Source organism: Astatotilapia calliptera, chromosome 15 (genome assembly GCF_964374335.1).
Source record: "Astatotilapia calliptera chromosome 15, fAstCal68.1, whole genome shotgun sequence".
Classification (NCBI taxonomy): domain Eukaryota; kingdom Metazoa; phylum Chordata; class Actinopteri; order Cichliformes; family Cichlidae; genus Astatotilapia; species Astatotilapia calliptera.
The window spans coordinates 17,987,867-18,129,994 of NC_137436.1; the positions used below are offsets into that span (position 1 = coordinate 17,987,867).

A 142,128-nucleotide genomic window follows, 5' to 3' on the forward strand; every position below is an offset into this window, starting at 1 on the left:
GTTTGCTAGCAGCGTTGCTGTCTCTTTCTGTTGAAGCCTTATTGTTGCTTTCTTTGTTGAAGTGGTCATTACCACTTTGGGTTGACCTCCCTGATTTCTCGTTAAAGCAGCGGTGCTGTCTCCTTTTGTTGTTGCCATTTATATGATTATTGAGGTGTTTGCCTACAATAAAGATCTATTTTATATTAAATACCTCTGCCTGGCGTTCTTTTCATTCCACCTGGATCTAACTGTTACTGTCCCCCACCCTCATCGCCTAGCTTTTAAGTGGGGACGTAACAGATGGATACAAGAGGAAAACCACAATAACAAGACTGGTCCGGCCAGGTTGAGTCAAAAGATGATTTTAATGATGACACGCGTGGGAGATGGACACCGTACGCAGACAGCATCAGATCTCAAAATGGTGGAGCATTGATCAAACTCTTATAGCCTCTAGTGGCCCCCACCTTATCATAAAAGCCTAAACATTCACATGCTTTCTCTCACACAGCGCCTAAGCTACGACCTTGGCTCCCTGTTTATCTGCTCCTGCTGAGATGGGGCAGAAAACTCCAGTATGTTCTGTTCTCTTCTAATCAGACAAATAAGGCGATGACTTTCTGCGAACAGTATTTCTTATAACTCAGCAGTATAATGCATCATAAAACAATATCATTCATTCACAATAAATCAGCAGTCTAATGTAATGCAAATCAGTTTAACAAATGCAATAGTTATCACCTTCTTCTAATCCAGGAGAATAATGCAAACTAAAACTACATAATTCACAATCTTTAATTAGGGGTATAACATGGCATAAAATATTATAATCCAACAATATTGTGTTGAACTTGAGCTTAGATAAAATAGTGCATGTTTTTAAAGACTGTTTATCAAAACTGCTCTTCCTGTCAATATATTCTCATCTCATCAGAATTGTGTGCCTATTTGCGTAATAACCAGCTCTGGCTTGTAACTTCACAGATTAAATAGCTTAAATATAAGACTATTTAACATGTTTATATTTAATATAAACAGGTTAAAAAGAAATAAATGCCAAATGTGTGTTGTCATCTGAATTTTTCTATTATTTCAAGGTCAAGATGTAAAATATTTTAAGTTGGAAATGTAACCACGAGTGTGCTAATGATGTTTGGAAAGCATTAAACAATCCAGTCAAGTACCTTCACTGTAAGTCTTCAAACTTTAAGTCCTGGGAGGAGGAGACCTTATAAGAATGGAGTTTGTGCCACCTAGTGTAGCAACTTTACTTTTACACTTTGTCACAAAAAAGCATGGGAATTTAGTATACTGTGTGTTTATTGCTGTTTCTAATCTATGAATTTTAGTTACATACAGTTGTATTTTTCCAACTACAACTCCTGCCTGACCAAAGAGCTTTACACCAGTTTGATCAAACCACTCAACTGCTGTGACTCTAAGAGGACACGGATGCCTCTATGAACAACTTTACTAAGGAGTGTCGAACAGGTTAGTCTGTACTTGCGTTACACTGATCTAAACCACACAATTTAAGCTGCAGAGCTGTTTAAAGACTAACATCTAACTAACACTGCCGATCACAGCTCTGCAGAGACATGACTGCAGCTGACGCACAACAAAAGAATTTGTGTTTTACCCGCTGTGTTTGTGTGTCTTTGTGCGTGTCCATGAGATTTACTGGAACATCCGTGCCCTGAGATGACACAAGCCCTTGTAAGTTGTTTGTTAGGAGGATTAATTGTGTTTAAAGACACTAGGACTGTAACTACATTTGTATTTGACGTGCATTCATGAGCAGATTCTTCTGTTTTAACTTTCCTACATTCCTGGGTCATATGTTTCAAATTTCCATAATCTCACACTTCTCACACTCTCACACTTATGGAAAGCAGGTGCAGAATGACTAGTGTCAAAACAATCTCGGTGACCTCTGAGTTTTTTAACTAGAGTTTGTATTACATTGCTCTCCTGGGACAAACATGCAAGTGCAAAACATCAGCTGTAGATCAGCAAATACATGCAGCTCTGTTTTTCAGTTTTGGGAGCTTTTGTTTTTTAGAATTATCTATTTTTAAGATAACACTTAGTCCTTGAATTTATCTGAAAACTCACTGTCATCAGCAAAACAGGAGCCTACTCCAGCCTTGTTGGGTCTTTGTGTTAAGTGAAGCTTTAAAAAATAGAACGATAACCCCCGGTAACATTCTTACATTACACTAGTATTTTCTGTCTTATAGAAATAAACAAAGCTTTTCAAGTCTTTTCAACTCAGCCCAAATTCATTTAGCAAAATCAACCACATTATATATTTACAGAAGATCAGCACAAACGTCATTTTTTTCTGAATTCATTCATTCCTCATTCATTCTTATTAGTAACATCAGGAATCCTGTTTCTTTAAACAGTGTAAATCCTTTTGAACTGCATCTGTTGCAGAGAAAGTACTGCAGAAGAATCGTGTGATTATGACTAAACACAAACACTGTATATACAATGATACAGCAAACTAATTTAACCCAAATATTACATTGTGTACTTTTATATTTATACTTATATAATAGTATATCCATTAGGAAGCTTACATCCTCAGTAGTTTATTACAGGCAGTTATTGTTGGTTGTTATGAAACAGTGTTTTTCCAGTGTGGTTTGGTAAAATGCCAATAAAGAAACGTTTTAAATACTGAGTCACTGTCAGGATGAGTCAAATGTTTCTGTGTCTGCTCACCACCTCTGAGAGGTGCCAATAAATGACAAAAAACTTCTGGAAAAGTCTTCTCACTGATGTCAAGCCAGAAGCAATTGAACGCAACCATGACAGGAAACATTTTTTTATGTCAAAATAAAAGTCTGCTTTCCGTAATTTGTGGAAGAAGCATGTGGGGGGAAAAGTACATCAAATTTATGAATGAATCTGAATTTAATTTAAATAGCGCGTTAGTGAACACAATAACATATAATCAGTTATAAAATATTAATTGAAGACTATCTTGAGCATGTGTGTTACATCTTACAAAAAAGGTATTCTACACAAAAAAAACTCAACATAATTAATTGGCCTGATTTTTATTTTATTTTAGGGCCCTCGTTCATTCTGGGATGTACCACGTTAAAGGTGTAGGAGTCTCATATTGTTATTACTGTTGTATTAGTTTTAATACAAATACATATTATATGAAGGTCTATATATATGTGTGTGTGAAAAGTTTTTGTTATTAATTTTATGTTACAGCCCAAAAATATTATCTTCTTACTAAATGCGTCATTTTAAAAATATCAGTTTGTTTTAATTGTTCTTTTTTGTTATTGTTGCTGTTCAATAATTTATTAATTATTTTGTTCTTTTTTGCCTTTTTTTCTAATCAGCAGAGCAGATGTCAGTGCCAGCTATTGAAATGTTGTGCTTTTATATTTTGTAGTGTTGTTACATGATCTTAATCTTCTAGTTTTGGAGGTTTCTAACAGGCACTGTTCAGACTTATTCAGATGATTCAGTTTTTAAAAGAAGGAAACACGTTTGGCAAGTCTATCCATATTTGTTGTTAAAGGTTTACAAGAGGTAAGTAGAATTACTGAACTGCAATTCCTAAACTGGAACTGAGCAATTTGCATGAAAATATTTTCGTTTTGTTTTCTAAAGGTTTATTTTGAAGCGTATTACAGGAAGTTGGTGTTCACATTGCGGTACTTTTGAGAGCTGGATGCGGCGGCAGCAGCATGCTCGGTCAGTGAATCACATGTCTGCACCGTCCCCGTTATCCGCTGGTATAAATAAGAGCAGCAGCGAGCCTGGGGCAGCTTCGGACGAGCTGGAGTCTCAGGAAACAAACAGAGGTGAGTCAGAGGAGCTTTGCTTTTTGCAGGTCGGTGTTTTTGTGTGCAGACTGTGGTGGTTACATTTTTATATAAGCTATAACATATTTAAACAAAACAGAACAGACCTCGTTTGCATTTTTGCAGGTTTTGCAGATAAAACGTCAGACTGTAAAAATCACTTCTAACTTATTAATTAAAACCATGTCGTGTTATACCCTTTCATGCGGTCGTGCTGACTGAAGGTGATTGCTGTTTAAATTGCTTACTCGTGGGTGTGACCTCCATCTCTGGATCAAAACAACTGGATTAGGGGGTATGACGTCCCGCTGTGGTTTACTTCAATAACACGCTTCAGCATTTTACGCAGTGCTTGGTGCGTAAATAATAATAAAAACGTGAAACTAAATTATAAATCTGTAATCACATGCATGTTTGCAGGTTTTAAAATGTTAAACTATTAAAGCATTGCTGGATCTTTATCATTATTGTTACATTTTCTGGTTTATAAATAGAAATAGCCCTGACTCCTGCATGCCTATAGGACAGTTAAGTCCTATGGGTGAAGAAGTCCCCAAACACTTTAAATAATGAGGCCAGTGTCCCATTTTTGACAGATTAGTCCATTTTTTTCTTCTTATTTAAGCACCGGGAAAGTCATTAATGGGGGGACAGAAGCAAAAGGAGCAAATCCATCAGGCAAGATATTTTAGAAATACCTGGGTAATTTCACTGTCACTGTAACACTAGTTTAATAAAGAAATAGTAGAATAAAATGAAAGAAATTTAATTAAATCATTGCACAATATTAAACATTATAAGTGAAATGTGCGAATAGTTGTGCAGCAGTATACTGTAGGGCAACAACGTCATAAATACAAAGGTATGGTAGTGTAAGCTATTTTAGAGTATAAAGTGTAATTTGTATGAGATAAATGTTACAATAACAAAATGCAAAAAACAAAATTAGCAAGACATTTTGTATTTTTCTGATTTTATAAACATAAACTACAACATCAGACAAACACATTTGTTGTGTTCCCGATGCTTAAAGTGGCCGAGGTTTGCTTTAAAAATGAACAAAATTACTCTTCAGCAGCCAAGATTTCATTTCTCAGTACTAAATGTCTTTTAATAGTAATCTAAGTGTCAAATAAAATATTTACAATGGTAAATAAATACTTCCACAAAATAAAGGTGACATGTGGGAGACTGAGCAGATGTTGATGTCATACTGGTAATGCTGAACTTTCTAGAGGAACATCTGGAGAGGAGGAGTGTTGGTATTTCAGTTGTGTAACCAGGATACTTGCAGCTGTTGTTCAGCAAATAACACAACTGGGCCCGTGCATTGTTAATACTTTTCATTTGCCTAACTTTCTCTCCATCTCTCTCTCACACTGTTTTTTCTGTGCTTTTCATGTCAGCATTGCTCATTCTTTCCCCTCACTGAATGTCTGGCCTTACTCATTAGTTTTTTCTCTCATTACAAAAGGCTGGATTGGAAATAGTGTTTACAAACCTTCTAATTCCGGGCATGCTCTAATTAAGCAAGACGTTTAGTATTATGTGGATGATGACCTCACTGTGTTTGCTGTATGTTTAAAAACGCAGAAAGTTCATATAAGCAGCAGAAAGTGGGACATTTTATCTGCTCCCAGGTGGACGTCCAGTCCAGCCCTGCTGGATTTAGAACATCTGATGACATTTTGCAGTTTTTGAAGGACTGAAAAAAATATCCAGGAAGGTTACATCAGCGCTGATTTAAGACTATACTGTGTACTGTAACAAGAACACAGACAATGGACACAAAAAATCTAAATTGAAACTCTTTTAAGATGGCATAAACCTTTTCTGATTAGTAATTATTAATTCGCTGTGGGCATTTAATCATATAGTGCAAGCAGACCCAAAAAGTTTCCAAAGATAGAGAGCTTTCATACTGATTCTGGGGAAGAGTGTGTAAGCTGATCTGCAGGTCATCTTAAATATTCTTATTTGACTGAACCCATGCAGAGTCAGGGGTATGAATGGCCCTCTTTCAGTGGGATGATTGAATACATTCAGTAGGAGAGGGTTGAATAAATAAAGGGAACAGGAAATATAAACATCAACTACCAAACAATGAAAAAGTTCTTGACGGTTTTTGGGATGTTGCAGCAGATTTGTATGCATACTGTACTCTGCTTGTTTCCATAGAAACAGGAGGAGATTGTGGGCGAGCGACTGCAAACAAAAACACACTGTAGAAGATGAGCAAGACACTCCTAAGACCTGTGCTTTTATACTGGGTGTGCAAACGCTTTGCTTCACCTGAAGTACCTGGTGCTTGCAGTGTGTCTGCATGAAGACACACTCATTAAGAACAGAACTAGAGGGGTAAATGCGTCGTTGGCTGAATCTTAATTCCAGCAGTTTAGAAGAAAGAAAAAGATGTTCATCTTGTCTCAACATGACAGATTTGCCCATTCACAAATCTTGTGGAAGACATTGGCAATCCTCTACATCAGTGATTTTCTTGATTTTTGGAAACCAACGAATCCCTCTTTAAATGTTTTCACTATACTTTCCTATTAAACAATGTCTGCTTTTTATGTGATCAGTTAGCTCTTTAAGCCTGAAAGCATCTGTGTAGCTACCCTTTTGCTCAATCAAAACTCTAAATCAGGGTGAAGAGCTTCATAAGAGTCTTGAAAAATTCTTAGTCGTAATTCTGCCAAATCTGATCCACAGCAAAAGCTACGTCCGGTTTAATCACCATAGAAATGGGCAGCCTTTCCACTGTGTGCGCCAAGTTCTGCAAACAAAACAAAAATAGCCTTTAAAAAAAAGTCTTCTAAGTAGATTTTTTCCTTTCTGTTATGTTTTGTGTCAAGTAAGCATGCGCATTATCTAATGGTGTGTAATTGTGTAAGTGTGTAATTTTGGCTATTATGGATGGTTAAACACTGAGCTAATCCTGATAAAGACTAATCTCCAGAAGGCTCCAGAAAAACAGCAAAATGAATCAGCAAAGTTCAGCTAGACTGCTGCATGTGGCCATGTGTTTTTAGAGAAAATAAGGATTATTGCTGACTGCAGAAATAATCAGCAGAGATTAGACTCCCACATGGGAGAGATTATTTATGCTGCTTGGGGAAGAGCTGCACAGAGAGGAGAGAAGCCTGGTCCAACTGACTGGTGAACTTCTCTGTCTTTGTCTGTCTCATGTCAGCGTGAGTGGGGGGTCATACACCACAGACATCCTCTGCTGAATATGTCATTGTTGGGTGAACGGGCAGCTGACCAAGCACACGTCAGAGAAGAAATGGGTAAATAGAGAAAGAGCCTGCTGTTCTATTATATAATGCCTCTGAAAGGCACTTTGGTCATTGCCGCAGGAGAACGCTGATCTGAACTCAAAACATCCTTTAATGATTGAAACTGGGGACGAATAAGATGTTCATCAGTTTGAATTATTTAGTGTTATTGATTGGTTATTTTTAGCTGTTGCCATGTAAGGGCACAAAACCGCTGAGCAAACGTGATGATTTTTTACTGCGTAGCTCCCCACCTGCTTTTTCTCCAGCTTCCATCGCCCTCTGGTGGAGATAAGGAGTCTGTGCAATGACATTTTTCACAGTCCAGAGTCAGTTTGGACTGAAAGTGTGTTTGATTTACATTCCAGGTCTTTGGCATCATATTCACATCATTACCTGCTGGCCCTGCAAGAGTCAGAGAGGATGCTAATGATGATGATGATGATGATGAAGAGGAAAGGCTCGAAAGAGTCTTTGACCTTGGTGGCTCTTCTGGTGGCCTCAGCCAGCTGTATCCTTCCTCCGACAAAAGAAGATCTTAACCGTAAGTTTGCAGGGTGTGGAAAAAAGGGTTTAAAGGGCCAGTTCACACAAAAGGATTGATCTGATGACGTTAACAACTTGGTAGTTACGGAAGTAATGTTAGGGTTATCTAGATAAATAGCTTTTAATAGGGCAACAGATTTCTTTTCATGGTATTCCACTAATAGGAATCTTCCATTAGTGCTATAAAACTAAAGGTATTGAAGATGATGTCATTTTTTTCAAGCATATTTGTTAAAGTTGAGTCAAAGAGCAGCATAAAAGATTAAAAAAATAGTTAAAGGAAATATATAAACAAAAAAGGTGTTAACAATAACCAATAAAAGGCCCCTCAATTAGGCCTGGATATTTAGTATTCATGCAGATCTCCTTGTCTGTCAAATTTCTGTGATTTGTGCAATGCCAAGAGCTTGTAATATGCATGCATTACTGTTATGGAGGTCCGTGTTGTGTCTAGACACAGGGTAGTTGATATTCTATCTGCATGAGCACATTTGTGGTCTGTTAGTCTGCCCTTCAAATGTCTTTTGGTTCCTCCAGGGTGATAAAATACTCTGCAGCTGGGACTCTACAGACTCTGGAGTCTGTGGATGACAGACAGGGTGCTGAGGTTAATTTAATGACTAAATTCTAAATTCATTATTAAAAGATAATGCATAAATGTCCAGGTCTGTGTTACATTTGTGCTGTGATTCTACATACCGGACCGCTTAGGATATGTAGAATAAAATAATCGCCTGAGCAGAAGTTGACAGTGAGCAGAACAAACAGAACAGACGTCATGTAATATCAGTAACATTCAAGGCCATTTTATGGAAGTTAACATTTTCTGCGTGTTGTTTGTGGTTTACAGAGATTTCCATTCAGGGAGAAAAGTATCTGGACAGACAAATTGAAAATGCCATCAATGGAGTGAAGGAAATGAAGAGTGTGATGCAGAAATCTTCAGAGGAGCACAAGAGGTTTTTGGATGATCTGGAGAAAACCGAGCAGAAGAAAGAGGTAGCACTAATATTAAGCACTATATGTTTTAACAGTATCTTTGTTGGCGATGCTCTAGGGGAATAAGTGAAGTAAAGATGTCTAGTGATTTGGGTTTTTTGGGCCACAACACACAGAAAAGTAATTTTTTAATGTTCCAGAGGTTTAGACTTTGTTTTTAAATGTTTAACAGCGAGAAAGTGTTCTCTTTTTTTCACTTAAATCTGTCCGTGCTGCAGATAAGAACATATTTCCTGAGAGAATTTACTCTAAACTGACGATTCTCACATTTAACACAAAAGGACGAGATAATTATTACCAAAGATGGGGCCAGAATAAAGTTGGATGTTTTAATGTATAGGAAGCGATGCGTACAGCTCAGGAGATGGAGGCCAAGCTGGAGAAGGAGGAGGAGGTTTGTAACGAGACCATGAAGGCTCTGTGGGAGGAGTGCAAGCCTTGTCTGAAGAACACCTGTGTGAAATACTACTCCCGAACCTGCAGCAGCGGATCTGGACTGGTGGGACGTCAGGTCAGACACTAAAGGAGATACAACACTATGCATATTTCATCCTTTCGCCTTCATCATTCTTCTTCTCTCCCCTGAAATATTAAGCCATGAAAGACATTTTAAGTTTGATTCAAAATGATACCTGCTCCTTCGGTCTGCAGCTGGAGGAGGTTCTGAATAGAACATCTCCTTTCTCCATCTGGATCAATGGAGAGAAGATCGACATCCTGGAGCAAGAAGGACAACGGCAGAACAGAGAGTTCAAGAACCTGGAGGAAAAATACACAGAGATGGCCGACGGCGTGGACAACATATTCACAGATAGCATGAAGGTACAGTTTACCTTTGCTTGTTTATGTGCAGAATAAATCTTTAAGCACCACTTCCTCTTTGAACAAGTATACAGCAAACACACTCACTCACTACATCAGTACCAGCATCAGCTCGGTCTCTGTATTTGTTGTTTTCAGGTGGCCGATTATGTGCACTACAGCCCTCCTGTGATCTATTTGCCTAACTTCCTGTCGCCGTACGCTCGCCGCGGCAGAAGCATCCGCTCTCTGTTCCACGATCCTTTCCACGGCTTCCAGAACTTGTTCTCCCCTATGATGGGAATGAGCCGGAACTTCTTCAGTTCCATGGGCTCCATGATGGACATGGACAGTGACACTGTTCCCAATGAGGGTCGGTTTTTCTGTCAGGTTCAATGTTTTTATTCAGAAACTATCTAGAGAGCTATCGGCTGCAGAATCACACATGCTGTAAACTCAAAAACCCCTCGTTTTAATGAAAGTAATGTGTGCTGAGAGCTTTTAAGTCTAACTACAGACTGTCTATAAAATGTGGACGTCGCTTGTGGACCCTTAAGTTGCATTCTTTGTAATGACCAGCAGGGGGGGTTCAACTCATCTGGTTGCAAAAGGTAGTCAGGGTATATAGAAGCCTTTAGTGACTATATATCCACCATTTACTTGATCTTTGATCTCAGTGAACAGGTTCGTGATCAGACTATAGTCTCAAGTAATAGCTTGAGACCATAAACATAAAATTGTATTAATGACATTAGAGTACCGTTTGGTCTGTGATTTTAGCATGTTGTTAGGCGTTTTTTGTCAAAATGATGATATAATTGAAAATGCATAATTAAGGTTTTGTGGCTATAACTTAGATGTAATATATACCTGTGCAGCTGTAAACGGCATTGCTGCATTGGCTGGTAAATAACTTACTAGGTAATAATTGGTTTAGCTTAAATAAAAAGCAAATCTCCTCTGGTTTCTGTGGAGTCACATGACCAATAGTGACGTTCAGACAAGAAAAATTTAATTCGTGTGCAGAGGCACATCACTGTTGGGTTTTATTTTCACATGAAACGTTCATAACGCGCGTTTGTGTCATTCACACAGATGGTAACGTAAATGAGGACGTGATCATCACCAAACCTTACGGTAACGGCAGGATGACCTGCAGAGAGATCCGTCGCAACTCAGCCGGCTGCTTCAAGTTCCGCGACGAGTGTCAGAAGTGCAAAGAAATCCAGCACATTGGTAAGATGGTGTCTCGTTCATTGACTAAAACCTTTTATTCCCCCTGTTAACATGGATACAGGAGTAAAAATAGTTAAGATGGAGCATATGGGAAATATTACCAAAATAAATTAAAACATCATCCTTCATTATTTAAAAAAAAAATTATATAAGAAGCCATTTAACAGCTATGAGGGCCTCTTCAAACTGCCTTTCATCCAAATTCGACTGGCAGGAAGCCAGGCTCTGAGACCTGAATAATGATCCAGGGATGTCTTGATTAGAGCAGCACAATTAATATTTATAGAGAGTGTAATTTAATCATGTGATCTCTTCCTTTGTGTCGATGATGCTATTGTTACTCTTCCATTAAACAGCAGGACAGAACTGGGCTCTGACACAAAAGCATCTATTTATAGACTCTTGGAAAATACAAAGAGCTTTGTTTTGTTTTTGCGCTCAGAGGGATCCATCAGCTAGTTGATTTGAACTAGCTATAAATTATAGTTTCAATTTTAAACAATGAAAAGCAGCTGGAACTCTTTGTTTCCCTGTTTTTCATTTTTAAATCAGTGGCATAATATCAAGGCTCTATGTACGGTTGTCCTAACTAAAATACTCCGGTCTGGACAGAAGTAACGGTCTGCAGTGTCTCTTATTCTTGTAATTCAGGTGTTTTTCAGTCCCATTGCTACATTGTATAAAGTAAAACAGTTAGTCATGCAGTCTGTGAATGAACGGCTCATTCTAAAGACCTCATTCAATGGAGTGTGGTGCTATTATTGGATGCCACTACTGCAACAAATCAGTTCGGGAAATGACTTTGCATTATTACCACCTACAGTTGATCATGGGAAATCTGGGGGGAAAGTGGAAGAGTTTAGGAACCAAAGCAACTCAGCCACAAAGTTATAGAACAGGGTCGCTAATTGCTGAGGCAAATAAGGCAGAGCTCCAATCCTCCTCTGGCATCAATATCAGCATATAAACTGTGCACCCGGAGCTTCGTAGCATGAATTTCCATGACCAAGCAGCTCCTTTAGGTGTTTGTCTATGTGGCGTATCTGAGATTGAGACCAACAAAACTTGAATGTACAGATGTAGGATCGCAGAGGATGAATAACCGTGACCTGTTAAGGAGTTTTACCACAACCAGCAGGTTGAACTTTTTGCCTTATGTTGAAATATGGTAGTAACTGTTGCAAAAGTGAGGGTAAGAAACGTCATGTAGCTCAATTGTTTGGACAAAATTAGCTACATGTATTTCAAACATTTAAAAGAATAAAGAATATATGGGCATTCAGCAAAAAAAATAAAATAAAAAAAAATCCGATGCATTATTGTCTGAATATAAGTAACTCAAATTTATGCTCAAAAAGAAGCAGGAAGACATAAACTACCCCTCTTTCCTGTCTAATAAATGATAGCAATATTCATCCAACTTACCAGTGACCTACCACTGGCCCATATGCACATGCAAGTGCATTCATACCTACACATTATGTGCAGTCTTGCATATATATAATAGTCACAGCTGCTAAATATCAGCGGGTCTGCTTGCCTATAGCATAACTGCAGACTATTCTGAAATTGAAACATGTATGTGTGACAACGCTTTGGAGTTAATGCCTTAGAGATGACTCACTCCCCATCTTGTGTGTAGTACTTGTGAGGATAAGTTTGCCTTTCTTCCTCAATTACAGCAAGCACAGAGTAGTATTTTATTTCATTGTTTACTTTACTTTTAAAGGACTTTTTGGAAAGTAGTAGGTAGAAACAGATGTGCCAAACTAGGAGACCGCATTGGTGGTTGAATTTAAAAAAAAAAAAAAAGAGGGGGTGGGGTCAGCATTTATCTAATTAATTTAAGCCTGATGTAGCAGTTAAGTGATTTTCCAACTTTACTCAAGCTCCACGATGATGTTTTTCCCTCACAGACTGCTCTGGGAAGAAACCTCTGGAGGGCCCCCTGAAGGAGGAGCTGGAGGAGGCTCTGGCCTTGGCCGAGCGTTTCACCCAGCAGTACAACTCCCTCCTGAAGAGGTTCGAAGAGCAGATGCTCAACACCTCCTCCATCTTGGATTTGTTCAACAGTCAGTTTGGCTGGGTGTCTTCTCTCGCGAACAACACCAGCGACGGCATCTTCAGTGTTCAGGCGGTAAGCACTGTTGCTTCATTTGACCTTAATTTAAAATATGCAATATTATGGTTGTAATTTGTTATCTAGATATAGTTATGCTTTTCAACACTTCTATTTTTATCACCTGAAAAACTTGTGTTGGGTGTCTAAGTACCGGTATCTGCCCACAGCTATTACAAGACAAAGAAAAACACCAAATCCTGCAAAATTATCCAACTTCTGAAAGATCCAGAAACGATTTTTCTCTTTATAATCAGTCATTTTAATCATTTGTTTCAGCTGCAACTTACAGAAACCCCCTGAAAAGCTAAAACCCCCACCTCCTTATGCTACAGGTGATGTGCAAGGACTCCGAGAAGAAGGTTGATGGGGAGGAGGAGCCTGGAGAAACCAAAGTGAGCGTGAAGCTCTTCGACTCACCATCCATGAACTTCACCGTGCCGAGCGAAATCCCCTGGAACGACCCCAAGTTCTCTGAGGTGGTAGCTCAGGAAGCTCTGGATCGCTACAAGGAAACCAGTGTGTGAGTGTCAGAGAGGACTGCAGCAATTAAATCATCAATTAAAGGATTATTTAAAAATGTTAGGAAGAGGACTAGGATTCAAAAAGATTGATTTTATTCATTTCCTTTTTCCTAACCCAGCACTGCTACTTTGACTTGTTGTGACATTGATTTAATGCCCTCCGTGACAGTTAACAGCCTGTGGATAACAGTTCACAGATCAGTGATAGATTCTGATCTCCATCTCTGTTGTTTCTTCTTCCACAGTGTCGTCAAATAAGCTGGATTTACTCCTGAACCTGCATCGTCTTCTGACCACAGAATGTTCTGGATTCATCATCAAAACACACCTGAAACCCTGACGCTAACCCAATGTTCCTCTTCAAGTCCTGCCTTTGCAAACGACACAGTTTAACCTCAGAGGTTTATATTGTTACATTAGTCCTGCTGTAAGAGAAGATATTTAGTAGATAACAGCTCCGCTCATGTGTATAGTACTTCCAACAAACGCACTTGTATTACAGGCAACATGGGGGGGGGGGCACTAGGCGACGTTTTTTTGTGCAGTTTTATTTTTGTGGAATTTGAAATGTATTCTTTTTGCATTCAGCCGCAGTCACACGTGATTAAAAAGATGGTACAATCTTTAATGGAAAAACAAAGTTTTGAATGGTTGCAAAGATTTGAAGAAAACTGGAGCACTGAAGTAACTTTAATGGCTTGATCATTACTTTTGCAGAGCTCAGATACTTCCTGTATAGAGTTGATGAAAGCGATTTATTGGCTTTAATTAAAATCGTCGACCAAAGCTGGGAAGTTCAGGATTGCTTTGAGCCGCTCAGTAAAACAACCTAGAAATGAAGCAATATGTAGAAACTGAATAAAACCTGCTCTAACCTATTCCACTTCCCTGTCTACTCTTATTCTGAGTTTGTGTTTTACTTATAAGAAATTGATCAACGGCTCCGGTGGACAGACTACAACAAACTACCTCACAGGTCAAAGTTGAACTAAACCAGATAATTAACAAAAAGTCTGCTTTTATATTTTTTGGAGTAACTGGGGTGGCGTAATGCTTCAGTGCTTAGCATTGTGTTCCTGTGGATGTAAGAGTGTGAATGGTTTCTGCGATAGGTTTGGTGTACCCCTCCTCTCCCTCTGTGACAGCTGGGATGGGCTGCACTCTCCATAACCCTGTTAGATAATCATCCATCTTACAGTCTTGCTGTGATCATACTTTATCGTCGGAAGTTTAAAACAAGTGACGCTGACCAAAATCAAAATTTCTTGTTAGGCAAATATATAAAAACGGCTACACTATGGAACCCATTTTCTTCCCAACACCATTAAACCATGGGGTGATAAATTTCAAGTAAATTAGCGTCTTACTCCACATAGACATGATTTCGTCACATACTCTCGACAGAATTGTCAGATGTACATCCCTGCTGGCTAACTGGGGAAGTCTACCAGCATGGTCATAAAGAGTTTGAGATGACTTGTTTGGTGACTGGGTGCATTTTCTTTTAACCATTTCCAGATAAATTAGTGAGTAAAGAGAGCAGTTTTTAAAATATTGTGCCGTTTTTTTATTTTTGTGTAAAAATCACACAGCTGCTAGTTGAATCTGCAGAGATACAGTACATCCATGCAGTTAAACATCTAGGGTTCCCACAGCCAAGAGAGAAGGAATTAAATAGAATATTCTTTCGCTGTTAGTCAGCAATTAATGCAAATTTACATATGAGTCCAAAAGTGTGTATCATATACAATATACAACACAGATCTGGGAGCGAATAGCATTCAAAATCCCATCAAAGACTTCATTACCGACTGATTGTTTCTGCCTGCCTGTATTGCCTTTTGGGTTAAAGGATGATGAGGGAGCTGTTGTGCTAGCAAAAATAAAATCAATCCCACTTGAAGGTGTCTAACAGGGTTTTAAATGGTACTAGTTCCAGGTCTGGAAACAACATGCGCACGCACGCACGCACGCACGCACGCGCACACACACACACACACACACACACACACCAATTACATCATCGTCCTCAATAGCAGAAAAAAAAAAAAGAAGGCGAGCCTTGATAAAACAAGGAAGAGAGGTCAGTCAGCCGCTGTGGAAACCTGAACGCCGTCGGGGGAAGTAAGGCTTTAGAAGAAGACTGATGCTTCACCAAAAAAAAAAAACCAAACAACAACACAAGGATAAATCATTAATAAAAGAAAAATTCACTGACCAAAAACGGGGCATTTTATGACACTGGCACAAAAAAAAAACAAAAAAACCAAAACAAAAACATGAGAAATAAAACAAGTGGTTCATCATTTTTTTCATCTTAAAGCATCTTTTTAAATACACGTGAAAGACAACATGCAGATTAAAAGTAAGCAAAGAGAGACAACAAATAAAAGAAATTGTGAGGGAACAAGAGGGGGGGGGAAGGTGGGGATTCAGTTCAAAGTGCAGTTGGGACATTCAGGTCTCCCACTCTGTTGACTGGTCTCCTGTTAAGCTTCATCTACACCCACAGATTTCAGGTGAAACTGCCCTGATACAACACTGATCTGGAGTTTACTTCCCTCTGGAGACAGGAGCCCGGGGAAGTTGACTGCTCATCAGTACCACCCCAAAAAAACACAACAAAAAGGCAAAAATACATCACAAACATACAGTAGATGAGGTTCTGGAAGAGCTACGATACAAAAACCAGAGTATACTGTTCACATGGTTGCTACTATCATCGGACAAACACTTAGGTATAGTTGGTCTGTGAGGATGTATCGCCCATTCTTGCATAGTGCTGACTGCCCGATTGGAAAACAGCTGTTTTGTTGTTGTTTTCTCTCTCTCTTTTTTTTTTTAAATCATCAAAAATCACTACCTGCTGCATCAGTTTGGATCTGTGCACATGTTTGCTGAAGAGAAATCACAGGCAAACTTCTCCCCAATCAGCAACAAATGTATTCTTCATAAACGCCGCTTCCTGCAATCAAACAGCTGGAATATCTTCAAACCCTTCATATGAACGTCTGTTCTTGACTCATAAAGGTGAAGTTAAAGTTTGGGAGAGAAAAAAAAAAAGAAAAAAAAAAAGGAAACAAAACCCACAGCGTTAGAAAGAAAGCTGAAATGTCAAGCCAGAGCTAGGTTTGAAAGTAAATGAAGAAAACTTCAGGGAAAGAAAAGGTGGTGCATTTTTCTTCAAACACAGCCCGAGCGGAAGTGAAAGAGAAGAGTGAAAGTTCAGTCATTTGGCATAAAGTGAAACCCTTCAGTCACCACGATCCCAAAAAACAAAACACTGTAACACATAGAAAACAAAAAAAAACAAAAAACAGAAGACATGGCACTTTCACTCACTGCATCATGCCATCAACCACGCAAATGTTTACATGTAGACTTGAAGGGGGCGGTAAGAGAGGAAGGGTGGACTGAGTTCATGTCACAGGATGCGTCACCAAAAAAAAAAAAAAAAAAAAAAAAAAAAAAAAAAAGCCTTCACCGTGTTGGTTTAGTCATTAAGCCCCACACAAACACACAAAAGGTCCTGTCTGGAGATAGCCCAGTATGTTTCACAAATAGAGAGGCGACTACACCAAACTCCATTTAGAAAAAGACAAATTTATCCTTACTTGCTTATTGACCGATGTACCGACGGATGATTTGTGCTGTAGACTTCCTTCGGTCTTCATGTGTCCCATTGCAAGCCCATAAAATCTGTGTTCTTTGGATTATTTCACAATAATGGACAGCCATGGGTGCCACGTGTTCAGCAGAACAGACCATTCATGAGGATTCAAAAACAAGAAATGCCTTCAGAGCACTACAGTAGTAGCACGGATCAAAAAGTGAAAAGAGGAAAAATGTAACCTTTTTTTATAAACCAGAAACTTCTAAGTTTTAGCATATAATGCTCACTTAAAGCACAATTTGCCCGTCTTTACTCTTCCATGTCAATTTCAGTGTAATAAACAAGACCCAACCTGTCGAGTTTGTGACATCAGACGATATTAGAAGGTCTAAAATCTTTATAGGTCGTCTCAGTTCACTTACACAAAAGACGAAAAGAAAACTGTTTCGCCCCCTTTTTAAATTTTCTGCAGGAGTTTGGTGCAGCCGAGTCAAGCATACTGGTGCCAGCCACCAGGAACACAAATGCACAAACAGTCACACAAACATGACAAATACACTCCGCGTTTCTCCTTCAGTCATTCAGAGAGTGATTTAATCAAGACACCAGCAGTTTTATCCTCAGAGCGAACTTGGAGCTGGAGCGCTCTGCCTCTCAGTTTGCCGTCATCCTCCTCACCTTCGCCTCTCTTTAGCAAAAAGTGAAAAGTGCCAGTTTCTAAGATCCCCTCCCACTGGTAAGACTGTGCCCTCAGGTCTGTCCGGTTTACGATTGAGCAGTGTGTGATTGAGCGTGACAGTTTTTAACGGAATGCCCTGAGGCAGGTTGAAGCCTCCGGGAAAAGCCGAGATTGATGGAAGGAAAAGGAGAGGAGGAAGGGAGGAGTCACAACGAGGGCCACAGCCTTGATTCAGATGAACTACAGTAGAGTTGCTCTCCATATGTAGGTTAAAGATGGGAAAAGGGTCTGAGCTGCTCCAGCTGGACTTCTAGAGATATCCTTTCTTCAAGCAGATCCTGGGAAAAGAAAACAGGTGTGAGCAAAGCGGGAGTTAAAAGGAGAACAAAGTCTGTTTGCTAAAACTAGAAAACACTACTAATGTCTTCCATACCTTCAGCTGCTGCTGGAGCTCACTGTTAAGTCGTGCCAAAACAGTGTTTGTCTCCTTGTTCCTTCTGATTGAAGCCTGAATCGCCTTTTTATCCTTTCCAACTGACCTGCAAACAGAGAAATATGCTTTTTCTAAAGTGCTGATAAACACAACGCCCTGTAAAGTGTCCCCAACCAAAGCAAGTTTCTCCACCTGGGAATGGAAGGCTGAGTGGCCAGGACGGCGGCTATGACGTTAGATTTCTGTGGACCGTGCTGCTCGTCCTCCGGCCTCAGCTCGTCTTCAGACTTCAACCTTCGACGTACAGGTTTGGGGGGAGGAGCCAGGGGGCCGGAGGAGCCTTTGGCTCCCTGACGGGACAACAAAGAGTTTACCTCACTTTCACACAGTCTAATAAACAAGTGTGCCTATGAATTTCAGATTGCCTCTTGATGTTCCACACAAACACAAAAAGTTTAAAAACCACTGGTCTTATTGAGTTTAAAGTTCAAAGACGTACAGAGTTGACTGTAGCTGAGGGTCTCTCATCAGCTTGGCCGTCACTCTTAACTGTTCTCAAGGGGCCGGCCCCCTCCGAAGGCTTGTCCCCCTGCGGACATAAACAAACAATGCATGTGAAAGTGAAAGTGTTTACTCAAATGTAACACAACAGCCACAGTTAAGAAATTAAAAGATGCAGATTGCAGATGGTTTGCAACAATAATATTTCATAAGAAGTCTAATATTTAATACTAGAAGACAAAAAAAACAAAAACAAAACAAAAAAACGGTAACATGGATGAAATCTGTCAATCAATGTGTGGGTTTAGAACATTATATAACAAAGGGAAGGAAAACTAAAATAAACAACCAATTGGGGATTTGGGGAAAGAGCAAAAGAAATACATTCAAAAATCAAAAGAATCAATACATTAACATCAACATATTATACACAAAGCCAGACTATAAATGCTATCTCTGAGAAGAACTGATGTTGTCTAGAGGAGCATCATTCTATTTCCAAACCCTGACCCTCCAGGATCGACCTACCTGTCCTGGCTCGATGTGTTTGTCCACCTCTGGTAGGCTTGAGGGCTGCTCAGAGGCTGCAAAGGCCTGAAACTGGCTGAAATCTGCAAAGTTGGGCTGCTGGGGAATCTGCTGTGGGGATGTGGTGGTGAGCACCGCCGCGCCTCCTGGTATACTCTCCGCCTCTACGCGATGCCCGGTGAGTGGTACTGATGTCTGGGGAGGGATGAAAGGGTGTCGTGACAGCTTTCGTAGTATCAAAATCACAAATAATGCCAATGACACATAAAATACTTTTCTTACTTGTGTGGGAAGCGGTCGTGGAGGCACAGCAGGAGGGTAAGCTATCGTAGAGGGTTGGGGTTGTCCTGTGGCAGACGTGGCAGCAAAGGTGCGATTCATGTCCAGAGATGAGGAGCGAGAGTGGGAGGGGTGGGGACGGGGTGGAGGGGGAGGCGGGGCTACCACCTTCAAAGCCTCTGGGGACGTACCCGACTGAGACCTGAGCACATTAATGTTTAAAGATTTACACACAGGATACAGTGCTTTATTTACAACACGATTCATCACAGTTCAGGTCTGGAGTTGATCATTGAACAGAGCTGCAACATGACCAACTGAGTAACAATGTGAGGAAGTAGAAAAACCCAAAAGCATCACTTTCAGTAATTGTCAGAAAGGACAGACAGAAAATGAACGAACCTCTGCCTTGTGATTGGCTCCTGGTCTGAGGTGAAAGAGTCTGAACTGCTGTAACCATCACCTTCATGAAAAGAAAAGAAAAAAACCCCACAAGCATACAAATCATGAGAAAATTAACAAAATGGTAGTTTTTTGTTTGTTTGTTTTTTAATTCTTCCACAAAAAATTGGAATCTTAGTCTGGACTATCAGCAGCTGAACTGAGGTTATGAAGGCACCACCAAGGAAAGACAAATGTGAAATGGTACTAAGATAGTGCCTTTCTACCAAATTTAAGTATTTTCTATTGTATTCACCCAGTTACATGCCAATGGATGCATTTGGGGCAACTTGGGGTTCAGTACTTTGACATGTGGTATGGAGGAGCAGGGATTGGTAGACAACTGTCTCTACCACCTGAGCCACAGACACCTTCCAACATATAAGGGAAAAATACTTCCATTTTTATTTATTTATTTATTTTTAGTCTTGATTTTTGTATGTTACTTTAAAGTATCAAGGGTTTTCTTTTGTCATTAAATCGACTGCTTGCCAGATTTCTATCTGTAATTTTGTTCTTAATGATGTAACCTATGGCTGGGCCATATCATACCGTTCACGGTAATACCAGTATAATGTTGGGCAACGATAAGAAAATGAAATATCGCGATAGAATATGGGTAAAACGCGCATGCGCAGTGCCTTTGTTTTCATACACACATGGCGTAAAAAGCATGGCGACGGCGGAGAATGAGAAGGGCGAAAGTGGATCATTGAATGAAACGGATGAACCAGAATTGGTTTGAAAAAATGCTGCAACTTCAGTGGTGTGGAACTGTTTTAGCTTTCGTCCGTCAGATACACAACAAAGCACTATTTCTGGTAGAGCATGCTAGCGGGCCGTCGTTATTACCGTGTTTTTTGGAAAATACGGCACACTTAAAATCAATCATTTGATTTTTCTGAAAATCGACAGTGCCCCTTATAATCCTGTGTGCCTTATGTATGAATTCTGGTTGTGTTTACTGACCTCGAAACGATTTTATGTCGTACACGGCGCTCAGCAATCTGTCAAATGTTTCAGCACGACTTTGCTAAGCTACAAACCCGCACCGATTGATGGATTGTTGAAGCATTACGACTATCGTAGGCAGGAGGCTCGCGTATTGTGTGTGTATAACCTCTTTTTAAGTTTTGTGGATATTATACATGGTTATGCTGAGGATATGTCGGCCAGTTTCCACTGGAAATGCCTTTTGGTTAAACTGTCAGCAAGGAATTTGCATTTGCACTGTTAAAGTTTTCTATAACTTTAATCCACATAAAAACAGCTGCTTGTTTAAGTGAAAATACATTGCTGGGTTTTTTTGCACTAATAAAGTTGTGGAGTTGTAAAGTATTTTGTCTAGTGTCAATTATATCGTCATCGCAAATTTTCAAATGTATATCGTGATAAATATTTTTGATCATATCGCCCTGCTCTAGTCTGTCCTTAAAATAGAAAGTGGATTAAAATGGCTAAACAAATAAATAACTGCATCATGTGTCGGATGATGTTTTCGGAACACCGTAGTAAAGCTCCCTGCCATAGCAGCTCATCTTTTACTCACCTACAGTGTTGGCAGCTACAAACTTCATGGAGGCGGGTAATTTGGCTTCTTCAGACAGTTCTGGAGGTTTAGCCAGCAGAGGACTGGTAGGATGATTGTGGTCTAAATATTGGAGGAAGGGGGAGATCACAAACAGGGGAAAGTGTTGAAGCAAATGCAGTCAATCAACAGGGAAAATTAAATGTTAGCAATCGGCTGTTAGTTTGGACAAAACGTGCTCAGTTGCAGAAAAACAAAAACATGTATATGAGTAATAAAAGCTCCTGTGAGGCGCTCTTTGAATCATTTCAAATGGTGACCTTTTGGAATTTTATTACTTTCCCAATAGTGCGCACTCTGCAAAGCACAAAGTAAGCTGACTGTATTAGCACAGCTGGATGTTTTCCCACCTGTTACAATATGTTTTTTCTTCAGTATATAAAGAACATACTAGCATGCTTTCTAATGCAATTAGGTCATAATTCTGTTTCAGTCATATTAAAGTTCCTTCACGTTGCTGCCCACAAAAACAGATTTAGAGGTCTGCCTGTTGCTGCACATGTGCAGCAATATCATTATTATTTATTCAACTGTAAGTCAGGATTTGGACAGTCAGTTTAAGGTCAGAGAGTTTCTCACCACTGCCAGTCCTCTTCAGCTCCATCTCCTGCATGTGAATCTTACTGGGCGTCATCCGGATGGGAACTGGGTGAACGATGGCCGTGTCCTGTGGAAAAGAGACACAGAGAGGGTCAAACCGACAGGAAGAAGATAGGTAATTTTTTTTTTTTTTTTTTTTTTTTGCTGCTGGTCCTGTGAGGAGGAAGGGTCAACATGAAAACCTGTGTGGCACTCTTTTAGCTGACATGCTCACTGAGCATCTCATCAAACATGTTTAAATGAGAAGATGTGAAAGACCTGGAAACATATTTTCTAAATAAGCTTTTAAAAAAATAAATAAAAATAAAAGACGTGCCCATACAATTATTACCCCCCCCCCCATCCTAACGACAACTAAAAACAAACAAAAGACTGTTATTGTTTCAAAAATTATTTTCCGCTCCGAGTGTGTTCTTCACAGTTGGACAGCAAAGATCCTATGCACCCATTAAGATTTGGTGCATGGATGGCAGCAGAGAATTTAGCCACAAAAAACAAATTAAAAAAAGAATTTGTGGAGCTGTTTGGGCCTGCTGTCGGTGCAGGATTTTTCCACAGCAGAGAGAGATTTGGGGCTTTTTTTACTCCTACATCAGTGGGGTTACATTTACTTAAATTCTAAATTATTCAAATGGCTAAAAATAACTGTATTAGCCTTACATTCATACACAAACTGACTGCAGAAAATTCAACGGTCAATTAAGACTAACATGGAAAACTTTGATAAATCTAATTTTTGGGAGATTTATAGGTTAAGCTTGATAAGTGTTTTGTTTTTGTTTTTAATCTTGAGTTTCAGCTCAGAATGGGAGTACATAAAAGCAGTCTAAAAACAGATGCACACTCCTGCAATATAAAACCGTATTTGAAGTCAGAGCTATTTTTGGGACAATTATTTGTTTACGGTTTAAAAATTAAAAATACATAAACGTGAAGAACTTTGACTGTTCAAAAGTAAATGCACAACAGAATTGTGCACAACCTTTAGTTCTTAATCATGTGAGGAAAAATGCATCTCTTACAATCTTAAAATGTGATTGGTGGATGTGACTCTAAAGAAAAAAAAAAAAAAAAAAAGGTGATGTCCAATAGAAACTGAGCAAGCCAAATCACAACACACACTTCTATTGCTGATGCACTTAATTGCACTTTGAAAGAACATCATGCAGGCAGTGAGACAGAGAGGACCTGAGAGAGATAGAGAGAAAAAGGAGAGATCTGGAGAGGGTTAATGTCTGTCCATTAATGGTGAAACCATGCATGCTAAGTGATTGACTTACAGGGTCAGCTGGTGCAATGTTAGAGTCAAATTGGGTCAGAGTTTGTGAGCTGGAGGAGCGCTCGCTAAACGTCTCCCACTGCTGCAGGAGACAGACAGACAGTGAGAAAAAACATGTCAGTCAGTCAGCCAGTGCAGTGACATCACACATTTACATCATCAGTCTCAGCCTCTGCCGTGATGCCACACCGACGCGGCATCATCAGCAGGCGTGGAAACAAAACGGACATTGCCGACTTTCATACACAGTCTCAAGAAGTGAGAGAGGAGGTGCTGAATTATCAGAAAATATGTTTGATGATGAATAGGATGACGTGGCACTCGAATTATAATGGATGGATAAAGAGAGAGCAACCTCACTTAATTAACCCTGAGCAATTAAGATGAATCAAACGCAAACGGAGCAAAAGCAAACAGCCTCGAGTTTAGAGGATGTGTAAAAACGACAAATATAGTCATGTGGTGCGTGCACGTTGGAACCTCGTTGCTCTGGTTCATCTCTGGCCAGGCTTGATTGAGCGAAGGCATAGAGGGAGACTTGTTGGGGGTCACCTCTACTGGTGACGCAGAGTATCCAACATCAGCAGTCTGCTCTGGGACTTCTGGAAAAAAAAAAAATAGACACGAGTTAAATACACATAAATAAACTAAAAAAATCCACACAACATTACTTTTGGTTGGGATTCTTCAAAAAGATGAACTTCAGAGAAGAGCTTGAGATAAAACATTTTTTTCATGCAGTCAAAATGCCAACTACATTTAACCATCAATGGCAAAAATCGTGAAACTTCAAAGTGCAATCGTTTCTGCTTCTGAGTATTGCATAAGCACATAAGAAAGACTATTTCTCTGCTGTTTTCCTGATATGTAAAAAACAAGGTCAACACTGAATTATAACACTTGATAAACATGTTTGTTATGGCTATCAGCAACTGAGTCAATGTCAAGTTAAAAGAGGGCAGGAGAACACAAAACTGTGTCCTGAAAAGTGCAGCTCAGCCCAAAAATCAGTTAACTACTTCCAACATGCGGGTTTTGCACAATAGCGCTGTTACCCTAGGTCTAATGAGGTGTGAGATAAGAAAATGAATAAAGGGTGCAGCAGAGAGAGGAAGAGAGAGGCAAGCCTGAGCACCTGCTGAGTCATCGAGGTCAATCAGCTTTGGCATCAGGCTTTCAGGAAGCTTCTCGGGGAGGTCGTAGCCATTCTTCCTGGCCACAACTAAGTGAAAGGCAGCGCAGAATTCATCCAGGGTCAGCGCTCCATCTTTATCAAAGTCTGACAGCTCCCTTTAAACACACATTAGACAGTAAGAATATCATATCATATACGGCATTACAGCAGACATTGAATCTGATCCGACTTGCCCATTTACATGCCGCGTTTGCTGCTTAGAGCTAGTGATACTAGTCATTATGAATCCTGTCAAAACAAGTTGTGTCAACTGACACTGCACGCTTCTTTGGAAATAATCCCATAAACAGGAACTGACAACTTGTTTTTGATGAGCTCGATTAGCCACAAACGTCTTACTCATCAGCAAAATAAAGCCAGGTTGGTTTGGAGTTAACAAAGAACTGGTGAAACACATTTTCTTTGCACCAACTACATATGGTCAAACCTTTTGTCTTTGTTGATGTTTGGCATTTTTTTTTAGTAAAAATTAGTCTTGAAGTTTAACAGTTAACCATATCCAGGTTGCACATGCTGTCCGATCAGTGATGATACATTCTGATAAAGAGCAAAGAAAAGCTTCTTGGTGTTTTTAGGATTAACTGCCACACACTGCACTTGTCTAAAAAGTAAATAAAGCTTTTACTACAGCTTCCTATTAAGTTTTATAAATATGAAATTAGGGATCTTTCAATAGAACAAAGGAGCACTGGTGCAAAGATCAATGCCCATCCTGCTCTAACCTACAGCATATCCGCATGTCAAACTGTTAAATGTGGCCATCAACTCCATTCAGGTGATGAACGCGTGTTTATGGTGCCCTTAATTTCCCTTAGATACACAAACACACACAGAGGCCATAAATAGCAGAAGAGCAGTGACTCACCAAATATGTGACAATTCTAAAATCGGTAGCTTTGATTTAGTGAAGAACTCTTTTGCTGCTGAACCTGAAACACGCAGAAACCACAGTTTATTAATAACCCATGTTTTATCCTGATAGCACGTGTGTGTGTATTTTTGTTCCTACCAGGTATGAAGCCAGTGAGGTCAGGCTGAATTGTTTTAAACTGGTTAATGTAATACTGCCTCTGCTCGTCTGTGATCTTCCACGGATCATCGTACGTGCTGGACTGTCGCTGGATCTCATTGGTCGTTGCAGCTGAGGCTACTGTTCGTATTGTTGTGCTTTCCTACGAGAACCCATTTACAGAAACATTTAAGAAAGACGAGCATAATTAAGTATTAAGAATAACACTTTAACCTATGCAAATCCAGCTTCTTCACTGTTAGTATGTACAGTGCGTGTCTCCCTGGCCCCCTACTCATACATACAAACTTGGCACTACAAGAAATCAAACCTTTAAAGAATAATATTCAAAACTGAAACAAAACAATGGTTACAGAACTTTCAGCCTAAAGTAGAACTGACTTTTTGCTTGTTAGCTCAGAACGACAAGAAGAAACTAAAAGAGGGCATGATGTGTACCTATAATTAGACAGTGGGTACAGAGGCCTTTGCCTGAGAAATGTCACAGAAGCTGCTCATGTTTCAGTCAAGCAGCAGCGTTTGCAGATAAAGTACTGATACAAGATGCTGGCTGACATTCAAGGCCCGATTGTGGTTACTGTGATATCTCGTGCTTTATGTTTGCAGTTTCTGATGGCAGACATTTGCATCACATTTTCCAGCTAAAATACTCTGTGTGGTCATCTTGTAACTTGCTGATCTATTAATGCTCTATTGAACTGTATCACCTTCTCTAGGTCTGTATTGTGAGGGTGTACATGTGTCCTTTAATTTATAGCCTCACTTTGCTGTCTTCTCGTCCCATCTCTGCATAGTGATTGGCTAATGGTGGTAAAGATAGAATAGATCCAAAATATTTCTGAGCATTTCAGTGTTTTTATATTGGCAATGATTGACCTTAATTTTATCTCAGCTCACTTAGTAAGTGCAAAATGTCAAAAACTCCAAAAGTGGTGATTGTTGTTACTAACTGTGGGCTACACACTACCAAATACACACACAACACAAGAGTGTTGAGTAGTTATGTTTTTAGGGGTTGTTTTTTTTACCCAAATCAAATGTTTGTTTGTTTGTTTTTTATATATATGGCCACGATTCACCTTATAGCTGTTTGGTTTAGTTCAAGGATTTCACTGGTGAAAATGAAAAAACTCATTTCCGTAATCAGAGCCCTTATTTAAAATAGTGGGTGTTCACTGTATTGTGAAAAAGAAGATTTTCACAGGACTATATGCTGTTTTGTGAAATCTGAACAAACGGCAAGACTTCTGGAACAATGACAGATAAAGCTCAGCCTAAACTTGGTCACGCAACAGGACAATGATCCCAAGCAGAGCAGCAAATCTACATTAGAATGGCTGAAAAAGAGAAGAATCATGGCGATGCACTGGCCCAGGCAAAGTCGAAATCTCAACCTGACTGAAATGTTGTGGCGGGGCCTTAGGAGAACCGCCCATAAATGAACTTCAAACTGAAGCAATATTAACAACATTGGGCCAAGTTTCAGCCACAATGATGTGAGAGATTGACAAAAATCATACGGCAACCCATTACTTCACATTATTGCTGCTGAAGTACTGAATCAGTGTAGTGTATCCAACATCCAACTAGCGCCTTGTAATTTAAGATGGAACGCTGATGTGCATCTTTCTAGCTTGCTTGTATAATGAAGCCTGTTGCAATAGGAAGCGAGTCGAACCAACAGCGCTGTACCTGGACTGATGATGGATGCATTGCTGGAAGCGTGCTGGAAGGCGGTGTGTCCGCTGTAAAACTGACCCAACTCTCCTGACCTGGAAGAGGTGGTGAGTGGGACGGCCACATGCCATCGCCAGCCACTGGACCTGAAAGGAGAAGGACAGGAAAGTATGTTTTTGCAAGTAATGTTAATTAAGAAGTTTTGTTTTCATACCATTCTTTGTAATATCTCAACTACTTTTTATGCTGGAAAAAAACAAAAAAAAAGCAGGCACAATTACTTTGGTCCCCTAATGACAAACTGCAGCAAGTGTCTGTGTCAGCAAATATCATTAACAGCATGTAGGCGCTGCAAACAACAGGAAGTGGTACAAACGACAATTTATCACTGGAGTAAAAGCTAAAAGCAACTTTTACCACACTGTCACTTCTGTTTGCCCTTAGAGATGTTATTGTTATCATCTGCTGCTCGTGAGTGCTTGCAAGTGAAACCCCTGTCACATGCATTACCTTTTTTTTCTTTATTGAGGGCAAAAAAGAAAGAAAAAAAGCCATTTTAACTCAAATTGTTGCCACTTTTCTTTCTCTTTGTCCTTATTTTCATTATCAACAAATTTGCTCATCATCATCTTAAATAATTATTTAGTCTATAAAACATCTGAAAAGATTTGAACATTTTCCAAGATGAGTCCAGAAGCCCCACGTGCCTGGCATTCAGACCTTCTGTTTACGATGGGCACCCAATCAGAAGATGGGTCAAGGGATGATTTGCATCCGTATAAATAATAAGGATTGCTTTGAACTGTGAATGGAAATAAATGCAAATGCAAAGCTACTCAAGCAGAGTCTAAGATTAGAAATATGTTGTTGGAAATAGGCAGAATAGTTCTCCTTTTGAGAAACTATCATTAAGAAGTGGGTCACCTGTTTGTGGTTCTCTGAACTGCGTCCACACGGCTCCAGTTGCTGCCACCACAGGTTGTCGCTCTGCGTTTCCTCCACTGTGTTGCCGCTTGTGCTTCCTCCAGGAATGAGGTGAGGTTGGGGGAGACTGGTGAGGGGAGACTACTGGGGACGTTGGTTCAGGCTGGTGACATATTAAAAAAAAGAAAAAAAAAACAAACCGATGAAATAAACAAGCAGTTAAAAAGACATTTAGTACACATATAAGGAATCAGCAAACTTTAATAAGCATGATTTGAAGGTGGTAGTATTACTGCTTTAAAACAGTTCAGTGTTTTGGGCGTTAACCTTTAGATCACATCTAATACACAACAAGACGTCAATCTTCAACACGCCACATCCAAACCAAGACCAATAACTGCTACATCAATCAGTTCTTATCTGCATCATCACAGATAAGGGATGCTGAAGGAACTAGTGAATGATTATGCAGCACATACAAGTTAAAACTTGCGAAAGAAATCTAAATAACTGACACACGTGTCAACACACTTAAGTCCGCAGCAGAAAACTTCAGAAAGGAATGTATTCAAACATCAAAGTCCTTCCAGAGGCAAGTCTTCCCACTCTGGACACTTATTTGCAGTTACTTTGAAGCAACATTGACTTTAATTTCAATGAGTCATGGACACATAAAAGCGACAAAGAAATTCACCACTCGAATCTGGTAAAGATCACTTAAAAATTTCATGACTTTTCCCCCAAATGGAGGCTTTGAAAAGAATTTATCATTTCCACCACCACTTTGTTGCTCTGCTATAGATTTCAATTCAAGATGCTTTGAGTGTCCCTTTTAATGTCTCTGTCAAGTATACACAGGAAAAACACAGGAAACACAGCAGCTTATCTCCAAGTAACCACTGGGTTCAGTTGTTCAAAGAAATATTAAGTTTGTATACAATCGTCCCTGCAACATCGATTCTTGCATTTGCTACTACCAACCTGTGATTCTATAGTAGTTGCCAGGGGCTGAATGACCTCGTGGACAGGAAGTGAAGTGGATGAGGGATGTCCTTTCTTGTTCTGGTGACCCCTGCCAGGTGGCCTGGGTATTACTGCAGTACCGGGGGCAGGGTACAATCCCTGACTGTCGGGATCTTGGTACAGTGCAGCATGTCTCGCTTCTGCCTCATTCTTCCCCACCACAAACCTTGGCAACGGTAGATCCTTGACTGTCAAGACACAAATTAAATTCAGTTTCAATATTTGTTCAGCAGCAGCTGAAAACTTCAGTGCACTAGAGTCCAGAAGTTGCTTCTGGCTTTCGAGAGAGAAAAACCGACTACTGACTCCGTAGATTTCCCAGAATCCTTGTGCCTGCTGCAATCAGCTGACGTTTATAGGGTTTGGAAAGAGAGTAACTGCTGTAAAATGGGAACAACAGTATACCTTTCAGAAAGAGCCGTTTCCTCAAATAGAAAATGAAACACACTGCCACACCGAGTGTATGTTTGCTGTCTCTTAACTCTTAATGCTGAGGACTTAAAACAAAGATCTGTGATAAACAAACACAGGAATACAGTCCGTGCCAGCATGCCTGCTCTAAGACTGAAAATTTCTACCACACTGTAGCTTGCCCATTTTTGTTTTTCTTTTTTTCCCCCTTGGGGAATGTATTTTTTTCTGTTTGCTCTATCTTACAATGCTAAAGACACCTTTGAAAAAATCCTGGATCCAGACCAAATCAAACGTTAATCCCTTCTATGTTGGGTCAACCTCTGCTAAAAAACTAATGCAAATCTGTCTCAGGCAAACCAATCCAATCTCAAGGAGGTAAAGACGAGCGAGGCAGGACTTTCTAAACTCCACAGTTATTTAAAAAAAAAAAAAAACTGATTCAAAAATTCAACGTGTGCCACAAAACTATGGTTGAATGAAGAGGGGTTTGTAGTTTTTAGGCAGCCTCATTGGCAGATACTGAACTGATACTGGTACTAATATTGTTAACCCTAACCCTTTCTACTGGTGTTTATGGCTTTCTCAGAGAGTGGGTAAGCAAACAGACCCAAGACCAAGACACCCAAATAAGCTAATCCTGTTGTATATGACCCCACTATGGTTTCAGTGACTCAGCAACAAATTGATTAGCTAGTGGGAAGAAAGTGATCTGGATTTTTTTTGCCATACATTTTTTTCTTCCTCCACCAAAAGTACAAGTCGTTTGCTGCTTCAAGCATTGTGAATATGAGAATCTACTTTTAAGAAAAATAATCAGTTTTAACAAAAGGTTGAAATTTCCTTTAAACCTACTAACAATATCCTCTTATATCTCTAAGTTAAGTCTGGTTAAAAGAATTGTTTCACCACAGGATTATTATGTGCAGCGCTCTGTCTTTTAGTAAGCACACAGAAACCAAACCACCGCCTTTGCTTCTGAACGCCTGTATTATTACCCCAAAAGCCTCCGCTCCAGAAATAACTTTCTATTTAATATTTTGGAACAACTGTGGTGACTTCAAGCTTTCTGAAAGCACTGAGTAAACTAAACATTTTTTCCAAATCCTGTAATTAACTGTCTACTTCTGAGAAAGCACCAACTTTACAAAGAGAGAGTTGAGGGCGAGGTTTACCGAGCTCAAACATCCCTAAATCTTTTGTTAGAAGGAAGTGACTTGTTTGCTTCCTCATATTGTTGTCAAATTATGAAATCGATTTTGCAATATATTCAGGCCAAACTGATCATGTTGCATAGAGGATGAGTGTGACATCGTGCGCCGCGTTTTTCCTTATCTTTTTCCTCGAGAGAACTCAACAGGGACAAATAGAAAAGCGCAATTTTGCAGTCAAACCCACCACGGCTTCATTGTTTACTTAAGATAAATAGGGAAGTCATCGAAACAGCTCATACTATTACAATCATCTGGTGACACAAATAAATGGCCAATACTATTCCAATCAGCAATGTGATGCCATCTGCCCCATCAACTAATCAAGATGAGCCATTTTTCCATTTAAAATGTTCTCTTTTTACAGCTTACTTTTAATGTACCAGTGTTTATTTTCCCAGTTTTAGAAACACAGGGTTATGAGACACCCTATGTATCAAACATCCAGCGTATGAAATAGATTCTCCAAAAGCTAAAAAGTTCCTTTTGGATTCTTCTGGATCAGACAGCAATTGTTTGTTTTCTTTACATAAATACATTCTCTAATTTGATCCATTTTCATTTAATTTCAGAGGGAGGCAGTCGTAATAGTGAAGACGCAAGGAGCAAAGGCAGTCACAGAGTGAATGAGTTTAAATGCCTGGGTTCAAACCTCTAAAGCGACAGACAGCGCACAAGAGAGGTGAAGAACAGAGTGCAGTCAGGGCAGAGCGGGTAGAGACGAGTGTCAGAGGCGATTTGTGACAGAAGGATAGGCCCAAGAGTTAAACTGGAAAGTTTACAGGATGGTAGTGAGACCGGTTATGACGGAGATGAAGGTGGCAGACTTTTTTCCTCATGAGTGACAGGATTAGAAATGAGTACATCAGAGGGACGGCTCAGGTTGAGCAGTCTGGACAAAGTTAGAGCGGTAAGGCTGAGATGGTTTGGACATGTGCAGAGTAGGGATAGTGGATACAGCCAACAAAGGATGTTAACTATGGAGCTGCTAAGCAAGAGGAAAAGACAAAGAGGAGTTTTTTCATGGACGTAGTGAAAGAGGACATGCAGAATTTTGGTGTGACAAAAAAGGACATTAGGAATAGGGTGGGAGCCCTGCAGGGATCAGGCATAAGAAGAAGAATCTGATTTGTGTCTATGAATGTAAAGAGTCCTTCCAAAAGCTCTATTAACCATATCTGGATCTATCCCAAAAGTTACTCGCTTATACAATGGCCCAAGACTCAAATGTGGTAAAAAAAAAAAAAAAAAAAAAAAGTATTAAATAATCCTGCTAACATACAAAGAAACAGCTTTAAAAAAAACATGAGAACATGCTTGTATGAAAATCTTAAAATACACTGCACCACATGCATGCAGTTCTGAGATAAATACCTTTTTCTTATCAAAAAAACCTTTAAGACTCTAATTGACAAATGATAGCTCTGCCATTAAATGTAATTGATTGGTGATGAAGAGAACAGCTGTCTGAAATTCATGAAACTCATTTCTAACCTGAAACATTTTAACTAGCCTGAGAACAACAGTATATCTCTATATAACCAAAGTCTAAAAGTACTTCAGAGAGGACCTAGACCACAATTGTGTAATGGTATTGTTTAGAAATCAATGCACAACAATGACAATGACTCACTTCGATTTATGGACTCACCCGAGTTGAGGCTCTCCACCCTCAGAGGCAGCCCTGACTGGGCGATGGCGATGAGCTTCAGAGCGATGTAGAACTGGCTCCGACCGAAGTGACCCAGCCGAGTGGCTCCACATAGCTCTGTGATCTAAACCCACGCACACAAGGACAAGGGAGAACAGTTAACAACATTGTATTCATCTGAAAGAGCAGCTTTTTCCTCTAAGCAAACATAGCATCCAAGTAATAAAAAGGAGAATAAACAACAGCTATCGTTTAGTGTCTGTTTAAATTATCCGATGAACTGTTCCCTTAAGAATGGTCTCATCTGCCATGTTCACAAGCAGATGTCCAGTGTGTTCTATGCGTAAAAAGTCTGGTTATCATGTTTTGTAGTCCTTTACAAAACAATGAAACGGCCTTCTACACACAAAAGATAAAGTGGTTAAAAGAAACAACTGAAACCTCAGGATTAGTACTACTGGTAAGATTTTATAACATGAGGATAACTGTTTAAGAGGGTGCCCTTAAGTGCTGCGAGTCACTCAAAAAAAAAAAAAACTGCCACAGCTGACCAGCGATCCTTTTCTTGCTGATGAGGGACTTTATCCAAGTATGACTGGATACAAAGCAGCAGTGACTTTTCTCAGCCTGTTACAACATGACACTGTAGCAGTATGTGTCTCACGGGCCAACACAGAGCTCAGTGTAGATTCTGGAAGTGGTAGGATTACAACGCTCCTTAATTCTCCCACCACACAGTCCCCCCCCCCCTCTTGACCTTGAAAAGGATGCTGACTCACAAACTGCAAATATTGGCCATGCTGAGAGATCTGGAGTCACAAGAATGGGCTGCTGCAGTTTAACTGGCTACTCATGACTCACAGTTGTCAGAGCAGGGACACTCTGCAATCTGACCAAGAAGGCAATCCGTATTTGAGGGTTAATAAACAAAGTCTCCACTTCTGTGGATCACAGGCGTGCAGGCACAGGCATTTCCACCATGTTAGCCAGTAATGAACAAAAAAGGCAGATGTTGATGGAGGGAGAAGACAGGAAAGAGTGGGCAGCAAGAGCAATGAGAAGTATTTAGTGCGTTAGATACACAGTTCAACACATACCCACAGAAAGGTAACTGAAGAGGGCATGCCAGCTTTTATTGCATGTATAATATGTCAGTTAGAGAAAAAAAAACTCAATAAAGAAATAAATTGTGTGAGTTGTCTACCTACTCTGTTTAGCTAAGGCTAACATTAGCCAGAAGAAGGTGTGTCTCTCTTGCTGCGCAGCTCTGCTAAGCACCCGGGCTAAATAACCACAACGACACTGGCTGACAGGACAGCTCCAACAGTCAGCCTGCCAGCCAAGTTTACCAAAAATCCCCCAATGGCCCTTCGTTTCACGCACACCTTCACAGTCTGAATGATAACACGGTTACGCTAGCTTACCTGCAGGACAACTTCGCTGGGTAGCTGGGCCGCCCGGAAAAGGTCAAGAACTCTCCCGTTGGAAGCCACTTTTTTAGTGTTGTCCGTGTCACAGTAAACGAACAAATCCGAGTAATATTTCTGCTCGACATCACTCAGCGTTAGACTTTCCATCGTAGTACCAAATGAGCCTGAAAAGAACACAAGTTGGCTGTTGATTAGCCCTTAGCCAATGGCTGGGGCAGGATCCAAAAAATGGGCGAGACTTCAGGATCCCAACTTAGCTAAGCCGAGCTAACGTTGAGGTTAGCTGTTGTAATGATGTTCCCAACGCGCCTTATCCCAATCTCTGTAAACGTCCCTAATACTGTGTACCAAGCAGGAGCCGATCCCAACTCGAATATTCAAATAAAGGTTGCTTTCACACAGTTAATAACTTGTTGGGCCAGCCAAGCCAAGTAGCCAACAGCTGGCTAGTAGTGCAGCGGGCTAACAGCTACCTTGAATCAAAGTCAGTGGCACTAACGTTAGGCTAACTAGCAAAGTGCGTCTACCTCCCCGACCCGGACATCTACCGCCGTGATCTCACGTTACAGCACTTCTTCTCGCTGTAATCCGTTACAGGAGGGTGTTTCTGCCCTTCACTAGAAACACATTCCTCTGCGGGGCCGTCAGAAGTAAAGTTTCAGGGTCTCTTGGTTCCTTCCTCCAGTGATCATAGCCGCCATTCCTGCCACCAGTGTCAAGTCACGCGGAGTTAAGAGGAGACTTCCGGTCCGAGTCTTCAGATTAAAGAAAAACATAGCGTTCACTCAGAAGCATCTAGTTTTATAGATTGTATACATGTATTATTTTTTATGTTATTTTTTATAAAATATCATTTTGTGCTGGAAGAGTAAACTACATATAACTATACACTTGACAACTTTTGTATTCACTTCGCCTGCAGTTCAACTATTTTAATATTTTCATAGTGATTTAAGTTAAATTATTGTTTTGCCATTAAAGTACCAACATTTTTAGGCCTTTGAAAGAATATAAGAACTGTATTTTGATTTTACAATTTTCACTGTAATTGAACTTTTTTGAAGTCCCCTTTTATTTTCTATTTCTTTATAAACCTGTTACAACCAGTTGATGAGAAAAGGTATTTGCCTCCTTCCTTGTCACACTTAACTTAAATGTTTCACATCAACACACACATTTTGTTAGACAAATATAACAGGAGTAAATATACACTGCAAACTGTAAGTGATGGAATTCTGCTCTTTACCAAAAAATCCTGAAGGAGATTGTCCAACCATCAGTTTGTTCAGTTCTTGCGTTATGCAGCAGGATAATGATCCAAAACAATTGAGCAAGTCTGCTTCTGAATGGATTAAAAAAAATGAGGGTTTTGGTGTGCCCTACTCAAAGCCCAGACTTAAACTTGAGATTGGGATTCTTTGGCATGACCTTAAAAAGGCCATTAATCCTCAAAAACCCTTCAGTGTGGCTGAATTATAACACAAGCACAAAACAGTTGATCAAAATTCCTCCACAGAGGCGTGAAAGCCTCATTGCCAGTTATGACGAACTTTGGATTGCAGTTCTTGCTGCCAAGGGTGGCACAACCAGTTATTAAGTTAAGGGGCAATTACTTTTTGAATGGAAAAAAAATGAAATATTTATGTTAAAACTGCATTTTATTTTTACTCAGGTTATCTTTGTGCGACATTAACAATAGTTTATTAATCTGAAACATGTAAGTGTAACAATTGCAAAAAACTTGAAGATATTTGACCCTAGGTATTTAGAATCAGATAACAAATGTAAAAATATTTATGATTAAAACAAAACATGCAATTTTGTGCAGTTATTTTTGTTTAGGATAAAACCACAAATGGATGACAGAAGTTGTGGCATATTTCTGTGTAAATCTGTGCTCCACATTAAGCCCGAGGCCTCATGTTTGTGGCATCTTTGTATTTATAAAGGAAAACGCCCAATTTAACTTTTACAATCGGTAACAATTAAATTGAGCAGTCTTTCCCTAAGTCTTATCATGTGGGAGCCTTTTAAAGAAAGATAAGAAAAAAATCTGATGTAATGACATCTGTTCAGATTTTCCATTAAATGTTTCAATTTAACTAGTGAATCATAAATGAGATAATTAATTGTCAAGTTCTGTCACTGGTGTCAAACACTCAAAGCATTTTCTAAAAATGGAATAGAAGTTTTCTTTTATAGCGAAGTCACACTCTATACACTTCCGGTCTCAGTTCAGGTTTCTCATGAGATAGCTTGACACTTCGCGACGTCCGAGTTAGCGCGAGCTTGCTTGGGCTCGGGGACCCGGATGAGTAATTTCCAAAATAAAAGCTGCACTCATATCATGGTTTATAATTGATAGAGACGCGACTTGATACTGCAGTGGCTATACAGATGTACATGTCCCCCCCCCCCCCCCCCCCCCCCCCCGCAAATAAGTCGCCCATTGTTGTTGTTTTTTTGTGTCTGATATTCTGACATTTAACTCCAATGATTAGTTGTGTGGCCATTTGAAATGTTTTCACACATAAAGTCGTTTCTTGGAACTATGTAACAAAACAATAAATTGTTTTCTATTTATTTCACTCTCGTTCTTGTTGGAACCGTCTTGACGTCTTGGTGACACATTTGCAACAGTCAGCTACTTGGGGGAAAAAAACCCTTTTTAAGATCTGCTTCTCACTAGTTCTGTATAGTGCTCTTTAAACATAAAATAAAATAAAGAACATGTTAATTAAACTGCATTTTGATACATATTTTTAATAAACTTGTTGAATAACTGCAACTTTTTGGGGCCCTCTGAGTTTTTATGCCTTTGCTCGGTTAGTAATCCTTCACATATGTAATATTTTCCATTGTTCTAAACACTATGACGATGGAGTCACTGCTTTGTTATTTGCAGTGCATGCATAAGAGGTATAGGGATGGGGTGGAGAAGAATAGAGTTCAATGTGCAGAACAAAAAGTAACAGCATTTGGAGTCAGCACACTATTCTAACAAGCTCTTTCTGTGTTGCAATGGGACTTGTGTTCGCTGAGCACCTGTGTGTTTCTTGGAGACGCAAGAAATAGTTTGGAGAGGCCGAAACGTAGGACAACACGCGGTCTCCTGCCTCTTCAATACCTTATATGGGCCACAGCCCATCAAACTATCGGCAGCGTGTCACGATGAAGTCAGATGAGCGCTCGTGTTGCCTTCATATGTTGTAGGGAATTTGTCACATCTACTCAAATTAAGCCAGTAAATGAAAACAGTTGCACATTTTCACAGCATTCCACTACGAGTAGGTAATTATTAGTTAATCGCGGAAATGTCTGAAATTTGTGGCTTGTTGGACAAGAGCTTCTGTACTTCTGATTTATGGGGGGAACATTATACACATTGTAAACTGCAGTTTGTGGGGAATAGCATACATTTCGTGACTTTACAGCATACAAGGAGTGTCCTCAAGGGAACTAGCTTTTGAACTAGAGTTAATAATTACCTCATTTAGAATATAAACCATTACTGGATTTGTTTACGACCTAAGTACTAGTGTTGGCTCCCAAAACAAAATATTGGTTGGGCTCTATTGTGAAGGGATTTTTGTTGTTGTTGTTGTCTTGTGTTTTGTTGTAGAATACTTTGATCCTAAGGTAAAGACATCTCAGGACATCGGGTACAGATCTTTAAATTGCTCCCACAGGTCAATTACAGCTGTGTGTACTTAAAAAAACAGGCTTAAAACAGGTGTGACAACTTCTATCTTATGTGTTTGTAAAGTTTTTGTTCTGTTATTTTTATTGCCTGGAGACATTGTAGAGCTTCACACATGTGCTATATAAATAAACACTAACACTGCATTATCTTTACATGCATATTCTTACTAAGATAACTTAGTGATCTCATGCTTCTGTTTAATATTCTTATTTTTTGAATATTAAACACATTCACTCCGTTCGTTTTACACCACTTTGTTGTTCCATTTCTAAAGGGTGGAGTTCTCCGAGCGCACTCTGAACGCAGCATCATTTTCCACCGGTGCCGATTCATCAGAAAGTCGTCCCTCACCTCATTACAAGCAAAAACAAGCCCAAGTAATCAGGTAAAATTCATATCCTTGTGTCGGTGTTATATTCGCTTGTGTTACATCGGTTTCCATCATTTATTCCAACCGTTCATCGGTCTGAATAACTCCTCGCTCCCCTCTCAGCGGAGGATTTGTCGGATGTTAGAAGCTAATCATACCGGCGAGCTCACATCTGCCACTCAGAGGAGTCTTTTCTTTTGCACCTGAAGTCGCGTAAAACATCGCCGAGCTGCTAATATTATTCAGCACTTGAGAATGTCTGCACATCTCTGAAATAAATCAACTGCAAGAAGTATTTATTAGCAGGTTTGGCTAGCCGTGAACGCTAATCCCTTACTTCCGCATTGATGAGTCCGCCCTGCTCGTGTTGGAGCTTGTTGCATTGCTGCAGTCAGTCCTCCTTTTATATGTTGTACTCATACCGAGTGCCTTTATATGTGTCTGATATATATATAATTAAATTGCATTTATTTATGGGTTTACTGGACTTTGAGTTTGTTTTCTTTTAATGAAAGTCCCCCAGCTCCCAAAACACCCTTCAAAAAAGGAACAAAATTGAAAAAACGCCTTTCTGATAATCCCAATTTCATGATTAGAATAAATGTTAAGACTTTTGTCTAAAATGTAAAAAAAAAAGAAAGGAAAATTTGGCGCATATTTATTGACGAAATACAGCTCTTTAACTTTAATTACTGCACTTGCTGTTAAATCTAGCCTTGTTTTTCCAAAGTCAGAAAATTCCTCTACTGGTGGATGATCACTCAATAAATCAGTCAGATTTTGTTCAGATGACACCAGGTATGTCTGTTTACAGTGCTACACGGATGTTTATTAGACAAAAAGTAAGTACCGGTAATGTGTAATGGTAAGACTTTCAACGTGTAAAAAGAAAAAAAAACAGATCTAAAATTACATAAAAAATGGCCTGTAAGTACAATAGAAGACATTAGACAAAATAAAATGCATCACAGTGCATAGACTTCATTGTGCTTTAATGCACAATAATCTATAAGCTCTACTCATTGATTTAAAAATGTAAGGTAGATCAAATGTAACAAATCTACAGATTAGATCAAATGAGGAAAGTGTAAATAGAAATAAATTGTCTGTTTACCATATTCAATCAAAAGCTGGGCTGAAGATGTTTAAAGATTTCAACACTTCAGCTGCTCTCTTTCTCTACAACAGACTGCTTCGTGACTCAGAGTGTAAAAGTTAAAAAATCTGCCTCCTCAGCTGTGTTGTCGTGCACTTTGGAACTACTCACAGGATGTAGCATCCATACTGCACCCTACGCACTGAGGATGTGAGACATGAATACTGGAGCAAGAAGACCATCAGGGGCTTTTAAAAACAAGTAAATAGATTTTAAAATCGATGTAGGAGCTGACAGGCAGCCAAGTTTTATGTAGTCTGGCCAAACGCCCTGGCAGCAGAGTTATAAATCAACCATAATAATCTAAAGCACTGCAGTAGTAAATAGACAAGTTGGGTCAGAATTGTGCAATACAGGTTTAATTGTTTAGTTTCATGTCTAGTGCACTCAAAACCGTGATGTCAGATTTAAAGCTAATGCAACTATTTGCATTTTGTTTCGCCTGCAGCAACAATGAACGTCTCCCATGAAATTGATTTGCTGGTTCAAGAGATCCAGCGACTCGGCAGTAAAAGTAAGTCAAAACTGTCATTGTATATTGCTGAATGACATGGTTTGCCTTGAAGTACTTTGATATATTATCCCATGAGCTTTAATAAACAACAATCATGCAGTCATCCAGTGTTGATTTGTGGTTCTGACCACTTCTAAAGCAGGAAACAAATAAACTCAGAGTTATGCCATTTGCAGCAGGGGTGTGTCAAGGTTTTTTGGAAACAGGGTGGCACTGCCACGTTTGTGGAGGGTGGCCTCTATAAACACGGCAGTGGATCAAACCACTCTGAGTTAATGCAGGTGTGTCCATTAGTTATTTTACAAATACACATAATAGGCATGAATGTCTGTAATTGTGGGGATCAATTGAAATGATTTGGTACTTTAATTGGAGTAAAAAATTAGGTTGTTTCATTTTATTTTGAAATTGAATTGAGATTGAAATCGCTACAGTCATTTTAATTGACTGCCCGAAGCTGTAACGATCATTTAAATCTCTTATTTCAGACGCTGACGGTAAATGTAGCGTAAAGTTCGGGGTCTTGTTTAATGACGACCGTTGTGCCAACATCTTCGAAGCGCTGGTGGGCACCCTGAAGGCCGCCAAGAAGAAGAAGGTGATCGATTTCCAGGGGGAGCTGCTTCTGCAGGGCGTCCACGACAACGTTGACGTCATCCTGCTCCAAGAATGAGAAGCCGGTGTTGGGATAGGACAGCCTTCTAGCAGCTGCGGATCTTTCCTTCACAAGGCTCAGTATTTGAACTGAACTGCAATAACCAATCGGATTTGACCTAACAGTACACCGGCAGACTCAGCTGGCATGTCTGCATAGGATTGTTTTGTTTTTTTTGCTTTCTATGTGACAAATTAAGTAGTGATTTTGACCACAGATCAGGAATATAATACTTTGTGCTAATGCATTCACTTGCCTCTCTACAGTTTATTATCATAACCTGAGATGACCCACAGGACAGCATGCTCACTAGATTTAGCTGCTTTAGCAAACTACTGTACACTTTTCATTTGCTCTCTCTAATTGTTTGTGACTGATACCAAGCTGCACTAGGCTAATCCTCCCTTTGGTAGTGGGAGTTACGACCTCATTACTTGGTGCGTGTAACTGCTTTAAAATCTTGTCCAGCTCTGAGACAAAGGGTAGTGTGTGCTCTCCAACTGTGCCACCAAACGGCCATTCCAGTAATTGTTTACACAAGACATGTCTACTACCTCTTATTTGCCCAGGGCTTTTGGAAATTCAAGAACATCTCCGTGATAGAAACTAACTAAATGACAGCTCAAGTGCATTAAAAAAAAACAACAAAAAAACCCACTTTTTTTTTTGTACTGCGATGTGCTAAAGTCGTTTTTATTCCATCTTTTTATACGTAGTCATTAGTGAAATTTCTCTGCTAAACAAACTCCAAAAAATTGCCTTTTCATAGAAATAGCTGATGAGCAATGGCGAATGTATTTTTTGTGCAGTTTTTATTAATGTATAATTACAGGGTGATTGGTGCCAAATGCTAAAGGTGACTCAGGACCAAAACAAAGCAACCAAAATCTGTTTAACTATCGTGCTGCGGCTTAAATTAGAGATACAAAAGGTGCATTTGCAGTTTTGTTAGTTTCTTTAATTTTAGCACTGTTTTGTACTGTAGGTCAAACAAAACTTAGCAGACCAGGCATGACCACTCTTATATCAAAATTCAGCAGTTATAGGTGATTTATTCTGTTTTAGCCATTTTTGTTATCAGTTTTTCTGAAATATCATCAACAGCCATTCCTGGCCCACTATGGAGGCCCAAAGCAGTTCAAATTAATAGAAAAAGAAAATTGTGAGTTAAGTAATTTCCTGAATAACTATTGATATGGTTGATTTAAAACAAAAAACAGATGTTTGAAATCAGCATGGAGTATTAATCAAATGGTAATTCCTATTCATTTTGATTTGGAGCAAAGGCAAGACACATCCGGTTGTAAGCTAGCCCGCTTCTTTCTACTAATAAGAGAGTTTATTCTGACTGAAAATTTGGGAAAATATTATTCACAATGTTCTTGTTTTACAACTGCATCACTCTTTCCTGGTGGTGTCGATGGACAGACAAGACACAGCCATGAAAAATTACATTTGCAAATCTTTACAGATAAATTCCTTTGTAAACTAAAATTTAGTTTACAAAGTTTAAACACAATTTATCTTAGTTAAGTCATTTAATGTAAATTAATATCGTTTTGAGCACTTTGGACCTCCATACATTTGGAAAATCTTGAAGCTGTTTGAATGTGTAACATCTTGTAGCTGACACCTCTTTAATAAAGTCATATCCTTTTTTTTCTGTTTTAAAATTAGGCCTCCATCATGTTATCAGTCACATTTTTCTGCTTCTCGTGATGCGAAGCTGGTTATCAGCCTTGTGAAACGACACCTGGTCTGCTAGTTTTTTTGACCCATGTCACGTTCACTGCTGTTGTGTCAGACTTGCTAAATATTTTACATTCAGGTGTATTTGTTTAAGCTTGACTTGAAATGTGTATTTCTCTCTTTCTCAGTATCAATGGCACAAATGGATCCAGCTCGATTATGAATGAAACTAAACTGTAACCTGATCACAGAAACGTGCTGCTTGCCATCCTGCTGATGCTCAGGCGTGACTTTCGGGTGACTTTCGAAGCACAAATGCAAATTACAAGCGAACGTTTGGCAGGAGGGAGAACGTAATGATCACTGCCGAGCCAATACCTCGAGCCATTTCTGTGAACAAGTGGGACGCCTGTGTGATGTGTTCAAGTGTGTCATTACTGTGTTTTCTATTGGCAATAACACATTCCTACAAGAGGTTTGTGTTACTGTGGAATACATTCCAAGGAATAAAATCTTTACATGCGAAGCCTTGAAACTTCTTTGTTGTTTGTTTCCTTGTGTGTTTTATGACTCTAGATGTTAAACTGAGGAAGATACTCATCTAAGCACTGTAATAAAAGATTGTGTAATGGTTTATGGGCCACTATGGTGTGGTGTGAGAATACTGTGGTAATGGCAAACTTATTAGCATCATTATGAAAACATTTGTTGCTTGGGGTGTTGACTGTAAGCTGAATTATAGCATGATGGCTGCTGTTTCATAAATCATCTTTAGTCAGGTTTTACCAGCTTTGAGCAGTACCCTACAAGCAAGGTCTGTAAATTGTCTGATTTATGAATGGAGTCTGGTTCCTGCTGATAACATATTCTCACTTCATTTCAATCAATCTTTTCATTCATCCCTGTTGTAAATTATCTGATTTAATTACTTATATTGGCATACAGATTCAGCGAGTTACACATTTACTGCACCCTTGAATACTGTTTTGCTGTGAAGCTGCACATTCAGGTATCCTGAATGAGGCAGTGATACTTCCCCACATGTATGTGGTGCTGATTACTTCCCATCCTCTTCTATCGTTCACTTTAGTGCCAACTGAGGCTGCCGCTTCATGTAAATAGTTAACCAGAGGCTGTGTAACGTGTGTGTGTTTTAATGATCACCATTTATGCTTATCTATGGAGATAAGTATACATTTACAATGCTATTGATAGCACTGATAGTTACTATTGTTGTGAACACTTCAATAGCAACTTGGAGAATGAACTTTCCCATAACTGTAATCTCGAATTGGCATAATTATTTTTTTTAAATGAAGCATTAAGTGGGGAAATTTTGAGGATGGGTGATGACGCTGGAACACTGTCATAACAGCACTGTAGACAAATAAAAGTACTTTTATAATGAGGTATAACAAAGGTACTGACAAGTAACAAATTACCGTATTCTCCTAGCTTAGAAATAACATAATTAATTTACTAATGCTATCACAGTCAGTCAAGAATCTGATTAATTTTTAAACTACTCGGCCACATGTGTCAAACTAAAGCATAGTTCTTTGCAAATGTAAATCTGGCCCACCAATTCATTCAAATTCTGAGAAACAGCAGCTAATTTGTAGTTTTTAGGGTTATTTTCTGTGCATGTGGCTTCACACTGGAAAGGTGGGCTGTATGGTACATTTAAACTATTTATTTATTTTACTTATTTTGGTGAAATTCACCATAACCATGAAATGGTCAGATTCAGGCTTTTGCCTTTAAGAAAGATATGAAAAAAAGATTCTTTATTTAGTTTTTAAAAATAAATAATGGCTAAGTAAGCTATGATAGGACAATTAGGGAAAAAATTAAATTAACAATAACAAGTATATAACAAATGGCTTGAGAAAGTGGTAGAGTACATAAGGCAATAGTATATAATGTGACATAAAACTATAGCTTAATGAAATTAAATTTTTTTTTAATTAAAAATAAATACAGTACAGTAAAATAAGTATAGAGAAAGATATTATATAATAATATCATATGGTGTGAAGTTGAAGTAACTTTTAAGGCTTTGTTTTGCTAAGACCTTTCTGTGAACTTTCTATGTATGGGGAATAAATCTGATACCTGACTAAAAACCGAAACATGCCTTTAGAGGCAGCAAATTCCGAGCTTTCCCACGGGACGCAAACGCAGCCTAAATCGCTGACGGTCAACACTAGGGGGCGGGGTCCCGTGACGTCAGGGGGTGGAAGAGAACAGCAGAGCAGGAATCAAAACAAGAGACGGACACGCCTTCGCTCCTAAAGGTTATACCAGCTTATTTCTTAGACCTGCTGCACTAAATTCAACCCGCCGTGCAAGAAGAGGCCCAAAAGCATCACCACAAAGAGAAAAGCCCGCATTAAAAACAAAGCACTGCAAGGGTCCACTGCTGAAATGGAGTCCACAGAAATGTCAGACAGCGCTGACAGGAGCCGTTGATAGAGGTCGAAAATAACACTTGACACTCGAATCCTGTAAAATGCCCAACCAGAAGAGCAGCAAGGGAAAGAAAAGCAAACGCACGAACAGTAGCGGAGATGAGCAGGAAAATGGAGCCTGTGCGGCCGTAACAGGAGGCGCGGCCGCGGCGGCTGCACCCAGGAGCGAGCGCTCAAGTGGTAAGAGAGGAAACGGACGCAGATGTAGTGAAGTTTGGTGATGCTGCCTTCCTGCCAGGGGGGAAGCCCTGTCTGTCTGTCTGCACGACTGTGACATACGTTCACTGCAACGGTGCAAATGTCTCGATCCCCCCCCATCCACTTGTTCCTTGCAGCTCAAGCCCAAACTTCGTTTAAAATGTGCGGCATTACGGTTCCGTGAATAGTGGCAAACATGGGCCACATTTGTCGAGCACGATTTCAGGCCTTGCATAATTGTAGCTGTTGGAGTAGCTATTGCTCAACTGCGCTTAAATCGTGGTTGGGAAACTGATTTTCTATTATTTTTTAAAGGTCATTCGGGGTTTGTGTGGGCACAGGACGAATGCCGAGCAGGCGGCAAAGCAGTTGAAATATTGCTGAAGTAGTAGGTGTTACTTAATGTGTCGGATTTAAGGCGAACTTGACAGCGGCTGTTGGTGTTTCTTAAGTCGATTGTGGTCGCAGTTTGTTATTGGCTTCAGAGGTGGATGATGGGAGAGATACGAAATCGTGAAATTTATGAATGGAGTTCGGCTCCTCGGAACTCCTCTAGGAATATAAGGGATTATCGCCCGTGAATGTGACGCGCAGCGCCGTCAAAAGTGGCCATAAGAGGTGTTAACGACACAGCGCGACCCTTCTTTTATTTCTTTGTCTGCACGTGCACGTCAGTGATCGCGGGCTCTCTCGCAGGCCTCAGCTGTCTTTTCCTGACGGGCACCTTGTCCACAACAGTTTTTCGGTTGTGGCCTTCCTCCTCCAGGGTAATACTGACAGCTCACCGCTTGTGTGCGCACTCAAGTTCAAATGCAGTCCACACGGACGTGGAGCTGCTGGAGGTGCGTGCATTCATACAAACTGTACAGATTAAACAAAGCTTGAGACTGGAAACCACTTCACAGCAAACCTCATCTTAACTGTCAGGTATTGCTAGTGCAGCATTACACATCCAGTGACAACAGATTGTTCTTATGGTGTTATAAGACTAAGTAAAGCCCTGCTTTAATTTTTTTAAAAGGGAAAGCAAAGCACAAATCGGGATTTTTACCGTGTAACTCATCAGAGAAACTTAACGTATATACTGTACAGGTAGTTAGTAATTACACTTATTTATTTTTTTTAGTTCAGAGTGTAAAGTGCATGTTTGCAAAACCAGAAGGTAGGCGGTTCCAAGAGGGGGTTTGGGCCTTTTAACAAAAAATTACCTTTTTGCTGTCATCTATCTTTTGCAGCAGGTTTCCCCAGATGTGGATTAAGCCTGTTCCTGCACTAAAAAAGAAAATTCATTGAAGACCTTCACTGAAATAAGTTTATAGTCTAGGACTAGGTTTATGGTATGAAAGATGCCTTTAACTGGAAGTTACAAAATCTCTGCAAAGCTCTTGTTCTGCGGATGCTGAAGCCTGAACACACTTGTAGACACCAGAGTGATACACGGTGCTAAAAGTGGATTGTTTTCTGCTGTGTGGTGAGTTAGAAAGTGAAGAAGAAGAAGAAGAAGAAAGCCCTGCAATTGTACCGGAAAAGGAAGGAGGAAACTACCCCCCCACACACACACACACGCACACACACACACAGTGTATTATCATGAGCTACTCCTCTCATAGAGACCGTGTGGCCACATTTTGTTTGATTCACATCCAGATTTGAGAATTGGCATCCTGTGAATAGAGCTGCTCACAGGATGGCCTACTTGAATTTCATAAATAGATGCAGAAGAGGCAGCAAGGACACCGAAAGCACCCGTTTAACATTTTCACCCCATGTTGTGTCTGTTTGCGATGAAGCTTAGGATGGAGAATCGGAGGGAAAATGTCACCCAAAATGCATTTGTGCTGAAGACATGAATAAATTGTTGCCTTTAGTATTTCAGCTGCACATAATGGTTGATTAAAATAAAATAAAAAAAAATAATAAAAATCCCAAAGTGGTGTATTCAGTTTGTGCGAAAGAAAACCCCACAACTCTCTTCAGTTTCTAAAAATTCGAGACACCGAAAAAGCTTTTAAGAAGCTGAAAGCGTCATAAGTGCAGTTTATGAAAGTAAAATTAGCTTCTAGGGTTTGCTGTTGTTTTGTTTACTTAATTTGAAGACTTCTTCTTAGGCTCTTGTGCAGTAAATGAATAGTAAAAGTTACCACTGGATTAAACAATGCTGTAGTTTAATGGTTAACTTGTAATTAGAATTTTCTCTGGAGGACAAAAGGTGCCAAACTAAAACAATTGAATTATTTGAAAAATTAAATGGAAAACCGAATAAGCTGGAGAGTCAAAGTGAAGGTAAATAAGGAGGAAATTAAAAGAGCAAAAATACTATGTCACATTCTATAATATAAATAATGCCTACACATATATTAATTCAGTAAATAGCAAATCAGAATGTTTATTAATACTTTTATTCATTTATCTTTAACTTTAGCTATTTCCAATCTTCATATTTTAGTTTTATTTTATGTATTTTACATTAACAGATTTATTGTTTGCAGTACTTGAGGTTTATTAGAAGAGTTAAAGAAATAAAATAGGCTGTAGACTGAAAAGAGCAAAGTCACCCTAATTTTGATTGGCTAGGTTACATTTGTTGTCAAATATCTGATAGGCGTAGATCAATGTCGTCATATATCAATCTTCAAAATAACATTTGAAGATTGGCTTGAGAGGCGAGCCTGAGATGGTTTGCAGAAGAGGGATAGTGAGCATACTGGACAAAGGATGTTGAATGTGGAGCTGCCAGGTAGGAGAAAAATAGGAGGATTAATTGATGTAGCGAAGGAGGACATGCAGAAGGTTGGTGTGATAGAAGAAGATGCTTGAGAAAAGGGGAGCTGGAGGAAGATGATCCGGTGCGGTGACCCTCAAAATGAGCAAAAAAAGATGTTCACATTTGGCTTCTTTCTTTGCAAAATAGAGGTTAAACCTGCATTTGTGGATGGCATGATGAACTGTATCCCTGAATAATGATTTCTGGGGTAGTTCCTGAGCCAATGCAGAAACATGGTTGTTTTTAGCAAAGATTACGGTCATCAAATATTGATTTTCAGCCTCGTCTCTTCCACACACAGATTTCTACAAATTCTCTGTATCTTTTGAAAATACTCAGTACTGTACATTATGAGATGTTCACACTTGTCACAGTTTTATGTTGAGGAACATTCTGAAATTGTTCCAGACACAGTAGACACACTTATTTGCAGAGTGGTGAACATCTGTCCATCTTTTACTTCTGAGAAACTCTCAAAGATGCTCTTTTTATACCCAGTCTTGTTACTGTCCTGTTGTGTTCCTCCAGGGGTTTCTCTTTGGTACTTTCCCCACCTTTTGTTGTCTCAATTTAAACCTTCAATATGTTTTGTATGCTTTGTTGTGAATAAGATATGGGTTTATGAGATTTACAAATCATTGCGGTCTGGTTTCATCTACATTGTACACAGCTTTTAAACTTTTTATGAATTTGAGTTATAAATAAATTCTTTTCCCTCCTCTCTTCTCTCTGTTCATTCAGAGGCCCAGTGTGCAACCCCTCTCGGCTGCAGCCTGAGCCGTGCCATTGATCTGGAGAAGGACGACTGCCAGAGGGTTGTTTGCAACAGCGAGCTCTGCCCTTATGGCAACTGGATGCATCTACAGTGTTTCTACGAGTGGGAGAGCTCCATCCTTGTCCAGTTCAACTGCATCGGCCGTGCGCGGTCCTGGAATGAGAAGCAATGCCGACAAAACATGTGGACCAAGAAAGGCTACGACCTAGCCTTCAGGTTCTGCTCCTGCCGCTGTGGCCAGGGTCACCTGAAGAAGGACACCGACTGGTACCAGGTGAAACGCATGCAGGATGAGCGTAAGAAGAAATCGTCGGAAAGGAGCTCAGGCAGGACTGGAGCCAGCGGAGGGGCTTCAGGGTCCGGGGATGGGTTTTTTGAAGAGCCCAAGAAAAGCAAACCACTTGGAGGGGCTGTAGGAGGAGCCAAACTAGCTAATAGGGCCTCTAGTCAGGAGATGCCTCGTAGACAATCAGTTGATCGACAGAACTCCACAGAGAGAGGTGGAGCAGCAGGAGGAGGGGGATATGCAATAGGAGGGCCTTTACCTTTTGGGCCTCCTCAGAAATCTCCATGTGACTCCCCGGGACAGTCTCCTCCTACTGGCTTCACCTTCTCCCCCACTGCTGCTCTCGGATCGGGAGGTGGGGGAACAGGTATGCGGGGTTCCCGTCAGCTGGGAGAGTTCTTCAAATCAGCCGTCCACATGGACGCACAGAGGAAACACCTGTTGGTTGGGGGATCTCTCGGTCGGAGCGGAGGCTGCTCCCTGGGAGCCTCTGGCGGTGCAGCTGGTGCTCCTCACTTAGATGCAGGGTCTGTCCTGCCGCTACAGCTATCCTTTACCCTCCCGCTTCATCACCGGCTCACCTCTGGCAGTGTGGGTGATGGTAGCCACCCTCACCCGGTGCAGTTCCTGAGGAGGCTGGACCTCTCGGAACTCCTCACCCACATCCCGCGCCACAAGCTCAACACCTACCACGTCCGCATGGAAGATGATGCCCAGGCAGGCCAGGGAGAGGAGCTGCGCAGGTAGGGCTTTTGGGAAATAATATAACAAATCTATTTCTTGCAACATTTCTTGAACACTAAACTTGCGACACAGTGAACACATGGTGAAAGTGATCAATCTGAAATGTTTATTTTGCATGCAAATCTTGAAACTTTAAACATATTTTTTAATCAAAATGCTAAATAAAACTCAGAACTTTTAAACCTACCAGATGTGCCCATGCAATGCACGTGATTCACTGTCAGACAGGCCAGGTCCTATATTCATGTGCTTAGTACAGGTAAAGAACGAGCAGGCTGCACACAGAGCAGGTCGTCACATTCACAGCTGCTTGTGGCACATGTGGTTTTAATATATTGTAACTGCAGCATTTTGCAGTTATAACATCATATAACCACACAGCGGTTAAAGTTGCAATATAATTACAGCATTTGCACAGCACTCATTCATGTATACATTTACATGCAGTACTGTGCAAAAGTCTTAAACCACCTCTTATCCTTAGATAAGACCTAATCTTTTTCAGAGAAAGGCTTTTGTTTGTTTGTTCATTAAGCTTAATACTGAACTATGACTTGTTCAAATTTAAAATAGGCATCTAGCCCAGTGACCCAGTTGTGTCTACACACAATAGACGATTTAAGAAACACAAAATTTTTAAATTATATCTTTGTTACTAGCAGACTGTCACAAAAATGCATGATTTGTTCCAATTTATTTATTTGAATCTATAAAAAAATTCTAAGATAGCGCAGCTTGATAGGCATAAAGTATTACTTTTGTACAACAAACAGCTATTAGCTGAAAACCTGGCATATCACAGCATGGTGTGAAGTGTGTGCCTAAAAATATTGAGGAAAATGGACAAGATGAGGTCAAAAAAAGAAGTGACAGGCCTAAAAACGTGGATATCTGAAATGATCTCAAAGGAATGGTGGCTGTCAAGAAGCCATTCTTAGGGAAGGAAAACACAGAGAAGGCTGAGGTACTTCACAAGAGTGATGAATACAAATTTGAATTTGTATGCACTGAAGATGTCAGGACGAAGGTGAAACACTGTGTCTACAGCCATCTGGAAAAACCAAGTGGTGGTGAGGATCTTGTTAAAAGCGATGGAAATATAAATGCTGAATAGTTGTATCAGATTTTGATCTACCATCTGGATCCATCATCCTGAAAGTGTCTGATTGGCGACAGCTTGATAGAATTGTACAAACTGTTGAAATACATATTTATGTTTGCACATCTTTCACTAAATCACTGTGTGTATTTCCAATCTTCCTAACAAAATATAAAGAAACGAGCGGTGGCCAGAGACTTTTGCACAGTTCATCGTTCATATTCAGAAAAAAAAGCTTCTTAAAATGGATCTATGATATGGTTTTCTTTCCTCATACATGCTTCCTCTATTATAATTCTGTACCTCCTGTAAACAGAGTGGCTTATCACTGTTTTTAGCAGAATTTTGACTGCATGCACTGATTAAAACAAAGAAATGATTGTTGATTTAGGTCACGAGATGCAGTGCCACAATCATTTCTGCTGATATCCTACATAGAAGAACTGCCTGAACTTTCAGTGCAAGTGATTTGATGATGGTTCTTCTTACTGTGTCGCCACCCTGTAGGTTCATCCTGTCAGCTCTCAGTGCGAGCCAGAGAAACGTGGTCAACTGTGCACTGTGCCACCGGGCGCTGCCTGTATTTGAGCAGTTTCCTTTGGTGGATGGGACGCTGTTCCTCAGCCCTTCACGCCATGATGAGATTGAGTACGATGTGCCGTGCCACCTTCAAGGTCAGACATGGTTTTAACTGCATGGAATGAGGCCTGTGCTTAATTTGTGGAGGTAAATATTCATGCATGTAAGAGTCTGAGATGTATTATTTGAGTTTTCTGAAATTTCGCTCAGCATTGAGCGGTCTGATTTTGAACAGCAATCTGTCAGAACTTCTGCTTTTTCAGTGGTCGTCACAGTTGCTAACCATCAATTAATCAAGTGTATTTACAATGCCTGGCTAGAAGATAGACAGAAGATTAAAATAGCGGAAGTAGAGGACCTCGCAAGATTTGTTTCATCAGCTTATTTTGCCTTTAATGTATAGCGCCAGGAGAGTTGAGAAAGGGGGGAATGACATCAGATTTGGTGAGGATATACAGCCTGTGTATTGTACATGGGGCAGGGAGAATAGGGAAAAATGTATAACAGAGGCTTCTAACCTCACCCATTTTCTATCAGATTTTTATTTAGTGGTGCAAATTGAATGAAACCTTTAAGTTTACACAGACCTTATTGTGATTAAGCTTCTGACTTGGGCAGTCAAACTCAAAAGTGAGCAAACAAATGTAATAAAGTCGTAATACATCACGCAATCAGACTATTTAGAGTAAAAAAAGATATTTAAACCTTTAAAGGAAATGAAACTGATCTGTGAATCATCTTGTTGTGTACTACGTTTTCAAACTCATGAGAATAAGTTCTTCATTTGTTTTTGTGTATTTGCATGTTTTCCTAATTGGCAGCGCACTGAGAGCTCAGGGTCACCGCCTTGTTAAGACTACCGCAGAGTACGACAACAGGACTGCCGCTAATCATGAAAAATGTATATTCTCAGTGGTTATAAATAAATTATTAGTGCATCATGATGCTCAATTATACATTCCTGCTCCTTTAAAGTGTTTTCAAACTGTGTTTTCCTTATATAAAGAGAAATTGATCCATCAGTAAGCCCAATATTCACTGTGTGAATACACATGAAAGGTTTTCTGCTGGCTTCTGCACAGTCCTACATGAATGTAAATCAGCGTGAAGCTTCTTTGATGTGCTGGCCTCCAAGCTTTGATATGTATGTCCTTGATATGCATCAGTATGAAAGGCTTATTTATTCCATTTTTGCTGCTTTTTGTCAGGCAGAATTTAAATGTTGGTGAAGGAGTAGCTTAATTTCTGTCCAACAGATGTGAAAAAAAAAAGAGTTCAGTTAAATTATACAAGCCATGATACTTTTCTATATTTGAGCTAAAACAGAAGAAGTAAGTAAGAACCCCCCAGAAAACATAATCATAACTCAGGCTTGAACTGTGTGGCAAAAACATGAAGAAGAAGCACTCAGAGAGTTCAAGCCTCCACTAAGACAGCTCACTCTCTGGGCTGTATTTACCTTTAAGGGAATAGTGCAGTAAAAATGACATAAGGGCAGAGTGACAGGTGTTTACTTTGAGTACGCAAACATTATGTAGGAGTAGGTAATGGATATTGATTTGTAAATGTTAAGCGAATAACTTGAGCTCAATATATAATATTATATTTCTACATTATGTTTCTAACTTACTGACTTTAAGATGCAACAATTTTTGGGGTCATTTTAAGAGGAAGGAAGATGTCAAACATAAAAGTCAGGTCAGAGGTCAAATGTGACATGACATTTGGATGAAAACTATAATGTGATATTTAAAATCTATGCCAGTATGATTTTCTAAATGTTTGCCATTACAAGTATAGTCTTGTATAGATACAAGACATTTTATGAAGTCCAAAATAACACAATAATTAGAATCCCCATATATCATCCCCTACAGTATATGCCTTTATATCGTCAGTACAAACAATAAAAGTAAAAAATTGTTTTAAATAGCTTTGTGCAGCATTATTATTCCTTTGGCCTTCAGAACAATCCACTGACCTTGAAGAAGAGGTCAGAGGTCAAATGTAACATTATATTAGAACTCTTTTTATGGTACTTTTTTATATGTTGACAATACACTTCTGATTTTTTGACAAATTTTCACCAATAAATCATTAAGTTAACCCTGAAGACCTCAGTGGATGGAAGTAAAATTTGAATGTATTGTTAACATGACCCCACTCTACACCAGTCCAAAGGTTTTTTTTTTTAATTAATTGAAAACTTTTTGAGCTATCATCATATCACAAATGCTGCAAAAAACAAAAAAGCCTCCTTGGCGGCGATAATAAAATGACTCTGTATAATGCAGTGGAGTGGAAAAACACCAGAGCAAGAAAAAGAATAATATTCATGAAGCAACGTAAAGGTCTGTATATACTGCAGGGATGTGACAGTGGACTTTTGAGGAGGCTTATTGTTTTATTTTATTTTTTTATGTATGATTAATTATTCCTTTTGGTTCTTTCAACAGGCCGGCTGATGCACCTCTACGCCATCTGTGTGGACTGTCTAGAGGGCGTCCACAAGATTGTCTGCATCAAGTGCAAGTCACGCTGGGATGGGAGCTGGCACCAGCTGGGCACCATGTATACCTACGACATACTGGCTGCTTCACCGTGTTGCCAGGTAGAAACACTGAGGGGCATAGAAGAGCATGCTACTGAAATAAATAGAAAAGAAGAAGAAGAGTAATATGACAGACAAAAGCGATAAGAGCAAAAACCAAAGACCTTCCCCGTATTAGTAATTTCTGACAACAAATAGGTACAGTGACATGATGCTTTATCTCTGCTGGGTGTGTAAGCAGGTGTTTGCTAAAGTTATCAATTTATGAGGTGATAGCAATTCAGTGTTGTGTTTACAGCTTTCTCCTCTGCCACTTTGAGCCAAAAAGTTAATTAAAAAAGCTCTAAACCAAATCTAGAGATTAAACAGCTGCAGCTCCTACAAAGCTGTGACCATGTTACTTGCAGATGCCAACATTTGCTCATGGACACCAAAATAACTGTTAGCACCGATCTGACAAAAGTTAAATGATTCAATACCAATTTAAAAAGTCAGACAACGTATAACTCATTTTCTGAACTACTGACTCCACGTTGTTAATATAAAGTTTTGTTTGTCTGACTTGAAATTGGATTATTAAATCTTCCTTTCTGGGGTTAAATAATCTCAATAGAAGCTCCGCTTACCTGCTTTTTAGTGGAAATGGATTGTTTTTGGCTTTGCAAATTCAAATTTTATTGAACATACCTCCCAATGATAACCATGTTTTTGCAGAAATAAAACAAACCTTAAAAAACACTGTTCTAAACTATTATGCACAATAGAGTTTCAAAAAATTTTATTGGTTGTAAAGAACTGAAAATGGTCATTTGTTGAATTTGCAGTATTAGGAGGTCACATTTACTAAAAACCAAAAGCTATTTCTATCAAAAACAAAAGTCCTTTTTTGATATAACCTTCACAAGTCCTGCATCCATTGAACTTGTGAGTTTTTGGAGAGTTCCTGCTTGAATTTCTTTGCAAGATGTCAGAATAGCCTCCCACAGCTGCTGTTTTGATGTGAACTACCTCCCACCCTCATAGATCTTTTGCTTGAGGATGGTCCAGAGGTTCTCAATAGGGTTGAGGTCAGGGGAGGATGGGGGCCACAGCATGAATTTCTCTCCTTTTATGCCCAGAGCAGCCAGTGCCACAGAGGTATTCGTTGCAGGATGAGATGGTGCATTGTCATGCATGAAGATAGGAAGAAACTCTACATACCAGTATTTTGCAGAGGTCATTTTCACACCTTTGGGCATCCTAAAGGGGGCTACCAGCTCTCTCCCCATGATTCCTAACCTTAACCCAGGGTTGCACGACATCCATTAGTTTGGAAGACTGTTTGAAAATGAATCTTGATGTATTTCTGCTTGTGGGAGATGGCATTTTAACAGCTGCTCTCTTAATCTGATGAATTTCTCTGGCAGAAACCTTCCTCATTAACCCGTCTGTGCTGTGAATCAGCCACAAAGTTTTTCACAGTACAATAATCGCTTAAGTTTTTGTGTCGTATTGAATGTATTCATACCTTGTCCAAGGCATTCTACTATTTGACACTTTTCTGCAGCAGAGAAATCCTTTTTTCCCATGTTGCATGGAACCTGTGGTATGCTTAATAATTTGGAACATCTTTTTTAGCTAGTTTTCCTTTAATTGAGCTTGCCTGGCAACCTAATTATGAAAGCTGTCTGAGATTCATATCAGTGATCCAAAGAGCCCTGAGACACAATACCATCCACAAGTTTAACTGAAAACGACAAACTGGATGTTTGCATAATTTGGAATATGGCATATAATATTTTTATTGCATTACCTGCATCTACAAAGTATCTACCAAATAGCAAAAAAACCACAGCATTTGTTTGCTAATTGTAGCGCTTAATTTGTTACTTAATTTGTTACCAATTCATAGCAACAGCTATCCCAAGGCTCTAGAAATGTTAAGGCAATTTTAAACCCCAAAAGTTGGACGATCTCCTACAACCAAGAACTTGGCAACATAGGAAACGAAAAACTCCCTTTTTAACAGAAAGAACCCTGCCGCAGAACCAAGATCAGGGAGCTACAGCCATCCGCTGCAAACTATTGGAGCATGAGGCGAAATAAAAAGGTGAAAAACAGGAGCGTAGAGAGACCGTGAATGACAAAATACAAAACACAAACTACAGGAGAGAGTAGACTGACGTTAATGTCATGAAATAGTGGCATGTAAACACATGGGGAAGAGAAATGCCCATTGCATCATGGAAAGTCCCCTAGCAGCCGGTTTGAGCCTGTCCTAACTATAAGCTTTATCAAAAAGGTGTTTGTCTCCTGAATCCACTGGAAGCTGGTTCCATGGAAGAAGAGCCTAATAGCTAGATAACCTACGCTAGTCTAAAAATAGTGATTGTATTATAGTAGTAAAAGTGCATCCAGTCTGTTATCTAGTTTCACCGTCACTTTTTGCATCTAAAGACCCATTTAAAGCTGCTTGGACCCTTGAATTAACATGATTTTGTCACACTTAGATCCCAGGGAGTCACGAGTGAACCTCCATGCTGATATCTTGCCTCTTTCCAGCCTCTTGTTTGCTGACCTGTGTCCTGTATGTCCTCAGGCCCGTCTCAACTGTAAGCACTGCGGGAAACCGGTGGTGGACGTTCGAGTCGGGATGCAGTATTTCTCCGAGTACAGCAACGTCCAGCAGTGCCCCCACTGCGGCAACCTGGACTATCACTTTGTTAAACCTTTCTCCTCCTACAAAGTTCTTGAGGCTTATTGACAAATGTTGCTCTTGCATGCTAGTTGAGCTGCTTTTTGTTTGTTTGTTTTTTTCTAACACAATCTAGGAAAGATTTTATTTTTTGGGGCCTTAAGGAGGCTTTTAAGTTCTCTCTTTTGATTTCACGATTTCAGTTTTTTTTTAATGTATAGGAAATGTATGATTCTAGTTAGAGAAAAGTTCCATGGCAGTATCTCTGCGGTTAGAGATAAGTGTTGATGAAAGTGTTGCACTGACATTTCAGTCAAGCAAACACATTTATCCGTGACGAGTGAATGTATCTGTATGCCAAATTTACTTTTATTTTTTACCAAAAACAATCTTGAATAAAGCTGAGAGAGATAGACACTGGTGCTGGTTTGGTGTGCTCCTCTTTGTTAAAGCAGCTTTTGATAAGAATATGTTCTATCTTGATTAAAAACGTCATAAATAAAATGTACACCTTTTACTCTATGACAGATTCATCAGTTTATAAGTCTGGTATTACCATGTAGTATGTTCCTATCTGAGCTGTGAACATCTTAGAAAACTTGTACACTACATCCTGAGAGACCAACCTGATGTACACTGTGTCAACGATTTCCACATATTTTTTTCTCCCTTTTAAAAGGATTATGTTCTTCATGACTTTACTGAAGACTTGTAGGGTGTCTGACAGGGAGCAGCCATGATGGAGGTCTTTGTTTTATATATATATATCTATATATATATATATATATATATATATATATATGTGTGTGTATATGTGTATGTATATACATATATATATATATATATATATATATATGTATATATATATATATAAAATCCCATTTTTTAACACTATTCTCGTCTGACAACAAACACTGTCTGCACGCTGCCATCTCTCAAACATAAAATAACCATTTCTTGGTTAAACAAAAGCAACGTTGACTTACTGCACTACCGTGTGGTAGAAACAGGTACAACTGGACCTCAGTTTGATTTCAGCTGATCTCACTTCAATATAGATTTTGGACATGAAGTCATTTCTTCACGTCGTGTTGATGGTTTTAGTGAGTTTTTGCGAATTTAAAATGACTTTTAAACTCAGACATTTACAAAAAGTAATTTCAAGTTCCCGTCATAGCTTCACAATAAGAAAACATTGAAGACATGTTGATTTGCTCAAGAAGATCTTATAAATGAATCCAGATGCAGATTCATCCCGTATCTGGAACGCTGCAGTGTACACATAACTTTAAGTCAAAACCTGCACGTTTCAGCCTCTCAAAAATGCCCTTAATCCATTTATTCATAATTAGAAAACAACAGCCTTCCCCCTCACATGGAGGCCAACAAATAAGATGTATAATTGTTTTTTACTGTTGCATTTCTGCATTTCTCACTGCTTTTATCTGTCTATGTTTGTTTCGCCCTCTGTTCATATTGCTTAATCTTGCTTTTATTGCAAGTGTTTCTTGCTGTATTAGGTCTTTCATTTTTATTGTTTAATTCATACACATTTTCTCCTATTTTAAGTCTTGTGTTTACCTTGTTGTTACCTTGTGTTTAAAGCTATGTTTTATCTGTTTTGAATCGTTTTGTGTCTCTTTTTGATGTCTTTTTTGTCACTTTTGTGTTTATTTTACATGTGCTTCTAGTCATTTTGCCTTTTGGTGGCTGCCTACATGAAATATTTTGTGTATGTCTACATTTTGTGCGTTTGTATCTCATTATGTTTCACTGTTATTTTGTTGTTTGCAGTTTTCTGTACAGTCATTTTGTGGCTCTGTTAAGCAATTTTGCGTTTGTGTTCTACTTGGCCAAAGGTTACATGACAGCCTGGTCTTGTATCCCGTGGGACCTCCATGCCCTGGGTTATAAACTTTTAAACTACAAAGTCTGATTGACGAAACAAGTTGTGGCACTAGGCACAGACTCCAACTTGCTTTTGTGAAAAAGTTTTATTTCTGTCACATCAGTGCTGTGTGGACCCTTGTGTTGTGTCCGTGCTGCCAACAGGAGACGTTTCACTCTGAGCGGCCTCTGAAGTGGAGTTGGCAGGCTGTGCTTCTGCAGCCTTGTTCTTTCCTTTTTGTGACAGTTCCTTTGCTGAAGGCGGTCGGAGGATGCACACGGCTGCTTGGCCATCACGTATCACTTTTGGCCTTGAGACAAATCCCACCATTACTTCCATTTGTTCCACGATTTGCTCCAGAGTGGCATCCTGTGGAAAGAAAACACAAAGATGTTTCTGCATAAAAAGCTTTTAAGGAAGAAAAAAAAAAACCTAAATGTGAAAGTAATTTTTACTGAAATATGAGCAATACTGAGTTTTTACTGAGGATTTTACTTACTCATATTTTACTTTAATTTTTTTTGCTATAAACAGCCCTAAATTGCTGTGCAAAGTTTTGTTTAAGTAATTAAGCAAGACCTACATCTAAATATTTCTGAACCAATAACAGGGATTTAAAATAAAATACATTAGCTTATTGCTAAATAAGCTCCTTACTGTATTTGAAACGACACAGGGGACTTCTCTGAGAAGCCAGAAATTAATCAAGCAAAACAATTAATCTCTAAAACTAATTTTTTTGTTCATCAATACAATTGAATAATTGTAATTTGGCATCTTAATCAAAATAATAGCGTGCTTTGCCCATTTCTCTGCTTTTTTGTGAAATAATGAATTTGAAAATTGACATAGTGGTGGATTAACCACTGCAACCATATATGTATATACATTTGTTATGTTATATTAGTCACAACTCAGACCCTTACTGAATAAAAGAATAATCAAGGAATTCGCTCAGGTTTATAGGCGTTCTTCCTCACCAGGTTAACTGCAGATTCACGACGCACTGCCCGCAGAGTGATCTTCACATGGTGTTTCTTTTCCAGCCAGCTCTCCACCTGCTTCAGCTTTGTGGTGAGGTCATGAGACGCTATGCCACCTGAAAAGCTGAGCTCCTTCACCTGCACAGGAACTGGAGCAAAAAAACAACTATTTTTGGACTTACAGCTGCTTGTCAACCTGTCACCCCAAAAGTGCTTTTCTAAAGTCTATGACAATTTCAAGCAAAGAGCATGACTTTGGTGTAATGTAACTCTTTGTTTCTTGAACCGTCCTTAAACTGACCTAGGTAATGCCTCTTTTCTCATTTCTCAGTTTGTACATCCCCAGTTCCTTTCCTCACATCCTCTCCTGGAGCCTTATTTCCCCAGCGAGGACAAAGAAGGAATGCAAGTAGAGAGAACTGGCTGTGTGCCATGCCTCGTTAATATGTTCAAGGTGAAAACACTTCTGCAAAGGATACACCTGAGCATCCTCAATTATAGCTCCTCTGCCTTACCTCCCCTGTCCTCTGTCCTTCATATACATTTTAGGAACTGAGATATCCTTCAACATAATGTCTGGGTTGAAGGCAGTAGGATAGAGAGGAATGAGAAAAGCATCTGGTAACCATCTACCTGCTTTCGCTTTCTTCTTCTCCCGCATTTTTAGTTGCTCCTCGTGGATCTGTTTGCCGCTCATCAACTGGTAGACTGGTGGGTCTTTGTGCTCACTGAGTAGCACTAACTTGAGACCCTCCTCATCCATCATTCTGATGACATCTGCACGGTGCATGACGCCCAGGTTCTCACCAGCTGCACTTATCACCTGTATCTGACGCTCAGGGATCTTACGGCCGATGCTGCTGATCGAGGCATTTGCTCGGGGATCTTGCTTTTTCTTCTTTGGCGTGGCTGGAGTTTGTTCTGTATTGTGTACTTCAGTGGAGAAAGCAGACTGTCTCCAAGAGGCAGCGATGATATTACATCTTTTGCTGCATATTGTAAATCTTAAGGCTGGTGGCGTATACAAGGGACTCCCACCACACACCGTTCTCACTGCATGGCTTAGCACCCATCTTACACAGCCTGCAGACATATCCTAAACCTTAAGAAAAAAATGATGAGATTATTCGACAGTGCATTCACAATTTAAGAACTAATATCACAAAGCTCAACATCAAACACAATTTAAACATCAATAATTGTCTTTCAAGCGAAAAAAACAGTTTAATTATCCAGTTTTCATAATCGAGCCAGCCTCCATTCGAAAATAGTCGAATTTAATTTTCTTTGCTTGTTTTACTTTTACTTGTTACTGAACAAACCACACAAGTTACGAGTAAAAACACTTTCGGGGTCCCATCTGTCATTCGGGACACATCAGCTTTGTTTCATCGCTTGACTTTGGGCATTTTACACTGGGACAATGGATAGTCTGGCAAACTGGAATGCGATGGTAGCTAGAAAACCTTGATTATTTGCGAAGTATATAAGAGTGAATGTCTTTTAATGAGTGTGAAATTAGCACATAAGTGTCTGGTGTGTTACAGTTCACAGAGAAAAGGAATGCACTTCGGGTTGGATGTCATTAAGTGTCCTAGACAGAGCAGTTTGTCTGTGGAGCCAGCGGGTTACAAACATCAATGCATGCATTAATTAGAGAAGCGCAAGAATCCAGACAGAAACTAAACCTCCCCGTTTTATCTCCTGCAGTGCGTTTTTGCTACTCACTCGTGTCAGTGCCATTTATTATTGCTCTCCGCATCAGGGTGACTACTGTAACTCCTTCCGCCATGCACTTCTTCGTTTACTTTGTTTCAAATAACCCCTATACTGCCCTCATGAGGAAAACCTAGGACACTACACTCAAATCCTTGCTAACACCGATGTTTCTATTTCTTTTGTTTTTGTAATGTCTAATAGCTTTGCTTATGTTGGTAAATGCACTGTAGTGAACTGGATTTATGAGGCTGTTGCACCTTCTCCCTTTTTGACAGATTACAGGGGGAAAAGTCACAACATTAACAACAGTTTAAATTCCTACAATCACCTTTTGGCAAATACTTTTTTGGCAGCTGATCATTTTCCATGCTGTGACTCTCCCGTTCCACTGCATCCTAAAGGTGCTCTATTGGAATGAAATCTGGTGGTTATGGAGGCCATCTGAGTACAGTGAACCCTCAGTCATGTTCAAGAAACCATTGTGAGAATACTGAAACCTTGCAATATGCTGGATGCAGTCATTAGAAGATGGTTACAGTGTGGTCACAAAGAGACGGACATGGTTAGCAACAATACCCAAGGTCGGCTGTGGTGTTTAAAGAATGCTTGATTGGTACTAAGGGCCCTTTAGTGTGCCAAGAAAATGTTCCCCACACACTACACGACCGGCTGCTGTAGCCTGTCTGTTTTTGGTGTGATGTGTTGTATGTTCAAAGATGCTCTTCTGCTGCAACCAGTGGTTAATTCAGTTACTGCTGCCTTCCTATCAAATCAAAGTGATTTTTATTTTCTTCTGCAAATCAGTAAATCTAAATATAGTTTTAATTGTATATGAGAAAATATTTTTGTGACGTTATGTGCTAAGTTGAAGGCATTGTATACGTTTTTGTTGTTCAAATTTAGATTATGAGGAAATGATTAAGACGTAAATCTAAGAGGGTAGGGCTAAATAAGTATATACTTCTGCCTACAACTTTTCAACTACAACTGCATGGAATTATATTATGAAATGTTGGTGAACGTATATGTTTGAAATAAAAATGAACTGAACTGAGCTCTGTTAGAAATCCTAGCAGATCAACAGTTTCTGGAATAATCTGACCAGCCTGTCTGGGACCAACAGCCATGCCATGTTTGAAGTCACTTAAATCACCTTTGTTTCCCAATCTGATGCTCAGTTCGATTCAGTGTTAGACTTTCTGCCACCATCTACTAGAGGCTGACTAAAGTGTGCAACCAGTCTAAGGAGTGTGATTATAGTTTTTGTGAATTTATATGTGACTTGGCAGTAACAGATGTATGCCTGTGTGATGCACTCATGCAGTCTATGGATGCAGTTTGCTAATAAAGCTTGCCAGTTTTAGAACTCAAACATGGACCACATTAAAAAAAAATTGCCCTTGCTTTCAGGTAAAATCAATCCAAATTTACTTAAAACTGCTTTTTAAAAAAAAAAATTGCCAACAGGGGACGAGTCCTGTGGTTATAAAAGACTAAAGAGAAAATGGCCTTTGGCTCATTTGCTTTGTGATAAGAGTAAACACCTTTGCTGATAAGCTTATAGGCTCAAATACTAGTGTCAAGTTTTACTGATTAAAACATGGTATTCATTTTATTATTGGTCCTCATTATTGATAGAGAGGCGGTTACAAATACAAATTTTTATTTGTCACTTACACAGTACAACATATAGCGAAATGCTTCTGTCCTGAACTGCAGGCAGGCTGCGCCTCTCCAGGGCTGGTTTTTAGCATGGTGGGAATTGAACAGGCGTGTATCTTACCACTACACTGTCCAGCTGCTATAAAGTAAGTGGTTCCACTGGGGGTTGAACCCAGGACCTTCTGCGTGTAAAGCAGACATGATAACCGCTACACTATGGAACCAGAAGAATACATCTTCCCTTCGTCGCTCATCCGCATTCTACTGTGCATGCATGGAATAATATGTCTTTTATTTAGTGTAATAACATTTTCATATCTGTCCATGTGAGTGTTTGCAAGAGTCTTCTAGCTTATATTTGCTCTTTTCAGTCATTTTGATGTTTATCTATTAATGCAAGAAAAAGCGTTGCTTTGTAGCTGCTGATAAACGCTCCTCTGTGTGTGGCATAGAGGGGGATTTGGCTAAACATTGACTACATGTGTGCTGTTTTGTGCTGGACAGGAAGTGTTCGGTGTGCTTCCAAGAGCTTATGTGCTCAACAGGTACATACTTTGCCTGTTATTTGTTTATGTGTCACTGTTGGTATACGAAGAGTTGCGTGCCACACTATTTCTTGACTGGAAAAAGTCACTCCGTGGACTGTTAATACCAGGTTACACTAACCTGACTGGAGACAGTGCACAGATAATGTGAGGTTTTCATCATCCAGACTAATACTGAGACCCTGAGGCTTTTAGTGAGCGTGGGAACTGAAACATAAACTCATAAATCTAAAAGTTAACATGTTTATTTCAGACAGCACAGGCAACTGGTAAGCAAAGAAAATGCAAACTAATTCCAGCTCAACCACTCCACTTAACCACAACAGCATGCAAATATTGTTACCAAGAAAAAACAAAATACAAAATGTAAATGGTTTTGTGTATATAAGATAGTACTATAAATACATCAGCAGCAAGAGCTTATCAGCAAGCAGCCCCTATGGGCCCCTTTTTTTAGAAGAAAGCAGAAATGGAAATAACTGGCATGCATGTGGGAATTGCCAGACAGTCAAATTCCCAGTCACACTGACTACAATAACAGCAGTAACTTCAAATGTTGAGAAAGAGAGTTTCAAAATTAAATTCAATGGAATACCTTCAGGTTATTTGTGCAAATATGAAATGTCTGCCTTTTTTGGAAAGCCAACAAAATTCCAACAATGTTTTTCCAAGAAATTCTTTCATTCTCAGGATGCTTTAAATACTGTTTGGCAGATGTGTGCCTTACAAGAGTCATCTTCTAACTTCTAAGGCTGTATAACATGAGTGTTGGGCTCTTAGTCACATCACTGAGGGTCGTTATTGCTCCATCCACTGCCGGTTCAGATAGAGGGGGAGGAGGTGGAGGTGGTCAACAAGTACAAGTACCTCAGGCTGTGGGTGGACAATGAACTGGACTGGTCATGCAACACAGAGCACCTGTATAAAAAAGCCCAAAGCCGACTGTACTTCCTCAGGAGGCTGAGGTCTTTTAACATCTGCAGGAAGCTCCTGAGGATGTTTTACCAGTCAGTGGTTGCTGGAGTACTTTTCTATGCTGTGGTGTGCTGGGGGAGCAGCACAGCAAAGAAGGACTCATCCAGGCTGGAGAAACTGATCAGGAAGGCTAACTCTGTGGTCGGCATGAAGCTGGACACTCTGGTGACAGTGGCAGAGAAAAGGACACTAAAAAAGCTGCTGGACATTATGAACAATGCTGGGCATCCTCTGTACACGGCCATTAACAACCAGAAGAGTCTGTTCAGTGACAGGTTGCTTCTCCCCAAGACAAGAACTAACAGACTTAAAAACTCCTTTGTCCCACACGCCATCAAACTGTTTAACTCCTCTCTGGAGGGGAGAGGGAGGGGAGACAGGAGGACAAAGGAGGGGGGAACAACTAAGCTGTAGTGCCTCTTCACTTCACTGTACAATACCTTTTGTGCAATACTTTTTGTTAATAGTCAATGGTGCAATAGACCTCAATACTTGAAATGTGCAATTCACTTGTATTTTTATTTTTATTCCTATTTATTCTATTTATCCCCTTCATATATTTTATTTATATATGTCTCTGTATTTATATATATATATGTGTGTGTGTGTGTATATATACAGTATATATAATATTCTGTAACTCTGTAACTTTTGTTGGTGCTGTGCTTTTGGAAACCGAATTTCCGAGAGGAACCCACCCGAGGGATTAATAAAGTATCTTATCTTATCTTATCTTATCTTATCTTATCTTATCTTATCTTATCTTATCTTATTAACAGCACAGATTTCTTCTATCTTCCACTGATGCTGTTGAAGTGGTTTTCTACCCTCCCCCGATCTATACCTCCATCACAGTTTCATCATGGAAGTCTACAGAGTGAAATCTTATATACACTGTGACTTTATAACTGATGGGTAGTTGATTAATGATGTCACATTAGGAAGCTGTTACATTTCAAGACAAGTTGCAGCCAACCCCAATTTGAGGTGCCACAGCAAACGATCTCCACACTTTGTTAAAGAATATAGTTGATCTTCTGATTTTTAAATGGCACGGCCAATAAAATGCTACAAATCTGAGCACATTTTCCCTTGGTCATTATGAGATAGCCGTCACAATTCATCCAGCTGTTTCTGTCAGTAGTCACATCATCATCATTATGCCCGTACCGTAACATTACGGCAAAATTTATATGCACCACAAATGAAGATGATGCAATACATACATACATGTATACATATACAGGTGCAGTATATTTTGGATCATGGACTATTACTTTCCTGCTGTATACTTTTCTTATCATCCTAGGGCGAGTTAATCTTCGTTTTCTTTTCAAAACTAGACAGATGCTTTCTAATCAGTGATTTGTACCTCACTGTAAAATCACAGTATGTACATTCATGAAGGTGTCTGCAGATTATAGTTAGCTATAGATTATAGATTATAGTTTATAGATTATAGATTATAGTTTATCGTCATAGTTAGAGTAATTATAATCCTGAAATTTTGACTTTCTCTCTGATAGGTTTGTTGTGGTTTTTCAGCCTAATGATGGTCTTTAAAAAAAAAGTTTAATAGTTAAAAATTAGCTCCAGATATTTTAACTGCTTCATTTGTAATGAAATGACAAGGAAACTGAGCTCGCGTGGCCATAAAACCACTTATTACTTTTGAGCCGCACTGAAAATAAGAGGAAATATATAAAAATGGCTGTAATTCATTAACAGTTAATGAAATACTTTTGTCAGACCTTTATAATTACGGGCAAAAATCAGGGCTTTGATCACATCCTAAATGTTCTCTGTGGTGGTGTCCAGAGGCCAAATATTTAGCCCAAAGAATTTGGACTACATATTGCAATATTCATATAGTTGTGTCAATAAATGTGGTTTACTGAGCAAAACAGGTCAAATCTTTCATTTTCCACCCACTGTGATACTGATTTTAATGTCACACCTTTGAAAACGTGGGAAGTTGTTTGTGACGCAGACTTGTTTCCAAAAATATAGATTGACACTGAAACTGATAACCTCCACTTTGTTGTTAAAGGCCATAGTCGGGTCTTTACTCCGAGTTTTAATTTAGCTCATTGTAGTTTTTTGTGAATAACATTATTTATGTTTCCATTAAACTTGGCAACACAGATAGCATCTGAGCTGTTAAATAATATGAACATATTTCATCTGCTTGAAATGATGAGAAATGATCACTTATGAGAGTTTTAGGAAACAAATCCTCCTGAAAGGTTACGCTTTTAACACGTCTTCAATGGAAAAATGATGCTGTATGCACAACATGATAACAGCCAGTGTGCAGCTCACAAAATTAGACCTGGATCCTCATCCAAGCACATCACAGTTCCTATGCCTGCTTTGCATAGCACACTCAAGTCTGATGACATATTCAGAAACTGAATTTGCAAGACAAAATTTGTGCAGTGGGTATCTACCCAAAGTTTGACAACAAGTGCACATTGCCAGAGGTTCAGTTCCTCTCCAGGTGCTCTGCTGACTAATGATTTGACTTCAGCCAGAGAAAGGTAAAAAATGAAATGCTTGGGGCATCTTTGGCTGAAAGTTCCTTTTTAAAAATGGCTTTTGAACAATACTTGGTATATGTTAACTGCAGGACTGAATGAGTCACACATCCTGACTCACATCACATCCCATCCAAACATGACTCGGCTCAGTTGGACTGCTTTGGTTTTGTTAATGAGCATTTTGCAGGGTCCAGGTGAGTACATGAATTCTGCTGAATCTTTACAGGACATTTGTTATCTTAGCTAAACGTTCAGCAAGTGCTAGTGTATCACAATTCATTTTTCTTTAAATGAATTATACTTTTGAAACAAGATGACCAAAAATTTTGAATATCACAAGTTCAACTATGGTAGCTATAATGTCAGTGTTAACTAAATCGATAAAAATATTTGTCAATTTTTATTTCAGGGTCATCCAATTCTGGACATGACTGTTCAAGAAATGGAAATTCCAATAAAAATAATTTCATGGATATCAGAAACTGTTTCAAGCAGAAAAAAAGTTCTGTTGTTGTCGATAGTTTCTATGGCAATATCAATGGAACAAACTACTGGGGACAGAGTAAGTCAAATACACGTTTCAGTTACAACTGCTTCTCATTTTTCACAAGTTGCGATGAAATGAGATTCTCTGTTTTTGCAATCACCGTCCAACAAAGAGGAAGTTAAACAAAAGCCAAAGATTTGACCTGTTGAAATTAATTGGACTGGGATTGAGATTTCTGGGAACTTTGATTGGAAATGCAACATATAACGAACATTTCGGTTTGACATTTTAATATGAGACCTGGTTCGACAAGACTTTATGGAGATTAATTCATTTAAAGGAGCCTTTTGATGTGTTATAATCAGGTAACTTGAACAGGTTACTTAAGCATGTTGGGACAAACTCCAAGTTTAGATAAACATGAAGTGCAACACATTTACATGGATGTTTTGTCCTGTGTGAGATGCCTCATCCCTGTAAATGCACTTTATTTAGACCTTGTTAAAATGTCAATCCAATAAAATTCTGAAAATGTTTTTTTTTCTAGATATTGATTTATAGTTGTTAAGGCATGTAAAAGATTTAAATGTATTAAAAACACACACTGTTCTTTGCCTTTACAGCAAAAGTGAATTGCATAGTATTTGTAGAGACAAACGGAACTGAATTGGGTGAGTCCAGCTTAGTTTCATATTGTTTTAGTTGCCAATATTTGACTTTCTAATCAGCATTTTAGCAAATAAAAATGTATCTGTATGTTGTTTTTTAATACCAGAAAATTATACCAGAAAAATTCAGGACACTTGGCCAAAAATTAAAAACAATAGCAACATTTTGAAACTTCACATTTCAAAATGGCATATAGATCAACGTGTGCATATGTACGTTCTGTATGGGACATTCTGCAACGACACACAATTGAACTTTCCAGGTAAAACAACTCTTCAGTATTTTATATTTTTGAACTTCTTGTTTTTTCAGCATTGTTAGCAAATTAAAATAAAAAAGATTAAAAAATGATAAAATATGATAAATGATAAAATAAAAAAATATCTAATTAACCAAACATTTTTGTCATCCAGATCAAGGTGAAAACTGTAGCTTCAATACCACAGACACAGGTAAATTCATATCAATGAAAAGATAAAATGCAGAGCTAATAGGAAACATTTAAAAGTTGAAACCTTGAAAATAAGGATTAGAATGCAATGTTAATTTTTTTTCTCCTGCCTTTCTTTCTCTGATTGTGGTGGTAAAATCTGACAAAATAATGCTGAAGAGTTATGTCACATCAGATGTATCAATACAGACACGGTGTGTAAAAACTCTGCCTATGGTAAAGAAGAATGCAGTACCATGGGTAAGTTTAGATAAGTGCAGGCAAGTATCACACTTTCATAATAGTCATTTTTCCTGATGAGTGCACAATGAATCGGACAAATCTTGCCTAACAGAGTCTTTGCATTATGCCATAATTTGATTAAATAAAATTCATATAAGTAAAATGCTGAGAGTAAAATAACACCTTTCTTTATATTTTGTTAAATGTTGAGTTCTTAAGTTTAAACCTAAATTCTCCACCTTCCAGCTCCAAATCTCCAGAATGAATACATAATCGACATAAACTCAACAACCACCAACTGTATAAACTGTAACAATCCAGTGAAAAAGCCTGAGGAGAAAAAAGTACTTAATACAACACTTTCTGAAAAAGGAGGAGAAATTATTCCTGCAAATGCCGCGTAAGACACACTCACTTACCAAATGATATACTGCATGTATTCGTCATTTATTTTCTATTGAGTTATTTAAGAAGATCTATATCTAGAAGATCTAAATCTGAGTTTTCCACTCGGTTTTTCTCATTTTCCACTCACTGTCTAGTTTTGCTTTCACTTGCTACTTAGATTTAGGCACTACTACCTACTGGGCTCAGGATCAGTAAACCTTACTATTGAACTGAAGAGTTGAAAGTGATCTCCATATCTCACTAATACAATTAAACTGTGCGTCACACATTGCTGCCAAAAAACAACTTACGTGTAAGACATTCTAGCAGCTTTGAAAAACTCCTACATTATTTTCCCCAGAAGGAAAATGCTGAAAAGTTTAATTTGGTTTTTGACATTTAACCCCCCCCCCCCCCCCCCCACACTGTAAAACATGTTTTTTTAAAAACTGATTTTACGTACAGCATCTTACATTTATAGTATAATATAGAAATGTTCTCACATTTGTCTGCAGTAAACTAATGAATGACATGAGCAACTTGGCCGCCAACATAAATGGATCTTCAGCTGAAATATCTGTAGGAGAAGGAGTCAAAGGAGTTTTGGTGAAAGAAACACATAAAGACGAAGTAGAAGAAGTATTATTTGCTTATCAGTCTCCAAATGACAGCATAAATGTAGGTGGAATTAAATTTATTTTGACTTTTACACGTTCTATTGTTCTGTCCTAGCATTTCCTCCACTAAAATCCCAGCAGTAGCGGGTTCCCAAAATGTCATTGCTTCGATTTAAGATTTACCTAGAAATCATGACACCTACAAACTGGAAGGGGCCTTTGTCCATAATTGCATGTACAGTGGGGCAAAAAAGTATTTAGTCAGCCACCCATTGTGCAAGTTCCCCCACCTAAAATGATGACAGAGGTCAGTAATTTGCACCAGAGGTACACTTCAACTGTGAGAGACAGAATGTGAAAAAAAAATCCATGAATTCACATGGTAGGATTTGTAAAGAATTTATTCGTAAATCAGGGTGGAAAATAAGTATTTGGTCACCTCAAACAAGGAAAATCTCTGGCTCTCACAGACCTGTAACGTCTTCTGTAAGACGCTTTTCTGTCCCCCACTCGTTACCTGTATGAATGGCACCTGTTTGAACTCATCATCTGTATAAAAGACACCTGTCCACAGCCTCAAACAGTCAGACTCCAAACTCCGCCATGGCCAAGACCAAAGAGCTTTCGAAGGACACCAGGAAAAGTATTGTAGACCTGCACCAGACTGGGAAGAGTGAATCTACAATAGGCAAGCAGCTTGGTGTGAAAAAAATCAACTGTGGGAGCAATCATCAGAAAATGGAAGACATACAAGACCACTGATAATCTCCCTCGATCTGGGGCTCCACGCAAGATCTCATCCCGTGGGGTCAAAATGATCATGAGAACGGTGAGCAAAGATCCCAGAACCACACGGGGGGACCTGGTGAATGACCTGCAGAGAGCTGGGACCAAAGTAACAAAGGTCACCATCAATAACACACTACAACGGCAGGGAATCAAATCCCGCAGTGCCAGATGTGTTCCGCTGCTGAAGCCAGTGCATGTCCAGGCCCGTCTGAAGTTTGCCAGAGAGCACATGGATGATACAGCAGAGGATTGGGAGAATGTCATGTGGTCAGATGAAACCAAAGTAGAACTTTTTGGTATAAACTCAACTCGTCGTGTTTGGAGGAAGAAGAATACTGAGTTGCATCCCAAGAACACCATACCTACTGTGAAGCATGGGGGTGGAAACATCATGCTATGGGGCTGTTTTTCTGCCAAGGGGACAGGACGACTGATCCGTGTTAAGGACAGAATGAATGGGGCCATGTATCGTGAGATTTTGAGCCAAAACCTCCTTCCATCAGTGAGAACTTTGAAGATGAAACGAGGCTGGGTCTTCCAACATGACAATGATCCAAAACACACCGCCCGGGCAACAAAGGAGTGGCTCCGTAAGAAGCATTTGAAAGTCCTGGAGTGGCCTAGCCAGTCTCCAGACCTCAACCCCATAGAAAATCTGTGGCGGGAGTTGAAAGTCTGTGTTGCTCGGCGACAGCCCCAAAACATCACTGCTCTCGAGAAGATCTGCATGGAGGAATGGGCCAAAATACCAGCTACTGTGTGTGCAAACCTGGTAAAGACCTATAGTAAACGTTTGACCTCTGTTATTGCCAACAAAGGTTATGTTACAAAGTATTGAGTTGTATTTTTGTTATTGACCAAATACTTATTTTCCACCCTGATTTACGAATAAATTCTTTACAAATCCTACCATGTGGATTCATGGATTTTTTTTTTTCACATTCTGTCTCTCACAGTTGAAGTGTACCTCTGGTGCAAATTACTGACCTCTGTCATCATTTTAGGTGGGGGAACTTGCACAATCGGTGGCTGACTAAATACTTTTTTGCCCCACTGTAATCCTACGACTTCCTTTTTATTATAGATTTTTTTGTGCAATTGAAACAGTTACAGCAACTAAAAACAACAGTTAAGATTATTATGTAGTTATTATAGTATGTTCAAGTTACCGCTTACTTGGGCATCACATTGCAGATTTTTGTGGTATTTTGAGTAAGATCCAGGTAAATATGCACTGAGCCTGACTCTTTCTGTGTTCTTTCCTGCAGATTATAGACAACACAGAAACTTTGAAAACATTTTCAAGAGCCGTTATGCTGCCAAAAGAAGCTTTTGATAAAGCTATCGCTCAAAACGTCAGTATCCCATTTGCAGCTCTTTTCCGATTTATTAATATGGCTAAGGTAAGGGGCTACAGGCTAATTCAAATGTAAAATTTCATGTTCAGTGATGGATTGACCATAAGTTGATTTTTCAGGATGAGAAGAACAGTACTGTTTTAGGGAATGAAGTTTTAGCCATTGAAATGGGAGCTGCTATCGCCAACCTCACAGACAAAATAAACATTGTTTTTACGAATATGACATATGTAAGTGAAAAGTTTGGGTCTTTTGGGTCTTTTTCTCTATTTTGTTTTCCATTTTAAGAGCATAAATTCATTAATTTTCTGTTGATTTGTTTGCAGAGAGGGATACCGTCTTGTCATTCATGGAATGGTCAAGGTAGCTTCTCTGCTTCATTTGCACATTGACATAAGGCATTTACAGTGTTGTGTGTTACATATTATTTATGTATTGCTGAGAAAAGCTGAGCAAAAAGTTTCTTCTCTACATTATTTAAGAGAGAAGTGTTACAGTCTTAAGTGATCAGCTCAATGATGACGCCAGTGAATTCTGAGCCCACTCTCTGTAAAAGTCCAAAATATGTACAGAAAAACACTGTATTTGCTTGTATTGGTAGACACATATTTTCAGGACAATCAACACAATTTTGTAACTCTCGTATTTCAGTAGGAAGCATACACTCATCAGCCATGTCATTAGTTACGCTTTGTCTTGATAATACTGGCTTTGAGCAGTCTTATTTCTTCATGGCATAGATTCCACGAGTCGCTCGACACATTCTCCTGAGATTTTGGTTCGCACTGGCGTCACACAATTGCTACCGATTTTTTGGCTGTTCATCCATGATGTGAATCTCACATCTCATCTCACCACATCCCAAAGGTGCCCTATGGGACTGGGATTTGGTCACTATGGAGTCCATTTGAGTAAAGTGAATTTATTGTCAGAGCCGATCTTCTGCATATATACTCTGACCGGCCTACGTGACATCAACAACAATGCCACATTCAAAGTCACTTAAATGACCTTTCTTCCACATTCTCATGCTCGGTTTCAGGTCATCTCTCTATGCTTAAATGCACTAGATGCCTGCCATGGGACTAGATATTTGCATAAACAAGAATAAAAGGGCATGATTTTTTTTCTATCCCTAACCGAGTAGTTTTTATATCCTAAAGCTAATCGAGTTAGCATTTAATGCTAATTAACAATGTATTATTAATTAATCGTATGGAAAAATATGAAACAACTCCAACCTTTAGTTTTTAAATGTGGAAAATATTAATTGAATGACAATGAACAAAAATCAGTACCGGATGTTTAGGGACAATAAATAAGGTTGGGAAAGAAGAAGAAGAACACTTTAAGTACAGAAACACAACTTAATAGACTGGAGGTTGTGTCTTCTTTTTTCCAAACTTCTCTGAGACTGGATTTGGTGTTAGATGGTTATAAAAACACAAAACTAACCACATTGCCATGACTTGTCATGACTAAATAAACTCAACATTTCTTTGGTTTTACTGGAATCAGTATCGGACCAGTTTAGCCTGCATTCACAATAATACATGCTGTGGTGAACTTTAAAAAAAAAAAAGCTCATGCAAATGTTTTAACATGGAAAACACTGCGAGAGATAATGAAAACAGAAACCCAGTTTCTGGTGAGTGCCACATCATAGCATGAATAACTAACAAAGTAAAAATCAACAACAGGGTCATGGTTTCCACTGCAAAGGCCACGTATCTGATGGCCAATTTAAAGATTCAGCTGTATCATGGTATCAAGTAAAAATCAGAAAATGGACATAAACTGATCACATTACTTTTATGGTTTTGAAAGTGTGTTTCCTCACAGATGCATGCTAAAAGTTTTTGGTGTGAGTTTTATGGTGCTTTCAATGTGTGGAATTATTTATCAGGAAACAGAAGTTGAAGTTTTATTTTAAACCAGTCTTGAAACCATTTCTCATCAGCAGTACAAATGACACAAGCAGATAAATTCTGACACTTGAGCAAACTGAACTTATGGATGGTTAGGCCGTCATTGTGTTCCTTGTTTTATTTCTCTTAGGAAGTCAACCAAACTGGACGAGTGATGGCTGTGTGACAAATGTAACTAAACATGGCATTACGTGTCAGTGTTCACATTTGACATTCTTCGCTATCTTGATGGTATGTTTTTCTTCTTCTGTAATGATGTACAACCCCACTTCCAAAAAATGGGATGCTGTGTAAACCGTAAATAAAACCAGAATGACGTGATTTATAAATCATTAGTAAACCCACAATTTATTAACAATGTATCACAGAAAACATAAGAAATCTTTAAACTGTTTTGAAATACGAGCTCATTTTGAATTTGACTCTTTAGGCGATAATCAAATTGGTCACAATTTTATGTTGAGGAATATTATTCAGACATTTTCCACAGTTTGTGGACTTAATTTTTTGCCCATTTATCTAATTAGCTACTATTACTGGGGCTGTACTTTCTGTTCGAGGCACTGTTTTCATATGAGATGTGCTTTGCTGTGCTTTTTGCAGACTCCTCTTAATGAAACCATTTCAGATTCTGATTTTAAAAACCTCACAATCATCACCCAAGTTGGCTGTGGACTCTCCATGTTCTTCCTCGCCATAGTCCTCTTCATGCACTTCCTTTCAAGGTAGTAAGTTGGGCTTTTTTTTCCCAATATTGAAGCATTTTAACTATATAATAGTCAGAAAAGAAAAAGTGTGCATTAATACAGATGACAACAGAAGAACAGAATAAGCTTTACAGAGAAAATCTATTGAAAATTAGCTGATATAATAAGTACTGCGCTGTATAGGTCTCTAATACTTATCCCAGGAAGAAGATATAAAATCACTCTAAAAATCTCTGTAAAGAGAGAGACTCAGTAAAGAGAAACTGTAAAATTCATCATCAGAGGTCAAAATCCTTAATTGTGAATAGAAATATTGTTTAGGTTTTAAATAATTTGGACCTTAATATGTAATGTTTATTGCACAAAGGGGTATAAGAGCAAAGTCTTGCTGTTTAAGGGTAAGCAACTAAGTCTTTACCAGATTAATTCACAGCTCTCACTATAACTAGGTGATATATTCCTGAAAAAAACAAAACATGATTGGGATCTTTATGAATAAAATAGAGCAAAATTGTTATTGATGCAATAGCCTCAAACACTGTACAGAATTTTTTTTAAAATCTTGTTTAGAAAGACGTGCTTTTCTGGCAGCTGGTGTGATGAAGCTTCATGTAAATAAGGCTGCTTTCCAGGACAGTGGAACACTGTGATGAGGTGTTATAATGTTTACCACAGGGAAATGAGATTCATCAACAGGGGCCTGATGTTATGTAATGGAAATATCAGCAGTATGTATCAGTGTACATCTTATGCAAATATAATACTTTCCTTACCTGCCATGTTTCCTGGGGTATTTCTAAGTCCTCAGCACACAACCCTCTATGAATGAGCATTGTTTAAAGAAAAGCAGGTGCATGTTACCTGCATCTCTGTAGATGTATGACACACATCGGCTAGCCTACACGGGCACCACCTGCGTTTTTTGCCAGTTGCATAGCATCCCCTCCACCATGACTAATATGTGACATTTTGCGTCATTCTGATACAAGTTAATATTGGTTTCGTGTGGCCGAAGATTTTTTTTTCCCCAGTAAATTCCAGATATAACACTGTTTAGCTGACCATGGCGCAACACACATGCATACACAGAGTTCTCAGTTGCACTTTTAGGTGACGTTTATTTACACACTGTCCAGAGCTGACCGCTCAGTTCTGCTCTGGAGCTCTCTCCTGCTCAGCCCAGCTCTGCTCCGCAGTCCGTTCTCAGTCCATGCTGCTTCTCCCCAGGCCCCAGCAGCTACTGCAAGAGGTTAAACAGATGATAAAAATCAGCTGTGTTGGCCAATCTCCCCTGGCACTGTCCCCTGAACCCTGCTCGTGCAGCTAACCACATCCCACCACACCAGGTTCTTGGGGATCTTTCTGGAAAAGCTGACCAGGCCTTCTTGTTCTTGAATGTAACCAGTGGTTTGCATCTTGTTGTGCTGTGTAGATTCTTGTCTCCATTTCCATTCATGAAGATGTCTCTGGATTGTAGATCTTGACAGTGATCCACGCACCTTCTCAAGAGTGGTCTTTACTTGGTTAGATTTTGTGAAGTGTTCCTCTGCGGTCTTTTGATGTTCCTGAGCTGGGCAGAGTATTGCATCTATTTAAGAAAGCACCAGATTTTAGATTTGCAAACTCCTAACTTTTTTTGCTATCTCCCACATAGGTCTATTGTGTTTTTTCAGCTAAAAAATGGAACGTCTCTCTTATGCTAACATCTCTTTGGCCCTCCTATACAAAATGTTAACATTTAAAAGCTATAAAGTCCAAGGGTTTGAATCAACTTCAGGTATTATGTGTGCTTTACTTGTCATGAAATAACAAGGGAACGGGTTTTATTGGGCAGTGAAACTGATTGTCAGTCAATTTTCAATCTAAAATTTGAGCTTCTGAAAACTTGGGACTTTGTATTAAAATGGCTTAAAAAGGGAAGTTCAACTGTAACTTGAAATGATCGTCTATACTTTTTGTTTGAGGCTATATCACTTTTATCATAATTTCCCTTTAAAACAGTTATTTGTATGTAACATCTCTCCTACTTTTACTGTCTATAACCATGTTTATTTTACTGTATTTGCAATATGGAAATTTGACCTTTTGTGGTTGCTGATATTCAAAACCAAGTTTCTCTCAGAAGCAACTTGCCCTTCACATTTCTTTGACTGAATTTAACAGTTTGTAAAAGACTAAGCAGGCTTTAGTCTTTTACAAACTGTTAAATTCAGCGAATCTCCACATGTGAGAATATTGAATTTGTCAGTTTTTCCCAATTTATATTAATTAAAAATGAAATAATTACCAAAATCAACAAATACCTTGATTGCTAATTATTTAGACCCACAGGGCATTATTATTTCACGCTTTGTTTCCTCTCTGTTAATCATCTCCCCATACAGGCGGATCAAGGCCACTAATGCCACAAAGATCCTCATCAACCTTGTGTGTGCCTTGTTCCTGCTTAACCTCACTTTCCTGGTCAATAACTATGTGGCGAACCTGAACAACAGTGTGGGCTGTAAGATCATGGCGGCTCTAATGCACTATTTTATGCTGGCCACTTTCACCTGGTTTGCTGCGCAGGCCTTCCACCTGTGTCTGAGCCTGTATACAGGAGGGAAAATCGCAATCCATCGCTACATACTGAAAATCGCCATTACCAGCTGGAGTAAGTTTATGTTATAATTAAAAATTGAACATCTATAGACTTCTTGAAAGTTTCACTCTTTCCTTCTTGCTGTTTCACCTGATTTTTTTCCCCATTTATTTTTCCAGTACTGCCTTCAGTTATTGGGATTGTCCTGCTCTGCATTGGGAAATATGGTGAACAAGTCATCAGCTACCAAAACACTGGAAACGCTGCAGATAGAGTGATGATGTGAGCCTGCTACACTATCACGTACCATTACTATTCCATTACATTTCATATTAAATTTCAGAAAAGCTGACTTGTCTTTTCCTTCTAAGGTGTTGGATAACAGACAACAGTGTCCACTTAATCATCAACATAGGCTACTATGCTTTGGTCTTCCTCTTCACTTTTACCACCTTCATCATCATGATGTCCTGGCTCTGTTGTCTCAGGAATGTCAAAGGAGCCAAAGCAAAAGGGGAGCAAAGTAGCATAAACATCTTAAGCGTCATGGGCCTGTGTTTCATGCTGGGCATTACATGGGGCTTTGCTTTCTTTGCCTATGGTGTCTTCCAGGTCCCCGCGCTCTACCTTTTCACCATCCTCAATTCTTTCCAAGGTACTGACAACCAGCAAGCACCTTTCAATCATTCTAAGTCAACCGTGTTGCATAATAACACTCACAGGATAACACTTGATGTTTTTATTGATTAAATTCAGTTTTTAATATTAAAAACTGTGCATATTTATTTGAAAGAACAAAAATATTTCATATTCTTCATGCAAATTGCCTTTTCTCTATACACTACTGACCATGTCTCTCTGCTTGCCAGGTTTTTTCCTGTTCGTCTACTACTACAAAACCTCCCGCATGTTACCTCCAGCCTCTGATGAGAAGTCAAGCAGCGTCAGTAACATCACTGATAAAACCAGTCTAAGCAGCTTTACAAACCCCTACTCGAACTGGCTGAGCTGAAGAAACAGACACACTGAGACTGAAGACCCGTACCGTTAAGTGTAAACTGCTGTAAAACACTCTAATAGTTAATAACACACAGAGTCCCAGTTAGGTTTGTTGATATTGTAAATACATGTTAGAAAATGGCTTTACTGTTAAAGGTCTTAATTTGTCTTGGAAGCAATGAACTTTGATAGTTTGAGAAAAATCAATAGAATATAATAAACTTTTGTCCTTCTTTTAGCCATTTTAAACTGTTAATAGTTTTATAGCTCTAGTCAAGTACTAAAGACTATAATAGCCATGACTACTAACTGGCCATATCTCCTGGCAAAGGATGTACCTCAGGTTGCACTTGGTAGCAGGTGAGTGCCTTGAACTGCTGCTTCTGATGTGTGAACGGGTGAATAAGAGACACACTGCCTCTATACAAGTGCCAGTCCCTCTTAAAAAACAAAACAAAAACACAAATTGGGTGACATTAAATTTTGTACACTGACATAAGAAGGAATGTGGAACGTGTGGAAATGGTTCTTTATTCAGTTTCACTCACACTGCCATAGAAATACATATCTGCAAATATATATACACAACGTTTACTCTTTAAATGGACACAATTTAAATTAAGAAATCAATGAAAATGTTCAGAGTAGAAGAGCTTCCGCTTCTTTGAGAGCTCTTTCCAGTTCAGCTGCTTCAGAGGAAAAGTTCTCCCTTTCTTGAACCATTTGTTCTCGTGCCTCCTTGAGGCCTCTCATCGTTTCCTGGATTTCCTAAAGGTTGTAAAAATAATTAAAAATAATAAATAAAACGTAACTTTTAGTGACCTGTTACTTTCACTGAGCAGAGTTTTACTCACCTCTAGTCGAGCACGTTGCTGTGACGCAATATCACCAAAGGCCTTTATTTCATTCAGCAGGTCTGCAGAGATGCTCTGAAATACAAGGAGTAAATATTTTAACCTGGTGTTTCTGTAAATGATTATATAAATCCTGTGGGTGTCTACAATACATGTATATTGGGTGCATTTATAATATTTGTTCTTTATTTGCACATTTATTTTTGCATGAAACAAACTAATAAGTGCATGCTTCTGGTGTTCCTTTATATTCCAGCTTGCGGTTATTTGCGTGAATATGATTTAAAGTTTGCTTAAATGTTTAACGAATAAAACCCAAGTGTAAACATATCATAATGTAAAGTGAAATCAAATAAACATACCATAACCTCTTTCCTCTGACTTTCATTCTGCCGTGCAGTGTCTCCAACTCTTTCGCCCAATACTAAGAATGAAAGATGTATTTCTGTTAAGTCTCTTACAGAAACCACTGAAGAAACTGAAACTGATAAATATATTTTTGTATTTTTTCTACCTGGGTCTATTTTGGCAGTAATCAGAAGAGCATGGCAGTCTTTCAGGTTTTTCTGAACCTCTGCATTCTCTTTTTGAAGGTCACAGCACTGCAGCTCCAGCTTAGCTACTCTTTGCTGTAATAGGAAAATGAATTCAGAATTAAATAGAATATGGTAAAAAGATAACACAGAAGGGCTGTTCAGCTGTGGCTGATACCAAACATGGCATTTATTCCGCTTGGGTTTTTGGTGTCTTTTGTGTCAGATCCATCCATGAAGTAGCCCTTTTGCATTTTCTCCTATAAACTTGTACCAGATAATGTTAAAGAGGACAGATGCATAAAGAAAAGAATAGGAATTAAGAGAGTAAGTAGCAGCCAGGTGCTGCTAATAAATGCACTTAACCGAGCACCAGTTTTAGTGCTCAGTTAAGTGCCAAAAACAAAACCTAATCAAAACAAGGGCTACACCTTAGATTCTGTAGGCCTGAAATAATCATATTTTAAACGATAAAGCTCATGACAGCACAATTTTGAAGAAAAGAAAAAAAAGAAGCATAAACTGGTTCATACAACAGGACAACAATCCAAAGCATAGCAGTATCTACAGCATCTACAACAGAATGGCTAAAAAAGAAAAGATTGTTCAAAGCAGTCAAAAGTTCAACTTCAACCTGATTTGAATGGTATGGTGGAACCTTAAGAGAGCTGTGCATAAACCAAAAGCCCACAAACATCAGTGGGCAGTCATGTGTGGTAGCGATTACTTTCTATACCTGTGTGTCTGTGAGGTTTTTCGCCAGCTCCTCATTGGCAGCAATCAAACATTGATTTTGCTCTTTGAGCTCTGCTTGTTGTCCATATCTAGTGAAGACTCTATGAAAATGTGCATCAAAGTTGTTAGGAAAAAAAGCAAAAACCAACAGGCTTAAACAATACCCATGTTAATGATTATGAAAGACTCACGCCTTCTGAACTTTAGGAGCAACATTTTTCCTAAAAGACAAAAAAGTGAAACAAAATTAGAATTCAGCAGATCTAAAGTCTGGCATGTACTAAGAGAATATACACATTTAGGCTTACTAGCAAACGTTTGATAGTCTTTACACTACATGATGCTGAATAGGTAAGCCAGGAAATTATCAGGCACAGTTTTGTTACCACAGTTGACTCCTAACATCACTAGGGAAACATTGAGATGCATGCACTTGGTAACCTTTATTGTTCTCATACAACTGTGACCATTCTACCTGGTCATAATTTGTTACCTTGGTGCATTTTCTTTATGTGGTTTAAGGACACCATCTGGTCTCTGGGCAGCAGTGCTTGTTGTGGGTGCAGTTGCTATGTCTTTGGATTCTTGTTTATGACTGTTTTTCTTTGTTTCTGTAGATGGGTGTATACCTGGAAGAATGACAGTTGTTAACAAAATTAAAGTAATCCATTGAAATAACTAGAAAAGTTCAAATTCACCTCACCTCTTGGAATTTTTGAAGACATGACTGTTCCTAAAAAGTATAATGTCAGCAATAATAAAAGGCACCTGCATGGGAAAAACAACACAAGACAGTAAGACCGTATTTGTATCCTGGGTGTTTTCATTTCTTTTTTTCACTAAGATGTTGTATAACAGTAAAATAAAATTAACTGCTGTAAGAGGTTGTTGTTGGGTTTGTTTCGCATTCAGGCTACTCTAAAATCTTGCGACTGAGGTATGTAACAATAAACTTTCAATGAATGTAGACCAGGAGTGGGGAACTCCAGGTCTCAAGGACCAGTGTCCTGCAGGTTTTTGATATCACCCTGGGTCAACACACCTGAATCAGTTTCAGTTTTATTTGTCATATGCAAGTTAGCACAGGATCAACATTGCAATGAAATGTGTTTTATGAGCAGCAGTCACTCAGCAGCATGATACAGTGGGAGAAAATATAATAAAATAAAATAAAATAGAAAAATAGTAAGGAGCAAAATATTAGAGAGACATGGTAAAAGAGAAAAAAATTTCCCACGTGTGGGACTAATAAAGGTTATCTTATCTTATCTTATCTTAATATATATGCATCTATAAATATATGTACACTAGTGATTAAATAAGAAAATCTTGAAAAGAAATATGACGGGAGGAATGAGCAGCAGAAAATTACAGTGTTGCACTTTTAAATATAAATATCAATAACAATAAAGTGGAGTGACCAGTGCAGATTAACAGAGTACTTGTGAAGCTGCAGGGTAGCTTCTGAGTGCTGTGTTGTGTGTGTTTAAGTGTTGTGGTTGAGGTGTCGTATGGCTTGGTGGTAAAAACTGTTTTTAAGTCTTGTAGTCCGAGCAGACAGGCTCCTGTAACGTCTGCCAGATGGTAACAAGGAGAACAGCTGATGTGCTGGGTGGCTGTGGTCCTTGATGATGCTGTGTGCTTTACGGAGGCATCGCTGGAGATAAATGTCCTGAATGGCAGGAAGCCTCATGCCAGTGATCTGCTCTGCTGCCTTCACCACCCTCTGTAGTGATTTACGGCTGCTGGCAGAGCAGCTTCCGTACCAAACTGAATCAAATGATTACTTCATTACCAGGCCTCTGGAAAACTTCAAGTCATATTGAGGAGGTAATTTAAGATAAGATAAGATAAGATAAGATAAGATAACCTTTATTAGTCCCACACGTGGGAAATTTGTTTTGTCACAGCAGGAAGTGGACAGTGCAAAAGTTATGACGCAAAAATTAGAATACAATAAGAATAAATACAGTACACAGCTGTACAGAATAGAATAAAATAATATACTATATACAGTAGAATAAAATAGAATAAAAATATACAATAAGATAAAAATAGAATACGAATGCTATATACAACTTAGCTATTTAAATCAGATGTATTGGATCAAGGACACATCCAAAACCTGCAGGACACCGGTCCTTGAGGCCTGGAGTTCCCCAATCCCTGATGGAGACAGCAAAGACTACATAAAACTCTAAACTATCTGGATATCAGTCATGTTAAACTACTTAAATCAGAAGTCTGACAAACTGACCAGATAATTCAAAAATCGATGCGTTTTATTTAAGTTTATTTATTTCTTCACCGCAGCCTCACTGAGATCCCTCTAGGGGAGCTTGACACATAAAACTCTGTTAAAACGACCGACCTCTATGGAAAAATAGATATCGGTCGTAGTTTCTTCAATACTCAACAAATCAAAAAAGCAGTACTTAAATAATAGTCGCTTACTGAATGTGATCTAGGTAATTAGCACAATATCAATGCTTACCTTTAAGGACACTAAGTATGCAAGCTGAATTCTCAACAGACAAATACCAGTTGACAATTTTTAAAAACGTCCCGCCCTCTGCGACCATTTCCGGTTTTAACGTTATTTCCTGTGTAAATAAAATAAATTTTCAGTAATTGTGTTCCTCAAAAGATTTTTTTTAATTAAACTGAGTTATCAGTTTTAACATTTTAATTGACAGGCTGTTGTTAACTACACTCCAGTTATCTAAATAAAAATTAAGCTACAGACGGACCTCAGTGCGCACGCGTGAAGGCGGCTAAATTCAAAACTCAAGACGTTAGCATCGAGACTTGTTCACATTAGCTTCAAAATTGTTACGTATCGTATGCAATGTGGTTGAAGATAAACGACTTGAAAATGGTTTCAAGTTAGTTAAGAAGTAATAATAAAAAACGTATTTGTCTTAGAACGCCGCAACATCACAATCAACAATAGCAAGGTAAGCGCCGTAATGCTTCTTTGGTGTTCGGTTGTTTTCTTGTTTGATTACGTGAATGGGAAGCTAATAGTAACGTCAGAGTTAGTGGTTATCGGTTTGTCTATTTAAAATATGATTTTTACAAGGGGAAATGCAGAACGCTGCCTAGCTTTGTTTATTATTTCAAATAAGTTACGTTAGCAGTATTTATCGAGCTGCATTTGTTCATAAGGTCTTGGTAAATTGAATGACAGTGTAGTGGTGGTTTCCCATTTCATGGCTGCTGGAGAACAGTGGCGTTACTTTTGCACACCTGACAGGTGTGGCGTAGTAACTTTAAGTTTTCAAATTTTTTTTAAATCAAGGTTGTAACTTACGGTCATGTGAAAAAGAAAGTTTGCACAGGACTGTGCAACTACACACCGAGATTCAGGAGCTTCCAGAACCACCTTAGCAGCAATAACTGTTTGTTGGCATTTGTTCATGCTCATAAGGTCTTACCCCAGCATTTCATTCTGCTTAATAAAGTCTTTTAAACTTTGTTAAACAGTGGTGAATTTATTGTAATTATTGTCAAATAAAACCATTGCCACTACTTTAGAAACAATTGTTTTTGTGTCCAAAGATAATGCTTCATTTTTACACTTATCATGTCTGCTAATCCCAAATACCCAGGACAAATTAAAAATGCTTCTTAAGCAACATTTTGGGTTTCAGGAAGACACTGCAGAAACAATGATTTCTATATAAAGCATTATTTTATATTCGTACAGTTGACGATGGAGCCTCTGGATCCTCCAAAAAATAAGTGAGTGCGAAATTACTGTATTAAATAAAAAGGACATTGATATCGAGGCATTCCTACTTTACACCTTATGTTAACAAATGTATTGTGATATTTATGTAATAGTTTTATTGTTCATGCTTTGTGTTACAGTGAAGGCAGTGGATTTTCAAGGCGCCGCCTTTCCTCGGTAAGTATCTTAATCAGAGGTGTGATTTTATTTATTTCTGTACAAATGAACTAAACTGTTTGCACCTTGTAATTTTCAGATTTTAAAAGCACCACGGAAATCAGCCAGGTTCCCTGACCAAGATCAGCAAGAAAATGTGGTAAACAGAGAGTCTGATATAAGATTTCCAACTGCCTGTGGCAGTAGACACCCTTAAGGTTTAAAAATTAAAAAGTGGTGATATAATTTAGCCTTTTTCCTCTTAGGTGGAACGTGTCAAACCAGTGGAAAAGAGGAATTCAAGACGAGTCAGTTTTGCCCCTGCTAATGACGTCCTTCTGTTTTCTAAGTGAGACACGAAGAAATGCTCCTTTTACAAAAAGTACCTAACCACAAGTTGACCTAATCAGCGCTTCTCTCTTTATAGGGATGTCAAAAATGCCTCCCCTGTCCGAAGCCCTTTGCAAGAAATAATAACAGCAAGTATGTAATGTAGTATTATGTATAAGAATGTAATTTTTAAAACTTTTTGTAATTTTTATAATTATATTGTATGTTATTCTACAGCAGGAGCAACAACCACACAAAATAGGTAAGGTGAAATGAGCTATTAAGGTCCAGCCTGTCATGTGAATTTCAAGTCTTATCACAAAGAGTCAAATAAATCTCTCACATAAATGCTTTGGATTTTTTTGTACAAGGGTGCAAGAGGGAGTCACTGAAGATGGGAGTGAAATAATTGGTAGGATCATTGTTTTCAATGTACTGTCCACATTATCTGTTAGATAGTTATAGAGATTGCTGTTACTAAATTCAGGTCTCCAAATGTAGGTATGGAAACTCTTTTGAATGCTCCTCTACATGTTTCCCAACAAAAGGATAAGGTAAATTTGAAGTCGATATTTGCATTTATTACATTATTATAATGCTTAATAATAGCAGAAGTATTTTAACTTAACATTTGTTGTTCCCATTAACTGACCAAAGGTTGTTTACCTTTATTAGGCCACTGGAGATGACTTTGGGGAAAAAACAATGATGTTTTCCACAGAAGATGCAACCATGGACATGACCCAAAGCCACACTATAAATATTGCTGCAGACATACCTGAAGATATACCCCTTCACAAGTATGACATTTTCCCAGTTCTTGGAGAAAATCGCTTGATAAATGATAAAGCCACAGTCCCACCACTATCCACAGGCAGAAATGTCGATGTAAGCACATCATTGTCATGTTTGGATCCTGGATTTGAAAACTTCCTTGCAAGTCTGTCTAAACCAAGTGGCCAGAGCACTAATGCTGTAAACATAACGATGACTCTTCCTGCTGAAGCATCCTCTGAAGAAACAAAAGGCTCCCTGGTCCAGATTAAAACACAAAGGCCTAATTTGGATAAAGAAAATCAAGTTCCAGTGTCCGTTTCTGCTGTGATGGAGAAGACACCACATAACACCAGGAAAACTGGAGAATCCTCCTACAGGAGTGCACTCTGTCCAGAAGATGATGTGAGCATGGATATGACTGAAGCCCAGACAGGTCGCATCCTGGGAGTCTGTGATGATGACGATAATCCTTTCCAGTGTCTTTTTCCTACTCAAGACATGTACACCCACTCACAGATGAAACGGCAGCAGAGCAGTAAAGCATCAGGATTAACCAACCCAAAAGGTATCACATTTATGTCTGTCACTCAAATTAAAGGACAACTCTTCAGCATTTATACATCAGCTTATAAGTGATAAGAAGAAAATATGGGATGCCAAGCAGAGACGACAAATTTGTGTTCTGCCACGGTTCCTTTAATGTAGACCATTTTTCATAAATATCTTGTCGTCTAGGCTCACAACTTTATGAAAGTCTAATACTAGAGCAAGGAAATTATCCCTGTATGCATTGTATGAATTTTATGCTTCATCAGTTTTAATGCTAATTGAATGGAATTTCAAATGGCCTTAATTTCATTTCACTTTTAATTATCAGATAAAGTGTCCTTGATAATTCCTCTCGTACCTGCTCCTCATCAAAGACATAAGGTAAGTTTGGCATTTCTTTTTTTTAAACTTTGCTTTTAGATGAAATAGAACATATAAGCAAGTCATGCATGGGAGGTTTTGTCTTTAGTTGCTCGTAACATAGTATAGATTTAAAATGTTGTCTTTGAATGCTAATAATTGTTATTTCAAAGTAAAGTTTTGGTTGGCATGTAGTAATTGTTTGTGTTCTGTTCTTCAGGTGAGCTCTGATGCGAAAAACGAATGCAGAGAGAAGACAGTAGTGTTTGCTGCAGATGACGAGTTTATGGACATGACTGGGTGTCACACAGTAAACATCGCCTGTGGTCCCTTGGTTCCAGAGGAAAAATCAGCAGATATTGATAAAGAAAACTTGCCACTAAATACCACTCAAAATGTTAGAGAGCCTTTTAAAGCCGTTATCATCTGTCCTGAACTAAGCATGGATATGACAGAAGCTCAAACTGGCCACGTTTTGGAAGGTGTGCAGGACGATCCTTTTCAGTTTCTTTTTCCACCACAAGACATGTACACCCACTGTCTCAAGAAAGCAGATGGTACTTCAGGACAGCGGATAAGTGAAGCACTCAAATCATCTAACCATAAAGGTAAGGTGCTGTTCGAACCCTGTTGTTTCTGAGAGGGGGGAAAAGGGTAATCTAAAGTGAGGAGGAGCTTAAACACAATTTCAGACAGTAGATGAATTTAATTGCTGAACCAAGACCTATTGTAAGAGAGGGGGGAAAAGCAAAACTGAACTGTAATCCATACAAAGTTACTCTACCAGAGCTTAAGAATAAAAAAAGGAAATGACAGAAACTTTAAATCTTCGTTTCAGGTCATGTGAATGCTTTTGTATTTAATTTCCTGAAATTTATTTTCCAAAACAGATTCTCCTTTATTTATTTATTTATTTTCAACCAATTAATTAATGATTTCACTAGTTTTGCAGTGTTCTGGTTTCTTTAGCTAATCTATTTATTTATTACCCATTTCCACATTTAGGCATTGAAGCTTCATCTTCAAAGGCACTAAAAAATCAGGTGAGATTAAATATTTTCCCCTTTTATTTTTCAACGCAATACTTGTTCTAGCTGGTCTGGAAGATAGAACATATTGCCAAATCAAGGTTGATATTTTGCTGTATACTCAAAGTATTTCCTTTCCCATCCACAGAACAAACCTGACATTGAGAACAACTACAGCGAGAAAACAGTGAGATTTTCTGCAGATGATGCCTGTATGGATGTGACACGAAGTCACACTGTAAATATCCACCAGTTGCAAGTACAGTCTGACCAAAATTTTGACTTTTTACCTGCTAAAGAGAAAACTTTAAGATTCACTCCAGATGACTGTATTATGGATAAGAATTATGGCCTCACTACCAACACTGCCAGTAATTCAGCATCCAATTCAGTAAATTCTGAGAAGAAACAAGACCGTCAAATATGTGATCTGCCTAGGAACACATCTTTGTCAGCACATAGTTTGGATCCAGGGTCAAAAAACCTTACAGCTTCCTCCAGCATTAATCCTATGATTACTAAAATGAATTCTAATGGAAATGCAGTATGTCCCAAAGCAGACATAAGCATGGACATGACTGAAGCTCAAACTGGCTACATTTTGGAAGGGGATGCAGGCACAGCTACAGATGCCCGTCTTCAGGATCATTTTCCCACGCAAAGCATACACGCCCAAAGTGGTAATGTCAGAAAAGCTGACTGGCAGAACAGTAAAGCAACTGGATTATCAAGCTGTAAAGGTATGAAAACGGCAAAGTTATTGGGCTTTTTTGTTTGTTTTGTTTTTTTTACATAGAAAATGTACAGAGTGCCTCAGTTAAGTTTTAATAATTATTATATATTGAAGTTATGGTCAGGTAGCTGTTTCTCACTCAGTTTTACCATGTCCACCTTAAGGTAAAGAAAACTTCCTGAAGACTTCTGGAAACACAAAGGTGCAAAGACAGCAGGTGAGCATAAACATGTCTTGATCTTTTTGTGGTTAGTTTTATTCAGGTAGCTGCACCAAATAATGCCTTTGTTTTAACAAAGGATCAAATAAATTTAAAGAGACAGGGTCATTTTGGTCAATATTTGCTTTACATTAAAGGCATTTGTTTTATTTTTATCAAGTTTATATGGTTTCAGTAAGACATTTTAATTTTACTACAAACCTGAGATGTCATAAAAAGTCAATCAAATAGTGAGGCCTCTGGTCTGTGTGGAAACATATCTTCATGAACACATGTGCTCTGCTATACTGTCTTTCTCAGGTTAAGCTTGATGTGGACAATGACTGCAAAGAGAAGACAGTGGTTCCTGTTAATGATGCCCTTATGGAAGTTACACAAAGTCTCACAGTGAACATTGTCAGTGATTTAGAACTGCAGTCTCACCAAGACACAGGCCTCTTACCTGCTAATGGAGAAAAGACAGTGAGGTTCAGTATACATGATGCTGCCATGGAGGTGACACGAAGTCACACGGTGAACATTGCCACCAACCTAAACCTGCAGTCAGATCACAATTCAGACCTTTTACCTCCTCTTGGAGAAAAAACTGTGAGGTTTGGTACAGATGATGCTGCCATGGAGGTGACACGAAGTCACACGGTGAACATTGCCACCAACCTAAACCTGCAGTCAGATCACAATTCAGACCTTTTACCTCCTCTTGGAGAAAAAACTGTGAGGTTCGGTACAGATGATGCTGCCATGGATGTGACACGAAGTCACACGGTGAACATTGCCACCAACCTAAACCTGCAGTCAGATCACAATTCAGACCTTTTACCTCCTCTTGGAGAAAAAACTGTGAGGTTCGGTACAGATGATGCTGCCATGGATGTGACACGAAGTCACACGGTGAACATTGCCACCAACCTTAACCTGCAGTCAGATCACAATTCAGACCTTTTACCTCCTCTTGGAGAAAAAACTGTGAGGTTCGGTACAGATGATGCTGCCATGGATGTGACACAAAGTCACACGGTGAACATTGCCACCGATGTAAAGTTGCTGTCAGATCACAGTTTACCTCTCAATGTAGAAAAAACTGTGAGGTTCAGTACAGATGATGCAGTGATGGATATGACACGAAGTCACACTGTAAAGATTGCCACTGATTTTGACAAGAAGTTACATCAAAATGTGGATTTTCCACCTACCTCCGAAGAAAAAACGGGGAGGTTCAATGCAAATGATGGAGCAATGGATATGACAGAGTGCCTCACTGAAAGTATTCCAAGTGTTTCTGCACCATACCTGGTTCTACCATTGCAAAAGGTTCTGCCCATCCAGGAAATCCAGGGTTTTTCTTTTAAAGTAGAGAAATCAAATAGTGAAGCCTGTGGTCTGCGTGGAAACATATCTTCATCAGCACATGATTTATATCAAGAATTTAAAAACTTGTCAAACACAAGTGACCCATGGACTGATATTAAATCACAGGACAATGATATACCATCCCCTCAAAAAGCTACTGACCCAAGGGACATACTGATACAGCTTAAAACACAGAAACCTGCTATGAATACTGAAAGTGAAGCTCCAGGTTTGGTTTCATCTTTCATAAAGAAGCCAGTAAGTACAACCATGATGGACTGTACAGAAATCAATTTGAGCATGGATATGACTGAAGCTCAAACAGGATGCATTTTGGGTCAGACGTGCACAGATGACCCCCTTCAGCGCCTGTCCTCCACACAAGATCCCAATTCAGACCATTTGCGGCAAACTGGGATTGCATCACAGAGGAGTGGTGATTTGGGGTTATCCAATCCTGATGACCAGGAAATTATGAATGTGCCAGATTCTCTGAACTCAAATGAAAGGGAGAACACAGAAGAACCTGAACCAAGAACTACAGCTTGTCTGATATCACAGGATATGGAAAGTTCACCCAAGGTTCCTGGAAAGGATGTGGATGCATTGTGCTCACGAAAGTCTAGACGAATCAGTTTAGCTGATATTCAGTCAAAAGTAAGGCGTTTGAGTCACATGATAAGTGCAGCTCCCAGTGCAGTCGTAACTGATAACTGCACTGCACCTTTGCATCATTTGGAACAAGACCTGGGGAAAAACTCAAAAGATAAAACGTTACCTGTCACTATGGCAGAACCAGAAGCTGAAATGGAATTGGTAAACACTGAAGACAATGCACGAGCTCAGTGTTTTATAGAAGCAGAGCATCCCAGTGATGCTATTACTACAACTCCTTTCAGCTCAAAGACCAAACAGCTTATGTCAAGAATCTCACTGGGAGGCTTTAAGCCGAAACTGCCCCAAAAATGCAAACCTGATGAGTCAAAGAGAGTGAAATCTTCAGGAGACCATACAAAGACGATCACCGTCAACGTTGCCAAGGAGCTGAACAACTTTGATGATGATGTTAGTGATATTTATGATGAAGAGCTGGGTAGTTATGAAGATATGTCAGAAGCACTGGACACTAGGAGTCCTCAGAAAAGTCAAGAGTTCAACATGGTCGAGCCTTTAGAGAACACTGTGTTTGAAGAAGATGTCATTAGCCCTGTTCATGGACAAAAGAGACTTCTGCCAGAAGATAAAACTAATGTGGAGGATCAAAAGAGAATGAAAACATCCTGTGTGACTGTTGAAGTGGTAGGTCAGCTTTCTCTGTTTTACGTAATTTACCTTTAATATGGTTTCTTTTATCCCATGTGTTTTGTTTCTTCTTGTGCATTGCAGTCAGAGGTCATAGAGTGTGACAGTAATATTACTACAGCTCGTACGACTACACAGACAATAGATTCCTCCAGCAATCACACAGCCAGCATCAAATGTGAAACTGCATCTGAGTCAAGTAAGTTCTTATCTTTGACGTTGATGGGCATCATTAAGATCTTGTATTCCTGATTGAAATAATGTTTCCTTTTACACTATTATTATTAAATATCTTTGTTTTCTTTTGGTTTTGTTTTTTAGCTTTTAAACACAGCTTGTTTGAATCTCAGCTTGAAGACAGTGCTGTTGATGTGCAGATGGTAAGAAGTTTTATTTTTAAAAATTGATTTATTTGAAATCTGAAAATGTGCACTTGCCTCATATTTGACTGCATTCGATGCCTTGATTACAGAAACTCAAAGATGGCACCATAACGGTCTTGGAGTTCTTTAAACTCTTCGGCATTGACTTTGTCATCCATAATCCTCGGGAGAGTGTCCTTCCTGGCAGAGTAGGTCAATCTTCTGTGTTAAAAATTACTTCCCCATTATATATACACAAAAAAAATATTATGTTATAGTGACTTCTTTTTGTTGTTTTTTCAGTTTTTGTCAGACACAGAGGCCTCACCAATGGATTTACTGAAAGACCAACATATCAGTCGTCCTAAACAGATGGTTTATGAGACGGATGTCTTTAACCTCAACGAAAAGGTTGAAGGGTATGTGCACTTCAAGTTTTATAACATATACTGTACACATGATTAAACCTACAGAAATATGCTGAAAACATTAAGTAGTTAAATACATTTATTCATCTAAACTTGTGGTTTAGATCAGCGGTCCCCAACCTTTTTTGCACCATGTTTGACAATATTTTCACGGACCGGCCTTTAAGGTGTCCTGGATAAATACAACAAAATAAAACCAGTACCGGTACCAAAAAAAGAAAATTTATTCATAACACACGGGGTAAGACCCAGAGAAACTGAGTGTAACCATAAAAACAATTTAAAAATTAACGTTAAAAACCCTGAAAACCATAAAATTCACACCTGAGTCTCAACACTCACAGCCCGGTACTAAACGACTCACGGACTGGTACCGGTCCGTGGCCCGGGGGTTGGGGACCACTGGTTTAGATGAATTGCGCTGTATCGCTGTAAACTGACAAAATCACAAGGAAAAACTGGGTGTAGCTTACAAACACAATTATAACTCATTAGAAATTGTACAATTCTTTTTATGTTTAATCTCATACGTTACAATTGAAGTTTAAAAACATGTCTGTTTTGTTCTTTCTAGGCTGAAGGTGCGAATGCAGGATCTAAACAAACCTCTTAATACTGTCAATAGATCTTTGTGGGAGGACATGAGATATGCTTCAGATAAAGAGGTATTAGTCAAAGTTTTTTTTTTTTTATGTGATATGTTTACATTTATTTGGGCAGGATGAACATTAAGTAATTTACAGTGTATATTTTTTTAATTGCAATGCATTTTATTTAACTTTATTTAGCTATTGGCCTTTGCTGTGCGCTTGTGTGTGACATGAATTTGGCATCTGTTCCCACAATTCACCCAATGCGGCGTTTGTTTGAATCAACAGCTGAAATCTTTCGGTGCTAAACTAAAGGAGAGAAATAACTTCTTCAGAAAAACAAGCAAAGTTCAGTCACATGAACTGAAGGAGGTTCTGTACTCAAATCTTTTGCAGGCGAATCTGGTAAGAACTTCCACACATTTAGAAAAAAACACTAAAATGCAAAATTGGGGACTTCAAAATGAAATTGACATTGTTTTGTTTTGGGGTTTGTTTTTTTGTTTTTGTTTTGTTTCCAGGAGGAGCAGCAGAAGTTAAGAGGAAGAATTCAGGAAGCAGATGAGATGATAAAAACTCTGGATGACTGTATTTGTGAATTAGAAACAGGTATAGCTACTTTGAAAACATGACTTTCCTGTTTGTGATATACCACAGAGTTTGCTCGTTTTGTAGATATTAACTAATGTTTCAGTCACTAACATATGTATTTCTCTATCGTTTGGCTGTTGCTAGATGAAATCGATCGCAAAGATGGTGCTGCACCGCAAATCTCTATGTGATTGCTTTTGTTGCTGGCACATTTCCAAAGTTGTCAGTAGTTTTGATGGAAGATGATGACCTGTTAGCAAACCCTTCTCTGGGGGCACAAGTAGGTTGGATGTGTTGCTCTAGCCTAACATATTCTCCTTCATTTAGAATTTGCTGCAGTTGAAGAAAAAGGGTTTGAAGACAAACCAAGTCTGAAGTCGCTGCAGGAAGGTAACTTAATACAGTTTCATCTATTTGTTTTTTATTTTACGTCAGTTTAATTGAATAAGTCCTAAGTGCTTTTACTGGTTCATTTTGTTTAACAGAAATGAAGAGAGTCACTGAGACGACGGCTGATAATGAGAGGTCGGTTAAAATTAACTATCCTTTTTTTTTTTTTTTTTTTTTTCTTCGTTGAATTATGCAGTGAATGTTGAGAATTACCAGTTTTGAGCGGTCTCGTTTATTTCTTCTTTGTTTTCTTTGTTCCTGCTAAAGACAAATATCTGAACTAGAGATGCAGAAGAAGCAGAATTCAAGTAAAGTCAAAAGGCTTCGAGCTGAAACGAGGAACCTGGAGATTCATATGGGCCTTCTGAATATGTCAGTACCAGGAACATTTTTTACAGCTTTAGACCAGTCCTGTAAACAAATATGATAACGCAAAACTGGTTTTGTACATTGTTTACATCAGGATGAATGAATGGAAGCTCAGAGAAATGAGGGACAACTGCAGAGTCTTCACTTTCCTCCATGAGACCATGCATCTGCAGCTGGTGTTTGAAAAGGCCAATGGTATTTCTTTTTTTCATGTTTTCTCATACAGTTTAAAGCAGTTTCTAACAGTTGTGAATATCTTGTACTCATGGTTGCACCTCAGTCAGTAGTGTTTGCGCAAACCTTGAACAATATTAAAATTTAGATTTTGCTTAATTCTGTTGGTTTGGGTTTTTTTTTTTTTTAAGGCACACTCTAATAACTTTGTTTTTCTGCTTTTGAAGGTAATGATGCCGACACTGAGCAGAAAATAACACACATCACTTTTAAACTGGAACTCGATGGTAAGAAAATAAGTACAAGAAGCATTCTGTGATGGATGGTTATTAGATGGTTATTCTTTTCATCCTACCTGCCATGCTAAATTAATGGCCTTTGGCTACCTTTAATTGCACTTACTATGAAGAATATGTACTGAAAGCAATTATGTTTCCTACCAGATGAGAAGTCGCAGTGCCATGCACGCCTTGTTCACAAATTGGTCTCCGAGTACATTGAAGGTGAAAGTTGCTGGGTAAAGAAATACCCAACAAGAAGACAAGTACCAAAGGTAAGTGTAAATAAACACCAGATGCATACAAAGGACAGAAACAGGCTCATGTAAAATAGGTCAGATACTTAACCCCGAGTTGCTCCCAATGTGAATGCGTGTGATAAAGCACTAGAGAAAAGTGCCTGTGTTTAATTAGATCAGGCCTGTGGGCTGTTTCTCGCATACTTTTGTTGCATCTGCAGTGATCGCCCCCTGGTGGCCATTAAAACAAATGCCAGTTTAAATTACTCTGTTTTAGCTTAAGTGATGAGACCCAGAAGATGTATGTTTATTGTTTATACAGTCTGTGGTAACGTATTTTGCCTGCTGTTGTTCCCAGCTGCTCCATGATGTCAGCCTGGTGGTGAGTCGCTGTCGTCTTCTGGGAGAGGAACTGCGTCTCCTGAAACTGTGGGGAGGGCTACGGCTGGATATACTCGACATCAGCTGCATGGACACCAAGTAAGAACTACAGTGCTTCACAGAAATAACAAATATTCCACTTTTTGATCCAAAAAAATCATTCACATCTGCATGCAGTTTTGCATTTTGCAATACTGAGGTGTATAACATTCAATTATTCTTCCAGAGTGCGCATTGTCTTCAGCACTCTGAAGAAATTTTCCAAATTTGAGGTAGTCTTTGGCATCTCTCTCATCAACCACTTCTGTGTCCTGCAAGTAGAGAGCTTTAAAAACTTAATTGGAAGCACAACGTAAGTAAAATTTTAATATAAATCAAGAAATTTAGATTTAAAAAACCTATTGTTTATTTAATGAATACTGACAGAAATTACGTTGTTTTACGGAGCATATTACTATTGAAGGTAACCGTGTCAAAGGAATAATATATTATCTTCAAGTATAACATTAAATTTTTACATTTTTGTGTATTGCTAGGATTCAACAGATTGAAGACATTGTGGCTTCGTTCACTCCCGCCAAGAACCTGCTGACAAAGACTGTCAGAGAGATTCATGAAGTGTTATTATGTTGAGACCAGGAATGAGTCCAGGATCACATTTTGATTCTAGTTGTTTGTAATTAAACTCTGTTGTACAGTATAGAGGGGAAAAACTAAAAACTTAAATTCTTTTACAAATCAAAGAATAAGTATAATGTACAGAGTCTTAGTCTGTTTCTTCTGGTGTTTGAAAGATGTGCTGTTTTGCTTTTTGCTGTACACACAAACAGTTCTCACTGTACAAATCTGTTCTGTTTCTGCAGACTTTAATGTCCCAATATGGGCAAAAAAATAAAAAGATGAATTGGCTCAAATGAAAGCTATGTTGGGAGGCAAAAGGATTTGCAAACATTGAAATCCCAACTCTTTAAAAAAAAACAAAAAAACAACAACCCAGCATTACTGACTGCACGATTATGGTCACTGTAGTTTAAAGCATAAAACCCTATTATTGGTGTGGTGCAGTTCCCAGAGTTGCCTCTAGATGGTGGACATTACCCATCACCTGTTGGAAGTTTTTGCTGAACCTCCCACATGTAAATATCAGTATCGCTTCATTTTGTTTATACTGAAATGATTATAAGCACATACTCTCTTTCCAGGCCTTTTTATTAGACAGCAGTAACTGTAAAATAAACATGCTTTGCATTATAATGGCTGTGTGAGTATTTTGTGCCACATTTTCACCCAATTTTCTTTGTTTGAAAATGGATCACAGTAAAGAATAAAACAGGGTGTCTGTTAAATTGGCTGAAACATGTGACACGTGCTATGATCAATAATACAAATTAAAATGTGAAATTAGATTGCAGGTGAGTAGACACCACTGAGAATAATCCATCTTCATTAAGCTTAATTTAAAATTTCCATGACCTCAAATGATTCAATAAGTCTTTGAAATGGTCAGTATTTCTAATTCTTAAACATATTTCTCAAGCATTGCAAAGGACATAGGGTAAAAACTGACTTTTGCAAAACAGCTGAACTGCAAGCTTAAATGTGCTAAAGAAAGCTCTACAAATAAGGCATCAAAATGCATCTTCCTCTGCAACTGCTGTACTTTGGTTAGACTTCGGAGGTCACTATGGGTCTGAAATATATGGTGCTCTGGTAGCTGTTGCCTTTGTTCAGTAAAAAAAATCAAGATATTTAGAAAGTTTTGTCCCACATTTCAAATGATAGTGTTTGTCCTGAAATAAAAGAAACCTTTAAGATGTTATATGTAGTTTGTAGGTAGATAGAGTATGCAGGTTATGGACCTATATTATATACTGTGTCCCTATACTTTAAGGCAGCGGTCCCCAACCCCCGGGCCTCGGACCGGTACCGGTCCGTGAGTCGTTTGGTACCGGGCCGCGAGAGTTGAGGCTCAGGTGTGAAATGTATGGTTTTCAGGGTTTTTATTGGTTTTCAGCGTTAATTTTGTTATCGTTTTTATCGTTAACTCTGTTTTCCTGGGTCTTTTCAGGTGTGTTATGAATAAATCTTCTTTTTTTCGGTACCGATACTAGTTTTATTTTGTTGTATTTATCCGTGACACCTTAAGGCCGGTCCGTGAAAATAATGTCGGGCATAAACCTTGCCTGATCCTGGCTCTGTTCTCAGCCAAGACATGACTGACATGGACAGTGTCCGGAGTTCATCTGAAAGGTCAAACAGCCAGAGACGAGCCTCTAAGAAGACGGATGGGGGTGGGCAATGACAGTCTACTCCCCGAGCCCCGACATCAAGGGTCAAAGTGGATGTTTCCAAACCGTCACCCTCGAGTGAGCCACAAGGGGAGATGAAGTCCTCCCTTCCTCCCCCAGGAACAACGGCTGCTGTCAAACCAAATAGAGGACAGCAACATTTGGGTCTCCTGACCTCCTGAGGGTCAACTCAATTTGATTTTAATCGATCAACCGAAGGATTTTTCATTATGTGTGTGAGCGATTCATTCGGTCATTAGATTATCATACAACACTGAGAACAGGAGCAAAGTTTTTCCTCAAGGTCACTCTTGTTATATTACGTGATTGAATTTCACTTGGTTTTCTTTTTGTTTTGCAAATACCTGAGAAGAAATGTGGCTCAGTCATTGCTTCCTTTCCTGCTTGAAAAGATTTCCTTTCTAACGTATTTACCAGTTTATTGCAGTTATGTGACCTTCTTATTAGCTGTGCAATTAAGTCGTTAAAAACAGATTCCAGACTTAATGTATTATATGATTATGTAATTTGCTTTAAATCCTGTGACAGACTGGCAAGCTGTTCACGGTGTACCCTACCGCTCACCCTGTGCCAGTCAGGATATGCCCCCATGTGACTGACAACTGATTAAGAAAATGGATGGACTGATTGATGTTTTAAATCTTATTAGCATGGCCTTTCTTCACTGTCCATAATTATGTGTTGATATTCCTGAAAAGTGCCTAATAATCCACTTTGCACAATTATTTACATGGGTATTCATCACTGTAATTTCAGTGTTACCCCAAAATGAAATAATGGTTACGGACAAATTCGGGTGAAAAGCAACTGAACATTTATTAAACCACCTGAAAGGTAAATAATTCAGATCAGTGGGCTTTCCTTTGTACTTAAACACATTAGAAGACTAGAGTCAACAGATCAACCAGCAGCATACAATTGATATGATGCTGCTGCTGTAATGCTCACCAGTTACCAAGCCATCAACTTTGCCACTAAATACTAACCTGATGTTTGTTTAAAGAGTAAGGCATAACCAATGTAATTCACAAACCTATGTGCTCCTCAAGAAGAAGAAACCAAAAATTAACTGGATTCAATATCTCAATACTATGAAAGTCTTAGAGCTACAGTACAGTGCTTTTTAAAACAAGAAGTCAGTCACAAAGTGCTTTACAGAGCTTTTTTTTGTTTTTTAATCAACACGTAAGAACACGTAAGCATGAGTACAATAACACAAAAACATTATCCAAATGTCTGAATAGATGAGTTTTAAGCTAGTTTTTCAAAAATACCACAAAGTTCCAAAAAGAGTTTTACAGTGTTTCACAATTTTGGCGCTAAGGTTTGGAATGTACAGTCCCACTTAGTTTTTAGACAGATACGTAGAATAACAAAAAGGTCTACGGACTAAGGATCCAGCTTGAAGAAAAGTGGTGGGGTAGATCAAGAATATAAATGAGAGCCATTAAAAGTAAAAAACACAATTTTAAATTGATACCTAAAGCTGACCGGAAGCCAGTGCAGGCACTTTAAAACTGATGTGATATGAGAGAATTTATGAGAGTAAGTTAAAAGCCTCAGAGTGATGTTTTGGACAGATTGGAGGTGATTAATTAGTAATTACCACATGAAGGTGAGAACTAGAAGGGCATTTAGACACTTGGCAAATCCTCCACCAAGGATGCTGCTGCTTTTTAAGTGATGCCCCTTCTTAGAGTTTTCTAGAACGTGATCGCGATCTATACCAAAATTTAAAGGGTTCGTTTTTTTGCTGAAGCACAAACATAAAAACAACACTTCGCACAAAAGTTTACTGATTTATAAAGAATTCATTAGAAAATAAAATTGTGCTTGATTGGAGATGGTCCAAGTGAACCTAAGCATACATGTTTCACATCTTTGTATGAGATACACGGTATATGAGATTAAACACTTTTTCTTTCTGGGAGACAAATATAAAGTCACATTGTGATTTTGGATGAAATTAGGTGGTAGCATGTTGTCACTGCACCAAAGGCCTAATTCTCTAAAGTGGAACATTTGGCCTCATGTGGCCTCATTCAAATCTATTTATCCTCTGATCTAGGAGCAGTATTTCACCTTAGTAACCCTATCAGTGTCCTTCACTGACATCAGAAAGACGGAAGGTTTGAGGTAATACAATTGGTTTTGGATGATGGAAAAGTTCATTGAGCGTTTATTTGTATTTAGATCTAAATGCAGCCATCTGTCAGACACACTGGAGAACTAGTCCAGAAATAAAACATGCATGAAAATGAAGAACATAAGCACTTTATTTAGGTCTGTTTTCCAAATTTCCGTAACAAGAATAGGATTGTATGTAACTTTTGTATATCCAGTTGACGGGAATGAACAAAAGGGTTAAAGGTGTTTTTGCAACAGGGGATATGTGCAGGCTTTCTGCTGCGATAGTGTGTTGATGGTAGGGAGCTGTGTCACTACACAGTTTACTACTAAGCATTGTTGTTATCACCATCAGCCTCTCCCCACTTCCCACTCACAGCCTTCCTGCGCTACTGCAAAGCTGAGGTTGGGGGCATTGTTGTTAGGGGGCATTAGAGGGCGTTCTAATTGATCCTTCCAGGCAGGTAATTAGCTCTGATGGCATGTGCACCCATGGTGATGAGAATGACAGAGACATAGCCACGTCCTGCCCCTCACCCCAATCATCAACACTCAAATAAAGACTATGTGACCCATGGAGTTGCCACATTCTCTGGTCATTCTTAGGAAAAGACAATAGGTCTGGCTTGTTAAAATAGGCTCCCTCTCAGCGGGGGAACACAGGAGCCACAGCAGCTGTCCCATAGTATAAAGCTTCAATAGTCTGAGCAACCACAGAACCTCCAGTACAAAGATTTGCTTTTTTTATACTTCTGTGAGGACATACAACATCTCATTAGGAATGAAATATTAAAAGTATTAACATAAACCTTCCCTAGATCTCCGCTACTATGTGAGAATGTTAGAAAGGTTATTGTTCATAAAAATGTGAAAATTAAAAGTCTGTTTTTATTTAACGGTAATTTTACAATAGGGGTAAAATGTACAAAAAAAGGGATATTTGCAATCCAGGATGTGGCATGTGATAGGACCAGAGTGAGTCATCCAATGTTAGACCACAGCCTTTATATAATATAGACTGTATATAAAAGATGAAAGAATGATGACGTCATCCACTAGCTAGACAAGTCCTGTCTTGGAGCCACAAGCTGAGCATTTTGTTGTTTTGTCAGAATCTTAAGGTTTTGAATGGCCATAATGAGTAGAGGTGGGCGTGACTAAGACACTGAGGGACACGAGATATTCATATTGTTACGATTGGTTAATCTGAGAGTGGCTCCACTCTAAAGCATTTCCTGTTTTATTCCTCCTATTTGACTCCAACTGGAGCCAGAATTTGTAGAACATACATTGTTTTCTTTCTAAAAAAAAAAAAAAAAAAGACTTAAAACAGAGACAAACAACTCAGCAAATGTTTACTGAGGTCATAGCCCAAAGAAGGAAAAGGATCATTTTTCCAATGGCTTCTAATGAACGAGCACTTCTTTTTGCTACCACAGGTGTCGCCCCCTGCTGGTCCCTGGAAAAAATGCAGGGTTAAGGCACTTCTGCATTGACTTGCAAAGAATGTAACATTCAACAGAAAAAGGCAAAAACTTTAGTCACGAAAAGTTGAAATTTTATGTCAGAAAAAAACATTTGTAATAAGGTGATAATAAAACATTGAGAATTTATGTGTAATGTGCAGAAAAATTAAATAAAACACTAAAATATGCTGTATGTTAAGATACAGAAGTTCATGTGATTAAAGTAATTATTTTGTGCTGGGGTCGGCCTTGGGAGATTCCAAGGATATATGAATGGAAAGGAATCCTAACTCATCTATCAGATAACTTCCAGCTGAGTTCAACTAAATCTGTATGTTTCATCCAACTGCCATTTCAGGTCTGTTTGTATTCACGGAAGAAAAACAAGTATCAGGAGCCCCAACAACTGAGAGCATTGTTGTGGGTGAGATGCTTATTCTCTGGTAGAACGATGACATAGAAGGAATCTTGATCTTGTACAGGGAAACACATCCTGGGGCACACGGGCAACAAAGCAACACGACAATGAGAGCTTCTTCTAAAAATATAAGAGCCTGATTGATGAAGCTTGCCATTGCAGAGGGGATTTCTTTATGCAACCTACTAGGTTAGTGCTCATGGGATCAGCTATGGTCAGAGTGACTGCCAATACACTGTCAGTCAAGGCAATTTGTTACAGTTTGTTTTCACATTAATGGATTAAATTAATACTGCCAGTGCAAAAAGTCTGGAAAGAATACAGACATTCTTTAATAGAAGTACAGATACAGTGGATTTACCCAACTGCAAGCAGTTGTAAGAGTTGTCCTGGATAATTTCCACCCTCTACACTGACGGTCTACTGTTCACACTGTCTTTATACAAGACAGTATACAGTTGGTATGTAGGTGGAATTCTGTGAATAAATCTAAGCGTCATCAATTTAATTTCAAATCCATCTCTATTACACTTAATGTAACCTAACCCTGACCACAAGCACCACAGCCACTTTGCACCAGTCCAACAAACTGTTCTTTGCTTTAAATCCCTCACAGTACAGCAGACTAACCTGTTTATGCTGCACTAAACTGCAGAGTATTTGCATGGAACCTTTAATAACACAAAGTCAGTCAATACACACCTCAGATCCAAGATATGATTTAACAAAAGAGGGCTTACATCTAAACTTTAAATTTTCAGTTTATTAAATACCACTGAGCAGTACTGTCTTTTTTTTCTTTTTTTTTTTTTTACATCTTTCTCCATCTCTGAGTGAAGTTATCTCACATTCACTTCTCTCCTTGTGAAATACAGCAGCTGGAGTTTTAGCTAGCAACACATTGTGGGACAAACTGCACACAGTGTTTGCTGATATTTGTTGAGCTGATAGAAACATTGCATTTTAAATGACTTGACTTAAAAAGTGTTGCTCCCCTTTATGTTTGCTCCTCTTCTGTAGAGCTGGCTGGATGCTGAAATACCACGACTACAGCTTATGGACATTTGTGCATAAAAAACGATGCCCACTTTAATCCCTGACTGTTGGGTTATAAATTATGCATAAATTGTATGGATTTTATCTCTTTCATCTTTTTGTATGCAATAACCCTGGTGATTGATACACCATTAGGATTGCCTTTCATGTTTCGTGTACTGTTCAGGCTCAAATTGGTTTGATGCTTGAAGGCCCACAATAGCTTGAAAGAATAACTTCTCTCATATGTCTTAACCCAAATGTTTTGAAAATGTATGGAGTAGAAAGTACAAATATTTCTGTAAAAATGTAAGGCTTAAAAGTATAACGTTGTCAAAAAGATACCTGATAATTCTGCTTAAGTACAGTAACCAAGTATTTGTACTTTATACAAATACTTTTTCCCAGTCACACTCACAGGTTTTCTGAAATACAGTCTCAAAATCCCTTATTAAATTTACCATCCAAATCCAGTGAGAATTAAACTGAATTGTGATCAGTTTGGAATGCTTGCTTTAATGTAGATGAATTGATGATGTAACTATTTTGGCTTATTATTTAGCATTATTTCATGTTTTCATAAGAAATAATCAATACTTTTTTTATTTTACAATTTTAACATTAAGTGGTGTTAAAGCTTTTCCAAGATGTAATAGCATGTTTATAAATCCTGCAGGTATGAAATCAATATTCATTCTGCCTTTCTCCCTCAGCCTTATTTTGCTATCTGAACTTGCTTCATGAAACAACTACCTGCTGCAGCTAGAAACACAATGATAGTGATAAACCAAAACAACAAATTCGTGGGGTCTAAAAGCCCACTGCTTAAATCTGACATTTAAGTCTCAAGAAAAAGTTTAATGTGTCTCAGTGTGAAAACTCCAGTTCTGTCACTCTTTCCATCCTCGCCATTTCATCAACTTCCCACACACCTCTGTTACACAGAGTTCACATTTCTGTGCCGCGTTATCGAGTGCCCTTTTGACACATGGGGCTATTTTGAAATCCAGGCTTGTGTGGGAGGATTTAGGAGCCTCTCCTGAACAAGGCCGGCAGTGGTTGATTGTCCAGACTGCTTGGTGGACGGATACTGGTCATCTTGACCCACACCCTGAGCCCACTAACATCGACGCAGCAGCCACCTTTGCTAAGTGCATTCCCAAAGGCCCCAGCCCAAATCCCTGCTTGACCCTGACTGATAAACTACGCTATGGATAGACCAAAGGAGAGCTTTTACCTTTGAAATAAAGGTTAGTGGAAAGTTTTTACAACAACAAACTGGACTATTGTGACTCAAAATATGGGCCCCAAAAGATTTTCGTTCTACTCTTAACATTGAATAACGCAATTTTATTAATAATTAAACGCTTTCACAAAGTCGTGTTGATTTTTTTGGGTTTTTTTTTTTACATATTATTGGGTGTGAATCATATCTACATAAATTTAACAAACTTTTATTTTCAATCAATATGCCATAAAATAAAAATATACTAAGTAGGATGAGCTACATGGACAGACAGAAGGACCAGGTTTGATGACTTCAACAGGCTCCAGGTTTGGAGTTGTACATAGTCCAAGGAGATCTGGCCTGCATCATCCGCATGCAGACAATAATTGGTCATGACTGAGAGGCTCCTGTACCCACATGTTCTTGGAAGAATGGAATTAACACGTTATGGATGCCCCGGGTTCTGGCTGAGGAGCTGATAAGACTTTTGGAGGCCTCTTGTGCAGGTTATGTTCAAATGAGGCCTCAGAGAGGAAGTAGTATCGTTGGGTGATGGCATTAAAGTTCACCTTTTAGGAAGAAACAATAGTAAATATAAAGAAATATAAAACAATTTAAAAAACGAAGAAAAAAAATCAAAACATGAGAGAAGATTTAGTTATCCAGCAACATCAGCAATAAAAATTAGGATAAGATTTTGGGTCATTTATGATCTAACAATATTACATATTTTTACAGCTAAACAGGACTTTTCTTTGTAAATGTATGGACTTTTTACACTGTTGTATTGTTAGTTCACATGAAGTGAAATAGTCTTTTCTATTGACCATTTATCTTGAAAGTATCAGTATAAGCATGTGAAGTGGTACTTATTAACTGAAACATGTAACGACCCTCTTAAAACAGCGTATTGTCAAACTTCAGTTTTCTTTCCTTCCCTTATTTCCACTTCCTAGAAGGAAATATACTTAAGAAAGGGGGGGAGTCTTTTGTTCATATGGCACTGATAAATATCTTTTTAAGTAGTTCTGTATATGTCAACTGAAAAAAAAAACCATTGAATTTTTTGATAAACTTTCTACTTGTTGTATTTAACGTTTTAGGTTCCCATGAAAGTTGCAGGAATTACAGAGAATATCTTAAACATATAAAAATTGGAATTTCTAACCAGCTCACACCACCAGCAGCCTGAATCAATCATACAAGGCTGTGCTTTTACATTACAGCAGAAATTGACACTTGTCAGACCAGCAACATATTTTCCAGTTTTAGTTACCCTGCCAGAGAACTGAATATTTTTATTGTGGACCTTTCTCTATAAACCCAAGAGCTGATCATGTGGGAACAGCCAAGTAGTTCTGCAGTTCCAGACATACTCTGATATTTTGCCACCAACAATCACGCCGCTGTAAGATTTTAAAGGATAATATTAGGGAATTATGTAATGTTTAAAATTTAAGTCCTCCGTAAGAGCAGGTGAAGAGATGATGAGCTTGGTGAGAAATCAGTTCACACATTGATGGTTTTAGTCTTTTCACTATTTTCATGCTGACAATGATAACTAGAATTAGGCACATACACAACACCTAAACCTGGCTTTTGTCCACCTAAGTATTATTACTTCAGAGTTCCCGTGGATGTTCAGGTACTCCAAGAATATACCTTTCAGTGAGACAGATGTATCATACAAACAGGTGAAGGAACGACCTGAAAATACAACGCCTGCTACAACAGTGTTCTCCAGCATGGAGGCATAAAAATATGGATTATTTCCAATGTTGCCCTGCAAGTGTATAACATTGTGTTTCTATGGTCACTTTGCAATCTCCCTTGAAACCTCTACAACTGTTGAGTACTGGCTGCACTTACTCTTGGTTGTTGACTTTTGTGCTTTTTACTTTTTTTAGACTTCACTCTCATTTTATCCCCTTTGTCATTTGCTATAGTCCCTTTGTGTTCACTTTTCTAAGTGTGGCAGCAAACCAGAGGCGGTGACTCCTGTACAATGCTTTAATTCAGCAGTCCCTCCCGTCTTATCGTGCCCTGCAGCTTGGCCGGATTGGGCAATATAAATTGAACTTGCCCAGCAGAGAGACGCCGGTTTCTCTTTTGGGTCCGCACATTGTTTCGTCTAGGCCTGTATTTATTTAGATGTAAATCAGTTTGCAAAAGTGTTACGTCCTGCCCTTGTGTAGTGGGCGGAGGACTGGTGCTCATTTGTTGGAGGAAGTCAGCCCCATCGAGATTGGAGCTGTGCAGATTGTTTTCCATTATAAGGCTGTTATTGATGTGAGAGGGTGACATCATGCTGCCTCGCCCTCACAGGCAGCGTTGGTGAGAAAGAGCCTATCTCTTATTCATTACTCAGCACAGCGAGGAGGATGGACTTGTCTTCATGTTTCATCCAAAAATAAGTTGAGTGGAGGTTTTAAGAGTCCCCCCATCCCGCAAAAGGGTCACTCCAATAGCTAAGCTCAAAGCAGAAGGCTGGAGCATGGAAATTGACTAGCAAGTACCTAAATGTGCTGTAAAAGCAATAGTTTAACATTCTGGTGAATCAAGCAGTCAAAGCTATAGCCAGGCCCAGAGAACGGACACATTTTGGCTGAATCTGGGTTACTTTCTGGCACTAATGACTCACTTACTGCACTTGCTAATGCTGAGGGGGGCCAGATGTGGTCCAGATGTTGTAAAGAAGGCTTGTCATGGGTCAATGCAAGTATTGTGGTTCAGATGTAGCCCAAATGCCACAGCATACCTGGCCTCTGGTTCACACAAAATGGACCTGTGGCTGTTGTTATATAACAGAATGACTTTAAGAAGGATGAATAAGACTTCAAAGTTCCTATGACTTTCAAAAAGCACTTTATGCACCAGTCTGAGCAACAGAAACCCATAAAATACCAAACCTTTCTTTTATGTTTCAAATCTAAAGTGTAAATTTTCTCACTTTTTCAGGGCATTGCGGTTACATTTCAAAGGCTTATATTTACCAATGAAGACAGTGAAGACTATTTAATAGGAGTTTGAAAATCAACCTTGCACTTTTTACAGTATGTGTTAATCAGTGGCGTAATCTTGCATAAAGAGAATATGCAATGCCATTTTTAGTACATGAAATATATTTAAGGCCATATTTGAACACAAAGAGTTGTCTGTCTCTCTATGTTAGTCCAGGAACTGATTTGCAACCATTCCAGGTTGTGCACCGCCTCTTGCCCCATGATAGCTAGGATAGGCTCAGCCCGCCTGCCACCGTGCATTGGATAAAGAGAAGAAGATAGATGGATGAACGGACCATGTATAAAAATATGAAGGTACAGGAACCCTCTTTCATTAGATAGATTAAAATAGTGAACTACTTTCAGCTTCCTCTGGCAAAAAATGCCAGACAATAACATAAGTCATGCTGCGGCCTGTGAATAATGCAGTACTAATTTGAGACTGTTGGTAATAGCTATGCCACCTTTATGTGACCCATGACTGCAGACTGACACACAGCATAACCCTTCTTCTGTTTAATTCTTAGCTTAATCTTTGTAGATATATAGGTACAATCCAAATATTTTTTCCTGCATACTTTGCCTTTTTTCCCTTTTTTTAGAAAGTCTTTCCCTCGTGAAGACATCTAATAGGCAGGCAAAGGGGAACGAATTAACGGAATGCCAGCTTTATAATAAAGGCAGAGTACCACCATGTCCTGGCTTGCATGGCCGCTCATAGCTGGTAGAAAGCTACAGCTATGGGTCCAATCAGCAGCTGGTTACCCTATTTGAAGCCTGTTAGTACTGATCAGGGTTTTATGACAAGCTCAAACCTGTTCAAGTAAAATTGTAGAAGACTTATAATAACATAGCCTATCTTCATGTCTTATGGGTTTAATTCAAGTGCTCACATTTTACTCACATGTCAAAAGTTGCCAGCAGGTTTATTTACAGCAATAAATTGGTGTCTGTGTTACGATAATAGCACTCGGTCTCTTGTGATCTTTCACAGGATAAAGTAACTTTTATTTGTATGGCCCAATATCACAAGGCACAAGGCCTCAAGAGACTTTACAGAAATCTTTGCAGCATAAAATACCCTCTGTGTTCACAGTCTTGATTTAGATAAGGAAAAATCCCCCAAGTAGCAAAAGAAAGAGAAAGGAAAAAAGTGTGTACAGGTGATGGACAGACATAAACAGTACTGTAATAGTTTGTCTTCCAGACACATATCAGCTACAGCTGCCTGTCTTAGAACATCTGCCAATCAAAGTGGGCTCAAATCCATGACTGAGTAATGAAAAAAGGAAAATTCACCCAGCACAGAGGAAAACTATCCACACAGATCAAAAGGCAGTTAACTTAACGCTGTTAACCTTGGGTTCTGTGCTGAACTGACCCAAGTGGTATTATTAGGTGGGATAAATGAACAGTCAATATAGGGTAGAACCTCATGTGGTTTTGACTGACTGGATTTAACATCCTGGATATGGTTGTCAGCGGTGATGTATGCATGGAGTTACAGAATGTACAAGTCAGGGTTAGGAGAACGGAAGAGCTTTTTGAGGTTTTTGTTACAGTAGCCTTTTTTGCAACGCAGTCACCTTGTGAGAGCCAACCAGTCAGAGAATACAGATTTTTCCCTAGCAATCAGATGCTGTCAGAACAGTCTCTAGGCCTGCGTGAGTGAAGCCTTAGATGGTTTGACTGCTGTAGCTGGCTTTGAAAAGCTGACAACTGCAGGCTGTTGCATTTTCATTGGTTTCAGTCATCAGCCACCACGTTTCCCTTTGCACAAAGTACATTGTCTTGCCATCTAACAGGTATCAGAAGATAGCTACATCCTTTATCCTAGTATTATGGGCAGCACTGGTGAGTGACATAGAATGTATAGTGTGCAATATTGCATTGTCCTTGGCTCTTTAGGTTAATCTAGACTAATCATTTAAAGATAACTGGGGCTAAGATGATGCAACAATAAAACATTGTTCTTTTCTTCTTTATTTCACATATATTTATATTGTTATATAAATTTAACGCCATTCATTTCACTCCCCCCCTTTGTTGTTCCCTTACTGCCAAGTCTCATGTCCTTTCCCGGCTTCCGTAGGCATTCCTTCACTGTCAGTTAGTGTGCGGGTGACAGACAACAGCGGTGAGCCTCCAAATCTAAGCTCCAAGTGTAAACTATGGAAGAGATTAACAACATTGAAGTGGTTCCGTGCACAGAGTCTGACTATCTAAAGCCGTTCAGGGTGCACTATAGCCAGGTGAGTTATTATTGAGTAATAACGGCTAGTAGATGCTGTTGGATGATGTAGGCTAACCCAACCCCCCCCACCCCCATTCATTTTTTTTAGCATAACATGAAGGCTAAGCCGACCTTAAACACAATCACTGACAGCAAAAATTGGCATTACATGCACCACGACGACCTAAAGAGGTCTGTATTTGGTCTGGTTTGAAACGCAGTTACCTCTGTGTTTTACGAGACAGCTAAGCTAACAGGGAGCTATGAGCTACCATGCTAACGGTAGCCTGCTGCTACTGCAGAGGGTTTTTTTCATGGTTTAACAGAGGCACATGCTTTATATTAGAGCGAGGAGATGTAGATGGCTCGAGTTGGTCTTTTTAACGTGAAAAGAGAGGGTTTTTTTTCGCGCTATTTGCACTGTAAAGACAGGCGAGACTTGTTGATCTCAGCTGTCAAAGTGACCCAGTCTGGTGGGTCTAGTAAGGTCGAAGGTTTTGAAAGTTCAGATGTGTAGAGAGCTAAGTTGCCCAGGCTTGTGTTTGAGCGACACTGAGTAGTTTTTCCTTTTCATATCCTTTCGGGATTTAAAGTGTTATGCGTGTGTTTGTGTTTTATTGACCTGCAAAAATGTGCAGATCATGGACAGAACATTGTGCAGAGAAACATGCTCCTACCTCAGATCAGCATCACTCTTTTGCATTAAGTTTCAATTAAGAAAATATAACTATAAGTCTTTTTGTTAGTATCAACGTCATGCTCCTGTCTTAAATATAAACCATAGTAGATGTGCCTTTATATTCAAACGCTTTAGTTTAATAAGGCTTACCCAGTTATTTTGAGTACCTAAATTTGGTTTTTCAGTTATCAAGCAATTTGAGTCAGCATTATTAAGAGATGCAGAGAGGAAAGGTTGAGATTGTTTGGAGGTGTGCAGAGGAGGGATAGTGAGTATATATTGAACAAAGGATGTTGAATATAGAGCTACCAGGTAAGAGGAAAAGAGGAAGACTGTAATCAGTAAGATTGGACTGTTACTGACCATGCCCAATAAGTTTCCTTAGTGAGGATGAATAGAAAATAAGTCAGTATATTTTTTGCTAATGTGATTACTAATTCTGCTTGTAGGTATTTTTACGGACTCTCTTAGTGGCTCATCATCAATTTTAGGTGTGGAAAAAAATAAGCCTACTTAACTTTTTTAGAAGCACTGCAGTTGTTACTTTCACTGCACCTGAACACATGGGAAAAAACAGGAGAAAAAAAGTATTTGCAAAAGGAAAGCTACTCCTCTGAGTTTGATTGTTTTGAGAGATGTAGCGTACACTGATGAAATGAACTGATAAGCTTGTGAACTGGTTTTGATTCCCATCCCCAATAAAATTTGGTTTCTTTGTCAGTGCCATAATGATATTCACTGTTTCTTCCTATCAGTTACAAATTATTCATTCAGTCATTCATTTAGTCACGCTGTGACTCAGATCATAGTGCCACAGTTATCTCACATTTTTCTGAATATGAATGCAATGCAGTTCAGTGAGGTTGAAATAGCAAGTGCTAATCTCCAAGTCACCTAAAAGAGGGGAAAAATGTTTATGCTCATGTTGATGGGATTCATTTTTTCTAACTAGACTTTGTTATTCCTAGTTAGCATTCAGGTGTAAATATGACTTAATCGTTTCAAACACGTCCTTGCTTTTGCAGCGCTTCTTGTGCAGAGTCAATTGTCTTGTAGGTCGATAATATTTATTATCCAAGGACATAGGTGTCTCAGGGGCTTGCGGGTGCAGTTTTAGTCACTATTCATCCATCCATGCCAGCATCTATCTATGATCTATCCACCTTTAGCTTCTTATCCAGGTGGTGGTAAAATAATTTAGGCAGTGCTGATTATCTCTGACCAAAATCTGATATTCATTTTCATCGTTTACCTCACTGCACTGCTTTATATATGCATCTTAAATATGAGAAGGTCTGGGCTTCCGAAAGTGTCCCCGCCAATGAACTTTGATTGACTTTTTTTAGGTTAGCCATTAATAATTTACTATAAAAATTGTCCTCCCACTAAAAGCAAAGTGTGATGACTGTGTCCCGATGGTCTCCTTGCAAAGTGAGAAGTGCTTCCTTACCCAAACACGGGCGGCAGTCCAGGATGAATTTATTTTTAGGTTTCAAAATATTTGTGCAGTTTCTCTGTTGCTGGGCTATGGATATGGTTGTGTAAAACCTGGATAGTGACTGTGGTGCTGAACTCATTCTTAAAACTTAGGAGCTGCTGCGTTACTTACACAGTAGATTATAAGAGCACGTTAATGACATCTGTTTCATGTAATTAGTACATGCCAAAAAAGACTCTTTTGTATATTTTGTTTTGGAAACAAATGAGAAAAAAGGGCTTTTAATTGGTACTTGCAGTGACAAATTGTGGTTTACATGTATGGAAGCTTCTTTTTTGTATTGTTGTTTTCAGTGTAATCCAAAAACTCAAGTACCATGGTACTCTTTTTGGGAGTTTGTCCCATTTGGGGTACACACCTGTGACAGCAGAGGGGGAAGGTTAAGCCTGTCAAGAGGATGGTGGAACGGCTAAAGACAGCAGATGGACAACAAAAGAGATGACGGGTGGACCCTCTGTGTTTCTCTCTCTGTCCTGCCTTCTCTTTCATTCTCATCATTTCTGCCTTGCACGTCAGGAGGGGCTGTTCAGAGACTCCCCACAAAGGCTTTTCAGTCATGCCGAGGGAGCATCTCTCCCACAATCCTTTTATGTTCATCTGTACATCTTCAGCTTTTGCTATTGGCCATTAACAGAAATCTACTCACACTCACAGCAACACACTCCAAAAGTACATAATGTCATGCATAAGAGACTCTCTGCATCATTAGTGTTTATTGGTGCTTTCTCCAAAGCAGGTGATTGTGCTCTGTTGACTCTGGGAAACCCCTCTTATGTTTGTCGCCTCGTGCTGACAGCGAATCACGAGTTGGTGCTTAGAGCGAGATAATTACCTTCTATTTATTCATTATAATGATTTGAATTATTCATCTAGAATTATGTACCTTGTGCGTCTTTCAGCCAGTGAATGAATATGAGATCTTTATGATCTTGAAGCGCACATTTTCTTACGTGAATGGTTATTTATCTGCTCGTGCTTGAATCACAGCAGTTAACTGATTGCCATAGTGATTATCTGCTTATAAATAAGGGCACAGTTCCAGGAGGATATAATTATTAAAATTATTTGTTCACAACACAATAACAACACGGGTTATCACAGTTTAAACAGTCTAGATTTAATGAATAACGGTTCCATCAATTGTAATTATTTCAAAATTTGATTTTACAGGTTTGCCATGAGATAAATGCGTTAAAGTATTTGATTTCTTCGATACTCTACGAAACTTTTCTTTCACTGAAAACACTATGTCCTTAACATAAGCACTATGTTATGTTCATTTAGACTCAATTTAGGCTAATGATGACAGAAGATAGAACGTTGGTGCACTATGGTCAGTTTAGTTGATCCAGAGAGAGCATCTAGTTTTTGTTCCCCTGTGAATAAGTTCCAGAAACTAACTAAAATCCACCAGAGTTGTCAAAAAAAAAAAATACATCAATACTGAAATATTAATCAGTACTAAAAATGTTACTATTGGATACTCAGTTGCAACAGTATTGATACCAACAGTGCTGTCTTGCCTCCTGCAGTTGGCATACAACTTCAAACAGTAGTGCTGGAGACAGATTGGCAGACAACCCTTCCTTCAGTAGCAGCTGAAGTAGTTGACATTCACAACACTTTATAAGGAATTTTGAGAGGTCAGTAAAGCTCCTGTTTCAAGAAGAATGACGTATTGTGCTTGCTTTATGGTACTACTTTTGTGTCTGGTGAGGCTTAGAGTTAGGAACACGGCGGTTGTGACTGCTTTAGCCTCTTGTCTGCTAATTCGTATCACTGACTTGGACTACTCAACCTTGTTCGTGGTGTTTGTACCTTTTGGAACATTTTTAATGGAAGTATCTAAATAAAATAATATGGCTCAGTGTGTGTATGGTACAGACCAGGCAGGAGGTTTGAAGTTCAGTTTGGTGATGGCACTGATGTATACTGGCCTTGATTTGAGGTTTATATACTCTCTGTGGATTTCACTGGAGGACACAGTCAGTTTGTACTTGGAAACTGCGTCCTTGAGAAGAAACTGCACATGCTGGTTTTTCCCCCCCCCCTGCACGTGTAGATGCTTTTTGTTACTTTTAAAACACGTTGACCGTTGTAATGATAGTCCTGCTGCCTTTGTCGAGACAGCAGGGTCAAACAGAGAGACTATAAATGAAACCAGGAAAAAAACTGGAGCGCGCATGATGAGACTCAAAGGGAGCTATTGTATTTGAGGATGGTAGTTAATTTTTTTTATTCTTGCTGCAGCTGTCTGCTTTATAGTCAGCATAGAAGGTGTGTGTGTGTGTGTGTGATGGTTATTAGACTTTAAGCACCTAAAAGATCAAGACCATACATCCCTCCCTACAACAGCCATTCACGTACGAGCCTGTCATTTCGGATGGCCAAAGCCAGAGGGACCACATTAATTTCAAGGTCCTGTGTAGCCTGCTTCTGCTTGCCTTGCTCTCTCTCTTTCTTTCTCTGCCTGTGTCTCTCTCTTTCCCCCCGTGGGCTAATCTCTCTGTCGTAATCTGTGTCGGCCATGATTCTCCATCTCCCCTGGGCCATTCAAGCTGTCCCCGCCTCCCCTCTCTCAGCAAGTGGCCTGAGTAATGAGGGGAACCCCGCCATCTGTGAGTGGTGACAGGAGACTAAAGAGGGAATGTGTGTGCGCTGACACATTCATGCGGTGCAGTTTTACCTTATGTAGTAGGTCACTGCTGGAAGATAAATGTGTTGTATCTACAGTGTTTTTAACAGTAATCATGGCCAATTAATGGTGATGTACTGTAAACAAACCCTATTCGAGGTGTTTGCTAGTCTCTTTGTGGTGCTGTCTGAAATTGCTGACAACATTAAGGTATTTCTTTAATCTTGAAATCCAGATGACTTTTGTTCTTTTTTGCTTTTTTAAATAGAAAGACCTTCTTGGATGTTATTTTTATCCTCACTGTTTCATAACCTTGAGTTTGTGTTGTTACCAGAAATGTCTGTATAGTAGTTGCAGCTTACTCTGAACTGATGGTGCACCTTTCCTGCACATTTCTTCTGCACTGAGCAAATTCAGAAGCCTTTAGATGCATTATTGACCACCTAAGCATTTTTGACTCCTTTTAGCATTTGTTCCAAGAGATCTGAAGGTTTTCTTCTGAAGGTTCAGTCTCTGTCTTAAAATCTTGCTCAGATTCTTCTTGTTTTGTGTTTCTGTACCGGGAGGTTGACCAGGTTGTTCTGGGGGTTCTCGAGATTATTCAGCTGCCTTCACACAGAGGCTCTGGTCCTGTGATAGATCTTGTTTTTGTACTTGGCTGTAGGGCCACTTTAACCATAACCTGCCGTAGCTGGAGGACTGGATTATAAAATGCCATTTTATCTCAAAGTATAGCTCTATTGTATATTTTAATGTGTCTGCTGTACAGCAATGCAATGTATAGCCTCAGTTTGACAAAGGCTCAGTTCTGAACAACATGGATGGGTTTAGGGGCCCTAGTGCATGCATTTGTAACCATTTACTTATGCAAATACCCTGCAATTTCCATGTAATACGTTCAGTGATGGCAAAAATACTCCGCCTCAGCAGAGCATTTTCCAGAGCCAAGCATTTTTATAAAGCAACAAGCTACGAGACGTGCATCCCTACCTCAGTCATGACAAAATGATTTATCACACACTCCATCACCATACCAGCTTTGCTTTCATAAGGAGAAGTGAAAGGGCTTGGTTTCATATGATGGCATGTAAAACACATATACCAATTTCTGACATGGAAGGATTTAGTGAGTAATTACACCCGCAGCATGTCTGCAGTGTTTTAATCACATAATATCAGGCCTTTAATAATGGCTGAACATGAGATTATGTATGACTCTCATTGTTCTATCTTTTTTTTCTTTTTTTAGTCATTGCAATTGGAGTAAAAATGTATTTTTATTTACAGCATTTCTGAGTGACTTCATTGCAGTGACTTTTTCACTCTTTCATGATCTTTTGACAGGAATTCCTCTCTTATTTGACACAGAAAATGCCTTCAGTTAATCACTGAGTGTTGCTATCTCAGCTTTAAAATAAAAGTATGCAGTAAAATTGCATATGTAAGTGGGCAGTCTTTTACTTGTGGAGCCAAATAAATGAACATAAATGTTTTATGCTTCCATTTCACACCAAATCAGGACAGTTAATGGTGCATGAACAGAATTATCCTGGCTTGGCTTCATGCTAAGGTCATGTGACTATGACCTCTTACATCATGCGCTGGATGCCGTGTTCTTGCAGTAGCTTGCATTTTGTTGATGTGCATTTTAGTTCCTTTGCTTAGACGCAGATTTACAGAGGGGATAGTAATGTAGTAACACAGCTATTGTACAGCGCAAATTATGATATTCACTTGTCTTCAAAATATTTATCAAGCAAAAGTAATCAACATAAGACAGAACTGTCTCCTAAAATGTGAGTTTTTTTTGGTCTTGTAAATATCATAGTTTTGAGTCGTATTGCTATTTTGTTTGTTTGTTTGTTTGTTTGTTTTTTGGTGAAATCCGTATACCTCTTTATGATTAATTATACCTGGTTAGTTCCAGCAGTCACTTGCCATTTGGTGAAGGAATATACATTTTATCTCAAGGGATTTGTAGTTCCCAGAGAGTCACTGACCAGTTTGTAGGATGGAGAGACTGGGATCTAAGGCATTGTTTTCATTCAGTCATCCATCTTTTTTCTTCCGCTTTATCCCATTTAGGGTCACAAGGAACACCCGGACAGGTCGCCATTTTATCACAGGGCTAACACAGACAGAGAACCACATGTGCTCACATTCATACCTATGGGCAATTTGGAATAACCAGTTAACCTAACCTCACTAACTGCATCTATTTGGAATATGGGAGGAAACCAGAGCACCCACAGAACATGAAAATTCTATACAGAAAGGCCCCAGCCATTTAGTTACTACGCTACAGATGAAACCCTGAATGAATGAATGAACTTTAAAAAAAAAAAAGAAATGAGTAACTGATAATATGGGTGCTAAATAAAGCCTCTTCCTTCCTTCCAAGCTTGCCGTTCTCATTTCTTTCTTCTTTTTTTTTTTGGGGCTGATTTTGTTTGTGGAACATGCTTTGAAAGGAAATTAACTTCCACACAATCAAGTAGTTGTGATTAAACTTTTCCCTTTCAGATAGAAATCTTTAAATTCCATATTGCAGCTTTAACCACAAATCATGTTGCTACAACAGCAGTTATGTTGTCTGATTGAATCAGTGAAATTAGCCGTACCACCTCCCTTTTTCTTGGGTGGTACTGAAAACAGCTCACTAACACACCGTGTGTTGTAACTGGGATAAGCCTGTTCTAGTAAAACTGTCATCCCTGCGTTTGAAAGAGCTCGTAGGTGGAGAGGAGGTGCAGCCTAAATTTGAATCAAGGCCATATTTCTTCAGGCATAGAAAATGTAGGCCAACTTTACCATATTTAAACAGCACTGGATGCAGAGATAGGAATATGCTAGGTTAATGTGGTTATTTCACACAGGGAGAGCTTGTTGATGGTACATGAACCAATTATTTAAATGACAAGTAAGAAGTCAACCTTTGGCAGCAATGATGGCCTCAGGTCTTCTTGGTAATGATCCTATAAGCTTGGCACACCTTTTCTTTGGAAGTTACTCCTGCTTTTTCAGCTGTTTTCGGAAAACAGACGAAAAAACGCTGTTTTCCATTACTCATGTAATTATAGCTTTGATGAATGTTGTTTTCATCTGCCCGACTTATTCTTCAGTGCCACTGTATTGGCTGAGTAAATGCTGGAAATAGACAAACATTTTGGTATTATTTCACCTTGAGTATTGTAGCATTAGGTCATGCTAGCTTTACACTGGCCTTGCTGTATGTAGAAAGCAGGTTGACCTTGAGCCTTATCCTGACATTTTGACCCATGTAGCTAAATGTAGCTTTAGGAATTCAGTTGATTGAAGCAATGACATGTATTGGCCAATACATGCTAAAAGAAGTGGATATGCCAGTTTTTATATTTTCAAAAAGCAGCAAAGCTTAGAGCATGTAGCTTTCCATTGAACAAATTTGGCTTTATACATTTCGGAACAAACTCCTAAAATCTTTTCCAGCCATTTTTAATGAAAATAATGTAAAAGAAAGGAAACCAAACTTTCAGGATGTTAGCTCATCATTTTACAGATGAGAGTCACATGCCAGACAATGCATGTGTCACAAGCTATAAATTGAAGCCCTGTGATTTCTGGAATATTTTTGTCTGTCTTTTGTGTGGGTAACACACCTCCTTTGCAGCTTGATCATAATTATACAGATGGAAATTTACTGAAAGAGTGAAGCTGCCTGTTATGCCAATGTGCTGATGTGTCCACAGGGCTTTCAAACACAACAACTTCTGTCACTTAAGGGTTTTATTGTTTAGTTATCGGGAATCTCTCTCTGCAATTGTGAGGCAATTGCAAGGCATAAAAAGAAAACACGTTTTTCGTGGTGCTTTTCTTTTGCTTTGCATCTGCAGATGTTTTTATTGGGTGCACTTTTTTCAATAAGACAACATTAATTGTGCAGCAAATATTCTTGTTAACCAAATGAGAGGGGATTTGATATCTTGTCATGCAAGTCATATGAAATAAAACAGGTTATAATACACTGATTGCAAACTGTAGGCACTCTTTATCTTTTTAAACACTTTGATTGATGCAGCTGGAACCCAGCAGTGTTTGAGAATTACTATGAGATCATACTTTTTTTTAATTTATGGTGTTTTATTGTCATCTTATTTCTACGCAGAATGGTACAAAGAAATCGTGGGACTTCATGCGGACCCATGACAGGTAAAAAACACTTTCAATTTACTTTTACTGCTCCTGTCCTTTACTTGCATGTATATTTACTCAATACATCTTATTGGCAAACTAAATGGCTAATAAATAATACCAGACTACACAGAAGAGGTAAGAAAACATTAATGTAGCCTGAAATGAGACCTTGACACACAGCATTGTTATTGTTGAGAAATTGTATAACATACATGTTTATGTCAGGAGAGGTTATTCAATCTCGAGAGCTTGTTTTAAACATAAAGCCGTGCTCAGAAGTTTTCTCATTATTGGCAGTTTTTTTCCATTTGTCGATAATGGCTCTCACTGTGGTTTGCCTGAGTCCCAAAGCCTTAAAAATAGCTTTGTAATCCTTTCCAGACTGATAGATGTCAATGACTTTGGTTCTTACTGGTTCTCAGGTTTCTTTAGATCATGACAAGATTTGTTGCTTTATAAGAATTCATAATTTCACAAGTCGGAGCAATAACATTTTTAACGTCACTGGGATAGACTCAGTTTTGGGATTCCATTTCCGAAGTTTAATGTTAGATTGCTTTATTCATTCCAAAACCTGTTTTGATGTGTGTTTAGCATCATTCCAGTTGTGTGCAAGTTTCAGTTGTCTAACTGTTGAGTAAAGCTTTAAGAATTTGGAGGTAGTTCTCGTTTTTGATTATTACATCCACTTATGCAGTGTATCAGTACTACAGGCAGTAAAACAACCTCAGAGCAAGATGCTACCACCACCATGCTTGGCAGTCGGTCCAGTGTACTTAAGTTTAAAAGCCTTTAGTCTTCCACACATACCTCTTGTCATTCTGGCTATGTAAAACGGCAGTTTCCAGACCATGGTAGGCTTAAGCCTTATTGGTTCCTAGATTGCTCCTGAACATCCAAACCAATTTCCTCTCATCTGACTTCTCTGGTATTTTTACACCACAATGATCTGGTTTCTCTTAAAAATGCATTGTATTTGGAGGATCGTCAACCTTAACACACCTTGTTTTGAAGAAAGCAGTGCCATGCAATTATACAGGGAAAGTGGCAATAAATGTCTGAACTTTAGTGGGGCTCTGTAAGAGAAATATCACACATTTGCGTCAAAGCCGTAATTCCAACTCGCAGTCTGCCATAATGCCCTGAGGTAAGTCTCGGGTTATTTCAGCCCCATTTTGTTCTCCTAATGACCCCAAAGAGAAGTTCTTCTGAAAAATAGTGCCACAGAGGGAAGAAGCAGTAAACCCAAACCTGCATTTCTCTACCCCATGTGGATATTGCGAAACGGGTTATTCCCCGTGGGGCATATATCAAATAGACCCTGGATTGTTTTGCATTTTTGTGCAAGTGTGCATAGCATTTTCTTCTCAGCAGGATGTTGTCTTTCAGAAGAACTAGTCAAAGATTTGAAAGACAGATTTTTTTTTTATCAAAGGCAACATTAGACTAGAAGAGACTGTAGTCAGAATGCTATGAGATGCGTTATTGAATACATTTTTTTCAGCTTGTTTCTAAAATTCTTATGAAGATGAGTTTGTGGCGACGTGCACAGTTATTCATCTGCTTCATAAGCATGCACATTTACCAAGATTTGCGGTTATTTGATAAGTGGCCTCCTGGGGAAATTACAGTAGTTAATAGAAATTTCATTTACCAAGATTATTAAAAGGTCTTGACAGTACTGCATAAATAAATACAATTAAACTGTAAGGTTAACTGATAACCTGGGTTTTCATGATATTTCATGATGTTTCAAGGTGTATCTGGTTCACAGTCTTTGCTTTTAGCTTCTTCTGAAGGATCCCAAGGGTTTTCCCTCACTATGTGGATTATCCACCTATTCACATGTATTCCACATGTTATGGATTCATCTTCTTGTTGGACAGGCCTCACCTCTTAAGGCCTGTCAATATTTAAATATTGTGACAGTTGGTTGCTACTGGACATTCCAGGCTCTATTTGCCTTGTTAAGCCTTTAATGCATTTGCCACCCATGTGTTTTTCAATCGACTGCTGCATATCCTTTGCTCTCATTGGTAGTCACTTCGATTGCTCTAAGATGGGAAAAATTTACCTCTGTACCTGTCCATATCGTTTTGCCCGGGGGTTATTTCTCCCGTTGTCACTTGAAATTGCTCAATGTAATTGATATTCTATGGGCTCTGATTGCCACACAACTGCTAATAGCTCCGTGTGTGGATATTGCCTTAGATATAGTACTTAACTCTGCACAAGGGGAACAATTTACTCTCAGTGTAAATACGACAGTTGACTGTAAAATGTTCAGTGGCTTTTGACTTAGAGGTGCAGATCGTCAATGCAGGAGCCAAAGATTCTGGAAGTACATGCTTCATTAGCTGCCACTTATCTAGAGCAAGTGCTTACTTTGTTTGCACAAGCAGGGTTTGACCTGAAAACTACAAAAACACATGAAACTGAATTGCTCTTCCATGGGACACATTCAGACACAACAGCACAAATTACTTTATAGGTGAGTCATGGATGACAACAAACTCTGCAACATTTTTAACAGAATTAGTAATAAAGTATCTGAAGAGTATATAGTTTTACCTCTTTAACTTATTTAAGAAACTGCTATTTCTATAGAGCTTGGAGAGCGTTAAAACTTTACAAAGCTAACTGAAGTTTGCATATTGCCTTCTGAGAAAAGCTACCTGACTGTAAAATCACACTTGACTGCGTGGAAATGGTTTTCCAAACAAGACAAACATAAAAACTACACTCTAAACTATAATTTAGATCATTCATACTTATGGTACATCAGCTTCATGTCCTTCTTTGCCTGTTTTTATATATGTGTATTAAGATGCTTGCTGATAAACCTTTGGAAATAGGAGGTTTCTCATTGCACAGGTGCCATTCTTATTGGTTTGTAGTCCTTATTTATAACAGAAAGCTTCACATAATGAATCTGAGAATAAAAGACGCCCAGAGGCAACAGAAAGGCAAAGATAAAAATAAAATGATTACTGTGTTAAACCCTTGTTTGTTTGTTTGTTCTAATGCATTTTAGCTTGCTGTAAGTTTTATTAGTTCGTAATGTGGCTCTGTTTATATCAATAAAGAATTTGCATCTTATAATTCATTTAAAAAAACATTTAAAAAATGTAATATTACGACACTTGACTCATTTAAACCAAAGCTGGTAAATGAAAGAAGGGATGTGGTTATGTCCTTGGCTCCGATCTGACAGCAGAAGATGGATTGTGTAGCCTTTAACCCATTTTTTTTTTCTAGTGGGGCTTGGGCCAAATAATAATATCCTTAAACCATAAGCTTTCTACCAGTAGTCACCTTAGTCCTGCGTCTCATACGTCTGCCTTAACCCAGATTTCCCGCTGTTCAGCCAGATGCCCCAGAGAGAAAGCTTAACCGTGCATGAAAAGTCCTGAGTGTCTGTTTAGCCTGCTTCTTGGTTTAACTGTTAGAGCTCCTTTTTTTCACCAGGAAGCAGTAGAAGAGCAGTAATGGTGTGTAACAGCACTATAAGACCATGACTTGCCACAAGGGACAGCTCCAATGCCTCAGGCCTGTGACCCACTTTTTGTCTACATCCTCCTCACTTGTGTCTTGTGAGGTGATATTGCCCTACAGCGCAGTCTTCTCGTGTATATCTGCAATCAGCTTCAGCAATATCAGTGTGAAAAAGAAGCTCTAGAAAGATGCAAGGGAGGAGGTGAAAATGGCTGTTCTGTGTTCTCAAGGTGAGAGCAAACAATGGAGTATGGCGAAAGGAGCTGAATAGATAAGTCGCAGAGTTTGCTCACTGGATCCAGATATGAATCAAAGGCTTTTTAATCAGTAATAGAAAGATGGTTGACCTTTTTCTGAAGCTGTTTTCAGGGCCATGAGATGGTATATTTTATGCAAATTTATAAGGATTTATAAGTTAACCCCACAGTTAATTCCAGCTTTGATTTTAACTTGTTATTGCTGGAAGTGCAAGTTCAATTCTGCAATTTTGAACACAAAAGTGTTTTGAAAAAGGACCCAACAAAGCAGCAAGCATGTTTGAATTTGTAAAAATGGCAGTTAATGGCTGTCATAGTTTACAGGCCTGCTTGCTGCTACATTTATTACCTGGTGTAGTCTCCTTTACCTTTTTTATTAACTTTAAGTATGCACAGTAGAGGTGTTTTTAATGACTTTTTAATCGGTGTGTGCTATGATCTGTGTTTGTACCAATAAAAGTGAGGTCTGTAGTTACTTTTCCTTTGATTTAATGCACACTGTAGGGACTAGACATTTGTTTTCACTGAAGGTTAAATGAGGTAGTGGATTCAATAAAATAAACTAAAAAGGGAATGATCCCGTTTTTAAGAAGGATTAACCAGTCAGCTGACATTACACATGTTTGAAAAGGCAAAACTGAAAATCTAAAACGCAAACAGACATTAACCAAGTATCAGCCCAGGAGCTGCAGCTAGGTGTTGTACCAGCAAACTCTTGGTTCCTTCTTTCCATGGGAAAGACAGGGCAGGGCTTCCTGCTGCCTCAGACGCATCCGCTTTCCCAACACAAACCCCAGGCCTCAAGTCGCCACAAACAGCAACAGTCAGACTCTCACACACATACACACAAACACACTCGAGCGGTGACCCACCTGTGCCTATAGAGCTCTTTGGGTGCCAGTGGCGAAGCATATCATGCTGACCTTCCTTCTATTTTATCTCCATATCCTGCTTGTTAAGAGTCATTGTGAATATCAGCAGTGAAGCAAGACTCTTATTTTAGAAAACTGTTCATTTTGGCAGACCATTTTATTTTTAGTGGCATGTTATTTTTAGGTCTTTGTAACAGGAAATGTCTAATACAAAGGTTAAGTCAGGGGTATGATCGTTCCGTTTGTTTGTAGGTTATGATTTTTGTTAAACACTGAGATGTGTGTCTCCCTGAATGACACAGAACTACATAACATTTTGTATATTTCAGTTTCTTTTCCCCAACTTTCTTTTTAATGTTAGTAAGGGTGGATTTTCTTAACATGGGCGTCTCAGGCAGATGGCTTTTTTTTTTTTGCACAGAAGCCCCACACACCTGCTTTTCACATCTTCCATTTGTGAAGGGTAACCAATTGGACGAAGGTTTATTTAAATGGAGAGTCTCTGAAACAACTCGTTTCAGACAGAGGATGAACTGAAGGACTAAGACCCAGTAGACGATTAACCAGGATTAATTATAAACTGCAGAATCAAGTAAAACTACTTTCAAGTGGATGAACATTGTAATGGAAACCAGACACAATGAAACACAGGTATGATTGTTTAGCCTCAGTCACACAGACATAGCGACGAGAAGCCCCCCCCCCCTCACCAAGTAGCATCTTGCATTAAGTTTAAAGTCATGACATTGCTTGTGTCGTGCAACAGCTGTGATGTCACTATTTATGGTAGCTTTATACTGGTTTTTGAGAATGTGCCAGGTAAAGAAATTTGGTAGAGTAGTAGTTTTTACCAGGCGGTCTTTTGTTTTCAGGAAGTCTAAGTATTGGTTGTCAACTGGCAAAAACCAGCGTTTGGACCCGACGCTTGACCACCTTTATACATGAATCCAGGGTTCTTTGACTTGTGCATGTTTTAGACTGGTGATTCCATCACAAGGGATTTAAAAAATGGTTCACCACTGACTTATTGCTCTCTTGAACTTGACGTCACTGCACCAGTGATGTGTCATTTTGGCAGGTAGAAAACATGTCCTTTGAGAATAACATTTGTTTAACTCTGCCTTTCTCCCACACCCCAATGTCTGCAGTGTATCTGTGCTGATCTTCAACACCACCTCACACTGTTTTGTCCTCGTCAAACAGTTCCGTCCAGGTAAGTTTTCTTTTTCTGTGTTCACAAAGTGGCACACCAAAAACACTGCAGTACAGTTTATTCAATTTCATTATGTTCACCAATCTAGATTAAGTTTGGTATACATCCTATGGACATCCTGTGCATACTTTTTATTCAAATGAATGGAAGTAACAATACAGACTCATAAATAGACTGCAGGAGGTCCCATTACGATGCAACCTAGCCTCCTTTGTTAGTAGTCACCAGACTTTTCCACATTGGCGTTTATTAAATTCAAGGACACCTGGGCACTGATTTATTTGTTTTGTCCGTTTGTTTTGCCATTTTTTTTAAGTATTTATCTGCAGTGCAAAATGGGACTTTATTTTAAACCTTGAGCTCACGATAGAATTTATCAGACAATAAATGTTTAAAGATTAAAAAGTAGCCATTGCAGTTAAAATGAGCTTTTTTTACCCGAGTGTATTGGCATTTTCTTCCATTTCTCCCACCATCAGCTGTATACATGTGTGAATGGGAAAAAGCCAAGACGCAGCCACCAAAGTCTGCTGAAAAAACTGAGGAGGGTGCTGCAGAAGCCGCGACGGAGTCTCAGGAGGGCCAGTCAGCCTCAGAAGGGGAGAGCTCTTCTCAGTGGCTGCCTGCCTCTGCGGGGGTCACCTATGAGCTCTGCGCTGGCCTGGTGGACAAACCTAACCTCTCTCTGGAGGAGATCGCCCGCCAGGAGGTGCTGGAAGAATGTGGCTACGATGTGCCAGCTTCCAAGCTGAAGAAGATTACTTCTTACAGGTTAGTATTTTGGGTTTATTGCGCATAATTCAAAAATAATTTACAGCTGATGGTTTGTGTTAGGAGCACTCGGTCAAGGTCAAGGTCTTTTGTCAAGTATCAACTCAAATCACAGGAAAGTCTCAGTGCAATGTTTTTCATTATCTTGTGTATCTTATCTACTTTAGTCACTCCCACTGGATTTCTTGTCCCTTAACAATTAATTTCCTATTGTCCTATTTTGTTATAATTTCCTTTAATTATACATTCTGAACTTCCTTGTGCAGCATTTACTAGGAAATAACCTACATTTGCAGTGTTTCAAACTTTTAAATGATATATACTGTAGATTATTGGAGCACACACACAAAAACTCCTGTCTGTTGGAAAGGCTTGGGAAAGCTTTATGGATGGATTTTAAAAGGTGCCAGACTGAAAGTGTTAGTCAAATCATGTGTGCAATTTTCCTGTGTGATGATCTGCCAGTGAATAGCAAAACCAGTGCTCCCCTTATCCTGAGCACTGGGAGTAAAGTGAGTTCTCAAAATTCACTTGGAAAATAAAGTAAGAAGACTTTTTTTTAAAGACTTAAATAACCAGGCAAATATTATAACTGTTTGCCATTTTACTCTTTCAGCTAATAGGTACAGCCATTGAAAATGAGCTTAGTCTATAAAAGCTGTCACTGTTGGATTGGTATATGATTGTTTATTAACCTCATCTAAATGAACATTTTTCCACTTATTTTTTCACTAGCTGCGTGAACATGATAGGTTAGATTATATCCCAGCTGATATGTAGACAGGGCTAATATATCAGCCAATATTAGCTGACATATCTGTTAGAGATGGCACGATACCACTTTTTTATGTCCGATACCGATACCGATATCATAAATTTGGATATCTGCCGATACCGATATGAATCCGATATAGTGTTTTTTAATCAACAAAACTGTTTTTTAAAATATCTTGCTGCATTTTGCAAGTCTGCAAGTTCATACTCAAGTTTAAAACAACAACTACACTAAAGCTATTCTGTTATACCTGTATACAAAAAAAATATTTCATAGTTCAGCAATACTGATCAATCTAATAAACTTAGACCTACACCATCCTCCCTATTCTGGTATTTTAAAGAGTACTTAGCGTAAATATTAAGCAACCTAACTAATAGGGTTCCAACTCCCAGCAACAACAAAAAGAAATAAATAAAAAATAGGGAACCACCCCTCACACTCCACCTCATGATGCTTAATCGACGTAATCAACCTTAATTTGATGCAGTGTGAAAAAAAATGCACAGAAATCAATTATTTTTCAAGAAATATTAAATAGATTCAACATCTTTCTTCAACAAAATTGCAGACTGCACAGATGGTAGCTTCCCAAAGTAAAAAGTACTATAGCTTACTAGGGTATATATATTAGACTTAATAGTCACTATATACAGTAATTGACTTCTATTCATTTTACATCAAATTAAAACTTTGGGTGTCAGATAATTATTTATTAAAAGCTCGACATTTTAAATGAGAATAAGAAAGAAAAGTATGTCTTTGTGCCCCCTTTTCCCTGTTCATGCCCTATCGGCCCCCCTGGCTAAACTTTGCTAGATCCGCCCCTGCACAGTTACCAGCCTTCAGCTACGTAGAAAAAGATCCTGGTGTAGAAAGTAATATTAAATAAATTCTAACAACAGCTGATCAAGCTTAAACGTTCTGCTGTTGTTCAGCCGCTGGTTTCCTCTTTCTGGTGCAAAGTGGGCCAAAAACAAACAAGAGACACGGACTCGCGACAGAAAAGCTGACAAACATTCAGAGATGGACTTACACACTTGCTTTACTTCTCTCGGGGATAACTTTGTCGGAGATGAAATGCCAGGTTGCTAGCGAAGCTCCACATGCTATCCAGACCACCGACAGGTCCGGCATGCCACAGCTGCTCTATCACGTGATGCATACTGCTCCGACTGCTAACGTTCTGAGGTGAGTTACGGCGTGTTGCAAGTTTTGCCAGGTGCTTTCGTGATATTTAATGGATCGGATTACATTTTTTATTTTTCTCCGATATCCGATCCAGTAATTTAGGTCAGTATCGGACCGATACCGATACGTAATATCGGATCGGTCCATCTCTAATATCTGTATCTGCTTTAATGGACAATAAATAAAAATGTAAAAACATAAAGACGAGAAAGGAGGAACACCCTTCACAGCCATGCTAGTGGTGTTGATGTTACATAGATTATCCACCAGAGGGCACTCTACAACATTCCTGTTGGCAATACTTGTTTGGAAACGCAACAACTCTCTCATCCGAGAGTTGGGCAGAGCGTAAACGATTAGTCCATCACTAGTTATGACACTAAAACAAGATTATTTTTAAACTGCATTATCATAATATTTTAGACTCATAAATACACATAGCCAATCCATTTATGCTTCATGTGTTAAGGCTATATCGTATTTTTTTTTCAAATCACTAAATATCGGTATCGATATGGGTCTTAAAATCATATATCAGTCTGGCTTTAGGTCGGATCATTCTTTGCTCTATATATGAATGTTTCTTGCTGTGATTTGGTGCTCTTTCACTAGTTTAGTCTGTAAAAATGAAAAAAGTGCCTGACAATTACCCTTACAGTGGTTTAATAGTGCATTAACACTGTTTGGCAGTAGCTCAGAAGAGCACCTACTGATCAGAAGGTTGGTGGTTTGATCCCTGATTGCTCCAGTCTGCATGCCCAAATATCTTTGGGCAGGATACCAACCCCAAGTTGCTCTCCAATTGATTCACAATCCAGTGGATGCACAATCTGATGCTTCCATTGGATTGTGAATGTTAGAAAGGCATAGAAAAATTGCTCTTATGAATGGGTGAATGATGCATGTTGAATAAAGCGCTTTGAGTGGTCAAGTAGAGAGATTTATAAGAACATTACTTAACAGTCTTTGTGACAGTGCAGGGTTTTTTGTATGGTTTGTTTTTTTTGGGGGGGCGCGGGGGTTGGAGGAAGTTCTGAAATTATAAACTAAAAGTGCACAATTTATATAAGTGACCTGGAAATAAGCATTAGGCAAGTCATCCATCTTTGTCCATGTATTATTAGCTGAGTAGAGCTTGAAGCGGCAGTGAAAAGACCCAGGAGACGAACAGTCCCACATTAGACAGCAGCAGCTGGACAGCTTTGAGTGATGACTCTCATAAGGACGCTTTTGATATAGCTTACACACCACCTCCAGCTCTGTTGGTGTTGTCTACGACCATTGTTGTGTGTAGGCTGCTTCCATTATACAGATGGGGATCACCTTAACCCTCATAACACCTATGAGGGTGTTTCTGACAGAAGTACTCAGTATACTGAAGCGCTCTGCTAATAGCAGGCAACCTGAGGGCACTGTCGCCTGCGGCAGAGATTTAATATTTTATTGAAATGCTAAAGAATTTATTGTTTTTACACCATATGGGGTTTTTTTTATTATAAAGAGTGAAAGACAGATTTACAGAATTCATATGTGACTTTGTTGAGTTCTTTGTTTTGGTCTCTAAGAGTGTTGTGTTGATACTGAAGCACCAGCACAAGACACTCAGCCCTGTTTAAAAATGAAAGAAGATGTCCTTTTAGATTTTTTATTTTTTGTCTCTCCTCCAGGTCGGGTGTCGGTGTAACCGGTGCCAAGCAGACCATGTTTTACGCTGAGGTGTCCGATGACAACTGCGTCAGCCCAGGTGGAGGTGAGCCAAAGGAGGGAGAGCTTATCGAGGTGGTCAAAGTCCCGCTGCACGAGGCCATGACGTTTGCCTACGACGAGCGTATACCCAAAACCATGGGCGTCATTTTTAGTTTCATCTGGTTCCATAATAACATGTCTCCTAAGTACAAGATCTCCACCAATGTGTAACTAGTATTAAAATAAGCCCTCTTTCTACAATTTATTCCAGATTAAATCAAACACTGGCCCAGCACACTCACTCCTCCCCTTAAGGCTCTTCATCCTGTATTGCCTTTTTGCTTATTGGTACATGATGAAGGGTGGGCCCCTTGTCTTGTTGCCAGCTGGTATCTTTAAGGTTTGTCCTATTAGCTTTTTTAAAAAGACAATTGTTTTATGTGGTCCTAGTGTTTTTCCTAAATACAAATATGCCATAGCTGGTTGTCACTGGCACTTTTTCTCTTCTTTTTATACGTAAATCATTCATTTACTGTGCCATTTGTTATCAGTGGCTGCATATCACAGATTTCATTTGCCTGCCCTTAATTAAAGGAATGCTCCACTGTTTTTTTTTATTTTATTTTAATGTAGATATTAAATATTATCTACATGTTAGTGTTTTTAAAATCAAAATTTGGTTGAGAAAAAGGCCTTTAAAGTTCTTTAAACTTTTTCTCCATTGCTAGTTGCTTTAGTAAAGAGAATTTAAAGCTCCAGTATATATTATTTTATAATACTGTAACAATATTGTATTTTCTATTATTATGTGGAAATGCCTCAAAACCAGATTGGAGGCCACTGAAAACCACTGTTCGACTAAATTAAACCCAGTTTCAAAATTATTTGTGGTCAATGCACTGTATTTCCGTTTTCACACATTTTCGCACATGATGAGAAGGCTTGCAAGTGAAAATATTCCTCTTTCTCACCTCTGCTACATTAAACACAGCTGTCAGTATTCATGATTAACCTCTAATGTGCCGCTGGTTACCTTCAGTTTGCCAGCATTTCCACTGAAATCTTGAAAGCATTTTTGCTTTCCTGAAAAAGTCTGACTGTGACAATGCAAAGCACATATACAGTAGCTACTTTTTGCACTGTTTATAATGTAAAGATAGATAGATGAGGTTACAAAAAAACAGTGGAGTATTCCTTTAATCCATGATCCAGTAATGCAAAAACTATACTAGTCAATCATGGGGCCTTGTAATGATTGGGGTATTCAGGGATGCCCCATTTAAGTTCTGAATCATAGCCTTCAAGCAATACTTACCTAAGTACTCCAGGCTGAACAATCGTAGTATCATTGAAATCAGCCCTTATCCTTTTCATCAAATTCTTCGTGAAGTCAAACCAGTTAACATTAGCAAACACTTACCTCTGCGCAGAGGGCCTCAGTTTAATTAACTCAATTGCGCTGAAGCACGATCGTGATTAAAAGCAGCCTATTTGTAGTTGGAGACACTTAAATCCACTTCTGGTGACATCTTCACACTGCCGTGTTACAGGCGTTTTCAAGCCTGTAGCACATCAGTGGAGTCTCAGACAAACAACAGTTTGTTTCGTTTTTTATTTTGTATGTTTGTTTTTTAGAGTTTTGGAGGAACTCAAATGTATACTGTTGCGGACATGATGTCTTAAGGCAGTAGCCTCTATTTTTCTGATTTTTAGATTGTTTATTTTTTGCACACAACATCAAAGTTACATTATGAACCCATAAATCACATCAATATTAATTAGAAAAATGTTCAGAAAATGTAACCCATGTGAAAGTCTGATTTTTATAATAATTCATTTGCAAAACTCACATGCTGAAAACCATTAATGCACAAACCTGCTCTGTCTCTTATTGTATGCTTCTGTACACTACATGCAATTCACACTAAGTACCTGCTGTAAACATAACATTTATTAAAAGTTGATTGGAGAATGCTTTTCAGTTGTCACTTATAGGCCTAGAGACTAGTCACCGAACTGTGTATTCCCTGACCAGTTGGTGAGTGATTCCTCGATGTTGTTGCCTTTTTTGTGATTGCTTTCATCGCTAGCAAATTGTTGCAGTCGCCCTTAGTTTTCATGGAAGACACGGAGATGAAAACACTAATTGACCACCAAGAATCTGAGAAAGAAAAAGTGGACTACATCCTGGACACTGGGAGTGGTCCCCTTCAAAGTAAAAGTTGTGCCTTACCGTTTACACCAACATCTTCCAAAAACCACAACTTTTACTCTGAAGACCAAGACTATCCATTTGTGTTTACATTGGACTCTTCACAGTTTCAGTACCACTTTTCGAACAGTTTTCAGGTGTTGGCAATATGTTACACACTGTATACCTCTCTGTAGCCGATTTCACCTCACAACTAGCAACAGCCTCTAGCAACCACTCGCCTACTGATTAAGAAATACCCATTTTTCCCTAGTGACCAATTATTACCAACAAGCCACTGACTGGTCTCTTGTCAGCAGCCTATAGAAACCTTAACAATCAATGGTTGCTGGAGTGACCAGTGGTTGCCAGGCTCCTGCCAACCAGTCTCTTGACTTGTATGACTGGACCCTTAATGGTTGAAGTGGAAAGGGAGGAGCCGGTGAACAATTTTCCACCAGTAGGAGCAGGCTAAATAGTCGCTGCGCACTATTTAGCAAAAAGCAACCTGTTTTTTTTAGGCAGTGGATCTGCATTCGTAGCTTGGGTTGTTTTAGTGTAGGCAAAACTAGTTTTAGGTCAGTGATTTGTAACTTGTAATGCTGCAAGTATTGCGACAGTTCGAGCTACCTGCTACTATAGTAGTTCTCTGAGTGAACAGCTTGCCATGTTCAAGTTGAAATGACAGTACCCTGTCAAATGTCACACCCTACACAAGTAGGTACTTGGTTTACTACATCAAAATTAATATTCATAAGTATCAGAAAATGAGACGCACCTCTGAACTCACAAAGTGATTCTCAACAGCAGCTTCTTAAAATCTCAGGTCCAAATAGTCCAATCTTTGATTATATTCAGAGTGGATCTCTGAATGTGATGATGACCAGCATGTCTGTTACTATATTTTCACATTTCAAAATCACTTGCAGCTTCACTAACTAGGCAAGAAAGTTATCACTAATACTATAAAATGTTAGTGTTTTTCTTCACTCAAAAAGGGCTGGTACATCATTCATTATTTAATATGTGAGGAAGAGAACCACCCACCTTGTAGTTTTGTTAACAAAAAGTACATATATAGATGTACAAAAACCGAAGCAAAGCCAATACTGTCTTAAAAAATTCACCTTCAAAGACACATTTCATTATATTAACATTAGTACAGTAATAATAATAAGAGAACTACATTTGAAACAACCATTAATAGAGTTGAAATCCTTATGGTGCACCTGCAGAAATGTTTTTTTTAACTTCAGAAATGCAATGACTGAGTACAGATAGTGACAACAAGCTTAAAGTAATGCAGTGTAATATAACAGTAAATCCTATATTATATACAGCCACATTTCTGTACTTATCTCTGTAGTTTGGGGGGAGAAAATAATATTACTACTAATAGCATTACAGACAACATTGTCCAAAATCAGCACCTCTCTGAAAGAAGAGCACTTTCAGCTTTAGCAGCCAGGTGCGCATATGAATAAATACTCTAGGTTAATATGAACAATCAGTCTAGCATTTTTTTAAATGCTTTTCAAGCACCAAGAACAGCTGACAATCAAAAGTTCAACATTAATTTTTCTTTAAACCTTATGCTTCTTATTCACTTGGTTTATGTCTATGTTTGTGAGGCTCTTCTCCTCTACATACTAAGAAATCAAGCAGAGAGAAGAGCATAACTTTTGGGCATATCCCTATAAGTGTGTCATGGAGCCACCTGAAATTCCGTCACCCGCGCAGATTAAAAAAATCAAAGGTTGTATTTTATTCCACACACTGACGCAAACATTTGGGGAGTAACTTCCACCCAAATAGCTTAGAAAAATATGCATAATCCTAAAGCCATAAATATAATTTGTTGAGCTTCTTTGTCCTTCGTCGACCATGGATCATTCCTCGATGTGCGATTGTAGAGTTTGCTCAGACTGCTTGAAACATTTGCTCAATAGGTTCATATTTTCTCTCTCAAATGCATTTACTTTTGTGAGCGTGATATCGGGACACTTTGGAAAAATGTGGAAAGCACCTTTGGAAAACCATGAGATTACTTATTAGTGTTACACATTGTACCCCTAACAAGACTGCTGTATGCTGCCTGACCAAGACAAATTTCAGTATTTTGCATTGATGACAACGTGCACTTGCCGTGGGCTTGTTTCTGTAAGGTTAGGGAATACCCCAGCATTTATTTCCATCCAGAGTTCTATTAGGATTTTCCAAAGGTTTCATCATTGATGATGGGAGAGTCAGACTGCTGTATAAAACCTTCTTCAGCAAAGATTCTCAGTGTGGATAAAGCGCTCTCCAGTCTGCCGTACCCCTCGAACTTCCCATTCCCATTATTGGGAAAAACCTAGTAATTCAGCGCCTCACCCATGCTCGAGGTTTCTTCCTGTTAAATAAAATGAGTTTTTCCTTCCAAGTGGCCAAGTGCTTGCCCTCTGTATTATTTTAGGCTCTTTACCTTACCTTACCTCAAGCAACTCGAGGCCACCAATGTTGTGATTTCGCAATATATAAATAAAATGGAAGTTAATTGACTTCAGTAGCTTCAGGTTGTCAGCTGACCTTTTTCTTGGGGCACGTAATGTTCTCGAACCTAAACCTGACCAACTGAAGCAACTTCAGGTCATAACGCTGATCCCACAGGATGTTGTGTGGTAGGCATTTCACCTGCCTGTTCTTCCCCAAATATTCCCATCAATCTGATGACCTTTTTCCATTGCTCCAGAGTCTGATCTTCATGCTCCCTAGCAAATATAAACCTCATTTAAGCCACGTTTTCTTAAAGCAACGTAGCTTCCATTGAGCTCTCAGTGTGCACTTAGAAATATTTACCTTCACTGTTAAACATATCCTTGATTTCTGCTGTTGATCTGTTTTAGTAGTTTCACCATGTAGGCCAATAATTTGACCGTTCTGAAATGGACTAATGGCTTTTCCACAACCGCAGAATATCTTCAAACATGGTTGCTTGAGAACTGCATTGGTTAGTGTTGGATAATCTGTTAGCAAAAACATATTCATTACTGCAGTAATAGGCTTTTATGTGTTTCCTTAGTTACATTCAGATGTGACTTGTTTTGGCCAGACAGTGTATTATATGTTGTAACATCATAAATTGCTGTTAGCTTTCAGAAGTTACTCAACACTTCTGCAGTCCCATTTCTCTCATATGACAATCGTACAGCCCTTTGTTTTGTTTTTTTAAGGTCAAAGTGGATCTCAGCACTTGTTGTTTGGTTTACTGGAGAACCTCAGTGAAGGATTTCCAATGGTGCTCACAGTTTTCCATTGTCTTGTTCTCATCTAGTATGGTGGAGTATAATAGAAGTATCACACTTGTGTCTAGAAATAACTCATGAAATGTGTTAGCCATGAGGATTCAAGGCTGGAAGAAAAAAATATTTTTAGAAATGTGTTTTACCAGTGTTTGCTTCTGATTTGGCTCAACGCAAAAGCCATTTTAACTTTAAGGCCAGTCTGTAACTTTTAACGTGCCTGTCAAAACTGAAGAGCTGCACAGTGACTTCTCTTTAGGCTGAAATAGATTTGTTTGTTTGTTTGTTTGTTTCAGGCAAGTATTATCAGGTGATTATTTCCTAACACTTTCCCTTCTAGTTGTTAAGAGTATTTGGTGAACATTGCTGAGGATTTGCAGCAGCATTATGACTCACTGACTGAAAATAAAAGTACCGTCCATGCGGGTGAATAGCAGCTGCAAAGTGGGAAGGATCGTGTCAGATGTCTGCTAATGTGATTGATTGGTGCAGAGAATTCGGTTGCCAAAAGAAGCACAAACAGAGTGGTAGCACTTCAGGTTCAGCTGGTTCGGCCAGCTTCAGCCTGTATTTGAGTTATTTTAGTTTTGTTTAGCCTGTGGAGTCAAAACGTATTACGTATTCTGTGTTATCAGGCCTGCTGTTAATTTTGTACTTAGGATTTTTTTTCCCCATTGATTTTTTTTTTTAATCAGCTTTTGTGTAATCTTATTTAGTTAGAAACAGCTGTGTGTTTCTGTGTTAAACACACATCTTTTGAGTGTAAAGGCAATCTCTGAGGTCTTTTTTTACTAATTCAACACTGGTGACTAACATTATTCTTGGAGACTTATAGGAAAAGTTTCACAGTTTTGGAGGAATGTGGTTATTAGCCCTTTTTTTGGCGGAAATTAATTGCAGACTGATGACCTGTCTGGGCAGTTACAGGGATAAGGACTAGAAACAGAGGAAAACCCTGACACAATGCTCCCAATAGTCCAGGCCTGGGACCACCACACACACACACACAGATCTTTTTTTGCATTTAATGCAAAATATAGTAATCACTATACTACGGAGCAGCGAACACGAGACGTCAGAATATGAGAACAGATTCTCTTCTAAACTGTGAAATGTTTTCTTCACACTTCTGTGTAACGAACAGGATATCGTGTCCAGACTTGAGTTGAGTTTTGCTGTTTTCACAAAAAAACATTTCAGCCATCTTTTTTTTTTTACTTGTCACATCTGAGAGAACATTATGCATTTACGTTATTCAAGTCGTTTTTGCTCAGTTTTTAACTACAGTCATTATGTCTTTGGCTCCAGCACCTTCAAACCGTGTACCTGCACAATGCAACCAGTACATCTACTAGATGTACTGGTTGCATTGTGCTCTCTGTGTAGACACTCAGTTAGCTTTGGCTTGCTGATAACTGCTGGCTGCAGCTCAACTTCATTGTGTCGGCGCCACAGTGTCAAAAAAGCAAATAAGCACGTTTCGTCCGTTAACTGTCCCTTTAGGTCTACCAGTGCAACAAGCCTAACCTGCCCCTCTGCGACAAATCTAAACACATTTTTGACAGTTTAGAGTGAGCTTGCAGACTGTGCTACAGGTAAGCCATATGCTACTTGTATTTAATATACAGGAAAACTCATATTTATGGTAAGCAAATGACTGAGTATTTCATTCTTGCCTATGCTGGATTTTCAACCATTTGCCCAGCATTTCTACCTCCATCACTCAGGCACACAACAAAGGTGTTTTGTGTCCGTTTGCTTGACCCTAAGGTGTTGAAATTCTCAAAAACAGATCAGTAACGTGGGAACCCAGTGGTTCCCTGTCACAAAACACTTCATTCATCAGTACTTTTATAGCTGTACCCTGCCCCCATGGCTATGCTGTAATTGCTTCTTCAACTGTGATTGTTTTTTTGTTTTCTTTTGTTAAGGGTTCGTGCACTGTTTGACAGTCTCTTACTGTATTTTTTGATGATCTGAACAGCAGAAAATACATTTAAAGGTGCTATGTGTAGTATTGAGTTATTGAAGAAGGTGTAGTACTGTTGATGATTTTGTATTAAGTCCAAGACTAAGTCACTTTTGCTTCTTAATTAGCAGACTGGTAGCTGAATATTCGGAAGCAACAGAGGCAGTGAAGGAGCTCAGTGACTGTATGTTGTAGCACATGTTATTCTATTAGGCAGTGAAAATCCTACACATACTACCTTTAAGTGAGCAAAGTACTCTTTTTCTTATGGTAAAGACATAAAGAAATTTGTCCAGTTGTGATTTTTTTCTTCCCTTTTTGGTGTCTTAAACTGAATTTGTGTTTTTAAGAAAATATTTTCAGAAAAAGGTACAGGTATGAACATTGCATATTTATGAATTTATCATGTATTTTATGCTTTATTAAAATGTGTATACTCATTGTGGGCAGTGTTTTTAGTAATGTTTCGATTTTGTTAATTTATTACCTAAATGTTAAAATATTTAACTTTCAAAACATGACACTTGGTACAAACATACAGGATATTTAAATATGATACTTTGCATGTGCACTGTGTTCGATTAAACTGCATTAAATTCAAATAAAAATGGGTTTGATGCCCAAAGTGTCTGTTTATGCTCTGAGTATTTACTTACTTTTCTTTCTTTGCGTAGAATAAGGATCTGTGCATATTTTATGTCATTTCTTTTACTGATGTTTATTTGTATCTCAATAGACAAAGAACAGCTAAGTGGTTGAAAAAATAAGGTTTTCAGAGGAAAGGTGTATAATGCTACTGATGACTGTGCTTGACATTTCATTAGGTACACTTTGCCAGTACCCTCTTTTGCCTTCAGAACCGCCCAAATTCTTTCACGTTATAGATTTAAGAAGCTGCTGGAAACATTCCTCAGAGATTTTGCATCCCAAGAATGCTGTATTGGATTGAGATTTGGTGACTGTTTAGGCTATTTGACTACAGTAAACTCATTTCCATGTTGAAATGATTTGAGCTTTATGAGAATAGTACTCAGTGGTCATAAACAGATGGACATGGTTAGCAGCAATAATCAGGTAGGCTGTGGTGTTTAGATGATGCTCATTTTGTATTAAGGGGTCCAAAGTGTGCCAAGGAAATATCCTCTACATCGTTACATCACCAGCAGGAGCCTGAGCCGTTGATACAAGACAGAGTGGATCCATGCTAGGGGTGGGGGAAAAAATCGATACTGTGTAGTATCGTGATATTTTGTTTGCTAATAATGTATCGATACAGGGACAGCAGAAATCGATATTTTGTTACAAAAAAAGTTTTTGTGGACTGGAACATGACTGACTTCAGAGCATGTTGATCCTTTTTCTGAGCAAGAATCCTGACATTCCTTCGCTGTCCAAATGTGTTTTACTTTTTTTTGGCAGAAATAAACATGACAGTTTACTTATTTTAATTTAAGACATGTTTTATTTTAATTAAGTTTTTTAATTAAGTTTAAAACTTTTTTATTTAATGTAAAATTATATTTTGTTTTAATTTACTTTCAAATTCTTCAGTTACTGAAGGGGCTGCATAGGTTTCATAAATTGCATAGTTCAGAATAGCTATAATTGTACCAGATGGTTGCATTCAGTTAAGTTGGACTAGACTGTAATACAAACCGTTCAGTTTGTCAACAATAAAACTGACTGAAATGAGAGAAAGACTGAGTGTGAGACTTTGATATTAGATAAAATGAATATTGATAAAGTTTACCTTTATGTACAGAATCTGAATATCGCAAAATATTTTTAAAAAATTGCAATAATATCGTATCGTGCGTTAAGTATTGTGATAATATCGTATCGTGGGATGTATGGTGATTCCCACCTCTAATCCGTGCTTTCATGTTTTGTTTTTTTTAATCTTCTATTGGCACCTTTTGGTGAACTTTAGCCTCAGTTTCCTGTTCTTGGTCGATGGGGTTGTCTGCTGCTGCAGCCCAACTACTTCACGGTCAGACGTGTTGTGCATTTAGAGATTTTCGTCTGCATACCTTGGCTGTAACAAGACATAATATATTTGAGTTACTGTTGCCTTCCTATCAACTTTAAGCAGTCTGACCATTCTCCTCTGACCTTTGGCATCAACAAGAGATTTTCACTCAGAAAACTCACCAAGTAGTTTTCTCTGTAAAAACCTAGAATTGGGAATGTCCTGGTAAATTGTGGGAATATCCTGGTAAATTAGATCAGCCCGTTTGGCACCAACAACCGTGTCACATTCAAAGTCTCAAATGTGTTGTCATTAAATTTTGTTGATGCAACTGCTTATGAATGTCATTGAGGGTATAATCTGTTACCCAAAATGTATTGTTTGCATCAGACAGTTCCATTCACTTCATAGTAAAGCAAAAGATCTGCTTTTTCTGTGGTTACCATAAAATCTACATCAGTTCTCCGTGCCTGCTTATATAAACCTGTCAGTGGCCTTTATGGGGCCCTGTGATATGAATCATCCCTCTTGAAAAAAAAAAAGGCATCCCGATAAGACACAACTAGATGTGAATCAGGAAATGAGACAACACATTTATGCAAAGAATCCGCCTGTAAAGATAAGCCTGAGCAAGTGTAAATTCATCATGATTTCTTTTTTTTTCTCCCAGAAATGAAAACGGGCTCTTTTTTTTCTCATTTTACATTTTCTCATTTGACCTTTTAAACACAGACAAAATGAGATGTTTCATCTGTTTGCAGGATTGGTAGGCAGTTTTCTACAGATTACAAAAGAGTGGTTTACATATCCTTCAGTAATGTATTAAAATATATTAAAAACTACTTCGAGTAGAGGGACATAGATGTTTCACTTCTTGGCAGGGAAAGTAGGTTGTTTTTATTATTTTTTATTATTTTCTTTCACCTACTGTATCCAAGGAATTGGGTGGGCCAGCCTATGCCAGCTTTCATAGGGTGACAGGTTTGTATATTTGGATGACACGGGGAGCATGTGACAGTCTATTTAACAGAGTTTGCATTCATTTAGAGTCCAGCAGACAAATGTAACCCCAATGTGCAAAAACACTCTGTTTGTCATGCTGTTTGGTTTTGGACATGCGGTTGATGAGTGAGTTGAAAGACAGTTAAATCAAAGACACTAAAATATACCTTAAGATACTGTTATCTATGTATTTTTAAGTTGTGTTCACCATCCTTAGATCACCAGAGAAGCTGAATCTGATATTTGAGTCAGCTGAGTGGCTCCCCAATGAAGCCTCTATTCTTACAGACACTGCGCACATGATCAGCAATAGTATCCTCAACACCATCTTAGGCGAGGGTGGAGAGGATGGGTGGATGCATCAGTCCTTATGTTGTGTCCCTGCTGCTTTCATGTTGTAACTGGATGCATGGGATGTCTCTGTTCTCCAGAGACCATCTGGATGTGTGTGTGTGTGTGTGTGTGTGTGTGTGTGTGTGTGTGTGTGTGTGTGTGTGTGTGTGTGTGTGTGTGTGTTTCCACAGCAGATGGATTACCACTCCTCTTTTTCTGAATACAGTCCATTCACAGGTGGGATCTAAAACAAGCCCTTTGAAAGAAAGTCCAGATCCAATAACTACCACTGCAGGTAGAGGATACACTGAGATGCACCAAGCCAGAATTCTGACACACTCTCCATCTGTATGCTGATAAGATCTTCAACCTTATATCAATCAACACAAATCTTCAGTATGCCTTTGTGCACAGCAAACTAACCTGTAGATTTTTGTATTCTGTGTTTTTTTTTTTAAACTGAAGGGCTAAATTCTGTACTTAAAGGGTAGAATTACAATCATATTCCCAGCTGATAAGATACACTGGTTAAACTGCCTCATCTGCGACATTTTCTAAGAGCCTAGTGGGAAAATTTGGACTGTCATAAGTACACATGTTCAGACTTCTTCAGCTGAGGACAGTCTTGGCTGGAGAAGTCACTTTGACGAGCGACGAAATGTTTGCCCCACTGAAAACGCTACATCCAGATGAACAGAATCAACTTTTTGGAATTATGTGTACTCTACATTTTCTGGAGGTTTCATATTGCTCCTGTTAAATAATTTTAAAAAATGTAAAAGAGTTTGTTTCTGTTCTCATTGTCATCCTATTAAAATTCTGAAAGCTCTTTATATTTACCCTGAAAACATCAGTGAATTTTCTGATTGGATCAAGGGGTCTATGATATATCGGGTACAAATGAAATCACTTCAAGATGTCCTGCCCTTCTGCCCTTAGCTCCTAAACAGTTAGGTCATAACCCTGGATTAACATGCCATTGTGCTTTGAGGAACAGCAGAAGAGAAACTGCATGGTCCAAATTGATAAACAGACTTCCATAGGGACCAGGTGAATACCCATAACCTGTTTCAACTTTAGAGAGATAATATCAAGCAGGCCATAAATGATTAACTGCTCTTTTTTGCAGTCTGTTGAGTTCTTGTGCACGTGTACTGGCCTTATCAGTGAGGTAAATTTACAAGGCTCTGGGATTTCCCAGCTAGGATGGGTTAAAGCGAGCCTCTGCTTCTAGTACCTCCATACCTGGAAGGAGACAAATAGGAAAATGTTATCTGCTATGTTAACACTGACAATAAGGAATCTGAACAACATACCATATTTCACTTTAGCCTTTTAACCAGCAGTATTTAGATAATCTGAGCATCATATCTTATCTCACAGTACAGGGGAAGTAAAAGAGACAATAATTTAGGTTCAGAGGGATTAAGGACTAAACCCCTGCAGCTTTTTCTTTTCAAAATCTCACTCATTGTTGACGGTGGTTACCTTGCTGAAAAAACACTAAATAAAAAGGATCTTCGATCTGTTTTAGACTTGCCAAATGTTTTAATAACTAAAAGATTAAGTTTCTTGGAAGCAGCTAAGAAGTGTGTCAAGGTTAAGTTGCTTGTTCATGTTGCCAAACATGACCAAGCAAATCGAGGCATACATTATGCAATGAGATTAACTTGACCAACTGGTTAACATCATGAACACAGGCGTTTCCTTTGTAAACCATTCACAAAAGTGTGTGCGTGCTCATATCTTAGCTGGTGTGGACCGTTTCCCTGTTCGTCCGGTGTTACTGTAGTCCAACTATGCTTTTCCAGTTAGTTTGGAAATGTCTGTCACTTTTCCAATTCTTTAAACAGTAAATATGTCAAACAAGCCAGCATGGGCTTGGAAATGTGAGCTCTCTGTAAGAGAGCACAGAAATGCATGCGGTACTGTCGCTGGAGCAGAACATAAGGGTGTGAAAGAGGTAGAGGTACGCCTGGGTTTCAGCGGTGGCTAAAAATGCGCCTTTATCGCAGCGGAAATGCACCCTTTCCACACACTTGCTGGCTTACTCAGCCATGGGGAATTACGGGACAAAAACTGGGAACTTAAGGTCACTGAGGCACAAAGCTTCTTTGACCTCTTACTGATTCACGCTTCAGAAATTACACAAAGATTTAATCTGGTAGCCATGTATGAAAAATGTATACTAAGTTTGGATTTCTTAAGTCACGATATGGAAAATGTCATATTTCAAATAGCTGCACCAAGCTTTCTAGTCCCGGACTGTCTGTTGCAAATTAAGAAATTATTTTCACTGAAGTGAAGTTGAAGTGAGCTAAAATTAATATATCGGTTGGTTTAAGTGTACTATAAAAAACTGCCTCAAGGTTGCAGAGCTTATTTTGTCTGCTAACTTGTCAGTCAGGCTCTGGAGAGTTCCCTTTGGCAAACATGCTTGGCGTTGTCCTCACTTCTGCTTGTTGAGGAAAGGTTACTGCAGTGTCTTCAGACGCTTTCTCCTGGCAATGCTTATCTCAGCTCTGCAACATCAAGAAAAAAAAAGCAACAACCGTCAAGAGCCATAATTTCCTCCATTTGCCATACGATATCTTTGGTCAGTAGGTGTTACATATTGTTAACATGTAAAGGTGGATAGTTTAAAGTTAGCCTCAGGATAGGGTGGCAGACTTTTTGGGATATTAAATATCATTCAAGTAGACATATAAATCCCAAATCATTAAAGATTTACTAGCCTTTTTAAAATGAATAGCTCATCCTTGCTAATGCCAGGTTCAGCCCACTTTTTCCTTTCGACCTACCTTACTTGAACCTCTCCTTGAGAAGGAAACATCCTCAGGGATTTAGGTCTGCACTGACATGTGAGCATCACACAGTTTCTTCAGTTTCTATTTGTCAGCTGCACATCCACGATGTAAATCTCCTGTTCCACCACATCCCAAAGGGGCTCTACTGGGTTAGGTAACTGCAGAGGCCGTTTGAGTACAGCGCACTCATCGTCATGTTCAAGACACCAATTCGAGATGATCTGAGCTTTGTGAAAAGATGTGTTATGCTGCTGGAAGCAGATAAGAGAGGATGGGTACGCTGTACTATCCCCCACACCATTTCACCACCAGCACCAGCCTGTACCATTGATATAAGACGGGATGGATCCATCCTTTCATGCTGTTCATGCCAAATTCAGACCCTACCATTCAAATGTTGCAGCAGAAACTGAGACTCATCAGACCAGGCAATGTCTTTCCAACTTCTCATTATGCAAGTTTAGAGAGCCCATTTGAACTGTAGCTTTAGTTTCCTGTTTTTAGCTGGCATCCAGTCTAGTCTTTTGCTGCTGTAGTAGATCTGCTTCAAGGCTTAACATGTTGTGTGTTCAGAGATGCTCTTCTGCATACTCTGAATGAAAAGAGTAGTTATTTGAGTTTCCTATCAGCTGAAAGTAGCCTGGTCAGTCTCCTCTAACGTCACCTGTTGAACTGCCACTCATTGATTATTTTTGCTTTTTTAGACAACTCCATAGCGTAGTGGTTTATATATTTGTCTGAGAAGTAAAAGGACTCCACTTAGAGGCTGAGAAGATAGACAGTTCCCTCAGAGATTACATCAGGAGGATCATTAACTACAAAAATCTGCAAAATGAAATACGCTACCCTGTGACAACCCCTTGAGAGCAGCTGAAAGTTACTTATTCTCTGTAAACCCTAGAGATGGATGTGCGGGGGGAATCCCAGTCGATCACCATCAACCACGGCACCTTCAGAGTCACTTCAATCACCATTCTTGCTCATTCCAGTGTACAGTTTAAACTTGATCAGACCTGTGTGCTTAGTTTTTAATTACAATTTGCTGATTTTCTTATAGATAATGAAACTCTAGGTCACAAACTAGGATGGTCGTATTTATTTGTATTCTTAGAACATTATTGAGTTTTATGTTGTCGTGACACAGCTCATACTATACGTGATCACTTATACTGGTACTATGTAAGTCTGAGTGCTGATAACGTTGTACATGTCAAGATAGTTTATTTTCAAGGCTGAACTCACAAGCATTTGGCAATATGTTCTTTGAACACAAGTGTGCTGGACAAGCTGGATTTCTCAGCTAGCTTTGGCACAGCGGATACGGTAGTTTCCCCGTTCCTATCTTGAAAGTTTAAAGTACGGGTGAGATGTTCTTTCAGCTGATATAAGCAGATAAACTGTACCTAAAACACTTTATTTTCATTTAGGTGCTGTGGGAAGGTATGATAACATTACTTCTGTAAGCGAATGAGTTCTTTTATCTCCACTGACAAATGCTACCT

At 38.8% G+C, this 142,128-nt stretch overlaps 9 protein-coding genes and 1 non-coding gene across 14 annotated transcripts; 6 read left to right on the forward strand and 4 right to left on the reverse strand.

Moving 5' to 3' along the window:
* Positions 1-3,663: 3,663 nt before the first annotated feature.
* clu (clusterin) lies at positions 3,664-14,199 on the forward strand. Its single transcript, XM_026194253.2, has 10 exons — positions 3,664-3,818; positions 7,465-7,640; positions 8,493-8,641; positions 8,982-9,152; positions 9,293-9,463; positions 9,602-9,815; positions 10,538-10,678; positions 12,595-12,815; positions 13,133-13,320; positions 13,567-14,199. Exons 2-10 carry the CDS (start codon positions 7,520-7,522, stop codon positions 13,577-13,579), a joined length of 1,389 nt encoding a protein of 462 aa, XP_026050038.2. The 5' UTR covers positions 3,664-3,818; positions 7,465-7,519; the 3' UTR covers positions 13,580-14,199.
* Positions 14,200-17,163: 2,964 nt separating this feature from the next.
* reps1 (RALBP1 associated Eps domain containing 1) lies at positions 17,164-34,538 on the reverse strand. 3 transcript variants are annotated; one of them, XM_026194250.2, is made up of 20 exons: positions 34,342-34,538; positions 33,809-33,978; positions 32,385-32,508; positions 29,070-29,299; positions 28,089-28,251; positions 27,180-27,310; positions 25,467-25,629; positions 25,323-25,386; positions 24,398-24,552; positions 23,743-23,864; positions 23,264-23,344; positions 21,963-22,050; positions 21,345-21,446; positions 19,757-19,817; positions 19,358-19,556; positions 19,076-19,270; positions 18,546-18,635; positions 18,239-18,396; positions 18,047-18,152; positions 17,164-17,951 (listed from the first exon to the last, which is right to left on the reverse strand). In XM_026194250.2, the coding sequence occupies exons 2-20, from the start codon at positions 33,959-33,961 to the stop codon at positions 17,883-17,885; spliced, it is 2,454 nt and encodes an 817-aa protein (XP_026050035.1). In that variant the 5' UTR covers positions 33,962-33,978; positions 34,342-34,538; the 3' UTR covers positions 17,164-17,882. The 3 variants fall into 3 exon arrangements, with proteins under 3 accessions (XP_026050035.1, XP_026050036.1, XP_080146322.1); XM_026194251.2 differs by having other exon boundaries at positions 34,363-34,499; XM_080290196.1 differs by lacking the exon at positions 23,264-23,344.
* Positions 34,539-37,052: 2,514 nt separating this feature from the next.
* abracl (ABRA C-terminal like) lies at positions 37,053-42,436 on the forward strand. Its single transcript, XM_026143360.2, has 4 exons — positions 37,053-37,105; positions 37,792-37,902; positions 39,492-39,557; positions 40,046-42,436. Exons 3-4 carry the CDS (start codon positions 39,497-39,499, stop codon positions 40,228-40,230), a joined length of 246 nt encoding a protein of 81 aa, XP_025999145.1. The 5' UTR covers positions 37,053-37,105; positions 37,792-37,902; positions 39,492-39,496; the 3' UTR covers positions 40,231-42,436.
* A 1,689-nt stretch (positions 42,437-44,125) lies between these two features.
* heca (hdc homolog, cell cycle regulator) lies at positions 44,126-56,462 on the forward strand. Of its 2 annotated transcripts, none has more exons than XR_013901704.1 (5): positions 44,126-44,552; positions 48,076-49,138; positions 50,746-50,964; positions 53,274-53,428; positions 55,947-56,462. XR_013901704.1 is itself a non-coding variant. In XM_026142889.2 (5 exons), the coding sequence occupies exons 1-5, from the start codon at positions 44,414-44,416 to the stop codon at positions 56,109-56,111; spliced, it is 1,689 nt and encodes a 562-aa protein (XP_025998674.1). In that variant the 5' UTR covers positions 44,126-44,413; the 3' UTR covers positions 56,112-56,462. The 2 variants fall into 2 exon arrangements, 1 of the variants encoding a protein (XP_025998674.1); XM_026142889.2 differs by having other exon boundaries at positions 50,746-50,912.
* Positions 56,463-58,017: 1,555 nt separating this feature from the next.
* On the reverse strand, positions 58,018-60,772 carry mtif3 (mitochondrial translational initiation factor 3). The gene is made up of 4 exons (XM_026143567.2): positions 60,642-60,772; positions 59,547-60,015; positions 58,911-59,062; positions 58,018-58,299 (listed from the first exon to the last, which is right to left on the reverse strand). Exons 2-4 carry the CDS (start codon positions 60,004-60,006, stop codon positions 58,051-58,053), a joined length of 861 nt encoding a protein of 286 aa, XP_025999352.1. The 5' UTR covers positions 60,007-60,015; positions 60,642-60,772; the 3' UTR covers positions 58,018-58,050.
* Positions 60,773-62,445: 1,673 nt separating this feature from the next.
* On the reverse strand, positions 62,446-62,518 carry trnav-uac (transfer RNA valine (anticodon UAC)). Its single transcript has one exon. It is a non-coding gene; the product is annotated as a tRNA-Val (tRNA).
* A 3,760-nt stretch (positions 62,519-66,278) lies between these two features.
* Positions 66,279-78,777, forward strand: LOC113006557 (adhesion G-protein coupled receptor G2-like). 2 transcript variants are annotated; one of them, XM_026142596.2, is made up of 18 exons: positions 66,279-66,354; positions 66,444-66,548; positions 66,764-66,916; positions 67,465-67,512; positions 67,617-67,772; positions 67,924-67,962; positions 68,121-68,201; positions 68,430-68,583; positions 69,086-69,248; positions 71,245-71,379; positions 71,454-71,564; positions 71,661-71,697; positions 73,393-73,493; positions 73,866-73,987; positions 76,354-76,622; positions 76,730-76,832; positions 76,922-77,205; positions 77,420-78,777. In XM_026142596.2, the coding sequence occupies exons 2-18, from the start codon at positions 66,491-66,493 to the stop codon at positions 77,560-77,562; spliced, it is 2,157 nt and encodes a 718-aa protein (XP_025998381.1). In that variant the 5' UTR covers positions 66,279-66,354; positions 66,444-66,490; the 3' UTR covers positions 77,563-78,777. The 2 variants fall into 2 exon arrangements, with proteins under 2 accessions (XP_025998381.1, XP_080146271.1); XM_080290145.1 differs by lacking the exon at positions 66,279-66,354 and having other exon boundaries at positions 66,401-66,548.
* On the reverse strand, positions 78,065-82,406 carry knstrn (kinetochore localized astrin (SPAG5) binding protein). Its single transcript, XM_026142597.2, has 9 exons — positions 82,166-82,406; positions 80,375-80,439; positions 80,165-80,300; positions 79,863-79,892; positions 79,673-79,772; positions 78,918-79,032; positions 78,766-78,827; positions 78,404-78,478; positions 78,065-78,317 (listed from the first exon to the last, which is right to left on the reverse strand). The coding sequence occupies exons 2-9, from the start codon at positions 80,394-80,396 to the stop codon at positions 78,189-78,191; spliced, it is 669 nt and encodes a 222-aa protein (XP_025998382.1). The 5' UTR covers positions 80,397-80,439; positions 82,166-82,406; the 3' UTR covers positions 78,065-78,188.
* A 12-nt stretch (positions 82,407-82,418) lies between these two features.
* Positions 82,419-95,265, forward strand: knl1 (kinetochore scaffold 1). The gene is made up of 32 exons (XM_026142595.2): positions 82,419-82,628; positions 83,381-83,415; positions 83,545-83,581; positions 83,661-83,720; positions 83,827-83,909; positions 83,988-84,043; positions 84,128-84,152; positions 84,262-84,302; positions 84,392-84,444; positions 84,566-85,232; positions 85,545-85,597; positions 85,797-86,184; positions 86,582-86,619; positions 86,753-87,344; positions 87,502-87,554; positions 87,858-90,206; positions 90,294-90,408; positions 90,531-90,589; positions 90,682-90,780; positions 90,875-90,990; positions 91,574-91,664; positions 91,878-91,994; positions 92,111-92,198; positions 92,508-92,570; positions 92,666-92,705; positions 92,838-92,942; positions 93,034-93,134; positions 93,341-93,400; positions 93,557-93,666; positions 93,989-94,110; positions 94,238-94,363; positions 94,548-95,265. Exons 2-32 carry the CDS (start codon positions 83,387-83,389, stop codon positions 94,642-94,644), a joined length of 6,033 nt encoding a protein of 2,010 aa, XP_025998380.2. The 5' UTR covers positions 82,419-82,628; positions 83,381-83,386; the 3' UTR covers positions 94,645-95,265.
* Positions 95,266-107,668: 12,403 nt separating this feature from the next.
* On the forward strand, positions 107,669-127,958 carry nudt14 (nudix (nucleoside diphosphate linked moiety X)-type motif 14). The gene is made up of 5 exons (XM_026142379.2): positions 107,669-107,848; positions 116,786-116,829; positions 122,587-122,651; positions 123,131-123,422; positions 127,056-127,958. Exons 1-5 carry the CDS (start codon positions 107,768-107,770, stop codon positions 127,303-127,305), a joined length of 732 nt encoding a protein of 243 aa, XP_025998164.2. The 5' UTR covers positions 107,669-107,767; the 3' UTR covers positions 127,306-127,958.
* The last annotated feature ends 14,170 nt before the right edge of the window (positions 127,959-142,128 follow it).

Excerpts from the sequence above, each read along its gene's own strand:
- reps1 (XM_026194250.2), bottom strand. The coding sequence starts at position 33,961 with ATGGAAAGTCTAACGCTGAGTGATGTCGAGCAGAAATATTACTCGGAT. Across the intron at positions 19,818-21,344 it reads TGTAGCTGCCAACACTGTAG|GTGATGGTTACAGCAGTTCA; the intron begins GTGAGTAAAAGA and ends CTTTTCATGAAG. Across the intron at positions 18,153-18,238 it reads ACTCAGCCTTCCATTCCCAG|GTCAGTTGGAAAGGATAAAA; the intron begins GTGGAGAAACTT and ends CTCTGTTTGCAG.
- heca (XM_026142889.2), top strand. The coding sequence starts at position 44,414 with ATGCCCAACCAGAAGAGCAGCAAGGGAAAGAAAAGCAAACGCACGAAC. Across the intron at positions 44,553-48,075 it reads CAGGAGCGAGCGCTCAAGTG|AGGCCCAGTGTGCAACCCCT; the intron begins GTAAGAGAGGAA and ends CTGTTCATTCAG. Across the intron at positions 49,139-50,745 it reads CAGGGAGAGGAGCTGCGCAG|GTTCATCCTGTCAGCTCTCA; the intron begins GTAGGGCTTTTG and ends GCCACCCTGTAG.
- clu (XM_026194253.2), top strand. The coding sequence starts at position 7,520 with ATGCTAATGATGATGATGATGATGATGAAGAGGAAAGGCTCGAAAGAG. Across the intron at positions 9,816-10,537 it reads TGACACTGTTCCCAATGAGG|ATGGTAACGTAAATGAGGAC; the intron begins GTCGGTTTTTCT and ends TCATTCACACAG. Across the intron at positions 10,679-12,594 it reads CAAAGAAATCCAGCACATTG|ACTGCTCTGGGAAGAAACCT; the intron begins GTAAGATGGTGT and ends TTTCCCTCACAG.
- knstrn (XM_026142597.2), bottom strand. The coding sequence starts at position 80,396 with ATGTCTTCAAAAATTCCAAGAG. Across the intron at positions 78,479-78,765 it reads GTCAGAGGAAAGAGGTTATG|AGCATCTCTGCAGACCTGCT; the intron begins GTATGTTTATTT and ends CTTGTATTTCAG. Across the intron at positions 78,318-78,403 it reads AGCAACGTGCTCGACTAGAG|GAAATCCAGGAAACGATGAG; the intron begins GTGAGTAAAACT and ends TACAACCTTTAG.
- mtif3 (XM_026143567.2), bottom strand. The coding sequence starts at position 60,006 with ATGTCTGCAGGCTGTGTAAGATGGGTGCTAAGCCATGCAGTGAGAACG. Across the intron at positions 59,063-59,546 it reads GAAGAAGAAAGCGAAAGCAG|TTCCTGTGCAGGTGAAGGAG; the intron begins GTAGATGGTTAC and ends TTTTTGCTCCAG. Across the intron at positions 58,300-58,910 it reads GTGAATCTGCAGTTAACCTG|GATGCCACTCTGGAGCAAAT; the intron begins GTGAGGAAGAAC and ends TTCTTTCCACAG.
- abracl (XM_026143360.2), top strand. The coding sequence starts at position 39,497 with ATGAACGTCTCCCATGAAATTGATTTGCTGGTTCAAGAGATCCAGCGA. Across the intron at positions 39,558-40,045 it reads CCAGCGACTCGGCAGTAAAA|ACGCTGACGGTAAATGTAGC; the intron begins GTAAGTCAAAAC and ends CTCTTATTTCAG.
- knl1 (XM_026142595.2), top strand. The coding sequence starts at position 83,387 with ATGGAGCCTCTGGATCCTCCAAAAAATAA. Across the intron at positions 83,910-83,987 it reads GACGTCCTTCTGTTTTCTAA|GGATGTCAAAAATGCCTCCC; the intron begins GTGAGACACGAA and ends CTCTCTTTATAG. Across the intron at positions 92,199-92,507 it reads TATTTGTGAATTAGAAACAG|AATTTGCTGCAGTTGAAGAA; the intron begins GTATAGCTACTT and ends TCCTTCATTTAG.
- nudt14 (XM_026142379.2), top strand. The coding sequence starts at position 107,768 with ATGGAAGAGATTAACAACATTGAAGTGGTTCCGTGCACAGAGTCTGAC. Across the intron at positions 107,849-116,785 it reads TCAGGGTGCACTATAGCCAG|AATGGTACAAAGAAATCGTG; the intron begins GTGAGTTATTAT and ends ATTTCTACGCAG. Across the intron at positions 122,652-123,130 it reads CGTCAAACAGTTCCGTCCAG|CTGTATACATGTGTGAATGG; the intron begins GTAAGTTTTCTT and ends TCCCACCATCAG.
- LOC113006557 (XM_080290145.1), top strand. The coding sequence starts at position 66,431 with ATGTTAACTGCAGGACTGAATGAGTCACACATCCTGACTCACATCACA. Across the intron at positions 69,249-71,244 it reads CTCCAAATGACAGCATAAAT|ATTATAGACAACACAGAAAC; the intron begins GTAGGTGGAATT and ends TCTTTCCTGCAG. Across the intron at positions 77,206-77,419 it reads CATCCTCAATTCTTTCCAAG|GTTTTTTCCTGTTCGTCTAC; the intron begins GTACTGACAACC and ends TCTGCTTGCCAG.